Here is a 144,122-nt window from a genome sequence, read left to right on the forward strand (position 1 = left end):
ATTACATATGTATTTTGTATGATTTCGGTTACGCGATTTAATATTGGAAATGTTTACAACGTTTGGCGATGTAACGACACCTTTCATTGGTTAATAACAATGTAACAACCTCCCTCGTATTGTAAATGAGAAACAGTTCAACCGTTTGTGACTGCTTGTATGATCTTTTCCACAAACAGGAACGTTAAACTGGGAGATCAGGGACCCCGGCCACAGCATACAGAAATTAGGACTGGCTTGGTTGGGAAATGAAAACGAGCTAGGAATCACGTGACAAATGTTTGCATACGCAAAATTATTAATTTGAATACGTCAAGGATCCAGGCCACGTTTGCCATAATTATGTGCTCTAAATGAAATACAAACGTACATTCAATTACATTCCCGTGTGGTAGGATAGATACATGTACTATAGAATTTATAGCTAGGATTTGAAAATGTTGACAAAGTATTTACTCGTGCCGAAACCGCCGTCGTCTGTTATTTTTCAAACGTACTTTTGCCTTGTTACATATTTCAATGAAATACACGCACACTTGATTATCAATTCTTCAAAAAATATAATTCACAAGCTTTAATTTAGAAGTCATTTTACATATTTTTTAAATTTTAATCGCTATAATGTCTCATGGTATGTATTCGGTATACTTAACGAAAGCTACATCGTGTACTGGAATATGCAATGTTAAAATTGTCATGCTTGACACGGCTTCACTGACAGTAAAATTCAGATATCTATTTGTCTTGAAGTGATCAGCGAAAATATCCAGGCTTTCATAAGTGATATAACCTAACCAGTTAAACATGTGCTTGGTGATACAAATTAAAAAGTGTATTAACGTCAGAATAATATTTTAGAAATATCATTTGGCAGCATCATCTATAACCATAATGTCATGACATATGATGTATTTATCTTGATAAGATATGTTTTTACTCCCCGCCTAACCGTCGGCAGGAAGGGGGAGATAACTAAGAGTAATGTCTGAGAATAAGAAGGAAATATACGTGTAATCACAATGGATTAGATCACAGATAAGGATACTACGCTTGAATAACGAAATACGACTCCAATAGAGTGCCAGTCCTCCAACATTTGAGGTTGAATTCAGTAGATATGTGTCCGTTGATTAAATATGAATCAGATGTGTCCCCTTTAAGGATAGTGAAGAATCGAACAGCCGTTTGCCCGATAAAACTTTTAAACAGAGCAAGATAATCAGAGGGAATGTCATGTGTCGATACAGATCCTCGACACAGTGCTGAGTACAGGTTTAATAAACTTCATTCCAAGGTTAAACCACAATACTTACCACTCATGTCATGCGGCAACTTGATGTGGCAGAAGAGGGGGACATGTGGTGCAAGCTATGTGTAATTGTCATGTTTCAGTTACTGTAAAAATAAAACTCATCGAGACAGAACGAAAATAAGTTTTCGTGTTTCTTGGTAACAAACTCGCTAATGGAGAAATCGTGTTTAGCTGATATATATATGCGCATAGAGAATAAGAATTAAGGATGCCGATTTATGCGTCGGATCAAAAATGCCAACATTTAAACTCTGGTATCGACAATCTCACAGACGTCACTATCCCACGCCCTGTGTAGGAGTGCTATATGTTAGGAGTCTTCTTTAAGATTTTTGAGCTATGAATGTAGAATTATTCGCTCTGTGTGAAGAAGTCTATAGGAATGATAGATTGTCTAGCTGTAGAGTTAAATCTGTCTAACATGATAACACCTCACGGGATACATTGCTGATATTCTGTATCCCTCTATGAATAATTAAAGATGTGACTCCTTCAAATACCACATCTACCGAAACCACCCACAATTTTGCTTAAAATAGAATGAAAACAACAATCCATAACAGACTATCAACGACGTATTCTTAAATCCAACACCACCACCACCAACAATTATGCACCTTCATTAAATAACATAACACACAAGCATCACCAACCAATCGCCATCACTAAACATATCAGTCCAACACCAATATCATAAACAACCAACCACCATCGCCAACAGCTCAACACAACCCATCGTCATCACCAACAACCTAACTTACCGTACGGCATCAACAACCTTACCAACCCACCGCCTTCATCAAACATCCCAACCAACCCACCGCCTTCATCAAACATCCCAACCAACCGCCATTACCAATATCCCAACAACACAACCCACCGCCATCACCAACAACCCTACCAACCCACCGCAACACCAACAACCTAGCCAACCCACCGCCATCACTAACAACCTAGCAAACCCATCGCCATCACCAATATCCATACCAACACACCGCAATCACCAATAACCCTATACCAACCCACCGCTACCATCAACACCTTAAATGTCCCAGTCATTATTAACATAACTGTCTTCGTGAAGGCGCGGGGAAATACGAGACCGGAGGCTTGTACACATAAAACCGTTCTGAAACTTAGATGCGTATGTGAGATGCGACTAATGTTACCCGTGTTAATTTTGTTTTTTAATAACAACTTTTCGTGTGCCTTCTTCTTAATCATTTATCACTTTGCTATTCTGTTTTCTGTCCAACTCTGTCTCCCAAGGCTCCCGTATTTCTTAGCTAACTCGTAAAACATGAAATATAACGAAAAAATAGGATACTCAATACCCACCGCCATCAGCAGCAAAACTACTATACTTATTCGGCCTGGTTTGTTAATTTAGCAATGATGTAGACATAAATGTAGCATTGATGTATAGCTGGTTATAGTATTGATATATGACTGGTTATAGTATTGATGTATGACTGGTTATAGTATTGATGTATGGCTGGTTATACTATTGATGCTTGGCTGGTTATACCATTGATGTATGACTGGTTATACTATTGATGTATGGCTGGTTATACTATTGATGTATCGCTGGTTATATTATCGATGTAAGTCTGGTTATAGTATTGATGTATGTCTGGTTATAGTATTGATGTATGGCTGGTTATAGTATTGATGTACGGCTGGTTATACTATTGATGTATGGCGGGTTATACTATTGATGTATGGCTGGTTATAAATATTGATGTATGTCTGGTCATACTATTGATGTATCGCTGGTATAGTATCGATGTAAGTCTGGTTATGATATTGACGTATTTCTGGTTAAAATATTGATGTATGGCTAGTTATAAATATTGATGTATTGCTGGTTATATTATTTAGTTATGGCTGGTTATGATATTGATGTATGACTGGTTATACTATTGATGTATGGCTGGCTATAGTATTGATGTATGGCTGGTTATAGTATTGATGCATGACTGCCTATAAATATTGATGTATGACTGGTTATAGTATTGATGTATGGCTGGTTATAGTATTGACGCTTGGCTGGTTATAGTATTGATGTATGGCTGGTTATATTATTGATGTATGACTGGTTATACTATTGATGTATGACTGGTTATAGTATTGATGTATGGCTGGTTATAGTATCGATGTAAGTCTGGTTATGATATTGATTTATGACTGGTTATACCATTGATGTATGGCTGGGTATAGTATCGATGTAAGGCTGGTTATGATATTGATGTATGGCTGGATATATTATTGATGGATGACTGGTTATAGTATCGATGTAAGGCTGGTTATAGTATTGATGTATGGCTGGTTATAGTATTGATGTATCGCTGGTTATAAATATTGATGTATGTCTGGTCATACTATTGATGTATGGCTGGTTATAGTATCGATGTAAGTCTGGTTATGATATTGATGTATGACTGGTTATACCATTGATGTATGACTGTTTATAGTATTGATGTATGAGTGGTTATACCATTGATGTATGGCTGGGTATATTATTTATTTATGGCTGGGTTGGTTTTTTATTTATGGCTGGTTATAGTATCGATTTAAGTCTGGTTATGATATTGATGTATGACTTGGTTATACTATTGATGTATGATATTGATGTATGACTTGGTTATACTATTGATGCTTGGCTGGTTATACCATTGATGTATGACTGGGTATACTATTGATGTATGTGGTTATAAATATTGATGTATTGCAGGTTATATTAATTATTTATGGCTGGTTATAGTATCGATGTATGGCTGGTTATAAGTTTGCTGTATGGCTGGGTATAGTATTGATGTATGACTTGGTTATACTATTGATGCTTGGCTGGTTATACCATTGATGTATGGCTGGGTATATTATTTATTTATGGCTGGGTATGGTATTGATGTATGACTGGGTATAGTATTGATGTATGATTGGTTATAGTATTGATGCATGACTGGTTATAGTATTGGTGTATGACTGGTTATAGAATTGTTGTATGGCTGGTTATAGGTTTGCTGTATGGCTGGTTATAGGGTTGCTGTATGGCTGGGTATAGGTTTGCTGTATGGCTGGGTATAGTATTGATGTATGAGTGGTTATACCATTGATGTATGACTGTTTATAGTATTGATGTTTGACAGGTTATAGTATTGATGTTTGAGTGGTTGTAGTATAGATGTTTGACTGGTTATAGTCTTGATGTATGGCTGGGTATAGGATTGATGTATGACTGGTTATACTATTGATGTATGGCTGGTTATAGGTTTGCTGTATGGCTGGTTATAGTATTGATGTATGACTGGTTATAGTATTGATGTATGGCTGGTTATACCATTACTGTATGGCTGTTTATAGGTATTAATGTTTGACTGGTTATAGTATTGATGCTTGGCTGGTTATACCATTGATGTATGACTGGTTATAGTATTGATGTTTGACTGGTTATGATATTGATGTATGGCTGGTTATAGTATTGATGTATGGCTGGTTATACCATTACTGTATGGCTGTTTATAGGTATTAATGTTTGACTGGTTATAGTATTGATGTTTGACTGGTTATAGTATTGATGTATGACTGGTTATAGTATTGTTGTATGGCTGGTTATAGAATTGATGCATGACTGGTTATAGTATTGATGTATGACTGGTTATAGTATTGTTGTATGGCTGGTTATAGTATTGATGCATGACTGGTTATAGTATTGATGCTTGGCTGGTTATACCATTGATGTATGACTGTTTATAGTATTGATGTTTGACTGGTTATAGTATTAATGTTTGACTGGTTATACCATTGATGTATGACTGGTTATAGTATTGATGTTTGACTGGTTATAGTATTAATGTATGACTGGTTATAGTATTGTTGTATGGCTGGTTATAGTATTGATGCATGACTGGTTATAGTATTGATGCTTGGCTGGTTATACCATTGATGTATGACTGTTTATAGTATAGATGTTTGACTGGTTATAGTATTGATGTTTGACTGGTTATATTATAGATGTTTGACTGGTTATAGTATTGATGTTTGACTGGTTATAGTATTAATGTATGACTGGTTATAGTATTGTTGTATGGCTGGTTATACCATTGATGTATGACTGGTTATAGTATTGATGTTTGACTGGTTATAGTATTGATGTTTGACTGGTTATGGTATTGATGTTTGACTGGTTATACCATTGATGTATGACTGGTTATAGTATTGATGTCTGACTGGTTATAGTATTGATGTTTGACTGGTTATAGTATTGATGTTTGACTGGTTATAGTATTGATGTTTGACTGGTTATAGTATTGATGTTTGACTGGTTATAGTATTGATGTTTGACTGGTTATAGTATTGATGTTTGACTGGTTATAGTATTGATGTTTGACTGGTTATAGTATTGATGTTTGACTGGTTATAGTATTGATGTTTGACTGGTTATAGTATTGATGTTTGACTGGTTATAGTATTGATGTATGGCTGGTTATACTATTGATGTATGGCTGGTTATAATTATTGATGTATGTCTGGTCATACTATTGATGTATCGCTGGTTATAGCAGCGATGTTAGTCTGGTTATAGTATTGATGTATGTCTGGTTATATTATTGATGTATCGCTGGTATAGTATCGATGTAAGTCTGGTTATGATATTGATGTATTTCTGGTTATAATATTGATGTATGGCTGGTTATAAATATTGATGTATTGCTGGTTATATTATTTATTTATGGCTGGTTATGATATTGATGTATGACTGGTTATCCTATTGATGTATGGCTTGTTATAGTATTGATGTATGACTGGTTATAGTATTGATGCATGACTGGTTATAGTATTGATGTATGACTGGTTATAGTATTGATGTATGGCTGGTTATAGTATTGATGTATGGCTGGTTATAGTATTGATGTATGACTGGTTATAGTATTGATGCATGACTGGTTATAGTATTGATGCATGACTGGTTATAGTATTGATGTATGACTGGTTATAGTATTGATGTATGGCTGGTTATATTATTGATGTTTGACTGGTTTTAGTATTGATGTATGGCTGGTTATACTATTGATGTATGGCTGGTTATAGTATTGATGTTTGACTGGTTATAGTATTGATGCATCGCTGGTTATAGTATTGATGTATGTCTGGTTATAGTATTGATGTATGACTGGTTATAGTATTGATGTATGGCTGGTTAGAGTATTGATGTTTGACTGGTTATAGTATTGATGTATGGCTGGTTATACTATTGATGTATGGCTGGTTATAGTATTGATGTATAACTTGGGAAAGTATTGATGCATGACTGGTTATAGTATTGATGTATGACTGGTTATAGTATTGATGTATGGCTGGTTATAGTATTGATGTTTGACTGGTTATAGTATTGATGCATGGCTGGTTTTAGTATTGATGTATGTCTGGTTATACTATTGATGTATCGCTGGTTATAAATATTGATGTATGTCTGGTCAAACTATTGATGTATCGCTGGTTATAGTATCGATGTAAGTCTGGTTATGATATTGATGTATTTCTGGTTATAATATTGATGTATGGCTGGTTATCAATATTGATGTATTGCTGGTTATATTATTTATTAATGGCTGGTTATGATATTGATGTATGACTGGTTATACTATTGTTGTATGGCTGGTTATAGTATTGATGTATGGCTGGTTATACCATTACTGTATGACTGTTTATATGTATTGATGTTTGACTGGTTATAGTATTGATGTTTGACTGGTTATAGTATTGATGCATGGCTGGTTATAGTATTGATGTATGACTGGTTATAGTATTGATGCATGACTGGTAATAGTATTAATGTATGACTGGTTATAGTATTGATGCATGACTGGTTATAGTATTGATGTATGACTGGTTATAGTATTGATGTATGGCTGGTTATAGTATTGATGCTTGGCTGGTTATAGTATTGATGTATGACTGGTTATAGTATCGATGTATGGCTGGTTAGACTATTGATGCTTGGCTGGTTATACCATTGATGTATGGCTGGTTATACTATTGATGTATGACTGGTTATACTATTGATGTATGGCTGGTTATACTATTGATGTATGGCTGGTTATAAATATTTATGTATGTCTGGTGATACTATTGATGTATCGCTGGTATAGTATCGATGTAAGTCTGGTTATGATATTGGTGTATTTCTGGTTATAATATTGATGTATGGCTGGTTATAAATATTTATGTATTTCTGGTTATATTATTTATTTATGGCTGGGTATGATATTGATGTATGACTGGTTATACTATTGATGTATGGCTGGTTATAGTATTTATGTATCGCTGGTTATAGTATTGATGCATGACTGGTTATAAATATTGATGTATGACTGGATATAGTATTGATGTATGGCTGGTTATAGTATTGATGCTTGGCTGGTTATAGTATTGATGTATGACTGGTTATATTATTGATGTATTACTAGTTATAGTATTGATGCATGACTGGTTATAGAATTGATGTATGACTGGTTATAGTATTGATGTATGACTGGTTATAGTATTGATGTATCGCTGGTTGTAAATATTGATGTATGACTGATTATAATATTAATGTATGGCTGGTTATGATATTGGTGTATGGTTTTTAAAACATTTATTAAGTTTCAGTTTCCTCTATCTATATTTTCTAAACAAATTTTGGCCAAACATCAAAGACGACTATAAAGTATTATTATAGCTCTTTATAACGCTATTTTAACTAAGTTCATAGCTCATAAATCTATTTTGGACATGGTATGTCTTCAATAAGAAATTCAACGTTTATATCGCTTTGCAAACAGTATATTTCCTTCTCCTGGCGAAGACAGGCGGTCTGTAGATATCACATAAGTTTGAATTCAAAGTTGTTGATGTTACATGCTACGTGTACTTGGCACTAACGACGAAGGAATATGGTTATTTTAAGGTGCGTTCGTATGGTTGTTTGTCAATCAGAATAACACCAGGAATGTCTGGCGATAAAAAGCAGTGAAAGGTGCCAAAATGATATTTTTTAAAAATCCAGTTATTTTATTTTATCTAGCAGACGGTCCAAATCCTCGTGTAATCTGGTTTTATAATAGTGGGAAAATATTTGTTATTTTTTTCTAATAACGCAAATTAAAATCATCGAAAATGTTAGACGTACATAAATTGAAAGCCTTTTTATTTAAAGTAAAATGTTAAATACCTTATCTGTAACAGGAACCGGAAGTACCAATTGCCGTATGACGTAATACGAGTAGAATCTGTGAGATTCGGTCGATTTACTTAGATACGGTCGTCACTGCTGATTTTCATCAACAAGTAATGTACATCTTATAAATATAACTTTTTACTTTTACTTTTGAATCACGATAGGCGCCATTTTTTTAAATTATTGTTATGCTTTGTTTACTGATGACGAATGTTGCCCTTTAATTCCAGCACACAAAAAAAATCAATGTACTTAGTACTTTTGTATCTTTACCTCAATGTGTTTAAAAAGAGGAATAAAACCATTACAGCGACAGTGCAGTCAGATACTATTTTCCGATACAAATACATTTTCGTTTTACAGTACCTGTGCTGAATTTGTGATGTACCCTGAGAGTAGGAATAGAAACAGGAAGTTGTAAAGACCATTGCGTTTGTAAAGTTTGGTTAATAATACAAGTAAAATTGTTAAATTCTTGTAGAAATTCGGGATTCCTATTCTTGTTGTTGAGTGAATAACATGAGGAACTGGTAATTTTGAAGGGCAATTAAACCATTTTCATTTTAAAAAGAAACAGTCCCAAACAATTAGAAACAGATATATGGAAACCCTAAAAACTAACCAACGATCCGGAAGTTGTTTTTGCCGAACGTTGAGAAACTCTCGGTTACCCCGCCAATAAGTAAGGACTGTGACTAAAGGAAATCCAATGCGCCGATTGTATGTTATTTAATAGTAAACGAAAGATGAATTCGAAATTTTGCGGAAAAAACACCTTCCGAATGAAAACAAAAAGGTATAATAAAAGAAACAGTTCTCCGGAATATAAACGCTCGACTTACAGTATTCACAGCTATTTACAATGTAAGGGTTTGGTCCCTATAATAAAACGTGACGTAAATTGAAAGGGTCTGTGGAATATTAAAAACTAAACTTTATTTATTTTACAACAATTGCGAAACAAATTCTATCAGCTAATACAAATCACTCTTTGCGTCCATCCTCGATACTCCATTGGTTACGATATCAGAGAGAGAAAGTGAGGGAACCCCTGGATATCGAGGATGGTTTGCCTCGATAGAAGCGCGAAGGGAGTCATAATGAGGGGAGCAACCGGAATACCCTAAGAAAACCACGTGACTGGGCAGGTGAATCCGTACTTTTTCACGTCCGACCGGGAATCGAACCCCGGCGGTCTTCGATGTAAGGCAATCGCGCTTTCCACTGGGTCATCCGACCATCCGACGATTGCCGAAATTCGAAGAAATACATAGTTCAGGAATGAAAAATGTGGAAGGATATAAATAACATTACCCGTTGTGTACTCCCTGGCCAGTATTAACGCTCTGTTGCTGAAGACAACATCACTGTTATACAGTACACTACATAGGCAGCACGTGTGTATCATTGATGCACGTGAACCAGTTCCGTTAGGTTAATTAGCTGATTACTATCTCGTACATTGTCTGGAGTTTCAATCACCAGGCTATAGTGGTTATGTAGAATATCTGACCTACCATTACCCCACCGTGCCAGGTAGCTAGGGAGGGAATCATTCTGATTGAGTTTCGAAGCGTGAAGAATGCATGTGAGTACGAGAGGAATGCCGAATTATTTTTGCGTAGCACACGCATTCCTTGATTATCGCTGGCGTGCAGTCTTAATGATTTCTCCCACGCGAGAATGGCTCTTACCGATTACAATGATTAGGCAATCACGAAGAATAGGCTATTATGCTATTTCCATTGACGACGCTCAGGAAAAACGTTCTTTTCGTTTTGATTGCCGACGGTATAAATGTGTTTTTGTTGCATATGTAACCAATATTTCTAAGAATAAAAGTTTCTAAAAACAAATCACCGCTACTTAAAAAATGGTTGATTAACACTTTACCTAGAAACGAATACCAATACCGATGATGTCATTGGATGGAGTGTTAGGAAATTAAGAGAAAAAATATAGCGTGATCGGAAGTCGAAATATGGCAAAATGTCAAAAATTTAAAGACAGTTGTCTTTCAATAAACTGGTAATTCTTCTTGTTAAAAGCGTCTTTTAAAAAAAAAATGCTTTGAAGGGACAATACAGTGTATTTCCTGTTACTTCTGATGTAAACCGCGTTTACAAATGTAACATTGGGGACCATATACCCATTGTTTGTGGTCCAAAGAACTACATATTTTACAACTTGTTTAAAAATTACATTATAAGTTTGATTAATTTTATAATCAAAATTCCCAGAAGATTTAAGATTTAAAGGCGGCCGTCGATAACCTTATCTCCCATAGTCCACGTCGGCATAGTAATCTTTAAAAATCCTCCAAATATGTATTCTTAGAATGATCAGTGATGAATGAGTACGATTTTCTTGTAAATGTAGTTTCTGTGAATGTTTTGTTAGGCATAATTGATGAAACAACATTCCGAAATATAGTTATTTGGACGTTTCGCTTTAGCTATGATCAACGTCATGTTTCACTTGTAAGCAATAGTTTTTTTTATCATTCTAATGTTATTAGTATTGATGCATGACTGGTTATAGTATTGATGTATGACTTTGAATAAGTTTGAATTCAAAGTTGTTGATGTTACATGCTACGTGTACTTGGCACTAACGACGAAGGAATATGGTTATTTTAAGGTGCGTTCGTATGGTTGTTTGTCAATCAGAATAACACCAGGAATGTCTGGCGATAAAAAGCAGTGAAAGGTGCCAAAATGATATTTTTTAAAAATCCAGTTATTTTATTTTATCTAGCAGACGGTCCAAATCCTCGTGTAATCTGGTTTTATAATAGTGGGAAAATATTTGTTATTTTTTTCTAATAACGCAAATTAAAATCATCGAAAATGTTAGACGTACATAAATTGAAAGCCTTTTTATTTAAAGTAAAATGTTAAATACCTTATCTGTAACAGGAACCGGAAGTACCAATTGCCGTATGACGTAATACGAGTAGAATCTGTGAGATTCGGTCGATTTACTTAGATACGGTCGTCACTGCTGATTTTCATCAACAAGTAATGTACATCTTATAAATATAACTTTTTACTTTTACTTTTGAATCACGATAGGCGCCATTTTTTTAAATTATTGTTATGCTTTGTTTACTGATGACGAATGTTGCCCTTTAATTCCAGCACACAAAAAAAATCAATGTACTTAGTACTTTTGTATCTTTACCTCAATGTGTTTAAAAAGAGGAATAAAACCATTACAGCGACAGTGCAGTCAGATACTATTTTCCGATACAAATACATTTTCGTTTTACAGTACCTGTGCTGAATTTGTGATGTACCCTGAGAGTAGGAATAGAAACAGGAAGTTGTAAAGACCATTGCGTTTGTAAAGTTTGGTTAATAATACAAGTAAAATTGTTAAATTCTTGTAGAAATTCGGGATTCCTATTCTTGTTGTTGAGTGAATAACATGAGGAACTGGTAATTTTGAAGGGCAATTAAACCATTTTCATTTTAAAAAGAAACAGTCCCAAACAATTAGAAACAGATATATGGAAACCCTAAAAACTAACCAACGATCCGGAAGTTGTTTTTGCCGAACGTTGAGAAACTCTCGGTTACCCCGCCAATAAGTAAGGACTGTGACTAAAGGAAATCCAATGCGCCGATTGTATGTTATTTAATAGTAAACGAAAGATGAATTCGAAATTTTGCGGAAAAAACACCTTCCGAATGAAAACAAAAAGGTATAATAAAAGAAACAGTTCTCCGGAATATAAACGCTCGACTTACAGTATTCACAGCTATTTACAATGTAAGGGTTTGGTCCCTATAATAAAACGTGACGTAAATTGAAAGGGTCTGTGGAATATTAAAAACTAAACTTTATTTATTTTACAACAATTGCGAAACAAATTCTATCAGCTAATACAAATCACTCTTTGCGTCCATCCTCGATACTCCATTGGTTACGATATCAGAGAGAGAAAGTGAGGGAACCCCTGGATATCGAGGATGGTTTGCCTCGATAGAAGCGCGAAGGGAGTCATAATGAGGGGAGCAACCGGAATACCCTAAGAAAACCACGTGACTGGGCAGGTGAATCCGTACTTTTTCACGTCCGACCGGGAATCGAACCCCGGCGGTCTTCGATGTAAGGCAATCGCGCTTTCCACTGGGTCATCCGACCATCCGACGATTGCCGAAATTCGAAGAAATACATAGTTCAGGAATGAAAAATGTGGAAGGATATAAATAACATTACCCGTTGTGTACTCCCTGGCCAGTATTAACGCTCTGTTGCTGAAGACAACATCACTGTTATACAGTACACTACATAGGCAGCACGTGTGTATCATTGATGCACGTGAACCAGTTCCGTTAGGTTAATTAGCTGATTACTATCTCGTACATTGTCTGGAGTTTCAATCACCAGGCTATAGTGGTTATGTAGAATATCTGACCTACCATTACCCCACCGTGCCAGGTAGCTAGGGAGGGAATCATTCTGATTGAGTTTCGAAGCGTGAAGAATGCATGTGAGTACGAGAGGAATGCCGAATTATTTTTGCGTAGCACACGCATTCCTTGATTATCGCTGGCGTGCAGTCTTAATGATTTCTCCCACGCGAGAATGGCTCTTACCGATTACAATGATTAGGCAATCACGAAGAATAGGCTATTATGCTATTTCCATTGACGACGCTCAGGAAAAACGTTCTTTTCGTTTTGATTGCCGACGGTATAAATGTGTTTTTGTTGCATATGTAACCAATATTTCTAAGAATAAAAGTTTCTAAAAACAAATCACCGCTACTTAAAAAATGGTTGATTAACACTTTACCTAGAAACGAATACCAATACCGATGATGTCATTGGATGGAGTGTTAGGAAATTAAGAGAAAAAATATAGCGTGATCGGAAGTCGAAATATGGCAAAATGTCAAAAATTTAAAGACAGTTGTCTTTCAATAAACTGGTAATTCTTCTTGTTAAAAGCGTCTTTTAAAAAAAAAATGCTTGGAAGGGACAATACAGTGTATTTCCTGTTACTTCTGATGTAAACCGCGTTTACAAATGTAACATTGGGGACCATATACCCATTGTTTGTGGTCCAAAGAACTACATATTTTACAACTTGTTTAAAAATTACATTATAAGTTTGATTAATTTTATAATCAAAATTCCCAGAAGATTTAAGATTTAAAGGCGGCCGTCGATAACCTTATCTCCCATAGTCCACGTCGGCATAGTAATCTTTAAAAATCCTCCAAATATGTATTCTTAGAATGATCAGTGATGAATGAGTACGATTTTCTTGTAAATGTAGTTTCTGTGAATGTTTTGTTAGGCATAATTGATGAAACAACATTCCGAAATATAGTTATTTGGACGTTTCGCTTTAGCTATGATCAACGTCATGTTTCACTTGTAAGCAATAGTTTTTTTTATCATTCTAATGTTATTCTTTATTTTTCACATCTAATCGCATGAAAATAGTACAATTACAAATAAATGCACCCCGATTTTAACAAAAAGTTACAACTTTCTAAGGCCTGCGATAGCTTACAAACAAGAGGAGATAACTGTCCATTTCTAACTTCTGCAAACAGCTTTGCATTATCATTGAGTTATAAAACTAAATACTTTATCTAATGACACCAAAACTGCGTTTAATCAATAGTTTACAGTCACGTTGCCATGTGTATATATATATAAACAATGCGTCAAAACCATTCAACACGCTATTTCTGTAATGGTAGCACTAAATAACCCTAGTTGCATTTGACAGCAAGTAACCGGCCGTTAAACACAAACAAACATACACAACAGTCGAGCCTTGTTAATCCAATCATGACTAATTGGGCTCTCCCACTATACAACCACAACCTATATGGTTGTGTCCATATCAAACCCCGATTGCTCTAGTAATCTTACTACGAGTATGCAGCAACCACTAATCTGGTTGTTCGCCTATCCAGCAACCACTAATCTGGTTGTTCGCCTATCCAGCAAACACTAATCTGGAGTTTCGCCTATCCATCAACCACTAATCTGGTTGTTCGCCTATCCAGCAACCACTAATCTGGTTGTTCGCCTATCCAGCAACCACTAATCTGGTTGTTCGCCTATCCAGTAACCAATAATCCGGTTGTCTCAGTATCCAGCAACAGCTAATCTGGTTGTTACTCTACCTCGAAATCATCAATCTGGTCGTCCTAATATCCAACCAATATTATTCTGGTAGTTAACTATATACAACAACCACTAATATGGATGTTCGTTCTATCCAGCAACCAATAATTCGATTGTCCCAGTCTGAGCTAGAAAGTGATGGTAGCCCGCTAGTCTTAAACTGGTGAAATATCAGACTCGACGAGTGGTTTAACCAGTTTACCATTCAAAATTCGATATTACTTATCATGTTAAATAATATTGAGGTATTGGAATTTGCACATGGGCTTTTTTAATTTGAAAATACTAACCCGACTGACTTGTGGTCTTTAAAGTCAATTTCTAGCCCTGCCACTAACCAGCCAGAACTAATCTGGTTGTTCCTCTATCTAAACATCACTAATAAAGTTGTCCTACTATCAAGCCATCACGTATGTGGTTCTCATACTGTCCAGGCAAAATCTAACTAGATGTTTTACCATTCAGCCAAAATCTAGAGTAGTTGTCCAACCATCAAGCCACAACTAATCAGGTTGTCCTACTATCCAGCCAGTATTTTGACTGATGGATTGGCAAATATCTTCACAGAATTGTCTCAGTTACTTTTCAGAGTACATAGATGGCTGAAATATCGAAGCACCCCTTTTAATTCCTATACGCATCAATAAAAAGTAAAATAAAAAACACCATTTTATTACACATAAATAAATAAACAGGTAAGGAGACAGTTCTTTCTAGAAACCCATGTTATACGGCTACACTTGTAGTGTAAGTACTGGATATGTTTAGCCTGTCAATCGTGTTTACGTTTTATCAGAACTGTTTCGAAATGTTGAGTCTGGAACGAACTCAGTGTTTTTAATCATCTTAAACTTCTAACCTTCGGAATCTGCACATCCTGTTTTCACGTCTTTGTATCTCGTCTGTTTAAATACTGGACGATCAGGGAGTAGATGTTCTTCCTTTTTGATACGTCATTAAATTTAATGTAAGGTACAACCAAAAGAAAACTCGGTCTAGAAATATCCGTGGTTCTATTGAACCTTAACTTATTCGATTTTGATATGGATTTTTAGCCTATTTTGATATTTTTTTAATAATCAGTTTAATTTTAAAACGAAATGAAATATTGAAGAAGCTGATGAAATTGACATGTTGGTAAATAAGCATTCATTCTACTGTTACCCATTTACATACGCAGGGTTTAGGGGACGCATTCATTGCTACTTTATAAAAACATTTACTGTACTTTTTTCCCAATAACTAAAATATCTGAAATTTGCACTGTTCATTGCCTAACACATTTTTGGTGTGTCATTGTACCAGATGGTTTGTTTTCATATAGTTTACAAGTCACGTGAGCGTTCCTTACCACAATGACGGGACTTGTGATATGCTGTTTACTGTTTAAAACCTTCCGCTTGTAGACTGTCTTTACATCCTGTACCTCATCTTCAAAGATAAGGGGTTCGCTCTCAATAGAAACGTCTTTTCCACACCTTTGAAATACGTCATGGTTTAAGGTTCCGTACGCACAACCTTGGGGATGATACAAGTTTACCAGTTTGATACATTGCTGTATATCAACAGAGTGGCAAGACAGCATAACGGTAAGATTGAACGGCTTTAAGGTTTGCTGTCTCTCCTCTGTAATCTTCAAATGACAGATATCAGCCTAGCGATTGATTTATTTTCGCCCATAACCACTATACATTTCAATAATTCCGACTCGGCGGATAAATCTGATAGGAGTTACTCAACATTTTGGTTACCCGCTATTGGGTAACACCTTGGACGTTATTTGATTTGATCTTCTAATTATGACGTCAGGTAGCAATGTCTAGCGACGTCATCTTCCGTATTGACATCATAGTCCATGGCCATTGATTCCCCAATCGGAAACAGTAACAATTTATTACTAAGGGAGAAAATGTGGTTTTCTAGATATAATGTCTAAACTCGACGATGTGGGAGAAAAAAAGTTACCAAACAAGTGATGACTGCTTAAATAGTTTACATCAAAATCTCCGTAGTTAATTTTGAAATTATAAAAGACACTCAATAAACCTTTTTTTTAATATATAATTTGAACAATTATTCCAAGGGTGTTGGGAAAATGAGTTTCGAGAATAGAACCCCTTGATTAAGATGTGTATGTCTATCGTTGCACTTTCTCCTTGTCATTCCCTCCGTGCTGTTATCTCCGTTTCCATACGCAATAATATATTCAGTATCATTCAATAATATATATAGATGTTTGTTTCCTTTGCTAATGCCTTTCAGTGCAAAAAAACGCATTTGGAGAGCAGTTTACACGGAAATAATAATTCACAAAAACGAAGTTAATTTCATGCATATAGGTGATATTCTGTACAAGTCTCGCTATAAACATGAACGTTTTCCGACTTGTGGTTTAAAGCCGTGGTGTATGCAGTACCTCTGCTCTACCGTTTTTAGCGAAACATCGGCCCACTCTTTGAGACGAAATTTCAAAGTAAAAGTTCTTCTTTTATTTCGGGACTCAACAGCGAGAAATACATAGAACATCTTCCGTAGTCTATGAACGTTTTGAGTATAGACAGCAGAAGATGTTATCTCAGAGCCTCAGGAAGTGTCTGATGCTAGTATATTTGATGGTGTATATTAAATACACGGAAGTTAATCCCAGGTATCAAAATTATGCATACATGGTGCATACAATCTCTATGGAAACTGCCTCGGGCTTTTATCTGAAATGTAGGAGATCGCACGTGCTAAAATGTTGGATCGAAGGCTATGTTTTGTTAACCATACGCGGTTAAGGTTTTTGATATGTGTTTATTTTGTAATAATTACGCAGGAACAACTTATTCTCCTCATATCCGGTCATGTAAGATAACGCTGGCCATGTAAGATAAGCCATGCTTGCTGAGTCTTTCTTTTACCCTGGATAGGTGTATACCGCACTTTTACCGGTGTGAGATTAATAGAATCTTACATGGGTCTGTACCGTGGACAGGGATATCTCAACCCGGGTGTAAGAGTTTGGCTGGTCAGCACGAGGCTTGCCCGTGGGGGGAGTGTTTTGGTTGTCTATGACTTACTCTCGGGTTAGACAACTAAAAACATCACCCTTCGGGTTGGATATTTCTCTGTCACATCCTCAAGGTAGGGGATGATTCTATTAAACATTGCACCTGTCCTAACATTGAGAACGTTACATCATTCGGATTTGACCTAGTTTTTACCTTACGATCGTTGTCGATAAAGCCGAAGACGCTTACCCTTTCTGATTTTCTATTCGTCCTATCATCCTTGTTCTGTTTCAATGGTCATCGTGTAAATTTTCCGTTTGTCCATATTTTACCCTAGTTGCTTCGATTTAATAAATCGAACAACATTTTTGTTTACACTTCGGCCTTCTTGTGTTATTTATAAAGCATACAAGACACCGATTCAAGAGTTGTATAATTTGTTCTGGTAACTGTTGTCGACACCCGTACCACCTAGTGTTTCGTTATCTGGTATCTCCGAAGTATAATGATCTGTAATGAGATTATACATGTTCAACAGGGACATGACCCTCTTGTAATGACATTAGTATGTGTTTTCTCTGATAACTCCCATTTTATAATATGATATTTTCGACCCGTTTCAATTTCATTGACTGGTATTTTCGTGTTACAATTGTGATATTATAATAATAAAGGAGAAGCGATATAACGTCATATACTTCAGGATGGTGAATTTTATAATGTCTCGACTCGTTCAATCCACGTAATGAAATGAAAAAGACACTCATTTTCAGATCTGCTATATAATCACCTTTTTGACTTTTTCATGAAAGAGAAACAACAGAAAAAATACCTTTTACTTATTTTAATATTTCAGTTGTGTTTTTCAACAAGCATAATAAATAATATTTTCACAATCTTAAGTCTAATTTCATTGCAGCATTTGGGTAATGGTGTGATGTCTCGTGAAGCACTACACATATAGGATAAATCATTAATTTACATTAATGTACATAATAAATCACAGCCGGCCTGTGAGCTATACCAGGAACCTCGACATTAATTTCCCATGACAACATGCTGGCCACGAAAGGGGGATTTGGAAATTATAGAAATATTATTACTCAACTAATTAAATCAATGATAGAGAACAAATAAAAGAAATTAATATAAACAAAATATAACAGTATTGTTTTCTACGTTTCTAAACTTAATTTTTAATTCCTATTAAAATATTATAAATCCCCCTTCCGGGCCTCATCTAATCAATTAACAAAATATCAACAAAATATAAATAAACTCCAAGATGATTAATTTGTATTACTCAAAACACAATGCTTCGGTATGGTACATAATTGAACGTAAAGGATGACAAAATCATCATATTCAGTTAAGTATCTCAGTTCCCGGAATTTTTATTTATAAATTATCAACATTTGAACATTGACACGTCATACTAGTAGGAAGTGACGTCATGCTTTACAGCATGTTAAATAATTCCACAGGGTTTAAACATAATAGACCCGAAAACAACCGATAGGGAAATATATCACGAAAAACTGTCACATTAATTACAATAACTATTGATAGATTAAAATATGAGGTACTAACAAAAACAATATATTATTTATCATAATAATAAAATGATACAACATAAATAGACTAAATTATGTACTCAAATAGTTGTACTAGTATCTACAGCCATTTTTTAAATTAAAATTACGTAATATAAATACTATTTGCTACAGTGAAACTTCGATAGTCAAGAAGTTCCGACAATCTGGAATTCCTTACAAAGTAAGTTATTAAAAATAAATCCCACTCATTGAAACAGAAATCCCATCTCCAGAGAAATTCTAATATGTTTAAACTGTACGGATTAAAGAGTTATCAGATTGATGGTATTCCGGACTTACAAGGTTCCACTGTGTGTGTCACTAAGATTACAAACACATGTATTCTTAAGTTAACAATAGATTGGAGACAACATATTAACATCTTTGGTATCATCTTTATATTGCATACGAGTCCTGGCCATGCATACAAATGAGTTTCGAAATATTTACACATCGCACACGTTTACAATCATAGAAACACACAAGCATGCTTCTCACAATCTAGACAAATCAAATCTGACTTCCGGAACGATTTGAAAAAACAACAAAGTTATAAATGTTTATCTGTAATATCGTTTAGTGTTAAAAAAAAAACCCACAATTAAACCGAACACCGGAAATGAATGCATGATTGGCCTCCGAGTCAAAACACGTAACCTGTAAAGGACAGTATGCTTCTGTTTCAAAACCAAATTCGTGTGGAAAAATATGGCCGAAAGTTTTTAAAACAATAGTGTTTTTGTACTCGTAATCGCCTGATTTGTCTTTTTTGTTGTTGTAAGATCTACAGAAAATTCACGTTTTAAAAATGTATGTTTCATAAAATTTGGCATATTTTTCATTTCTTTATAGAATATCGTGATCTGCTTGAAACTGGTTTTGTTTATGGGGAGATACAATCAGAGTTATTAAAGGGCCTCGCCAAGGAAACCATGGCAACGGTCTTTTAATTATGTTATCTCCTTTTCCAAGACAGGATACACTGGGCGGTGTATACGAACCAAACGTATTTGAACGAACTATTCCAACTATTTGTAAAACATTCCCGTCAATTAAACTCCCAGACCTGTGTAACTCAAGAATCGTGACCTACCCAACCCCTGACATGTCCATACATCTAACACGAGCGTATGAAATCCACGTGCATATTGGATTTCATTCAACGCCAGGCTTTAGTTTATCAGTCTGGTTATGATTTTCAAAGCATGGTTAGATTTCACATAATTGATTTTGGTTATTTTTCATTCCTTTGTTAAAAACACTTGATGGATTTAATCGACTATTAAGCATTGTTTTATATAGATTAGTGCCTTAACATGTTAAAAAGTAATTTTTAATTTGTTATCTTTTCATTTGGACTTTATGTGTTGGTTAGAACGTTTCTCTTTTAGCTGTTGTAGGAAAACCAGACATGTGAATAACTTAGTCTTGGCGATAAAGCATTGCCTTATACCAAAACAAATCCACTCCATTATGTCAAGAAGTAAGTGTTGCCATGATTAATTTTGAAAGCTGAGATCAACATTTTGGCAGATGGTAAGATAGTTCCCGAATCTTAAAGATACTGTACAAGTGTGGGGCTAGTTTAGAACGTTATATTTTTAAATAGAAATTACTTGACCTTCGCAAACATCAGAGAAAAACTGTGTCTGGAATCAGGTAACAAATTCTGTTAAAATGACCTTCTATATATATTTAGACGCGTTTTCACTAGATATTTGTACAGAAACATTAGACCATGGTAATCATACGTCACACCAGTAATGTACTAGTCTGTTAAAAACGAAATTCTTTTAATACTTAAAAGTACGTAAAAGTCAATTTAAGACCATCAAAGAGATTCTACTCATCCTTAAATAAGGTTGATACTCGTAAATCAGATGATTTTGGTTGAAAAATTACGGGATGAAAAGCCTGGCCGCTATAAACCCCCTGGTGGCGAAGATTAGCGGTACCTCGAACGGATCAGACCAGCAACATTGGTGTGGCCAGGTGCAACGTATTAACGTTTGCAGAAGCATCTCAGACGCAATCTGTTTCATGTTTACTTGGTATAAACAGATATTATATATACTCTGGCATTTCAGGGCTCTGTGTTAAAGGAAGTCAGGCATATAATCGTGATAACCGCTCCGTGTCTCATATGCCCTTACATAGAATTAGCAGTGTACGAAACGGAGCTTGCTTTACGCCATAGCTCAGCTGTATTTTATATAACCCGATATACGTAATCTCAATTTCACGCAATTTTGAATATTAGCGTGCTTTCATAAAAAATACTTTAAATTATAAAACAAATATATTCGTGTTTCGTTGCTTACAAAATTCCTTATGAATATTCATGAATGTTTGGTTAAGATTTTACTTTAATTTTATATCCTAAATTTAAATAGTTCATTTATTTTTCGGTAAGCTTAACAGGCTTATGAATAAAAACCACTTGGTATTAAAGAGATGACTAAGAAACTAAAATGCCATTGCCACAGAAAACCATGATTAACAATATGAAACCTTTAAATGTAGGGTGCCGTATAAATGATAAGATTAGTCCGATCCACTGATAGCGAATATCTCGTTCGAAACACGAGGAGATTTATTTCGTTCTGCGTCTTAGAACGCAGATTGCATCCTGTTCGATGCAGATAAAGAAACCCACATCTAGGAACTAACAAAAACCAGAATCTGATGCTTCGTCAGCATCACGAGAGAAAGATATGTCAGACATTTACATAGTGTGGGTATTTTAGCTAGTTTAGGTGTGAGACTGTTGAAAATATAGGTTATTAGGAAGGACAAAAAAAAAATTATGTTCTTCAAATTATCAACGATAACACATTTTAAGACAGTTGTACAGGTGATAAAACGTCTAAATGTATAGATCGAGTAATCTTACCTCTTTATGTGTGAGACTTATGTTGGTAGATTAGTTGATTTAGGACGGTAAATAATTCATCATATTCTTGATAACAACATCTTTAACAAATTGAAACATTTTGAAGCCCACGCCAAGTAAGTTTCCCATGCATGTTGATGTTATTGGAGTGCCGCTGGAAGCATCATCCGTAAGTGTATGTCCAAGTACGAAATAAAATGTGATTTCAGTAGATATTCAATGACTCTCATACCGAGGACGGAACATATAGTTTAACATCTACTACACCGCTAACTAAATATATACAAACTTTGTAACGCCTACATTAATGCCTCTATACAATACATTTTGACAACTTATGAGTTTGGCATGATACATTTATGGGTGATTTGATATATAGTTTTGACAAATAATTTGTTTATGGAATTGATTGTTTTTGTTTTATTTTATCAATTTGCATGCATGATAATTAAGTTGAAAGCCCTTGTCTGGTTCTAATAAATGAGAGGTGACATGCTCCTAATTGCTAAACTATATAAATATTACCTTTCTTCAGTTGAAACTATTTCGTGACTCATATAAAATCACCTCCAAATTGCTTTGGATTAAGATCACTCTTGATATCGTTAAATCCAAATTAAATTTTATAATTTAAAAGGATCAAGTTGATATCCGAAATCGGTTTTGATTTTAAACCGAGTACTTTAAATCCTCCTTAATTATCGTAGAGTAAAACAGCATATCCCTGGAATTATCACGGATTAAAACTCCGGTATTCATTTTTGATACTATCTTTCTCGTTAATGATGTTTCATCCTGTTCTTAGCATCAAATCAACTCTTTAATCACTCGAAATAAACGTCCTTCGGTTCACACAAGACACAAGATGGCCCCACTAGCATAACATAGTTAACACAGAGGTTCCCTCCAAGTAGGACTCCGAACGGTAGGACTCCGAACTGTAAAATCTAACGCCGATGGACGTTGATTGTGACCAGAGGCCGGTTTTGGTTGTCCGTGACGGTCACCTGCGACTCTTTAGTGACCACCACTTTCCGGACGTCGTGGCTCTGTGTGATGGAGTAACGTTTCTGTGCGACTTGTTTCAAGGGAGCTTCGATATATAGTTTACCTTCCTCTCCAATGTAGGCTGAAATGGCAGTCTGGTCTACACTATCGGGTAGTTCATACTCTTTATTGAATTCTTTGTGCATTGTTCTACCAGTTAATTTCTCTTCGTGTTCTGCATGTACAATTAACTTCTTTTTGTCTGTTTTCACTACAATTTCCTCCGGTTTAAATTCACCCACGTCAACACTTAACCGGAGTTTTCGTGTTCCGTCCGGTTCGGTTATTATAGGATTCTTAACCGTGTTAGTGCTGACCTCTAGTGGCCTGGCTATGGCGATCTGGTTGTTAGGAGACGGGGTACAGGCCATCCCGTTTGTACCGTTTGTTGAAGGAGAAATACTGCCCACAGCGTGCTGAATAGGTAACATAGTTTCCTTTCCTAAAATCTGTCCTCTTACTGGACCTTCGATGGACAGTATTCCGTCTTTACTGAGGATGCACTGGAGTTTATCTTGGTCTACGTTACTCGGTATATCCACTTGCCGACTGTACTCCTTAACAACTGACGAGGATGTGGATTTCTCCTCGTGCTTTGCCGAAACAGCTATTTTATTATCTTGCACACGAACCTGTATTTCCTCTGGTCTAAATTCGCTGACGTCAAAGCGTACTTTGAATTTCTGACCACCCTGTAGATCGTTAACAAAAATAGTTTTCAGGTTATCTAGCGTATCTACTGCATTAGAACTGCCAGTTTTCTCTGTAGGTTTCAGCTTAAAGAATTCGTTCTTCATAGTTTCAAACTCACTATCCCATTCCTTCCTACGCTTCTCCATCCTGACTTCCATATCTTCCCAAGATTTGACTTGCCTGTCTTGGAACGTCATCTCGTCCCTCTTCACCGGCACGTGTAGCTCCGATCTAAAGAGTGCCATGGCGCAGGCTCGGTCTATATATACACCTAGGATGGGGCAACTAAAACTAGTCGGGCTGGATGGTAATCACTTTCTATGATGCTGCACAGAGATTAAAATGCCACTGCGGTGTCTACCAGTATTCTGAAAACAGGTGATAGAAATCAATTAGGCAAGTTGTGCTATAGAGTTTACACCGGAAAGGCGGACCCGGAAACTAATTGGTTAATCCTTAGTTCACTAACAGCACGATATATACAGCATTATATATCAAATAAATCCATTTGTATATAAATCGAATAAGTGGTTGATCTTATATTTGTTTTGAAAATGATAAGGAAGTGAGAGACAGGGAACTTATGTATATGATAAGATAAATAAAAACAATGGCTTTAGACCAGTCCTGCTGATTTTCGGTATTTGGAACATTGTTTAGTTACAATGTGTATTATATTACACAGTATTGTAATATGACATCTCATTATGGTCGCTGCGCATCAAAATCATTTTTCATTCTACTTCCAACTCAAAGGGATCTCAGCTTTTACCTTGACCTGTACAAGCTATAAATAAATACACAACCATGCCGTTAGACATTTAAATTTATCGAAGAGCCGCCAAGTGATCTTGATGTGAGACCATGGATTGACAAAATGCAGCTACATATTAAAGGCCCAAGTTAAGTCTGTTATCATTTCATAAATTTGACTGTTCAGACAATGTTCTGTAATATTTTGAACGATAATTAAAACGCTTTTGATTTCTGAGTGGTGAACTTTTGCGTAAATTGATGGAATAATATTCAATTTTATAAAGATATCAATATTTGATTGATAGTTCGATTAATTTGTTGAACTGAACCAAACGACCAAAAAGTTATGGTTGATATGTGATCGATCTGTTATATGGTTGACATATTAAGGTACGGTGTAATACATAGCTAAATCGTACCAGAACATGTGACAATTCGCGGAGTACTTAACATTTTGCGGTTTTGTGGCTACTATATGAACAGTAATACACAAACGTAAGTATAGATATTGTTTGGTATAATGGTGCTATACAGTAACATAAAACATTCGTATTGTTATAAGATGAACATAAGACACAAGAATGTCATTGCACTTATAAAATTTGGTAACGGATACAGTATGCAAAATATCAATGAATTACATTCCACCATACAGCTGTTTCATCCTTTTAGGACTCATTGGCGATGCTAGAGGCCAGAGAGGTGGACATACTAGTTGTCTAAACTATATATACAACATTTGATATAGCGCCCTATCAAGCTAACATAAGCCACCCTAAAGCGCTTTACAGTAGATATATATACAATTAATACAATTAACATATACATTAATCAATACAATGTTTGAGGAATTCGCAGGAGCTGCCATATCAGGCGCTAACTACTAGTCCTATGCCATCTGGCTAATATCTCCCTATGTGTGTATGCCTGCGTGTGTGCTGGAGATGTAATGTTTACTGATGAATCGAAGCAGAAGAGGGGGTGAATAAAACCCTTAATTATATTAATTTAAATATTAGATGACTTCTGGCTAATTTCAAACAATGATTCAATTGTGTTTATTATGAATCCTTTCAGTACTCAAAGGAGATCGCTGTACCCATCTAGGTTATTGTACGACAAACATCGGGGACTAAGGAATCCACTAGCAAAGACTACGACATAAGACATGCATACCATTGCACCTATACAATTTGGTAACTGATACAGTACGCTACAAAATGAGCTGTTTTTTCCCTCTAATTAAGACTCACAAAACGTAAACAGTTTGTTTAGTGCATCGTTACAAATTATTAGCATCTTACAGCACTGTTGTTACTGTAACATAAACTGTAATATATCTCAATGTTGAGAGCTAAACAATTTCTTATAGCATTCTTGTAATCTACTTAAACAGTTTCTTTTCATTCTGTTATCTTCTATCACGTGATCGTTTCGTACTAACAGCTAGCACATGGAATACCCATTCCGAAATCTTCGACAGTAACCATTATTGGCAGCAATATCAACGTTGAAACCCTGCCCTTGACACATTTGAGCCATCTATTTAAAAAAACATTAGCACGATGCCACTCTCTTCTCTTTAATCTTCTACATCTAATATTGTAACGCTATATATATGGGTCACACAACGCTACACATGAGAAGTGAATTTTAAATATCAGACCGATGGTATATCGACGACCCGTGAAACAATAATGATTTCAATGGAATGTGACTATTGCTTTACCAGCTTGAGAATGATACTAAACTACATGGAGTAAAGCAGCCGGTCAGATCACACAGACACTGCTTGCGGCGTGCTGTAGGGCAACACTGGTCATTTACTGGAGAGTCTGTTTACACGGAACTGTCAGGGAAATACCACGGAGGCATCGGCTTATCTCGGCAGGCACAGCCGTAAGAAATGGCGTATTGTTTAATTTTATACACAGAGTTAAGTGATCTGTAAGCAGAGTTTTGTTTACAAAACCATGACCTTTATAAACGAAGTGATGGCCTTCACGAGACTTTCAATGATAACCTTGTTTTCGTGATCACACCACAGCTTCAGGTCGGCTACTCAGAGAAGAATACACATGTTGTAAGAGGCAGATAATGTGGGAACCCCTGCATAATTGGGTATTTTTGGTGTGCCTTCTACTGGGGAACACGAAAGTGCCAAAATATATCTGCTATGCCCCTCGCAATACTGTTGATATTTTGTTCTCCTTATTTCGTTTCTTCCTTCTTTCTTTCATAATGCCTTAATTCTTAAAGAGTCCTCGCTTTTAGCCTTGGTTTGGACCGTTTGTCCAGTTGTGTAATGTCATTGGCCCGTCGACTAACAGAGACAAACCAAAGTCGTTGAAATAGGTACTCACTGCCTTTTGCTTAACGTTCACCATTCAATTGACGGCGTTGAGGGCAGGTTAGCCCGTTGTCAGTACAATAGACCAGTTTAAATGTCATACTAACCATTCTCATGTTATGACGTTTCAGTAAGATGACACTTTAAATGGTCATGTCTTACGTAAAGGCCGCCTTTATATGACCTTAGCTTTTGTCATGACGTAGACACCTTAACTAACAAGATTCCTTGTTAAATACCAAATCAGACACTGACAACATGTAAGTTGTCTTGAAGTTATATGGTTTAAATGGCAATAACATTCACTGCAATAGCATACCAAATGAATTGAAACTATCGTCATTACATTTTTATCTGCTTTGGACACTGTGATTCAGATGGCCAAAACCCGATTTTCCAATAACATCCAAGCCGATTTACAATGTCACAGCTACTTATATGAAGTTGACCTATGCCTACATTAGTCTCGAAAGAGGAAAATAGGAAATAGTATACCACAATATCTGAACACCAGACATAAATCGGCGCACAAAGACAATACAAAGACAGAATTCAGACACCTTCGGTTTGTTTGTGTTTTACGTCCTATTAATAGCTTTGAGCATTTAAGGACATGCCAGGTTTTGGTGGTTGAGGGAAGCCGGAGTACTCGCAGAAAAAACCACCGACCTGCGGTAAGTACCTGTCGACTGCCCCACGCAGGCCTCAAACCCGCGACCCGGAAATAAAGGCTAGTGATGGCAGAATGTCAGACGCCGTAACAACTCGGTCACCACTCGACAACAGACACAAGAACGCAAAGAATGGTATACAGAATCACAACTACATATTCCTCACCGATAAACGTTTACTGAACCACATGTGGTACATGTACCCTTCATCATACCGACAAAGTCAGGAGAGCTTGTTGATCGAGCTACTACCCAATTAATAGCATTGTTTCTCTAAATGTCTTAAAAAAAAATAATCTCTTTTTATATTGTATAACGGAACAATACAGATTCAACTTGTCAAATCTGAACATTTGATTTAGTTCTAATGGATAGATGAAAACCATAAGTCTTACTGGTAACATTTTACCACTAAACCAATTACTATAGTATACGAAACAACACAGGTCCAACTTGTCAAAGATTACACTAGACCTATTTCTATTGTATAAAGTATACTAGTACACAGGTTATAGGTCATTGTTTTACTATCTTACCACTAAACCTGTCCCTGTTGTATAAAGGAATAGCACAGGTCCAATTACTTTAAACGTTTGAAACACTAGAAACAAAAGCAACCACATTGTACATACTTTAAACTTACATACGCATTTTTTTTTTTGTATAACGATTATGGTTGGAAATATCTCGTACCATATTGAATTACACTTACTAATTATCATGACTCCTAATAATTTCGGTTAAAAAATCATTGAGCTGTCTGTGTTTCTGCAAATCAACGCCTCTGATATTTCATTAACTTATCTGCCGCTTACCTTACGAAATATGATTACAGAGTTATGAATGTTTATTTAAATCAGGAAAACTATCCTTGAAGTGTAGCAAGATTTGCAGATAGCGATAACACGGAATCTTCCATGTATAAATGTTTCCTAAACGCTAGGAGACTGAAACTATATGAACCGTCTCAAAAGGGATATGCAATCACATTAAGTAAACAAGTAACTTCAACGCTGATGGCAAAAGAGAGATTGCTTATGATCCCGTGCTCAGTGGTAATATCGTTAAACGTAGATTCTAACTTTCCTTGTCCGAAACCCTGTGTACCTGTGTATGGCACTGTAAGTAAACCAACATAGCAAACAGCGTATCAGAAATACATAAATACTTAATAATTTGCTTTAAGTCCGGTATTTATTATGGTCAACTTAAACGTTACTTAATGATGGAAGATGAACACAATACGGATTGTGCGTATACACTGATCCACTCTAAAATAGTATGAAATAAAAGAATAATTAACAATAAGAGACATTTTAAAAGCCATGAAAAAAAGAGCGATAACGAAATACAATTTCTAATAGATGGTAAAACAGTGCCGTACACAGGGTATGTTCGGTATCTTATGTATTGCAAACATCATAGAAACTATGAACATAATGAAACCAATACCTATGTGGAAACATAAACATCACACACAGATACCAGTTACAAAGGTTTATCACTATAGGAGTAAGCTTATCTACAACGTCTGTGGTATTCACACTACTGCTACTAACCTAGTTAACGAACAGTACAACTACACATCAGCTTTGTATATCGTGTTACTTGTTTATCTTTATGTGGAGGATATAAAGTTAACCATATCGTACCCTCCACCATATCAATCTTAATTACCAGTGAAAAGTTTGAAAACTCTGTGAAGTAAAATTCAACCAAACAAAAATGAAATAAAGAAATGAATATATGTAACAACAACGCTTAGTTCAACCAAAATATGTTATATATGATATACTGTGAGAAAATTAATATTCAGGAATACATATTTTCGATTGCATTTCAAACGAAATTAAATGCAAGGATTTCAATTCGATACAGGAACAACAACATTATATATAATGTGTGTTCATGTCCGCCTTGAACATGGGATTGATTATTTTCAATGTGAATATCAAGCAACAATATCTATCTCAAATATTCAAATATGTTTACAGAAAATATTTGATATATTTCAAATAACTAATAAATTAAAGAAATAAGGTAAACTATTGAAACAAAACTACTTAATGGGTCAGCGTTAATATACCTGATATGTTTGATGATCTTTTTACACTAAAACAACAAGCAAACTTTCTGTTCACGAAATCAGAAGAGACAAACAGGGCAGCTATATAAATAACCATAAACTATATTGCTAGGTTACACAGCAGACTGAAAAGAATATAAACGGAAACGGCATCAGATAAAATTACCTTGTAGTTTTCATAGATATAATACTTCCTTGGTGAACACAGTCCAGCATACCGTCTGTGATGTGTAACGGTCTGTTATCTACCCGTACTGACTGCCGACTAACACTGCCCACGTAACAACAATGAAGCAGTCTGGAGTTGATGAGGCTGAGGAGACACTGCTGCTCACTCCGATAGTATTCAAGGAAGCTCAGCTACGAGGAATCCCAAGCATTCCCAATGTACAGCATATAGGTTTTTTGCCGCATCTTCGCACACATTTTCCGTGTAGGTGTAAGGTAAATAGAAGCTGAGTGTATTGGATAATGAAGCTATTTAGACCTGGACCTGATCATGTTATGAGAGTACAAAATTTCGGTGCAATATTTTATTGGAAGTAAATGCGGAAATATGATTAGCTGATTTCTTCACATGATGCTATGTTGTTTAGATACTGACCTACATCCCTACACATATTTCATCCTGTACTTTGTGCAGACGCCAGCTCCAATGTGAGAATCTCTGCCAACATGAATATGATGGGCATATGATGTTTGATAACACTTGTCACAGGATCAGACAGGGGAAACATTGACTCTGCTAATCAGGACATGCTTGCTTCACCTGTGTGTATATCTGTCTGTTTCTAGGAGGAGACCTATAAACAAAAATGATCGCCTTGCTTTAAGCAGCGGCAGTCTATCATTCTGCCAACTTCAATTATATGGTACCACCTGTCATTGCAGGAAAAGGACATTGACCATTTGCATTTTCACAGTTTGAAGGCTATAGTTGTTCGACGATTGGACCTCCAAATTATTTTGTTCATCGTCTGAAAAGTGACAATGTTTCATAAACAGATTTCTCGAAAACAACAACAATAAGATGGTTCATCTTGTCATTTGAGGAAACTGGAGTCCCGATTGATTGGCGGTGCAATAACATATATTAATAACAGCATCAGCCGTGATAACGTATTGAAAATATTTGAATAAATGGTATTAAACGGTGTATTAAAATAGTTTGTAATGTTTTAAGATTTCAGATATGTAAGATTTATTTTTTAGCAAATATATATGAGATAAATAAGCAAACCCTGATGGGACCAATTCAACTTACACTGTTGGTGTTTTATAATTGAAATAATTTCAAGATATATCATGCTTACATTAAAAAATGCTCCGTTATACCTAAAATAGAATATACTTAGAGAACTCATGGAATTCTTTGTTGAATTCAAAGTTAGATAAGTTTTTATTTATATTTCATCTTCTATCACAATTGTGATTTAGAGATTAGGTAAGAATATGTTGTGGATTTGCATACCGATAACCGGTTTTTACCTATTTGTCTGCATTCTATTTCAATCCGTCGAGAACATACACCATTTGTTATTTCTTCCGCACAACAATATCCATATCTTCTTTTTCATCTTTGGAATGAATGATGTCATACGTTTAGAAATAGTTCCGCTAAAGATGTGTAAGTGATACATATAATCCCCTGCTGACTGTTTGCACGTGCGTTTTAAGTATTTAATGTTAAACGCCTACGTTTATCACTGCGCTTGCCTTGTATAATCTTATCAACGTACAAGAGAAGTATGTTTGTCAAATGTTACAGTTGAATTGTGTAACAAACAAGAACGGCTGGTGCCTATATATCAAGGAATGGAAACATTCTGGCAGATATTTGGAAACCAAATTGCATATTTTACGTTCATGAAATTTTATAACTAACACCGGAAGTTTATAAAACTATATACAAACACTTGAGCGGCGTCTGTCTCCAGAACAACAATGTTGGTTTTATCTAAGCAAGAAATAAGTATTGCCACTTCAAACTGTTTTCTAGAATGTCCCGATATTCTATCTGATGCGTTTTTATATTTGTGTTTATTTCTAGACTTAAAACAACGAGGGTCGGAGAAACAATATGGAATATTTCATTTGCTGACAGTTTACCGATATGAAAATGCATCGTGTGAAGTCTGCATAGTGCTGTGAGATAATGTCTTGTCGGAGTATATCGCCATTATCTAACATCTGAACGTTCACTGAGAACAGACTGAGTAAAACAGGGTTGACTAAACTTGTTGTGGTATTAGGAGACGATACATCATATTTAGTTTCAAGACGCAAGACAAATCAGAACATAGAAATGTCTACGGTTGGATATGTGCTCGCAGACTCGCGGCTGTTGTAATTGATCGACCTGCTTTATATCACTGCATGACTGTAAGACATGACTAACTAATGACCTCGCAAAATGAAGGGTTTTCTTCTATGACAGATTCGTAAGGACAGACGATATGATATTCCAATTAAAACACTTGTTACTACTTTCTGTTCTTTCATTCTTTCAATTGTTACCTGCCGATGATAAAGGACTGATCGGGCAATTTGTCAATGCTAACGACATTTACATGAGACAGAACATTTTAATTAGATACTGTAAAAAGCGGATTTTTTTCATTATGGACATGTTATCGTAAATTACCGAGAAAAATATCCACACGCGAATATGTATCAATAGATGATTAATAAACAAAATATAAAGCTTTCAGAACTATTACCAAAGTTTCCACACTGCGATTAATTCAAAGGGTCACGAAGCGAACGTTTCCACACGCGACAATTCTACTTTTACAGTATAATTAGTATATGTTAAAACTAGGACTCCTTTCGGAGTGGAGGAGAACCAACGTCCTGGTGGTTGATGGTGGACAATCAGAAATGGATACCTAACGGTATTTAGTAGAGTTCCATCGCGGTAGGTAAATAATGATGGAGCATCAACATCTATGTTCCGTATTTAAAGGTTGTGATGACGGCTATCTTAGCTAGCCGACGCATGTAAACCGTAAATAAAACACGAAATCTAGGTGTTGATGCTCCATCTTTTATATGTTTTGTATTATTCCATGTATGTTAAGTTTCGTATACAGAGTTACGGTTCTTGAAATGAACCATTTGTCTTCAACGGGAAAGTAATACCAGCAATCCTTGAGGATTGTGTCCGTTGATTATAAATTGAGATGGTTCATTTATAAAGGAAATGTAACGACATGTAATATTTTACGGATCCTAAACTCCCTCATACCAAAGTTGCGCTCGACGTCGGAATTCAAACCATAGTCTACAATCACAATGTGGTTGATCTGCTGACTTACGCATAAGACAGCTGCATGGCCGGGTTAGGTTAATTGTCCATATAAAAATTACAACTTGCTCGTTGCCAGTGCTGTGTATTTTGGCGCAGTTGCTGGTTACAAGTCATATTGACTAATTAGGGCTATAATTTACGCAACAAGTAGGAAAGATATTGTCATATATAGAGGCGATGCGTGCCAAACCACCATATGTATGGAAACGTTGGTGAATTTCTTTTGTTGCATGTGGTTTAACGTCCCAGTAGCAGCTTAGGCCACATGAAAAGGGTTCCTTACCGAGGTACCATGTATTGAATTGGTGGCAGCAGAGCAAGGAGGAGGAGGCACATTGGTCGCCTCTTACGACATGTAGCGGGATACATCAGACCTATTCTTTAACCGAACCCGCACATGGTTTGTCGGCAAATAAAGACATTTTGTACGTTTGTGTCGTGTCAGATGATAGGAATGTCTTGTGGTGGACTTGATCATGTACTGGCAACATCTGTTGAGTAGTGTGTGGTTTGGCTTGTGTTCTGCAAAGGTCATATACACAACACGATGTATGCCAATGTATTAGCAAGCAACGTATAGATCGAAAGTTCAAAGTCAGTGCGACAGGGAACTTCAGGATACCCCCACAAATAACCATGCCATATAGTTGTTTGATTTGTGTTTGTTGTTACAATAAAACAGAGCTTAGCGCTTGAAATACAAGGAGAATAGGAAAATAAACAAACCTTGTGTAGCTGTACATCTTTTGGACACAAAGTTGAAAATGTGTATTTATTACTTATTTGATGATATTGCAATATACATACATGTATAAAACGTAAACCAACACTAAAGATTTATGTATTGTCCATTTGTAGTTCAGCGTCCTACACTTTGTAACACCTTCGTGGGAAAAAACAGGTCCGTGTATGCGAAAGGCGACTAATGTGGGCACCCTTGAAGAGTCGGGTGTTTCTTTCGTGGCTTTTGTTTAGGGAACATCGATCTGCTGCCCTGATTGTATTGGAGTACAGCAGTTCTTTTTTTACCTCGAAACCACAGGGGTGTATCTGTTGTTTGATCTGAATGGACGCATATTTCCGGAAAGTTTTGTAGCCTTACTTGACGTGTGTTTTGACACTAGAACGCACTTAAACGATACCAAGTGTAACCGACTACCATTTGTTCTTCACATGTGATAGAAAGATGAGAGTCGTTTCCGTTGTTGAATACATTCATGTGCAATTTTGATTTTTGGTTGTGAGTACAATGCTGTTGATAAGGCTTCACGTCCTTGTGACATTATACGTAAATCCTAACACAATTATTTCTTTTTTACTTTTGTTAATGAAACATACATACATTACGGAGATCGTTATGATATTACTCCAGAAAAGGAAATAATATGATATATCAATTACGTAGAGGACATGACACAGCTGGAATCATAAAACATGTTTTACAAGACTTCTCATATACGTTAATCATGTAGTGCCACACTTTTTTTTGCAAAATATGCACGGCGGGTGTAAACAAATCGTACATAAATATGTATTGGACCAAAACATCTATTTGATGATGCGACAAAGGTGTAGGCAATGGTGAAAATAGCAATCTATTACAAATCGGTAACGTTTATCCGCATTATTATATTTGTTGTTCTTGTGGTTAAAGTAAGTTTTCTTGGATGCTTAACAACTGCGCAGATTTGACAACAGTCTTGTATGTACATAGGTATCCAGGCAATGCCTGTGTAAACCTGACTGTAAACAACAACATTGACATAATACGAGTGCCTCGTAGTCGACCGCGATTTATACACACCTAACACCATGTATTTACATTCGGAATATGTATGATCGTCAATGGGGTTAATATTGCGTACATCACGCGTGTACCTAGATCAAACATCACTCGTAGTGATAACCTGGTAATATTTCTTTCATCAGTTTCTTCACAGAGTTTAGATTCTCGGTTATTTGGGGGATTGCACGTATTGTGTTTTATGATGTAACACATTTTCTTCATATACCGCTATGAATTAAAATTAGAATGTGGGTTTGTATATTCACATTTAATTTCATTGCTATTAATGATATCAATGTATGCTTTCTATTATATTAATATAAAATTGAAATGTCTGTATCGACAATTCAAATGGCATTCCTGGAATACAATTACATCATGTAAATGTTTGCTTCACACGGTAGGTGCACATTATTCGAGGCAGGAGGAAAAGCATCAAAACGACACTGATCCAACTAAGGTCATAACCCTATCAATGCCTTTTCCAGGTGGTTTTATTCTTTTCAATGAATAATTTAGTTAGTGCTGCGAACGGAGATATGTAAACATGATTGTGTGGCAATGCATGACTCGGAATCCTACCAGTGAAGCGCGCAGGCGAATTACGAAGGAACCACAATTAAACAGGTGTACTTTCAGAGAAATACGCCAACAGTTTAGCTACAGAGCAATGCATAGTTACTCACCTCCGTCTTCATTGAAAAGAAACATTATATAAAAAATACATAATGACGGGAATAATCTGAAACGGTTCTTTATCAAATTAGTTACTAGTATTTTCATTTCCTAATAATCCAAAATGAAATATCAAGGTGTTTTAAATTTATATTTAGAACAACCATCAGCGTATGTCATTTAATTCCAATCCATCAAACTGACTCAATCTGGTATAGGTTACAAAAAGTCTGTAACATGTGGGGTATTAAGGGAGAACCCTTCAACAATTAAACGGTATAATGGGTCTCGGATATATAGTCTGAAACCGATTTCGACCCCGCTAATGCAAATGCTGCTGCTACTATCTAGATTTTCTTTGGAAATGAAAAAAATATTTACAGTAAAGTTACATGCATCTTGAAATGAATATTTACAGTAAGGTTACATGCATCTTGAAGTTGAAACTACTTTTTGTCCGGATAAAGGGGGTTCCACTAAATGTGGTAACCTGGTAGCATATGTCACTGTATTGTGTACTGTTATTAGAGAAATAGGTTGGAATGTACTGAATAACAACCCTCCAAGAACATCTGCAAAATCTCATCACTTTGGCATTTTATTACTTTGGCATGGGTTGTGAAACCTTATACATTGCCTATTTTATATTATCTGTATCCTCTTCAGTACAACACTGTCGTAATTAAACGGGTAATAAGCGTGTACATACTGTCAGTCAGGGCTATCATATACACCTGTTAGTCATACTAAAATCATGTGTACAGTGGGATATATCAAAATTACAAACAGATAGCCAATGTGTTAAGCTAATTATACCCCCATAACCAACAGACTACCTTGTTTGATTTACAGGTTAGTTATAATCCGTTAATTACCTTCAACAATTCATATTTTTGACATAAGAAGGATAGCGAGTCATAATCACCTGATGTAGCCCGGCAGCACTTTGCTGTTGTTGGGTGTTTACTTATCATTAAAGAGGTAACACCGACAGATGGCGTTGATGAACAGCTTCCGGTTAGGTAAGTGTTCCTGAGATTATGAGCTATCTGTTAATAACGGAAAAGAGATAAACAAAATACCAAAGCGTCGATAAATAAGGACAACATATGAACTCAAGCTCGATACCAACACGGCAACAGCCAATTAGAGGACACTCGTACAGTTATATGTTATACCACGTTTCAAGTTATACACGGCAGAATAAAGAACCACGCCCAATTCAATTATTTTTGAACTTTATATTCATTTGTACTCTAAAATTGCCTTAAAATAAACTTTCAGTGAGGTAGCACACTAAAGTCGGTATCAGATCCGCGCTATCGCAAGGAGTCAAATACACAAACGTATCGCCTCAAGTACACATTAACTAACACATTCATGTACATATTACACAAATGAAAGCACGTCCTGACGTTATGGTTTATATGGCGATAAATCTAATGAAACCAAACGAAACGCATCGAGCCAAGTTTTTTTGTTATAAAGACATGCTTCTGGTTAAATTGTGCGTGCTATATACTGAGAGCTGTGATTCTGTGAGGTACAATGCATCCTCGATTCATTCCAGGTAAAATCTGTTGGATTTTCTTGGACAATATTATAAATACTATGCCACATCCTCCATCCCTAAATCCAATATTTGAAATAATCAAAAGAAATACGAAAAAAAAGAAGAATGAATTTAAACCTCTTGTTAATAGATGAAAAAACTAACAAAGTAAACATTTTGCTGAATTATATGGCAGTTTTGTCCATTTAGGACAAATCAGTGGTATTTAAAGTCGAAAGAATAAAAACACCATGTCTAAATATTTTCTAAAATGTTTGCTAATTAGTTTTTATTTTTAAGAGTAATAATATGCAAAATATCGTGAGTAACTGTTCAGACTGTCTACCACAAACACAGTGTTTAACATAATGGAATGGTACAATGAATAAACAGTCAATGACAAAGCTGAGATTAGCTCACATCAATCTTTTTCTCGGTGTAATGTTCCTGAGGGAACGGAAAGACGTAACTTGCATTGTCCTGTGCAGACAGAATCCGATATTATGTATTGGCACTCGGTAGCTCAAGTCATATTCATTTTTGAATCGAAACGACCTTAAGACGAATAACTGTATGTTTTACCTTTGTGGTGGTCAAGTTTCACAACACCACCATACATGTCCTTACATGTTGGTCATCAACGTTTCTGTTTAACTCATTTAGGTCGGTAATTCGGCGGGTTTATTTTGAACTAAAATGTTGCAAACAATGAAACAGGAAAAGTTTGTTTTAAATGTCATGTTTAGGTAAAATGGTGATTTGTTTTTAGTAAATTATATTCATGCTAGCTACGTTTTATCCTCGTTACATTGATCGGTTATACTTTTTCGGCAATATTTACTTCAGTGTTTGTATTGGCATAACTGTTAATGTCATTGACGCAAATCAAACGCTTATCAACAACTGTGTTAGAATGGCGTCATAATGATATCATCTGTTTAAGCTATTTGAAACAAGAATCTTCTTCTCTAAGCCAAATTGTACATCTATCTAATCTAAGCACTTTCCTCTTCATTAAAATAGATGTAACATGAAAATAACCTGTATATCTTGTTATTTTTATTACAATATTACTCCATCAAGTATCGACCCCGCCTTCTCTTATCATTATATGGAGTTTCTTTCAGCTAACCTGAATAAGACACGACGGTACATCTGATAAAATAACTAGGGAATGTAGAAACAGAGAGTTGACGTGTCTAACACGTAGGCTGAACCAGTATTGGTGGTACAGATCTGATCCCTGTTGATAAACTCCTACTCGGCACAACATATCTGTGGTTGTGTGGGTGTCATAACGGATCTGCCATGCATATTTCACGCCTCTCCTATTTTTGCCGCATCAGTTCGTCATGTTTTGAACGTAAGCAATTAATTTACATTCCAGAGGTGAAAATAAGGGTCTTTTATACTAATCGATATTTATAGTTCAATTTAAAATGCAAGCAGATTTAACCTTTGTTGATATATTGACAGATATGAAATTAAACCACAGAAAAATGTCATCCGGAGCAGGAAGAGTGAATCACGAATACAAATATACCTACTTATTTGAGTTATCAACACTACTGATGACCTCAAGTATGTTTTTACAGAATAACATAAACAAGGACAACCGGAAATAGTCCCTGCCAAGGAGATAGAACTTATGTAATTATATGCAATTATTATCAGTCTAATTGAATTGATTTTAATGTAAATTTAATCATACCGATTCATAACAGAGTCCACCTTTGTAGATATGGACATAATACCAGAGGTAAACGTCATGACAGGTAGAGAATTGCCTTTGCTACTTTTCTTAGGCCCGCACAAACACTTTGTTCGAGCAGGCATTGGACCTACATTATTGACTCCTGTACGAAATATCTAAAGAAAAAATATAGTGGTGCAAAGGGACAGCTGAGCAGTGATGATTTCTCCAATGTCCCCGTAAGGAGAAGCCACTTAGGTAAACCATAGATTATGGAGTAAGTCTCACATTGATCGCTTCTGTAGCTAACATGCAGTAGGATACAGCAGGCTTATTCTGTCCCTTAACAGAGACTAGCAAAAGAATTATAACGGAATATCTTATATTTCTTTTTCTATTATATAACGCAGTCATATGAATGAATATGTGTTCTATCTTCATGTAGTGTATACAATAAACAAATAATTTTGGAACATCCAGAGATAAAAAGGAAAATTAGGCTAACGGAGGACTTGGGTTATATATTTAAAATCACTGAAGGGAGAGATACTTTTGAAGACCATGTTTTATCTGTTAACACGGAAGTATATCATGTTACCCCCGACAGTTCTATACGAGTCTACATCCATACACCTTATTACAGTTAAATTACGTCTAGACCTACTCTTCATGTGTCTGTAACAGTACCAGTGATAACGCTTAGGAATTCAAGCAACTGATATAGATGTAGCCAGGATTGATACTATCGGGAATTTAAACCTAGCAAACTCATATTAAAAACGTTTACAATGCCCTGAATATTTTCTCAATATAGGTTTAAATGTGTTTATGATTCATCTTTAATAATTTCAACTGTGCGAAAACGAGAGAAAATTTCGGATCGTAGATTCGCTAACAGTCTCGATGGTAAGAAACCATAGTGTGTTCCCGTTGTAGATTTGGCAAAAAGGTACAGAGAGTTACAATGGATCCGGGCTTTGGAAGCAGTTCTCTTTCCATCGTGACTACTTTTTATCCTATGAAATAGACCTGATGCGCAAAGCTCTTTACTCCGTGAGAAGAATGAACCACGAATGCAATATACCTAATTATTTGAGAGATTAACACTATGGATGACCCATTAGTATTTTTGTTTGTAGAATCTCATGACCAGGCTTACCACAAACTTCCCATGCCAAGGATACCTTATAGAACTTCGACGTTTGTGTGCAATTATTCTACAATCTAATCATACCGATTCATAACTATCTCATTTGAATCTCAGTTTTTCGGTATCTTCAGTAAAACCTAATCATACACACGAATGTTTAACACCCCTAACATTTGATAAATGGCGAATTACCAAAAGATCCCCAATCAAACGAAAGCCTTATACTTTGGGGATAATCGAATCAACATTTAATTGCCTTCCAGTCAGGTAAACTTACTGATTATTCACTTCCATTTGATCGGATGATATTATGATAAAGAGTATCGTAACAAATTCCAAAGCGCTACAGAATCTTAAGATTACAACATGGTTCTATTTCGGTTCATCATATTACCTACTGTTTTTAATAAGTTAACTATTTAGTTGCGTTCTTGTATCCTCTTGCTGCCAAGTTGGTGTTTTCATAGACGTTTCCGTGAATATCCAGCTGTACTCCATCCTTTGATTAGGAATGTTATTGCACTCGGACAAGCCCATGTTTACTTGTGCTATCTCATGTTGCAGTATACGAAGTGTAGATAACTCAGACTGACAACAGTCTTACATTTCTCGGTTCATCATCCTGATGGAATTATGATGAGCGCGACTGTGTGATACGTGCCAATCAGAGACATGCGAATAAAGATACTGATATATACCATAATTAAATTTTGAAAGGAAAAATATATCAATGGTTGGGGTTACTTTTTTCAAATAAGAGACGTATTCTACTAATCAGCGTTCGAGTAAATCGGGTAAAACAAAACAATAGCATAACCAATTTCATATATTGTCTTTTTTATAACAAAAAGGTAAGAAAAAAATGATTCTCAGTTAGTTCTGCATTACATTGTCTGCAGTTGGTATTATCAAATTAAAACATACATATGTAACGCTGTGTAGCTTATCTGGACTGTCCATAACCCGATATCTAATAACCTCCAATTCATTGTCTGGGAGTCCTGGGTTTTTAAACCTTGTCGGATCTGTTGTAGTGTCATTTGTAATTTCTCCGTTTATACTTTGTGTGAGACTACAACAGTCAATCTTATTAACCCCACCACCTGTAACTTATTTTCCCAGTGTCCAGTTAACACTAATCTGGTCGTCTCACACTCATGGCATCAGCACATACATTTTATCTGTACATTCATTTACCACAAAGCCAGTTATCCAACCTTTCATACAGCTATTTCAGGAATATTATTATATGAGCCTTTATTCATTTCATTTTATTATATTTATTTATAATAGGTATATTTCCTTTTATTATGCATATCACTTTGTCCCAGAAGAAGGTACCACCTACCATTAAGCTAGACATCATGACGTACACATAACACGATCTACATAAAAAGTTAGACAATGTAATGTTTCATTAATATCATCCGAATAGAAAACTAGATAATAGGATTATCTGAATATAAGCTTAACATCATATCATGTGATTTATTAGTATAACTATATAGTATAAAACTTAACAGTTTTGTAATTGATTCCAAGTGTTTTAAAACTCTTATTATCATTCCTTTGAATATTTTCGAATCTTGTGATTCTTGACACTCCATCTTTAATCTCTGAGAAAGCGACAATTAGCTTACGGATACATATGTTGAATTTCAGTGTCGTCAATACGAATATAACGGAGGACAGAGTGGTAATTTCCCCTATCACGTCACTGTTGGTTTTAACAGTTACATATGTGATACGAACAGAGAAAATGTTTTTAACATAAACAGTATATTCAGACATTCTTTTCGTAAGTGTTTCGCTCTCATTCTAACACAGCCTGGATATACGGGTGCGGGGTAATGATGGAAAGAGGTGACTTTTGTGGAAATGAAACATTTGGGCCTTATTTCTTTTCTAACTTCCTTATTTTTCTCCTTTTTGGTGATGTCTGTCAAAGCACCCGTTTTCGAACGTTCTTCACTGTTGCGAGGTCGTTAATCCTCATACAAACAAATACTTCCATGCTCCACATTTCGACGTTGTTACCCAATGCAACCATCTTTATGTTACTTTTACCAATTGCAAGCAAACTTCAATGTATCACTGCCTGAACTTATCCCTCTTAACAGATCTACCAACTACCTAACTACCGTCTGTATGGTCCTCTATATATTAGTGTGGTTTTGGGCCGCCTAAGACATTCATTTATAATAAAAATAAATAATGAAAACTGTTTGAACCTCATTTATACTCTGCATTGCTGGAATATTCTTGAAAAAACATTGACAGAAGATTATTATAGACAGTTGCCTGCTGTCCTATCCTTTTGATTTTGTTGAAATGAAAATTAACCTTGGTAGTAAAGGTGTCGTATGGTATCTATCTATTTCGTCAATTTACATGAACATTGTAAGTTGTTGTCGCAGCATGTATATGGCCAGCAGCTGTATCTATTAACACTTGATTTAAAGCCTTTATCATCGAAGGAATCGAGACGTTGTCCAAAATAGAACCTCTGATATCGACGAAGCATGCGATGTGATTAAAGTTACATTTTATCAAGAAATCTGTTTGGCATGGTGAAAAGAGAAAATATCCAAATGGCTGGCTCCCCAACTGTGCAATATGCATTGAATCCAAGTTTCCTGATTATCGTGCGATCAAACAGAGACTTCCTGAAGAAGGGCATCAAATGTTTCTAGTAAAACGGTTCCAGAGATAAATCTGCCTTAATGCTTAAAGTTGTGTATTAAAAGAAGATGATGGACCTTTATGATTGAGGTGTACCTTTTGAAGAAATTCCTCGATTATACTGAGAATGTGTAGTAGTGGAATGTCTACGCCTAGCAGAAGCTATCTCGCCTATCGTAGCATTTATGTACAGGACTGCTGATAGCAAAAGTCAAAGTTGTTTTTCAATATTATCCGTATTTTTACGGATGCAGTGTAGGTTGGATATCTAATGGCGGCTGATCTGTAACAAGAGTATATTTATTTAGCAACATTCTTTGTTTTAGCTTAGGTATTTTAGAAACAGGTATTTGGCAATTTCTGTGGATCCATTTACTTAGCTCATAATACAACAAATCAATAATGCATAAAAGCATATTCAAAGCTAATTCGACTTACATTTGTAAAAGTATTAATTAAATATTTGAGAGTCGTCTATTTTCATAGTGTAAGAGGGAAGTTTTGAAACGGCATTTCAGTAGTTGTAAATGATTTTTTAAATCATATCTTTATTACCTAATTATGTTTCTATTGGTTACATATTTGAAGACTTGATACGATTTTACAAATTAAACGGAATAACATTAGCAAACTCCAATTTGACCGTAGCGGTCCGGCATCTATTTTAACGTAAGAATTCATTTAGAAACTGTGCCAGTGACCTGAATTCAGATATATTTTAATCTCACCTGTTTGATTAAATACACATACTTTGTTTATGGATGTCGAAGACTCGATATCAATATGAGTACAAGTATTCTGGAGATGGTTCAGAGATTGATTATAGATACTAGACACTTTTACTAGATTACACTGTTCTTGTTTATCTATTTTCATATGACTTTGCTGTGTGGAATGATACCAGCACAGAATTGTACTATGTGCTGTACACCAGCATCAGTTGCCTGTTTTGTTGTATAATCAAGTTTCTGTAGTAACATTTTTCAAACAAATAATAATGACATGCAATTATCAATATATATAATATATGTTTTATCATTACTTCAATTCAATATGATGTGTGTAAACTGTTTATTACTCTAAGGAGACGGCGCTTTGCCTGTTGCCCAATTCCTTTGTATCTAAGAATACAATGGTGTTGCGAATACGATAAACTCCAAACGAAACAAACAAATCGGCATATCTACCATTTACGTATGTGACCCTGTATATACTTATGACCTAAGTAGGCTGTTAAGTCGATCGTTTAGCCATTACTCTTGAGGATGACAGAAGAATCATAAACAGGTAAAACGGGAGATGATTATATGGATAGGAGAAGACTGTGTGGCCCAGTATGAGCCTGTGGATGACATATTTCACCTCGATATTTACACATAGGGCCTGGTCGAGAACTTGACCATTCCGTCTCTGGACACAAGTGAGTGAAAGGATAGTATGATATGGAATGCATCTGAAAGCAGCATTTAAAAAACTGCATATATAAACCGGACCGGGTGATAACGATTTGGTCGTCTGCATTTAAGTTAAATAATAACAACACCAAATATGCCAGGACATTTTTTAATTATTGACAACATAAGATAAGTAGATGTGTAAATAATACTGTTCGTATCAACCTATAAGGCTGTATTGGTCCATCACTTAGACGTGGAAGATGATCACATTTTTGCACCTTCAGTGTAAAGGAGTGTTTGATTATGAAGAGGAAGGGAGGTAACCCTCAGTTCTGTCTGTAAAATCCTTTGTACTTTTGAGCAGATGTCAGTCGTAATTTCCTAGATATGTCTGGATCTTCAAATTGCACTTGTCCTGTGCTGCTACTTAATGGTGGGACTATAAAAACAAAAATAAGACAGAAATGATATTACTATAAAATATAGTTTTTAATTTTTGGTATGTACTTGCCTGCTTACCGTGGTTGAATCAACATTTGCTTTTATAATATATAAATATTTAAGAATGAATACCGCCATAAAATCAAAGCAAATTAACTTAGTTTGGACAAAACAATGAAAAAGTAAAAATTAATGATTAGGTAAACCAATCAATAAAAGTATCCAAGCCTCTATTAATTTTTCATATTTTGCTAGCCTTGCTGATTCATATATCATAAAATTAGATGCAAATGAACTCATTGATTAACAAATACTTGTTTTCACATTGATTTTTTATTTTATTCGTAGATTACTCGACTACGAACAGATCTACGCAATATGTGTAGCTGGCAGTAGTGAATCATACTATATCTATTTTAAGGATCCCCATACCACTGCCAAAAACATATATCCGTATCTGAAAGATGTTTTTTTTTTGTGTTTTTGTTTAGATGACTATAATTTTGATAAACAGTTTCTGGAGAAAAAATTATATTAATAAGTATAATTCGAAGCTCTTATATTCCGCTTTATCACAGCCTAGTTCGAATTCGTAGGTCGTCTCAAAGCGGTTCACAAATTATTATCCGTGGTTATAGGGCCTTTGCAACTAGCCAATATATTTCTCAACTCCCTGGGGCCCATACAGCCGGTGCTGCCATTTCGGCGCTCACAGCTTGCATTCTACAATTCTAGCACTGCCCAACCACGTACTCATTTACAGTTGAGTAGACTGGAACAAGCGGAGTAAAGTATCCTGCCCAAAGATACAAGAAAGTGCCGTGCCGTGACTCGAACCTGCAACCCTTAGGTCACGAGCCCGGCGTCCTACCACTAGACTATCGTGCCTCCTATATACGAAAAACCACAATGGAATATTTTATGTTTTGCCTGCAGTGAGACAGGAATCCGTAACTGATCTGTTTAAGGTATTTGAGACATTGTATATATTAAGCACTGACTCCATCTCACTATATTGATTCTTACGTTGTACATTGGGTGGGGTATCCCAGGAATGCTGAGCATTACGTAGATGATTCCTTTGAGATGAAGCTGTATGTAATCTTGTGTTAAAACTAGCGTCGTCATATACTCGTATAAGACCTGCAATTAGGAAAAGGGATATACATGAAGCCAATACATATATCTTAACCGAAAAAAAAGACCATATATAAAATAAATTAATAAATTAATGAGCCGTTGTCTTCAAAACCAGAGAGAGCTATAATGTCATTATTTATGTTAGTAACATATTCTTTCTTTGAGTGTTTTCCATGAAAAATTAAAGGAAAACAAGTAATTTAAAAGTATTATTTGATAATATGGTATTTATTAAACAACGTTTTAGCTTGATATCCTACAGCGAACTATCCGCACAACGAACTATCTGATTGCGCAATACTTTGCTTCTGCCTTATTTTTATCTCACTAAGTTTTGTAGTGACAGGTCTATTGAATAGAGATTTATTAAATGATTTATCGAAAAATATTTTTTGAATAAGTGCTTCCGTTCTTTGTATCTAATGACTGTTGGACAAATTGTTGACTAGATTACGAGAACATATCTCTTAATTTTTGATGAAATTTCAACATTTGGCAAATCTTTATCAATATCCTGCGAATCTGAAAACATTGACAAAAAATTCTCAATATTTTCCAAATAGTGACATCGATATTTTTAACCAAAACCTTTTTCGATATTAAGTGTTATCTGAGGAGGAAAAAAAATAACCAACTTATTTTACCTGGGTATAAGTTTTTATTTTTATTTCTTCAGTCATAAGGGATTTAGTACAACTTACCGTCAACATAGCACACTCTGCCTCCACCGTGCCCGAGCACCTCTTTAATGTGTCGCCATGTACCGCCAATCCGGCCCTGTCGCAGTCTAGAAATCAAGTTAAAAACATTGTTTATACAAATAAAACCAAGAGCGAATGTTTGTAGATAGAAGAACTGCACATAATTCGTTTTAACTAATCACACGAAGTGTTATACTACGTATCTGATTTGTGATGTATTTCGAAGGCAAGCAAACAAAACTATAGAAACCTATTCCCCACTAAAATTCCTCTTATGGGTTCATGACACAGTATATAGGAATGTTATAGACTTAAATAACAAACTAGAACATTGTATTGTTCTCTTTCATTTGTTTAATCAAATCTGAGGCATTCAGACATCTACAATCTTTTCAATAAAAGTTCCACCGTCCTTCCTTGATATCAGCTATAACATAATCATTTCCCTTTTTATTTCTCAACTCCTGTCGATTTACATTTTCCATATTCAATATCGTGAGTTTGATGTCATATTCAAAATGGACCAGGACCACTGAATGCTTACAACTGCTGTGCCAGGACAATGTAAATAAGCTTCATACTGAATCATGTATCATAAGTCAGAATAACTCTCTAGATTTAATCGAAATCAAAACTAATAATAAATTATTGAATATCAGAAAGCCTAGCTCAGCAAATAAGGAGTGGGACGACTGGTTCGCCCGTTGTCAGTATAATGTGACCGGGTGGGGCGTCCTGCTGGGTGTCTTCGGCAGTATGTTTCAGTGAGGTAGCACTATAAAGTCGGCATCAGTTCCGCGCTATTACAAGAAGACAAACACGAACATATCGCAGCCTCCCAAAATACACACACATACACTACACGCATGCATCTTGCACACAGGGGAGGCCGTCCTTAAATGACCTTTGCTGTTAATAGGACGTTAAACAAAATCAAACAAACAAACAAACAAATTTAACGTCCTCGCAAGAGCCATGGTCATATAACGACGGATGATTAGGAAGACATCACTTGAAAGAACGAATAGGTAGTGATAAATATTTAGATCCCAACCGTTGCAATGGGGGCAGCAGATCAAGTATAGGTTCCTCAATGTCCCATAAACAGAAGAAACAAAAGAAGTTCCCGATTCGGCAGGGCCCACACATTAGTCGCCTATTTCAACATGCAATGGAACACAGTGTTATATCACAGAGCTCCGGGCTCTCAGTTTACCTGGGTGCCCCAGGGTTAGGGTATCTGTAGGCAATCTTTGACGTCAGATCTGCGTATGTTTTTCTGTAATTTATTTCAGACTCTTCTCTTTTCTGTGCGGGCTATATTGGAGGAATAACAATAAAAATATGTTGAACAAAATGCTAATATCATCATAAAATAGCTAGGTTATATAATTAAAAGTATATTCTCTTCATGTGAAATACAAAGACGATTTCAATGTGATAACAAAGGTTAAGCTTGTAACAATAAGTTAAACCAATTATTTATAATTGAATGGAGAGATTTATAATTTCACGTAATTTTGACAACTTATTACAAACTAGATTGTGTATCATGATTATGTCGAAAGAAACGCATTTCGGTCGCAAATTATAACGTAATAGTAAATGTTTTATAACTGTGATACAATCGAGGTATTCATCAATAAGTGTTTTGAGTTTAAGAAACACAGAAAAGCTCTGAGACAAATAAGAATGTATTTAAGTATTTGTTATATTATATGTGCAAACTGCATAAAGGTGTAATTTCGAACATCAACGAACAAGAAATATTTCACTGAGAATTTTATCACTTAAATAATTTACATTAAAATGTTTTAATAAAGTGTGAAAAATGTACCAGCCTATCGAATCAAAAAGAAATATACATCTACAGTACTTTGTAATATATTGAAAACGTTTATTAGTAATTGCAATGAGCTTTCTTGTTGATGTCTTATTCGTCCATCGGAGAACGTTTTGATGTACGTGCTTTACTTTATACTATTTCAAATTATTCATTCATACCGAATTGGCTGTATCTTTTAAACATATTTATATGATGCTGTATGTCACAAATAAGACGTTTAGTGTCACTGACCGATTTGAACTGTTGCCAGTTGTTGTCCGACACTGTTGTAGGGACTCCGCCCCCGCCCCCGGAGCTCTGGTCCATCGCCATTCTCATCCAGTCATTCATATGGCCATATGTTGTTCTGTTAACACACAGGAAAATCAATGTGTAAATAGTAGCAACACAAAACAAGTCATACGTTATACATGAAGGCACACTAAATTACCGTGTTGACTCAATTCTTCGGGTTTAGAATGATATGAAAACAATATGGTCAAATACTAGCAAAAGACATTATAATATGCTATTGTCTCTAATATAAACCTTTTCTTTCCCACTCTCCTACTCTGTTACTACCTTATTTATCATATAAACCCAATGCTAACATACAGCTAGACTATCCAATAGGTCTAATATGTATTGTATAATGATTAACTTACAACAAAGCAATGATAAGTTGTAATAATTTGCGTCCAAACATTTTGCTTATTTGTTTAGCTTAGAATTTCATGACATTGCCAGTTATGAAGACAAAATAAAGAAATATATTTTAAAAACCAGATACCCGTAGAGCTTCACGGTCTACAGTGTTTAAGAAATAATTCAATGTTGGTTAATGGCTTGTCAATTACATCGAGGAATAGTATACAGTAAAACGTCGTTTTACTTCCAGGACAAAATTGGAGTTAAAAGGGATTAGGTGATAAATTAAGGGAAATACATAGATAAATTTATAATAAGACGAGAAATATGTTGGCGCGGTAAACGAGTTGGCAAGCGAAATGAAGGACATTAGTTATCAAGATTTTACTGGAAATATATACCCGTTATAAGTGTGTTACCTGTCAAACTCTCCCAGTAGGCAAACACATGTTTCCTATAACTGATGTATAACGTTTTCAAATTAAAGTTAAAGCAATAATATAGCCAGTGTTACCTATCTGACACTGATCAATTGTATAAATTTATACGTAAATTGAACCTTTTTTCGGTTGGTAAGCCTTTCTCCTTTGAACGGAAATATTGCTCCCGGTACTTTCAATTTTAGATGGGTTTCACAAAACATCAATCAACATCAGGTTTTACAGTAAATTATATGATCACACGTTGTACATGGATACGATATGTACACATCATAGAAGAAATTGCAAAAATACATGTAACAATTTATTCATCAATTCAGTTTGTAAATATATACTGTATTCCAGGAAACTTTCGTCCTGCCAAATATTTGCATTGCACTGGTTAAATCCATATCCACCCAGTCCTTATTTCGTCCTTCACTTCTAGTTATTATAAAGGGTATGTTTTGTCCTGATATTCGCTGCATGTATAAATTCGACCTCATTACAGAGGGCGAAAAAATGCAGAAGTTAACCTACGACAACAATTTCCTTGTATACTGTATAAATAACATCTTTCTTGAGACATATTTATATATATTTACCAAAAAAGGGAATTAAGAAACTCTTAGCACATTCATTTACAAATATATCATCGGCCTTTATCTACGACAATTCATTGTGTTATACTTAAACAGCTATAACACTAAGACTTTAAAGTCCTTAAATCTATAAGTACTAGTACTCTGACAACAGTATTGCAGGTCGGGTATACGTATTACAATTGTTGATAAAACAATGGTGAACTAATGATCAGTTCATTGATAATGGGTATTGAATGAATGTTCACGGCATGCGTCACAGACCTATATGTAGGGCGGTCGATGTTCCGACAGCTTTAGCATTGTAGTGTTGTGTATATAAGTCATAAGGCTTACAGCTCGTAAACCTAACATGAACAAGTTTCATGACATACATGTATACAGGAAGGACTTTTTACTGGGTCTACCCAGCGAAATATCTGTTTCGTTTCTATGATATGAATCTCATTTGCAAATTAATTTAACTCTTAAAACTTGTAGAGAATGTTTTGAAGAAAACAAATTATAACAACAGAATAATAAAATATCGATAAAACCGTAATTCGTTTTCAAATTGCTTAAACTAGGGCAAATTATATACAAAGAAAACGTTCATAACTTTGGGAACCCTTGGAAAAGTACAATGAAAAAAGACCAGGGCCCGTATTCATGAAACCGTTCTCATGCCCAAGCATGGATTCTACGCCCAAACTAACTTTCTTGTAACTCGCTTTAATCATGTCAAACGATCAAAACATCAAATGTAAACATTGAAAACAGTATTTTCCATATAAGATTTATTTTCGTTAATTTATAACGGGAATAAGAAATTCGGCTTGAGCACAAAATTCAAGCCTGAGCATGAGAACGGTTTCATGAAGACGGACCCTGGTGTTTCGGGAGGTGTTCTGCTCCATTGATAGCATCCGCCATGTTAATCTAGGTCAAATATTAGTAATGTCACGCCCCCGTAGTGAGAACCGGGGCATTTTAGAGATTGCAAATACATATGTATATGACTAACCTATAACGTATACAAGAATATGCATATTGATGATAGAAACATATTTTGATATATCAAACAATGACAATAAAAAATGTCCATGAAGAAACCTTTAAATTAAGTTTTAGTTTTAAAATGATGTGAACGAAGGATCTATTATGGCGAAGTGCTCAAATAACTTTAAATGGAGAAAAATGAAGAAAAACACTGGAGGGAATATTACATGTATGTAAAACTAATAAAAAATATTTTTTGTAAACATGAAACCAATCATCTTGTATGTAGAGGGGATCGTGGATCGTTAATTGTAATCAACCTTTTAGCGATAGCTTTTTATCAATTAAAATTAAAGCTGTAGTGCTAGGGGGAGACATGAAAATTTACGTAATTTGCTCATTTGCTAGTAAACATGTACATGCATTACATTTGCAAAAAAAACATGTTCTGTTCCACAATATGGAAAGATACATATCATAAAAGTAAATTACAAAACAAATGTTTATACCACAGTGAAGCAGTCCCAATCGTAACCCTTAATATTGTGACAAAGTGGTGAATTCAAGACAATGGTATTATCATTACTGTGATAATTTTTACAAAATAATACCTGTGCATACCTGTATACCTGTATACAAACTATCAAACAATCAAATCTGTAAACTACATTGTATCCCACATGATGTTGGATCACACAGGTCAATATATGTACATGTAAATATAATTAGTGGTACTATGTTTTACCGCCTCTGTAACTGTAACCGATATTAGGTTCCCTAGTCAATTATAATATATAAACCCGTTGTGAGACTCATTAATAAATGGAAGGAACATTCACACAGTCACTGTGGTCAATAGTGATCATGTGTTCCATTTATCAATTTCCCTCCTCACTAACCTGACACACAGGTAATGAAGGGAACAATACAATAGTACAGCGTCAACAGTTAGTGACCTACCTCTGTCTCGTTATAAGTTGAGACAAGTCCTGCCATGGGTAATCAGGGTAGATTGAGGCAGTAAAAGGTCTCGGACGAACATCGGGAGGGGTTGGTTCATCGGCATACATAATGATTGTTAATATGTGTTTAGCACTTCAAAATAGTTTCCTTTTTAGTATCCGAAATTATATGCATTCCGACAAAATAACTCCATCGTTTTTTTGTGATATAGAATTAAAATATCCACACACTTGTTAAGGTATGTCAGTTACAATGTACCGCGTACACCTGTGTTGTATATTCACGTAGGTAATTGTAGATCTTAACTGGATCTAATGATACGTCATTAAAAAGGGAGGGATACAATGTATTACAATAATAATGCATAGGTTTTAAACATTTAGTTTATACCAAATCACATTAAGGGATGACTGCAATATTAACGTATTATTTTAATGGCTTCACTTTTAGGAGTGCAGTAATGATATATACGTTTGATAACAGTATTTAAATAATTAATAGAAATTTAATATGACCCCCTCATTGTGCCCCAATTGTCTGTATTTATATTGGGATTGCTACACCACTATATATTGTCCTTGGTAACTGTCACGGGACATGCATCGGTATATATGTATGTAGGTTCTAACTTTTATCGATCCACTGCAGTGTTAACTGGTACAATGACATGGCTTACCACTTCAGTAACTGGCTTTGTAGTTGTAATAGCTTGATCAGGTAGGGGTATACAGGGACCACACAATTAAACAGATCCATTAGTAGGGGCACGGCCACTCATACTTCTAAACCATTGTTTATAATGCATAGACTACAGTTGATATATATGTGGGTGTTTGTCTTTGTCCATGAAGGAATATAATGCACATGTATTTACTACAGTGAAACCTATCTAATATGACATTTCACTAATCCGACATCCTTTAAAAATAATTCTGTAAACGTACATATATAGCGGTACTCTAATTTTACCGCTTTTTGGGGCTATAAATATTGAGATAAATTATGATTGGTTTATTAATATTAATAACTTTAAAAGACCAAAGTATGCAATTGTTTTGTCTTTTTGCATACAACATTTAGAATTGGAACATTTGAAATAAAAAGGTTTATACCAAATGACATAAAAGATTTATTCCCAGTGATTTTAAACAATATCAGTTATTTATTTTTTTCAGTTCTAAACTTCACAAATATAACATAAAAAAATCTTATTCAATAACAAAGTCCTAGTTTCAAAGATGAATAATAAACAGAATATGTCGTTGCTCATGAAAACCTTGACACAGCCTTCAAAAGACCTCGTACAGCTTACAACCTAAAGAGATGGGATTCTGAACCATACAAACAATCTTTCCATTATAAAGCATTACGTAAGTCAAGGAAAAAGTTGTATTATTTAAAGGGCATTTATCCTTAAACACATGTAACCCATATCATAAATACACTGATTTTTAGGGTTTTGCAGTGTGACAACTAAACGAGTTTTCATTTCATTGGTCCCTAAACTAAACACACAGAACAAAAACGTTTCCATTTCCGGAGGGCCCCCATTTAGACAATCATATGTTGCACTACATCTGTTTGATCAATTATTTTCCCGTGCAGAGATGTATTTTCTGTCTTAATTATTATTGGTCGTGAATTATATAAACTGCTTTAGTCACCTTGAGGGAAAGTCTGGATACGGGTCTTTATCTAGTACAACCCAAAAATAATCCTTGATTGATATTCTGTAAATCTGATCGTAAGCCAGTAAAACGACCCCAAAATCACCCCTGAATGACATTCTGTATAACAGATCTTTTAGCCATAAAACGACCCCGAAATAATTCCTGAAAGATATTCTGTTAAACAGATTTTTAGCCAGTAAAACAACCCCAAACTCATCCCTGAATGATATTCTGTAATAGAGATCTTTAGCCAGTAACACAACCCAAAAATCCTTTATTTCTGAAAAATATTTTTTTATGTAACTTATGGAGTGTCATAGATCTTGATCTTGATGGTCAACATATCGGTACCTCTAGTGATTTGCATGGATTGTTTATATTTTTTGGCTTCGGTCCTTTATCATGCGCATTGAGGAAATATTGAGTAGAATCTATGTTCTGTCCTTTTCAATGACTGGGTATTATTATATATTTTCTATAGTATATTTCTATCTGATCAAACTTGGTAGGGTAAGAAAGAAAATCGTTTCGTACTTCGTATCCTTTTGATAAATCTATGCATCTAAGGCATTTGTCCCAATATAAATAATTGTTATAGATGATAGATGTACTTTCAGGACAAGTTCTAAGGGTTTTCCTCGATCTTCAATTAAATTTAGTGAAAGGCTTAAAGGACAGATATGGCTCGGGTATCTACTCCTATATAATTGATAATATCTAGACCTCCATATTTCTATACAGACTATAATATGAAATAGCTTCACCCTTCTCCGTTGCCCGCTAGATTGTTAACACGTATTGTGACTTGGATTTTTCATTAATCAATCAACTGGATATAACACAGGTCCACTAGACAGTCACACGTCTGCCATTCAAATCTCCCCGTGCATGTTTTTGTTAAGGTAGAATTATTGTTTGTATAACCAGAGTTTACAGGGCAAATTCTTGACTGGTGATATCATTACCTAGACGTTTTTGTCCATTGTATTATTTACAATGTAGTACATCACAGTGAATATTCATATGTGCTTTGAATACTTTGAAACAACGAGTAAAAATAAATTAATATAAAAAGGCGCGCATATATTCTTAATTTTGTTTGTTTGACCGCAAATTATATAGCTTGACCCCGTAGAACAGCAGTACACAAGACCTTATATCATGCTTCATGAAATAAATAAGAGACATTATTATATCCGCATATTATTTTCAAAAAGGACATTGACTGAAAATCTTAGATGTAACATATATAAATATTGATACATAAAAATATATATAATTAAAGATATGAGCATGCAAACTTGTGTTTGTTATACACACTGTATATAATCACAGAGGGAAGAAAGTGCAACTGACACAGGTAAGAAGTAAGATATTTACATATCAACAACACAAGGATAAGTAAAGAAAAACAAGTCTGAATAATAGATATACATCTATGTAAATGTTTGGAAAATGGATGAGATATTGATGCAATATGGGGACAAATGAGGAATGAAAAGTAAAATCATAACACAGACCCTTCATGGTGTCGCCTCATAGCTAATAAATGAAACAAGATGGGATGAGTGACATGAACAGACTGAGTATGGTACATGTACATACATATCAGTGATATTTGTTTCTTGAAATTATCTTCATATTGTATACAAACATGTACATTTGTAAATAGACATTATTTCTGGTATACCTAAGTCAATGCTATCTAGATATCAATCTCAAACAAAATACATGTATGAATATGTAATGAATGCACCCCATAAAACTTTATATCGAAAGTAGATACAAACAAGATGTAATACTTTCTCTACAAAATCAACCTTAATACACATTATTACACTCCTCAAGCATATATAACATACAGGGTACAGCAGTAACCTGGTTTAAAAATAATGTTTACTAAACTCGCTGGCGGATATATGGACAACGCATGTAACCAGTACATTAGTTATACAAACTTTATATACATAATATGACTGAGCAATGTTAAGTCACATATATCTAATATATATTCACTCTTACGCCACTGCAATTAACCGTCATCGTTGCTAAGTTACAATATTCCTATCAAAGATAAAGATCAACATATATCATAAATTAAAACAATTCTGTTAGTTATAAAGGTGTGTTACCTGAACTCCGAGTTATCAGATTCCCTGTGCGTTACTGTTTAGAAAGTCAGTGCATAACAACCGGCAACTGTCCCGTTCCACACAGGTATTAGAAAGCATAAGTCGTGTCGTTTCCCCCGATTAGGGTATAACGTAATCAATACCCGTACAGGTATACAGAGGCAATCCAGTATACAGGTAGACTGGCAGAGTGCCAACACTCTTTAATGTATACGCCATTCTCAGTTTGATTTTAAATATATACATACACAAATGAATATGAATTAGGATTCACATCAAGGTGAAGGTCGTCCGTCCAAGCTTTGTCAGATCAAGACATGAGTTTATCTTTGAATAGGTTTAAAGGTGTAAGTGTATACAGACATGTGATTAGAGTCAATAAAAGTAATGGGGTATTTAAAACCGGTAACATTGTTGTATACATTCGGTTTAGTAGAACAAGCCTATATTCCACTCGTCGATTTAAATATCTCATTTATCTCAGAAAATAGGTATACATACGTCTTTTAAATGAAGAAATAGAATGCGTATCTTTTGTGCTAACCAGAATTTGAATAAATTTGAAATTTTCTGTATCTGTAAATAAATTTATCTTTATTCTTTCTGTCAGATCGAATTTTTTTATATTTGTTTGTTTGTTTGCGTTTTTGATTTCGTCATCACTTTGCAGAATGTAACTGCTTAAGATAAACAAAGAATAAATACATATATCCTAATATGATTGTTCTATAACAAAAGAAAAACCTCATAAACCCACATTATACACCAGTCCATGAGAATACATCTGTGAGGATACTTCAATATCATATTAAGTTAATTATTTGTTTTACCGCAAAATATTTCTTTAATGGTTGATTCGAATAGATTCGTGTAACGGAAATACAATCCTGTAGGGAATACTACATATTGTAAATATAATGGAATGAGCAGTTGATTAATGTGAAAAAATAAACACCGCAAACACAGGAAGGAACATATTGGTATAAAAGAAATGACGAGACAACACATCAAACAAAAACATTTCCCGACATTTTGAAATATCAAAAATAACAAAAAGCATAATTGTTTCACATGAGGGGATATCGTAGTTAACAGAAAAGATATACAAACATGTCAAAACAAACAAAAAAATATCATTATTTTGCATTTCTATAGTTTTGAATTTTGGGTATTTGGTTACAAAGATACTATTTCATTAAAAAGCGCATAAGATTGAACATGTAATATAGAGAGGTTAATCTACATGTATATGTGGTTCATGCTGACAAATCATCACGTAACATATTTTTTACACACCCGTTAAGTTTTGATTGATATCAGTTATTACGCATACATTCACAGAACAACAGATTGACACCTGTACACAAAGGCTTGGTTATCGATATACCTAGGTCTCTGAGAACAATACAAGATGACAACACCTGGTAGATGTGATCATTCTCGAGGTACAGCTCGTTATCTGATTGAGTCTAGAAGTACATGTTAATATCAATATAATCTGGTTCTTACTTAAAGGGTTCAGTTATAACAAACATTTCCGAAACTGTTACAAACAATGCATCCTTAAAGGACAGCAATTCACATTCGTTAAAGGTTAAGACAAAGTTACAAACTCGTGTATTTTCCTCTAGCCTAAGGGCATACTTTTGAAGTATATGCCATCAAGCAATATAAAACTGCTGAATAATCTAAAATATCCTAAATTTCTCTAAAGGAGTATTAAATTTAAAACAAGAAAAAAGTATCAAGTGACCATAACATCTACACACGCTCAATGTAAAAAGGAAAAAATAAAAATATAAATATAGAATAGAGACTAGAACATCCAGCAACCTTCGTTCGAAGTGAATAATCCATCTTCCTTCGCTCTCGTTGAAGACGTGGCACATGGCGGTTCTCGGTCATGAAGCAGAAGACGCCGACCTTTCCGACACACATGGTCTCATTATCATTATGCCCTTTCAATGGTCTTCATGTAAATATTCCCTTTGTTCATAGTTTACCCCAGTTTTGTGTATCGATGTTAAGTCTGAATTATAGTTTTATTGACACTGCAGTATTCTCTTGTTTTTTTTCAGTAAATAATCCTGTCATTTACAATCCTAGTAGATAATCCAGTCACCTTTGTCCCCAGTAGATGATCAAGTCACCTTTGTCCCGGGTAGATAATCCAGTCATCTTTGTCCCCAGTAGATAATCCAGTCTTCTTTGGCCCCAGTAAATATTCATGCCATTTTCGACCCCGTTAGATAATCCAGTCTCCTTTGTCCCCAGTAGATAATCCAGTCTCCTTTGTCCCCAGTAGATGATCAAGTCACATTTGTCCCCAGTAGATAATAAAGTCAAATTTGTCCCCAGTAGATGATCAAGTCACATTTGTCCCCAGCAGATCATCCAGTCTCCTTTGTCCCCAGTATAGTCACATTTGTCCCCAGTAGATAATTCAGTCACATTTGTCCCCAGTAGATCATCAAGTCGCATTTGTCCCAAGTAGATAATCAAGTTACATTTGTCCCCAATAGATAATCCAGTTACATTTGTCCCCAGTAGATAATCCAGTCACATTTGTCCCCAGTAGGTGATCAAGTCACCTTTGTCCCCAGTAGATAATCAAGTATCATTTGCCCCCAGTAGATAATTCAGTCACATTTGTCCCTAGTAGATAATCCAGTCTCCTTTGTCCCCAGTATAGTCACATTTGTCCCCAGTAGATAATCCAATCACCTTTGTCCCCAGTAGATAACCCAGTCACCTTTGTCCCCAGTAGATGATCAACACATATTTGTCCCAAGTAGATCATCCGGTCTCCTTTGTCCCCAGTATAGTCACATTTGTCCCCAGTAGATAATCAAGTTACATTTGTCCCCAGTAGATAATCAAGTCTCCTTTGTCCTTAGTAGATAATCCAGTCACCTTTGTCCCCAGTAGATAATCCAGTCTCCTTTGTCCCCAGTAGATGATCAAGTCGCATTTGTCCCCAGTAGATAATCAAGACACATTTGTCCCAAGTAGATCATCCAGTCTCCTTTGTCCCCATAATAATCACCTTTGTCCCCAGTAGATAACCCAGTCCCCTTTGTCCCCAGTAGATGATCAAGTCATATTTGTCCCAAGTAGATCATCCAGGCTCCTTTGTCCCCAGTATAGTCACATTTGTCCCCAGTAGATAATCAAGTCGCCTTTGTCCCCAGTAGATAATCCAGTCACCTTTGTCCCCAGTAGATAACCCAGTCCCCTTTGTCCCCAGTAGATGATCAAGTCATATTTGTCCCAAGTAGATCATCCAGTCTCCTTTGTCCCCAGTATAGTCACATTTGTCCCCAGTAGATAATCAAGTAACATTTGTCCCCAGTAGATAACCCAGTCACCTTTGTCCCCAGTAGATGATCAAGTCATATTTGTCCCAAGTAGGTCATCCAGTCTCCTTTGTCCCCAGTATATGATCAAGTCATATTTGTCCCAAGTAGATCATCCAGGCTCCTTTGTCCCCAGTATAGTCGCATTTGTCCCCAGTAGATGAGCAAGTCATATTTGTCCCAAGTAGATCATCCAGGCTCCTTTGTCCCCAGTAAAGTCACATTTGTCCCCAGCAGATAATCAAGTTACATTTGTCCCCAGTAGATAATCAAGTCACCTTTGTCCCCAGTAGATAATTCAGTCACCTTTGTCCCCAGTAGATAATCCAGTCACCTTTGTCCCCGGTAGATAATCTAGCCAAGCTCGTCCCCAGAAAATGTTCCATTGATCTTTGGTACCAGTAACACCACATTCATTCTAGGTAATCAAGCTAATTTTGTTTGAAATTACTTGATAGCGAGACAGCTGGATTACTTGGACAGTACTATATACGAAAAACGGAAATAAGCTCCAACTGGATAGTTGTACAATCGAATAAGGGGTGACTGGATAGTGGGATAAGTGCAACTGTATCATGGGACAACCGGATTAGTGTGACTGAATAGTTAGGCAACTGGATAACTTTTTTTTTATATATATAAACGCCTTGATATTGATATCATCAATTAACCAAAGACTCGTTTACGATTAAGTCGTTCAATATACAATTGTGTAAGCAGTGTAATTCCAGTATTGCATTAAACATGCTTCGCAGAAACAATGACTAACATAGTTGTAATCGCTCTGAACGGCATTACACGTAACAAATTGTTTATGGGCGACTTTCAAAGGCAAACGAATTTAATTTTGAGATAATTTATCAATTTAAAATATAATAGCATTATTTTATAATGACGATCGGAAATGTCGAACAATTGATCAAAGCTTACTGTCACTTATTTACGGGTAATTCCGGTACAAGTACTCGATAACGACACATCGTGTTATACAATCAACACACGTTATAATATGTAGTGGGTGATAAACTTACTTTCGTCTGCTGCTTGGGCGATAACGTAGTAGCAGTGCGTCGCTAGAAACGTCTTGTTCAGGAGAGAACGCCATTTTATCTGAAACGCTTAAAGCATAAGTTTATTGTTTTCAGTTATGGCCAACCATTGTTTCCGGAATAAACTTATGAATATCAAATACACGTTAAACCGGTTGCAGATTATCCCCCAACGGGTGATTAACAACGGTTTGATTGTTTCCGTTGGATCAATACATTAGGGTCATACCAAATACAGTGTGACAATAGGTTGACAGGAGATTAAAATATATAACACATAAATGATATACACAATTATTATAAATCATATCAACGTTATATTTTGATATATACAATTTAAATTAGTCGCCTAATAATTCTTGAAATAACTACGGAAGAAATTTAAATTATCTTATTCAAAAAGGACGTGTAGGAACACCATGACTATATGGAATGGTCTACTCTAACATACACATGTTATATTCACGAGAGGTATGCAAATTCTATTAAAGAATACAACACTTAAGTATATCAGCGCCAGCTACGGAACAAAAGATCAATCTTCAGATAACCAACGTGTGCCTACAGTATACATAAGTCTACCTGATACTTAACAACTTTACAGTCGGTGACCACCAGGGACAACTGATTCTTTACTCCAACAGCTTAATGTAAATATTGATTTAAACTTAAAAAATGTTTTATTTAAATCTTAAAAAAACATTCCGGACCCTTCGTGATTATTTCTGTCGGTACTTACTTTTAGAACCTTTCAGTGTGGTTTTTTCATATTTTGTGTGTAAATTCGTTACGTAAACATCAAATTAAATTATTTCTAAATATACCAATAAGCTTAAGACGCGTTTTAGAATGGATTGCAAGCCGTTACAACACTGAATTACATATATAAAAGAATGTTTGAACGTATCGTTTGGCATCATGGCTAGACAAACCCAGAAGTGCAGATAGTAGCGGGTTGAGTAATTAATCCGTACCAGTGTATTGGGTAGAACATAAAGGAAATGAGAGTAACGGCAATTGAGAGAGAAAAAAATGAACTAGAGACGTAACCTTACCATGAAATAATTCATCATAATCACAATAAAAAACCCATCACAAACCGAAATACACATAAACAAAATCGGAACATCAACACAAACTGAGGAGACAGCAAAACGAAAGATAATAAATTTAAACCTTCCACATTAATCTGATGGCGAAACCAGAAAGTCCGTTAAAGTATCTTTTTCTGTCTTTCCTTTCTTTACCTGTCATGTTTAATCCAGAAAATATGTCAGTTACAAACGATCTAATTAAGACACAACATATATTATGACCATTATAACGACAGGCATTAACATTCTTTAATGAACATCAGCCGGTCCCAATTACACAAACACTCAAAGTTCGCGAAAAGAATGAATTTGAGCTCAATTATCCATCTTTTCGATGTTACGTCACATAACAGAATTAAGCTCAAAATCAGCTCGAGAAGAACGCTTAAGTGTTTGTGATATCAATTGTGACCAGTTTAAAATGACGACCGTTCACTTTCTTAAAGCTAAAGAATTTACCGTGAGAAAAGTTTGTTATCCATTTGTTTTCTTTAACATCGGTTTATTAATTTACGTTTATATTAATAAGAGATAAAATGTATTCCGATTTTTGTATTTACGTTTTTCTTTTTAGAGGTGTCCCTTAAGTCACCCGTCTTCATATATAAATAAAAAAAATCTTTTAAAGAAATTTACATTAACAAGTACATACCTTCTAACTCTCCACAGTTGTGATGTTGATCAAGCAAAGTCTGGAAACACTGAACTGATTTTAAAATAAACTTATATTCTTTATGTACTTTTAAGTTATCCAAATACCCCCACAGCTCATACAGCTAAGCCAACTGTACTAACACGTATAAGAGTTCCAAGTTTTACATTACATTACACTTGACAGAGTTCAATATGGACTATGAGTTCCTATGTCGGTGAAATACACCCGTTAACTAGATAATATCACAGCGTACTTTACTACAGATAAAATCAGGTTTTCTCGTATGTATATTTATTATTATATGGGTAATAGCTGAATTATGCTGGAGGTCTGAAAGTGGCTATCATACGCAAATTATAGTCACTTACTGGTAGGGTTCTGGGGTTCAACACAGAACGTTTGCCAGGATAAAATATCATTAAAAAAGGAAGAGTAAGTGTATCGTTTCTGTGTGACCTTGGCAAAGAAACGGTTTCTATCATTCTGTAATCAGTCATATTACTTCCTGGGGTCCGAGTAAATGACTGCATGTTCTTAACAGCAATAATGATAGAGGTGGTCACAGTGACACAAGTGGTAATCACGGACCTATACAGATTGATCAATGATCAAGATGGTTTGGTTTTAGTTTGTTTTGTTAACGTCTTATTAACAGCTATGGTCATTTAAGAACGTGCCTCCATGCGTGTTCTGCAAGCGTGCATGCGTATATGTGCGCCAAAGACGGGGTATGTTGGTGTACTTGCCTCCCTGTGGTAGTGCGGATCTGATGCCGAATTTATAGTGCTATCGCCCTGCAATACTATGCCAGAGGCACCCATGATTCCGCCCGGTCACATTATACTGACAACGGGTAAACCAGTTATTGCCATTACCTTAAATGCTGAACATTAAGCTAAACCACGCTTAAATATATCATGATCGCAGTGATACACGAGGCGATCACTGTGGTACATCGGGCGATCACGTCGATACACGGGGGTGATAACGGTGATACACGAGGCGATCACGGTTATACGAAGGGTCGATCACGGCGATCTCGGTGAAACAAAGAGTGATCACGGCGAAAAAACACAGTGATCGCGTTGAAACAGGATGTTATCAAAGTGGCCATCACGAGGAACATTAGGTGATCACGGCCATACATGTGGCTATCACAGCGATAGGCTGATACACGAGGTTATTGCAGTAAACCACGGGGCGATCACGGCGATACAATGGGTTATCATGATGATTCACGAGGCAATCTCGGCGATATATAGAGAATAATACATGCCTTTTTCCATATCACAGTATCAACCCGAGACTGCAATATCAGCGCGAGGGCCGAAGGCCCGAGGGCTGATATTGAGCGAGGGTTGATACTTTGTGTGATATGGAAAAAGGCATGTTTTATTCTTTTTATTACATACTTACTAATAAAAGCTACTATCTGATCTATTTTGCTTTTGAAATATTGAAAAATGAAAAAAATTCAAAAGGGGTGTGATACGGGTTTTGCGGGCTGATACGGGTTTTTGGGGTGTGATACGGCGGGGGCTGATACGGATTTTGGGGTGTGATATCGCGAGTGCTGATATGGGTTAGAGCAATTGTGTCGTATAGCATATACAAAAAACCCGTATTTGTTAGTAAGTATGTAACAAGAGGCCCAGAGGGCCTGTATCGCTCACTTGAATATCAATGTAATCATGGCGAAATATTCTCCAAATAAGATCCAAAGGAATGGGCCAGACCCCAGGACAATCCTTGTATCCTGTCTGTATTAGATTTTTCATGCCCAACAATGTCATGTATGTGTGAGGGTGGGACAGACTCTGGAAAATATCATGACTGCATTCGTCTCTTTATGCCCAACAATTGTATATACAGTTTGGGGGTGGGGATCTCAACCGTTTCAAAGTTATGACCCTGGGACTATGTCTCCAAGGGTGTGGCCAGACCCCTGAGCAATCCTGGAAACATATGTGCATTCTTCTCTTCATTCTCAGCAATTGTATATATGGTTATAGGGTGGGGATCTCAACCATTTCCAAGCAATAAACTAGTTTTTGCCCCACCCTTTAGCCAAGGGGGGCAGCCCCAATACTTGTACAAATTGAATCCCTGCCTCCCATGAATGCTTCCAACCAAATATGATTGATATCCAGTACATAGTTCTACAGAAGAAGTCATTTATAGCAATAAAGCCAAATTACCCTTTTTGGCCCCGCCCCTCAGCCCCCTGGGGGTCAGCCCCACCATTGGCCCCGCCCCTCAGCCCCCTGGGGAGTCATTTATACCATTTTAAAATCCCATTACCTAGGGATGCTTCCAGTCAAATATGGTTGATGTCCATCTTTTAGTTGTAGAGAGGAAGTCGCTTAAAGCAATATAACCAAATAACCTTTTGACCTCGCCTCTCAGCCCCCTTGGGGGTCAACCCCACCATTTGTACAATTTTGAATCCCCACTACCTATGGATGCTTCCAGTAAATTATGGTTGATATCAATCTCTTAGTTCCAGAGGAGAAGTCGTTTAAAGCAATATAGTCAAATTGATCCCTTTTGGCCCCGCCCCTCAGCCCCCTGGGAGGTGAGTCCCACCATTTGTACAATTTTGAATCCCCACCACCTAGGGATGCTTCCAGTGAAATTTAGTTAAATTCCAATCAGTGGTTGAAGTCGTTTGAAAAAATTGTTGACGTACGGACGACGGACGGACGACGGACGCCAATGTATGGCATAAGCTCACCTTGGTCCTTCGGACCAGACGAGCTAATAAAAGGGGTGACCAGGATGATTCATGCGGTTATTACTGCAAAACGCGGGGCGATCACGGTGATACACGAGGTTATTGCAGTAATACACACGACGATCATGGTGATATAACGAGGGTTTCAAAGTGATACACGTTGTGATCACGGTGAAAAACGTGTGATCAAGAAATAACAACAGATGTAAATTTCGTGTTACTCTTTTAACTTCATGCTAAAGTAGTGACCCAGTGCTATGTTTCCAATTTTTCGGGATTTTTCTGGCGTGGAGTTGTTGCCCACTTACAAAGGCAAACAAATAATATATACCAGAAATATATTTCTCATTTCATGTCATATTCCCCCACACCATCTAGTTTCTTCTTTGAGGATTACATATTTATACTCATCTGCAACATTACTTGGGGTTTTTCTCCCTAAAATATTGAACATAGAGGAAATAACCTTTATTTATTTAACAGGAACATAACTACTGCATAGTGAAGAAATGTCCCATTGCCTGGATAAAAGACGAATTTGAAAAGATGTAGACATCGTAGTTGATGGTATAAATATGTTGTATTAGATACTTTTGGTCCGTTCTGGTTCTCTCGATTCATGATATACAGTGAGTATTCATAAGGAAGTTCGAAACGATAAAATATCATATTTATGGCGATTTAAAATGTCTAAAAAGTTGTTAGGATGCCATATCTGAATCGAATTTGACGAAAATGTCAAAAAGAAATATATACAGTACTTACATATGTATTACAACAGAATGCTTATGTAAGTGCCCACTATACCAGCAAACACATGGCAATAAGTCGAATATTTATTCAATCATCCACATTTACTACATACGATTATTACTTGGCAATTCACTAACTGTATTTGCCTTTAATCACAGAGATCAGCAAACCTCAGCCAGACAAAAGGTTATTTTGTTGCGAGGAGAAACTACATTCAGTTCTTACATATATTTTTTTATCTTTGAGAACACATCTATGGCCAACGACTGTTGTATCTTTCTGTTATGGTGTAGCCCCAGATCCTGTTCAAGTCCTTTCGAGTCCCATTTTCTATTTTGAATTACATGTATTTCTTTTGTAGTAATATTCATAAATATAGTATTCCTCCACACAACATCTATCCTGCAGGTTTAGGAAATAAATAAGTCTGCTGTAGATTTGTTTTGTTTGTCTTTTACGTCCTATTAACAGCTATGGTCATTTAAGGACGTGCCAGGTTTTGGTGTTGGAAGAAAGCCGGAGTTCCCAGAGAAAAAACCCACCGACCAGTACCTGGCGACTTCTCCACGTAGGTCTCGAATCCGCATCCCAGTGGTGGAGGGCTAGTGGTAGCAGAATGTCAGACGCCTTAACCTCTGTACTTGGCCACCGCGGCCCCGCGACCCAGTGGGGGAGGGCTAGGGGTAGCAGAATGTCAGACGCCTTAACCACTGTACTTGGCCACCGCGGCCCCTAAGTCTGCAGTGTCCCACTGCATGATCCAATGATGCGACTGATGAGGAACTCCTGCTGAATCAGTATTTTTTTTTATTGGGACATTGGGAAACCAAACTTGAAATGGCGCACTGATTATTTATTTTTTATCTTTGTCAGCTTTTACCAAACTTTACTGGTACCCACTCCACGGCGTCTCTGTTGAATCAGTTTACGCAGCTCGGATCTACCATTTCCAGTTATTCCAATATGACCCGGTAACGAAATAAAGCCGAGGCGACCGTACATCTTAGTTTAAATCAATTTTATTGCAACAAAAGACAAATGGATTGGACAAAAGTTATTGCAACTTACTTACGTCCTTTCCGTAACAGAAAATATATATACAAAATTAATGAGTCACGTAATAACCTAATACAATTCATATATGTATATATATATAAGATGTTAAAGATGGGTAACAGCAAAAGAGGTAATGATAGGATTAGGGACACCAACGTATAGTTTTTAAATATGTATTCGGAGAGTTTACTTGAGATCGCGTGCGTGATTTTCCCAATCAAGTCGGCGTAAGCAGTATAACTAATCTATACATACATGTCCTTCTACTTTTCTAAAGTTCAATCACATTCCGTGCCGCATTTGCCTTTCTCCTGTGTCACTCCAAGTCCTTTTGTGAATTCCTGCCTTACATACTTAGCCGACTAGATTAGGAAAACCGGACACGCACTCTTTGTCATATGGAAACGGTTATGATATTGATGGACGCTAAGATTGAAGTTAGTACACAGAGATCGTTGGTGTTGGAAAAAGGGAGAGGGGCTGGAATAAGAGAGGAGGTGGAGGGGAGAGACAGATGAGAATAGTCGAAANACACACACACACACACACATTCCATGACATGCATGTGTATATACATATTAGTGTAATTTATAAGCGTGTACACATGAGGTTATATGTTCGGGAAGAACAAAAACAAATACACATAGACAAACGAAAACACATCAGCGCCTAGCCTAATAACACCGTTAGAGAGAGAAAAAGATTCATCTGGCATTGTAATGAAGACCGACAAAGAACGTCTTTGCACCAACGCCTACACCAAAAATACATCTAAACCCTGTCAATACGAAGGTTAATGTTTTGTATGGAGGTTTAATACTTTGTAATAGTGTTAACGAGCACGAGCAGATAATTGCTCTTTTGATTTTGTTTGTTTTCAACTTGATCTAACGCTAGATAAATTGCAATTGCTTCAGCTAAGAAAATAGACGCATTATTAGGTAATCGATGAGAAGATGTATTACCAACAACTTTCTACTCGACCTTAGATCCGTCGATATATTGAAGAGTATGGGAAGGACACTTACAGATGAACGGGGGGATTTTTAGATTTATCATTTATATGCAATACTAAATTTACGTAAGGTTGCGGAATGGTCCATGGTGGAATTTCAGGTATGCTGTCAACTACAATTGATGAATGACCTAAATCTGAATTTTCAATAAGTTTTCGACACAACTTAGGACCAAAGGTATCATTCATACCAAGTTTTATCATTATGCCTAAAACAGGTTTTTTAATTGAGGCACAGACGCATTAAAAGACGGAAGACATCTCAAATGTCTTTTGAAAAAAGTCACAAAAGAAAATATCATTAGTATTCTTTATTGCCAATAATGCATGGAATATATTCGTATTTGAATAAATAACTGAACAATCTTTTCCCCTTATATATATATATAAATGATGATATACATGTATATTAGTACAGGGTGTCCGCTACACACAATTCTAAGTAATTTGCAACAATATATTCTCCATAACAACAAGTAAATGGGTAACTTGCAGGACAATTTACAATATACATGGAACAACGATAATATTGCATACATGGGTAACAATCTTTACAATAGTAACAAGTAGAAATTCCTCCACATCTATCCCCGTGTGAACAAGACCTTCAGCCAATATCCGCACTAGGGGGCACTTGCTCATTCCGCCAACAAAGCCATTCTTATACAAAATTGTAGCACATATACATGTATATAGCTAATAAATTTAACATTTACATCATCTTCTGCCTAATAACATACTTTATAAATTGGTACTGTTATCTGGCCAAATAGTTTATCTAGCTTAACTAATGCCAAGCACCATACAAATTTTCCGACAATAAACATAGTAAACTAATATGGAACACAATTAAATTTGTTTTAATTTCTTAATCTTTGAAATGTGAATGAAGTGTTTGTGAAATTTCTTGACTTAAATAGTTTCAACAATTTCGTCATTAATTGAAAATATGACTGATCAGCTTCAAACACCATCCAACATCAAAATTTGTATGTTACACTGCGAAGCAAAATATTCATCGCAACCTTGAAGGGGAGATAACTCTCAATATAATTATTTACAGAATATATATGAAAAAAAAATCTAGAACTTTTCTACAACATGCAAGCTTTGAGCTTCTTTGGAATTCTTTAGATTTACACAGGCATCGATTGTTGCGATAAGCAATGTTATTTAACCTGCATATATAAACTATTTTGTAGAATTTTTACTCCATACCAATTAATCTTACAAATGGGTTTCAGTACAGGTTGTATCAGATACCCTGAGACAACAGCATGACACCGCATCGTCAATATCAAATTATCTCCGGACTTAGAGGTAATATTTGATCTGCCATTTTTAGACAACTCCCACAGAGCACAGTCAATGCACAATGAACACATGTTTTAAAGGTGAGACTTCGCCACATCTGTGCGACATTTATCCTAAAAGCAACAAAAAACTTCATAAAGTTTGGCCAACAGGAACATGCTACAAATTCACAATAAAGAAATCAGAACCAAATAACAAGTACGAAAGTTTTTGACGCAAGCTGTTCATTATGTAACTAATTATAATGTAATTCTACATATTTCACAATAACCCCATTCTATGTAATACCTGGAGGGACACACGTAATTACATCACTTCTACATGTGTCTGTAAAGGTAATTATGTAAGTATTTTGTAAGAAAAATAATTAGTGTAACAATTTGTAGTAACAATTCTGATAGGACTCTAGGCTGATAAACATGACATTCAGGTCTTTAAGATGAGTGTGTCACTGTGTCCAGACCTAGCCAATCAATGGTAAATCTAGACTTACAAGCATTTATCTACCATGTAAGTTACTCAAAACTGTTGACAAGTCCATCAGCCATTAAGTAGATTAGCACTATAAACGTTTTTTAATCATCTCACCATATTCCGGATCATATTCATAACCTCCTTTTTTTCTCTTCTTTTGTCATCCACAAGGTTTAATACCAATTTTTTATATTTTTTGCTCTCCACATTCAAGATTTTACTAAATCCAGTTTTTGGGTTACGATGCCCATAAAAAGCTTACTTTTTGAAAATGTTCATCTTTTAATAGGTTTGTTTTATCTATCGATATCATAAAACATGTATTAATACGTCTAAATGAATTACGCCTTCCTTGATACCTTTGACAAATCTAACTATGAAACAACAGAAATACATGAACAAATTTTACCTGTATCGATGAGAAAAGTTTCTTCAAACAATTCGAGTCTGATGTACAAACTCTGTATATCACTAGTTTTACTATTGTGACTCCTTTAAGGCATTACCCCTAAGGGGCCCTTTCACCACCATAGACCATCATGGACTCATCCATATCAATGCATGGTAGAGTCTACGACAGTTACATAGGGGTGGAAGGGTTAAGTAACAATGACGTCCACTAACAAATCCATATAGAGAATACAGGGTATGTAATAATTTACTATTTATGGGCCTCATTTTAGGAAAGAGTGTACACACATTTACATCCCATCAAATAAGCCAATAATCCATTCGCTCATTTACACAAATTACAGTTACCTATCGCAAATGAGAAAAAAAGGCTGGATGCACTACCATATCAGTGCACTAGGTTTTTTCCCCCTTATTTGCAAAAGGTATCGGTATACAAACTTAACATAGTTACATGCCACTGGTATCCTCGTATGGTATCACCATTAAATCACATGTTCTCTTCAATTCATTTTTGCAAAATTCTGCTTCAAAATTCGTAAATACTTTGCATACCAGAAAAAACTTTCAGAATAAGTTTTAAATGGATTCTTTGCATAATAACTATAAAATGTTACTTTTTGAAAATATTTTTTGAAATTTGAAATAATGGATCATTTTCAGCTCTATGCTAACCTGAGTAATTTGAGATTCTTATGTCCTTTGGTTCTTCGGAAAACAATTCATCATTAATTCACGGAAAATAATTTGTGAACAGCTTTGAGACGACCTACGAACTAGGTTGTGATAAAGCGGTATATAAGAACCTCGAATTATTAAATCAGGTCTTATGCCAAATGATAATATCTACCGAGGAAACAGTTGCGTAGACAATTTCTGATACTAAACACTTTTTGATGTTTTAAAAAACAAACCAGTAATTTTCAAAATTTTGTAGCACTCTGTTTTGTATAACAAATCTCAGTACCTCTTCCACATAATTCAAAGAAAATAAATGTTTACAAAACTACAAATTAAAAATTGTAAAATTGTGCACAAATCTCTCAACTGTCTCCCCACTGAGGAAGGATATGTCTGATCGCTTATAAAGCAGTCTTCATTCTTATCCTTTACAATGAAATACTTCTGCGCTGTCCTGTAAGACAGCTGGACAGGTGTTATGATGCATTATGTACAAAGAACTTTGACCAAGTGTTCAACATCAGGATGTCAGGCTTCGGTTTCTCAAAATTTCTAACCCTTTCACCACTATAGACCAAAATAGACTCATCCAGATCAATACATGGTAGTGTCTACTAAAGTTACATATGGGTGAAAGGGTTCAACTAAGATTATTTCTTTAACTTAAACTTCCCTATATGGAATGCCTTGCTGAAGTTTTGAAAAGTAATCTTCCATTTTAAAGTAATCTTCCATTTTTTATGTTAAAAAACACTGAGAAAGCCTGCCTAAACAATATGATCTCAATCCCATTATCACAGATCATGAAATTTCTGGTGAAAAAGTTTAAGTGATCCTTTCCATAACAGTTTCTTTTTCCATATTATGATTTTTGTTAACAGTCCAAATATCCTTTAGAATAAATTCAATGACAACAAAATAGTGTTTAATTAGTTAAGCTTCCATATTTAGTACATCACAAAGTTTTGTGACTATAGAACAACAGCTTGACATTAAATATGCTATAGAAAAATACGGTATGACTATCTACAAAATAGACTTCTCTGTTACAGGGTGAAAAACACTTGTGATCATCATTGTGCTGTGGATATACGTAGCATGTAGATACATCTACATTAAAATTGTAATATGAATTCTTAAATCAATTAAATCTGAATTTAATCAAAACTCCACATAACCTCAAGCATTGTTAACTATTTTCTGATACTTTTTTGAAGGGAGATAACTCCTGGTGCCAGCCCAGGGTGAAAAGCCATCAAAATTTGAAATGATAAAATAGTTTTTACAGAATGCTTACATACAGGATGTGACATACAGTGGTGCAATGGGTACACATATGGTATATTGGTGTTGAGAGGTAGAAGGAATACTAACGTTGATATGATATACAGATATTCAAATCAATATTTACTTATGACTATATACAGTTGAACAGTTCATCTTTTCAAGTTTAGCCACTCTTAGTTACTTTTACCAGCTAGTTTCCCTTCCTTCAATTCCAATGAAACAAAATATTTGATTTTGATTAAAAAAAATTGGGATCAGAAATGTCTTTCTTTCAAAATTACACTTTGGCAAGATTCTAATACATTGGGTGTGTACGTATCTAACAACAATATTACTAATATACCTACTTATATATCGATTTATATAATGATACAAAAGTATCTATATCACTATCTATTTCATATATCAAACATAGATTTTCAACACTATTTTATCACGGTTTCGTTCATTACCATTACAATACGGTGACCAGCTATCAACATGTACCCTCTATTGCTCAGAATGTTTTTCTCTCTCTGCATAACATAAATGTAAATACCGTGGCACCCAGATATGTTGTACGCAAAGTTATAGACACACACAAGTGAAATTATCTTATAACCATTGTTGTAAATTTTGAAAGTGCAAGGGTTTACTATTAAAGGAATCACATGGCGATAGAGGGTACATGGCTGGGACAGTGCTATCATCTCTATACTAATTAAGTACCTCGCTAAACACTAGTTAGAACTCACCAACATTAACAATCCTCAACACACAGATACAGATCTTTTTTTATAAATGTAACATGGAATGGTCACAAGTCAGATGAACATTGAAGATAAATGAGTATTATTACATTTGCTAGGACTCATTCCAACTGGAAGCTGAATTATCTCCCCTTATATATCATTATATAAAAAAAAGTTTATCAAATATGAACATCATGAAGTACATTGTATTTCAATTTGTGGTAAAATACGCTGTTGACTATTTTTCAATTTTTTGGTCTTGCATATATTATGAAAAAACTTTAAACACAAAATGTATCTTTTCATCTAGAAATTGAAGAAATGTCAAAAAGAACTATAAACTCCCTTTAGGGCAAAGCTGGAATAGCACATTTTCAGAAAATGTTTTTACCGGTCAAGTTAAGTGCATGATAAACATCAACCTATCAAATCTTTAGTACGGCAGTGCCATCACTTGTGGAACAGCATTACAACAAATTTACTCATGCAAAGTCTTTTTAATTCGTTTCTTTGTCATTTCTTAACATACTCCACAGGAGTCAGTTGTTTTTTCCATGAAATTTATGCACATGGATGTCTTACTTGTCTAACTACGAGTAAACTCTTTTTGATTAAAGATGAACCAGGGATGAGATAATAAATGATAAAAGTTTATAAATAATATTCAGAAACATCTGTACTTGTTAGAATTTACTTCATTCAAAACCTTCTGATTGAGGAAATGAAAAGAAATGTATTTAACCATTATTTTATTAAAAACATTCTTGTAGAATTCACAAGAAATTTTACTTGGACAAGTCTTAAATTTGAGTGAATTTACATTTTGACCCCCAACAGCCACTTAGAACCCGAGGTCTTTCCTTCTAAATGAAGCGAATGACTGGACTATAGTTGTTCCAATTATATCTAGGGACATCTCAGATTTGAATATTGAAAATACCTGACCTACGGAACCTCAATAACTTTATTGAAATCTGATAATCTTAATTAACCCTGGAATTCTGGACGTTTCAACACAATCAAGCCCATTCAAAGTCAGTGCTCTGCTAACGAGCTACGTTGGAAACAATCAATCCTTTCATCACCAATGATAAAACCACTTTGTGCAGGAATTAATGAAGCAATGTATCGTCACGTAATTTCAAATAACAAATTTCCTAGTATTAAAACTAATCTAGAAATTTGACATAATTCTGAAACTGAAATTTTCAGATTATAAACTATAAACTAATGGGGGGAAATTTCTAGTAAGAAGGGACATTTTTAGTTTCAAATACATCAACAAATCTGTGCCTAAATTACATATTCCATATCCTTTTTCTGTAACTTAAATGAGTACTTGTTTATTCATGGAAATTTAAGAGGACACAAAATTTTGGATAATTTGTGAATATTTATCATTATAAGGCATTGTTGTTGCAACAAAAAACTATTGGGGAGGAAATGTACTGCAGGGATTCGTTATAATTTTGTGAGCTTGTGTGTATTTCACAGACAACTGTGATCTCTGACATTGGAAAGGAGCTGCAGTCAGCACAGGTATCGGTGATGTGACGTCCATGAATCTTGCATAAAACTGTCTTCATTTCTCATTGTCTCTTTGTGCTGTTTCTGTTGATATATCAGCTCTATTTGTCCTGAATGAGTACCCACGGATCCGTAAGAGTATGTACTGTTGTGATCTGTGGGGCGTACGTCCCTGTCCACGTCCCGCGTTACGACAACTCTCTAGCATACTGTGCGGGGAAGAGACCTTCACAACCGTTTAGTTTTCTCCCCTTACACCATCCAAGCTCATCCTCCATCTTGATCTTGATAAATTTCTCACCTGGACAGAAATCACAAAATCATTTCACTGGGGTTGAGAAAGATCTCTGCCATAAAACCAACTTAATGCTCTATATCATCTTACATAATAAACTTGTTATTTTTGTTAGGAAGTTATCTCCCTTTTTTATTGATGTTGGTGGGGTTCGGGCAAAGGGAGAGTTGCCTCCCACCCCCTAATATTTTCATGCTTAAAATTCTACAGCTTCTGGAGGGATTCTCCTCCTTCTGAACAGCCTTACATGGGCATTCCAATCTGGACCCCTGGTTCAATTAGGCCTCAAGCAATGGCCTTAGGTTTGTATGAAAAATTATGATAAAGAAGGTGGGAATAATCCTTGAAAATTAAATGTGATGATATATTTGATGCACTGCTTTCACAGACATGGTGTTTTTCAAAAAAGTTTTTTTGTGATTCATATAGGATCGTACCAACCTAATGTCAGGGTGAGTTCGTCGTCATCCTCAGACTTCGGTATGTAGTCGTACAGAACCTCCATTTCTATATGACATTCTGCACCGTCTTCCTCATCCTCAAAGGGGTTAGGTGTGCTCGCAGTCTCTAACCTCACCTGCTCCGGGACGCTGATAAAGGGAAACAAACACATAAAAGATTTACACTGATGGTAATGTGAATAAAACATCTCAAAGATGTGAATAAAGTATCTCAAATATTTAGACTGATGGTAATGTGAATAAAGTATCTCAAAGATTTAGACTGATGGCAATGTGAATAAAGCATCTCAAATATTTAGACTGATGGTAATGTGAATAAAGTATCTCAAAGATTTAATCTGATGGTAATGTGAATACAGCATCTCAAAGATTCAGACTGATGGCAATGTGAATAAAGTATAAAGTAAATGAAATTTCATAATGGACTATTCGTTTGAATTGGAAGAATTCAAATGTGTCTTCAGGGGTGAATGAGTTAAAGACAGTATCACAGGAGTAATTACACCAACTTCAGAAGCATATACTACAGAGTTGAGTGATCCAGAAGCTGACAGTAGCAACTGAAGCTGGACAAGGTCCTTGTTCAACAAAAAAGTCAACTGAAGCTGGACAAGGTCCTTGTTCAACAAAAAAGTCAAATACTAACTCAAATTTATCAATAGCATGTTGTCTATATTACGCAAGCAAAAACATTCTGAAAATTGTATACAGACAGAAATAATTAATGTATAACCATTGTTTGTCAAATAGTTCGGTAAGTATCATAATTAATGCATATTAAAATACATCATACCATGTATAGTGGTGATCTAATATGCTATATCGGAGGTCAGAAATCAGGAAATTGTAGTACTCATGCAGGAATAGATCCAAACAGTTATTCAAGGCCTGAACTAGACATTAAATCTTAGATGTAATACTACCTAACATTGTTACTTGTGATCATATGCCCATGCATGGACAGCATAACCTAAGTTAGTTAATTAGTACTAAGATAGGGGTTACAGTTTAGCATCGTCATAACATCATTCTTTTGAATAAATGAAGAAGAAAAGCAATTAATCACATCTTGATGCTGAAGAGTCTGTTCAAATACAAAAAGTGCTTAAAATTCTCAAACAGCCACAGTCCACTGCAAGGTCTAGGGTGTCCAATCCACAGGGTCTTGAAATAACTGTGCAGTAGTGTTGTTTCAATAAATCAATCTAATCAATGATAAATAATTTTATCTTTGACTATGACTGACTTAACAAACAGTTTAACCTTAACTCAAGTCAAGTTTTACCATAAACTCTGATCAAAACAAATCCTGCCAAAAACTAGGTCTTAACAAAATTATTCATCACATTATACCCATTTTGGTGAATGCCTCTCAATTTATTTCCCTTTTATTTTATGATCGATCAATGATCAATCTTCGATCGTTTGAGAAATATTGACGACTGATCTTGAATTTTGAAGTGATTCTCAACACTACTGCACAGATGTTGTACATCTCAGAGCAAGCTTTAGTAAATCATCACTTATTAAACTGGTATATGAATGCGTGTGATGTAAAACAAAGAACATATGGACAGATAACTGTGTGAATTCACCATAAAGACTTCAATTTTTAAAGAAATTTCAATATAACCCTGTAATATTTAATTACAATGACATGGAGGATGAATAAGTTTGGTTCCAGATATGAACTCTATCTGTAAAATTGATATAAAGGGGGTGGGCTTATTACCGGTAAAACATAGGTATCAAATAGGTTTCTTAATTACTACATCATAATATCTTATATTTCTACTGAACTGTTACAGAAAGTGTACATAAGTTCTAATTGAAGTCGTTATTGTAGCAATTATGGTAGTGTATCGCATACATGTAAATGAGAATGTTCTAGAAATCTGTGGACAAAATACATAGGAGTGTAAATAGAGTTTATGGCAATACAAAGAATTACGGGAATAAACGATGTATATAGTGTAACAGTGATTACAGATAAAAATGTAGAAATTCAATACAGTGGGGTTTTAGGTAAGCAGATTTTTGTAATATATTTTTGTGAAAAAAAGGGATCCACAAATTTAATTAGGCTATATGACTGAAATGCTCTGAAGAAGAATAAATACATAAATATGTTATCTTTAAGACAATGTGATATGTGATCTATGTTCTTAACCCTTTCACCCCTATGAAACTTTAGTAGACTCTACCATGCATTGATCTGGATGAGTCCATTATAGTCTACAGTGTTTAAAGGGTTAACAGTATGTAATGGGAACATATTTACATCTTCTAGGCATGGCTACATAGTAAAACCACCTTATAATGCCATTCTTTTTATTGTCGCTTTGGACGATTGGGTCTCTCAAATCAAGAAAAAATAACTCTAAAAAGTCTCTCATTAATCCTTTTGTAACATTATAAACCATTGCCTAACCCAATAAAACACTGTATATCTACTGAATAAATGATGGCAATATAACCGGATCCTACTGCGATACACAATGTCAGCTAGGTCCTAATATTCATTAAAGTAAGTCGGTTTTCTAAGATAATGGTAGAATGGCTGACAGGCAAAGGAAGAATATCGTCATTATCATTTAAGGAGTCAAAAATAACCAGCAATCAAACTTGCAAATTGAAAATTTATAGAGAAAAGAAATTATCTTCGAAAATTGCATTTTATTTATGCAAAATGATTCCCCTTCAATACAAAGTGGCATGCCCCTGAAAATATTATCAATAAGACAATTTCACAAGTACTGTCAAGTACTGTTGTTTTGTTAGACTTGTACTGGGTTTGGAATAGGGTATGCATACAGTAGTTTTGGTGGTTATTTCATGAACTCCCAAAATATTGGAAACGTTAACATCATGGTATGATTATAGTTATTTATGCTCGTTATAACTAGAATCCACAGTTTGTTCGTAGCCATATGTTACACCATTCTTATGGACAAAAGACAACATGTTTACTGATTGGTCAATAACAAAGAGGTCAGTAGATTTCAAGAGGAACTCATCGGTCATTTCAGAGTTTACATTGCTGTATGATACATTTCCTGGACATTTCTGGAAATATTATCTTCATCAAAAATTTCATTTTTTTTTTACCAGACTTATGTCTGTGAACTTGAACATCAATGTTTGGAACAATCAATGACAGCTACCAAACTCACTTTTGCAGTTGAATCAGGGTTTTTTTAAAAGAAAAGTATCTTTCGACTCTTCTCATTAAAACGCGATCAACATTTTGTCTTCTGTGCAAAAACTAAATCAAAAATGCAATTAACATTCACTAAAAAGATGAACATTCGCAAATAAATAAAAATGCTTTATATATATATTCACAGATGAACTTCTTTCAATATTCAGCAAAACGTTATCCTTGAACTCACCCCTACAATTTTATACTGGACCTGCCCAGTCATTGATTTGGTAAGGTTCAAATGTGACTTTAGGGGTGAATGGACCAGCTAAACCTCATCATACTACTACAGCTTCTGGTAGGCCTGTTGATACTGTATCAACATAGTGCCTAAAGCTAGGGATCTATATTTTGTTTTTCCATTTTCTGATTTTTTTGATGTGTTAACTTGTAGCAATGCTTTCTTTCAGTATTACATGTAGTCATGTACTGAAAATTTGAAGTTCATATATAAATAATATGCAAACCTTAATTAAACATTCCAATTAAATTACTGAAAACATTCACAAAATGCAATAATAATAATAATAATATAACTAAGAGTGGGAGGTTCAACAGAAGATAACAAGCCCATTCTAAACAATGCCCTGATGCAATATATACAAATACAGGTCTAAACTGGTTACGTTTGTTTGGTTGGTGTTTTACTTGAGAGCCGATCTCCTCCCAAGTCTGTGTCATCATCATCATCTGAACCAAACGGATTTAATTTCTCGTCATAAGACTTTTTCCTGGTAGATTGGAAGCGAGAAATTGTCATTGCACAGGTGTTTTGTACATCGAAATTAATGAAGACATTTCGAAAAAATATTGATTGTTTAAAAATAAAAATAATAATATACAAGACGGTTTAAAGAACATAATTATCAAAATTGTGCCTAAAAACGAAATCCCTGTAAGGAAAAAATAACATTACCATACTACAACAGTAAAACAATATCTGACAGGAGTGAAATACAACACCACTACAAAACGGTTTCATTAAAATGAATAAATAAAATCATTAAACCAAAAACTGTATAGTTTCACTAACCACACAAATACAGAATCCAATATACATACATTGGTATCTGACTCCAAAAGTCAAACGGACTGCAAAAATAACTCAATTTTGTAAAGCCAGTCAACTTTGTTTAAGAGTTATCTCCCTTTGTTCATATATTAACAATGTTGCTCTACCTCTGTCACACAAATGTTTTACTTGGCTTGCACTAGTAGACTCTACTATACATTTATCTGGGTGAGTCCATTATAGTCTACAGTGGTGAAAGGGTTAAATGATGCCCAATTGTGGAAACAAGTAACTCCTATTAAAATGATTCAAATGATTTTTCTTTTTTTTTGAAATTTATATTAGCACCATCACGCTTTAGATAATGTACTGCTTATTGAAGTTTCTCATTGTACACTAAGTAAAAAGCCCTCCAAAGTGCGTGTGCTTAAAACAAATTTGTTTACATTAGTTCACATCTATTAGTGAATTAAAAATACCTAACTCCCAGGTCCAAAAAAAACGTTTTTCTTACTTTCTACCCATAAAAATTATAATTTTTCGCAGTCTCCCCACTACCTGTCCAATGCTTAACCCTTAACTCAAAACAAGAAATTTCCCATCCACCCATTCAACAATCACACTTCCAACTCAACCCGACATAACAGATGACACCCAAGTCTTAAAATTTCAGTTTTTCCTTTTTGTCCATCCATGACCATTACCATTTCCTTCGAAATCCCTTGACACCTGTCCAGTATATAGGTAACCCTTAATTTAAAACAATTGATTTCCCCCCACCCATCACATTTTCGAGTCCACCACCACACTTCAGTACTGACCTGCTGACGTCCACCTCGGCCCTCGTCTCCACCACATTGCTGCTGTAGCTGGATTCTTGCTGTGAGGGCACGGGTTGGTAGGTATCGTTGTGGGTATCACTGTGGGTGTTGGAGGTGTTGGAGGTGCGAGATGTTCGGGGCGACGAATTGTTGAAAGAGTTGGTGTCGGTTGAGGGTTGGTACACATCACCCTTGTGACGTATACTGGTGATCGTGATTCCGTCCCCGCCAAGCTGCGACTTCTTCTCCTTCTTGGATATGTTTGCCAGGTCGGGAGAGTATTCCTGTACACAGAATCATCAGTAATACATGTATATGTGTTTACTTTTTCACCCTTTCATATCAAAACTCGTCTTACCCAGTCATTGATTTGGTCAGGTTCAAAAGGGACTTTAGGGATGAAAGAGTTAGGTTCAAATGTGACTTTAGGAGTGATTGAGTTAAAGATAGAGAATTCCACTTGCAGGGTTATAAATTGGAGTTATACCCAATACTCCACTAATGGATCTACTCTGATCATAATCTCAAGAATGGAATATTCCTTTCACAAACAGGTATGAAATAGTCTTTTTCTCTCAAATTGGACCTTATAAATCATGTCAATTTATGGTGAGAAACTAATTCACTACATATCTCATTCTTGATAGAACCTAAATACTGACTTACAAGCAGGGATTGGGGCTAAAACTAGCTCCGTTATATTTTTGACGTTTTCTTCTTCACAATTTGGGTAAAATTATTATCTTTTATTTTTCATATTTATTTCAGTATAGTTCTACCAAATATATATGAAGCATTTTTATTTTCAAATTTCTAACTTTAGGAGCTGCATTACCTTATACAGACAAAATCATGGCTAGAAATACAAATTATTGAAGAGGTGGTCAATGTGAGATAAATGTAAAGTTGTAGGATACATCACAAAAAGACATGGTCCGTACCTCAAATGTGGGCCAATTCATGGGCATGTCAGCACCGCTCTTCTGAGACCACCAGGCTAGGTCACTGTCTGAATCCGCCTTACTGATCGTGTCGTGTAGATCTGAGTATAACTTGGAAAACCTACAACAGGTCATAGGAGGTTACAATGAGTTTATTTTAGACATAACACATTGCTTTTTCATGATTTATCTACATATACCATGTCTGATGTTTATAGCGAACGCCAATGGTGGCTGGGAGATGCTCCGAAAACTTAGACGGATGGACAAACACAAAACACACAAGGTGAATACTAAACATAATCTTTACTTCATTCCATTAAGGCAATAATAACATGGAGTTTATTAAGACCCCCTGCATACTAACAACCAGGCCAACAGTTTATATCAGTTCACATATTTTGTTTCATATTTGTGAAGATAAATAAAGTTTATATGTATCTAAAATAAATTCACCTACCTGGTAAATTACAGAACCCAGCAACCATGTATATATAAATTCATTGTTCCATGAAACAATTACAAAGTTCAGGATGTTTTCCAATAATTAACACGTACACCACAAAGAAGAGGGAAATTACATTAAGAGCCTAGGACTGTGGATCAATAGAAGGAAGTATCAACATTTATCAAAATAAATTTCCCGAGGCAGTGAAACAAACAATACACACTTCCACCAGCTGTCACGGAAATCATAAAAGGCAGTCAATTCAAAATTGAACTTCTTATAGTTCCTAGAAGCTGAACATTTTTATCCTCAGCTCTCATCCATATATATTTTTTGTAATTTTTGTACCATCTTCTTTCTGAATTACTATTGAACACTACAGGATTTTTAATGAAAGGTACCTACTTATTACATATACAAGGAAGGGCATTTCTAAAAACTCTGATAACATGGGCCACCTTGATGTCTAGGGACACAGGCAAGTCATATATAAGGGAGATAACTCATATAAATCTGTAAATTTACCTGGGTTCTGACGACAGGTCCAGACACTCGTGAAGCACAAACATTGTTTTCTTGAAAAATTCCATTCTTTCCCTCTCAAAGTTTTGGCATTTTTCAAATACCTAGTTAAAGATATAACAATTTTAGTCATTAACATGTTTACTACATAACCATGCTATACAAATGTAAATACGAATATGAAGACAACGGTAACGAGGTGTCTGCTGTCTCTAATGATCTCCCTTGTAGGTGTTAAGTATTATATCTCTTGCTTAAATAACACTGAACTGCTTTTCCTTGTATGTATATTCCTATATCACTAAGTGTATATAAATTGTTCTATAATAATTATTCAATTGATAAAATGATGTGAAGTTGTCTCACTTTGGTCTTCATAATGATTTTTCATTTATCGATATTTGATTTTTTGTCAATGAAATATATTGACATCAAAATATAACTGTCTATGCCTCTAATAAATTCCACTTAAATTATCTGCATTATTTGTACAGCTGAAGTTGATTCCCTATTTACTATTTCCCTTGACGACAGACAATATCTGAACCATTCAAAATCCATAATTAAATTTGCCTTCTTAAACTTCAGTTTATCTCCCTTGGTTGTTATCTCCCTTGTCCAGATATTTTACCTCATTCATGTCCTCTATATACTTTGCGTTGTAACCGTTTAGATCATTCAAGCAAGCTTCGTATTTATCCTTGGACTGTTCTACATCAGCCTGGTATTTTCGTAATTTATCTTGGATCTTTTTCAACTGAAAATATACAACATAATATTTATGATTAATGTTTATTGAAACTAAATGTCACAGTACTTGAACTGAACAAATATGCTGTATTGACAGTAAAAATTCTATTAGAAAATATTGGTTGTGCGAGCAAAAATGTTCAAATATGGCTTCAGAATTTGCTGAATTTGCAAATTAGTATTGTACACTTCTGATATGAACATGACTATAGAGTATATATGAGTTAATATTATCTTAATACAGCTTCACCTGAAAAAAACAGTCAATCAATTACTCTAAACACAGCTGTAATATCAAATCTCATTGGTATATTGATTAACTCTAATATTATTTAAGAAACTGTTTTATCAAATTTCTTTCTTTTATATATTTTTATTATATATGTATATATCAATTCCTTCACATGGACATTTAATCCTTTTTTATTACATATTTTACTATATACATACTATATATATATTTTTACTATATAGATATTTTGCCTGTGCCTTATGTATACACATATACATTGCATGAGCAATGTTTAACCGTTAATTATTTAAAGCAGTTAACAGCTGCTTTTGACAGAATGGAATGGAGGATGACTCAGCTACATTTCTAACAGCAACACCCAAGGTCTTTCAACCAGACGTGAGTTCGTCCGGTGCAGAATGTCACCGAAGCAAAAAATTCCTTCTGATCTTGCAGGGAAAATGTCAGGAAATGCCATAATATATTAATGTTTAGATAAATTGTCTACTACTTGGATAATAGCCGTGCCAGACTTCCCAAAAACAACATTTATGTTCAAGTTCAAGGAACGCTCTGTTACACACTGCAAACTTGTATTAGAGGACTAGAAATACAAAAATCTTCCAATATAGATATCCATGAAATATATACAACGATAAACAGCTTTTTAGAGTTTATGTGCAAAAAGGTTTACAGTGAAATGTTTATTTAATTTGTTCATTTTCTGTACTTTAAAATGCATTAAACTAAAGTAAAATCAGTCCACATGTAATTTAAGCATACCAGAAATAGTTTCATACAATAATATTTTTTTTTAAATGAGTCAACTTATCAATTGTCATCATAAAATCTAGTCAACTTTGAGATGTATACTGCCTTTTGTATATATTCTGTGACATGGAGACTTGAAGATGTATGCTACGGTATACATATTTATTACATACTTACTAATAAATACGGGGATTTTGTATATGCGATACGACACAATTGCTCTAACCCATATCAGCCCTCGCCGTATCACACCCCAAAACCCGTATCAGCCCGCAAAACCCATATCACACCCCTTTTGGAAAAAAAATCGTTTTTCAATATTTCAAAAATAAAAATAAAGCATAAGATAGTAGTTTTTATTAGTAATTATGTAATAAACAGAATAAAACACGCCTTTTTCCATATCACACCCAGTATCAATCCTCGACCAATATCAGACCTCCGGCCTTCGGCCCTTGGGCTGATATTGCAGTCTCGGGTGGATACTGGGTGTGATATGGAAAAAGGCATGTATTATTCTCTATATATTATGTGATATGGAGACTTAAGTATGTATGATACCTTATACATATATATTATGTGATATGGAGACTTAAGGATGTATGATACCTTATACATATATATTATGTGATATGGAGACTTAAGGATGTATGTTACCTTACTGTGACAAGGAGTCACCTAAGGATGTATTCTATCTACCTTACATATATATTCTGTGACAAGGAAACTTAAGGATGCATGCTACCTTACTCTGACATGGAGACATAAGGATGTATTGTAGCTACCTTACATATATATTCTGTGACAAGGACACTTAAGGATGTATGTTACCTTACTGTGACATCGATACTTCAGGATATATATACTACCTTACATATATTCTGTGACATTGAAACTTAAGGATGTATGCTACCTTACTGTGACATTGAATTGTTCAGGATGTATGCTACCTTACTGTGACATTGAATTGTTCAGGATGTATGCTACCTTACTGTGACATTGCATTGTTAAGGATGTATGCTACCTTACTGTGACATTGCATTGTTAAGGATGTATGCTACCTTACTGTGAGCTGTATTTCCTACACAGAAGAGTTCCACATTAACTGTAAAGTATTTTCTATATATGTTAATTTTGACCGGTTTAAGACCTGCATTAGGTTTAATTTTGGGTGACTTTTATTAATGTATATGGACATCTATAAAACCACTTGTCAAATAAGATAAATGTTAGCTTCAATTCACAAGGTCTTTATTCACAAAAATTATTATACCTGTCTAAAATGACCACTTATGGAGACCATGTCCAGTTTTTAATTCTCAGTTGGGTGACCTAATATAGCAAATTATATATACAGTGGTACCTATCTAAAAAGCATCTATTAAAACCTAATCAGCCTTTATTCTAACTTACATTGGGTGGTCTTAATTGACAGAGTTTCTTGGAACTGCAACAATACCATACTGATACATATTGAGTTTTGTAAAACAAAACAAAAACAAAAAATATTATGTAGTTATACAACTTCGATTTTGTCAATTTTGCTGTACATATACCTATATTATGTATACATGCTACTTTAAAAGACAATAGCAGACATCGCGATTCCACATTTAAAATTTTCTGGGGAGAATTTATTAACACCATAAAGTCTGTTATAGTATAAACACCACACACAGCTGTTGTGTTTACTTACACTACCTACAACAGGAAAGTCTGATTATGATCACATGCTGCACATGCTGATGTTTAAACCTGATGACAAATGTGTCTGTAAATACATCCTGCTGTGTGCAGGCCCCTAAGCTCTGTGATATTAACATCACGCTCTGTAATAAGCCCACCCCTTTTTTGAACAGATTTTTACACTTTTAGGTTTACTGCAGAGAAACTCAATTGTAAGTTGCAAGTTTATAATAAAGTGTATATAAGAAGTTCCATTGCAACCTTATGGGCCCCCTACTTCCTGGATCCACCATAGTGATGTCGCTGGATACAAATGTATACATACTTAGTGTTGGCACTAGTCTTCTTACAATCAGCTCAGATCATGAGCAGATAATAGCATTAATATCATCTACATTATTGTATGTATTGTAATTAAGTCATGGTTTTATTATATATAAGTACATGTCTACATGTTTCAACATTTGACGTTTAAACTTGTTAAGAACCTACAGCTAATACACAGGAAGTGTTTCTGGATCATTGCATAAGAATTTGGTAATTATTGTGCTGTAAATGTTTGTCTGAATGGAATGTTTTTTTCTCACCTATTTAGCTTTGGCGTATTTTTATACAACATACTTGCATCAGGTTCAGGGAGAGCAGAGGAGGAGTAGGGTGGGTCTAGTGGGTGACTGGGATGGAAGAATGGTGGGTATAGTTGGGTTGCAATGAGGGGTGCATGGGTGTGTGCTGGGACTATCAGGTTTCAGGTGGAAGGTAAACAGACCAAGGTTGACACAACATAGTGTGGTCAGGTGTGGGAGTGTCTGAGTGTTTGTGTATGCTGTGGTGGGAGGTTGAATAGTCAGGTGTGGGGTGGGGTGTAATGGTCGGGTGTGGGAGAGTCTGAGTGTTTGTGTATGCTGGGGTGGGATGTTGAATAGTCAGGTGTGGGGTGGGGTAGTGGTCAGGGGTGGGAGGGTCTGAGTGTTTGTGTATGCTGTGGGGGGATGTTGCATAGTCAGGTGTGGGGTGGGGTAATGGTCAGGTTTGGGAGAGTCTGAGTGTTTGTGTATGCTGGGGTGGGATGTTGAATAGTCAGGTGTGGGTTGGGGTAATGGTCAGGTGTGGGAGTGTCTGAGTGGTTGTGTATGCTGTGGTGGGATGTTGAATAGTCAGGTGTGGGGTGTGGTAATGGTCAGGTGTGGGAGTGTCTGAGTGGTTGTGTATGCTGTGGTGGGATGTTGCATAGTCAGGGGTGGGGGGGGGTATTGTCAGGTGTGGGAGTGTCTGAGTGTTTGGGTATGCTGTGGTGGGATGTTGGATAGTCAGGTGTGGGGTGGGGTATTGTCAGGTGTGGGAGTGCCTCAGTGTTTGTGTATGCTGTGGTGGGATTTTGCATAGTCAGGTGTGGGGTGGGGTATTGTCAGGTGTGGGAGTGTCTGAGTGTTTGGGTATGCTGTGGTGGGATGTTGGATAGTCAGGTGTGGGGTGGGGTATTGTCAGGTGTGGGAGTGCCTCAGTGTTTGTGTATGCTGTGGTGGGATGTAGCATAGTCAGGTGTGGGGTGGGGTATTGTCAGGTGTGGGAGTGCCTCAGTGTTTGTGTATGCTGTGGTGGGATTTTGCATAGTCAGGTGTGGGGTGGGGTAATGGTCAGGTGTGGGAGGGTCTGAGTGTTTGTGTATGCTGTGGTGGGATTTTGCATAGTCAGGTGTGGGGTGGGGTATTGGTCAGGTGTGGGAGAGTCTGAGTGTTTGGGTATGCTGTGGTGGGATGTTGGATAGTCAGGTGTGGGGTGGGGTATTGTCAGGTGTGGGAGTGCCTCAGTGTTTGTGTATGCTGTGGTGGGATGTAGCATAGTCAGGTGTGGGGTGGGGTAATGGTCAGTTGTGGGATAGTCTGAGTGTTTGTGTATGCTGTGGTGGGTTGTTGAATAGTCAGGTGTGGGGTGGGGTGTAATGGTCAGGTGTGTGAGTGTCAGTGTGCTGGGGTAGGGTAATGATAAGGTGTGGGGGTGTCAGTATGCTGGGTTGGGGTAATGGTCATGTGTGGGAGTGTCAGTATGTTGGGGTGGGGTAATGGTCATGTGTGGGAGTGTCAGTGTACATGTGCTGTGGTGTGATGTGGAATGGTCAGGTGTGGGATTGTGCTGAGGTAGGTTTGGGTGGGTTGTGATTAGGTGTGGGGGGGTGTTTGAAAGATGTAGGGTTGTGCTGGTGATATTTGACATACTCATGATATAAACTTGAAGTAAACTAGAAAGGACAATAAAGACAATACCAGTTTGACAACATTTGTTAGATTTTAACCAACAATATAGGTGTGTGTATAAGTATTGTGAAAGTGCAATAAAAACAGAAGGTAGCTGTTTGAAGTCCACAATGATTTCTGAACTTTCTCACAGCTGTGAACTACTGCAACAGCTGTAAAACAATGACTGATCGGTGTGGAAAAAAGATACATGTTATTGCATTTTGATTGGTTAAAATAGGATGCATGATCTGATTGGCTGATTAATAATTGATAACGAAATGAGATAACAAAGGTATGAAATTAAAACAGGAAGTGTATCACCTGTTTCGTGTATAATTTCCAATAGATTTCCTAAAGGGTTGATGAATGTGAGGTCTGACAGATAACTTAAATATTTTCCATTTTTTTGAAAATAAGTTATGTTTTTAAATGACCAATTGTTGATGTGAAAATGACTTCATGACTTCTATGATTATTTTTTTTATTTCAATAATTGTATTTTGTTGATATTTTACATTTGTTAAGCATAGAAATTGATCTCTTAAAATAAACTTGATATAAATATTGAATGAACAAAGCCTACAATGTGTACTAGGTATAATCAGCAATGTGGACATTCAACCCAAAAGTTTAGAATTTGGATCAGAAGCGAGTCTTTGCCTGCGAGTCTTTGCCTGCTCCCGTACCTGTGAACCTCATGCCTTCAGTTGGGACCTATCTCTGGCTGTATATGATGAACAAACTTTCCTCGCTTTATCATTAAATCCTAAAGAAACTAGAAGATACCCACAGGAAGTTATCACATGCATGCACTTTAAAGATGATAACTGCACCAAGACCCATAGAATACATCAAAACACTTGGCCTCCGACCTGTCTGCTTAAAATCTGTTTAAACACAATAATCTGTAAACCTATACTGCTAAGCTTGCAGGGATATATGTTTCTTTCCGTATAAGGTAAAACCCTAGTGCAAACTATTATTGATTGGTCAGATATCTCCTAAAGCCACACACAAGTGTGCCTGATTATACATCCTATAGGTCCTGTAAGAGGAAATCATGTTCTCCCTGAGGCAGGAAACATTTATTTGGAGCTGCACGGCCGAATTGATCATGTTTCAATCTAGTGATCTGGTGTAGGGGGAGAAAGCGGACTCCAGCATACACCATCAGTCCACTTGAGTAGCCAGCTGATGTACGAGATCAATAGCCTAACTTACAAGAAGGAAGAAGATGAATAGCATATACTACGGCGATATTGCGGTCATTTATACAACGTTCACATAACATTGTATCCCACAGCCTACACACAAAAAGGTCCCCGTCAGTATCTATGTTTTATAGCCGAGATAAACAAAGCTTGATATAGTGGCCACTAACAATGCACACATCAAGATTAATAAACGAAATCATTCATAACTTCGGTCAAATTGTCCGTGTTCTTGGGATCTATATCGGTTACTATAATGAATGTTCCCCTCAAGGTTTAGATGAATATAATATATATGATTTCTGTAATGAATTCCTCCCACAGGTTTTTTTAATGGATACAAGCTGATTAATTAATTATTTACATCTCTCATTTCAAACTCATCGTAGCCAGCTGAAAATTTGGTAATACAATCCTCAAAGGAATAAATTTGTAAATTGAAAACTATATCTGAAACGACAACGTGTCCTGTAAGTTCTTCTATGTCCTTGGCTTGACCTAATCAACAAGCACACATACAATTACTACATCATGAATATATAAATGTACATATACTGATGTAGAGTCGATGCTGCCGAGATCATCAACACGGTCCATGGAGGCTAATTATTGAGACTATAAGGCAAACAATCTCTGACTTTTTCTATTCCAATATCACTAAAGACAAAAGATGCTGAGTGCCATGAAAACACACATGTGACCTTCAAATTCATCCTCACACTTGCCAACCTCTGTGCCATTAACACCAACTCACATAAAACAGACGTTTTCAAAGTCCTGAATGGCTCATAAATTCAGAGCGAAATGTTCAAACTTGTCACATGATGTTTTTTCAGTTGAAAATCAGCAGTTTAGTCTGTAGAATTTTGAAAGAAATCAGGTGTGATGTTTTCAAATAATATAAATCAATTCTTTTTTTCTATTTTGCAGAAAATTTTCCACACTTTCTGCAGATATTTTGCATGTACACTCTGTAGAACATTTCAGTTAACATTGCACAGGACTTCCCGTTATTTTCACCACCAAATTCTACAGATTGTCATTAACACTGTCAATTCACTGCAGGCGTTAATTGTTTCAGTAGGAAACAATACTGTATCAGGGATTTTTTTTAACTCTATTTCATTGTTTGATAAACCAGCCTTAACATTTACATACTGAACATAAATATGTATAGACTTGCGATGCAATCAAATACATACATTTCAGCATTGCTGATGCAATAATTTCCACATGCACACTGCAAAAGGTTTGAACAGTCGAAATCAATCATAAAAAACTTCTACATGCAAAAGATAGTCATTCAACATTATTTGAATTAATCAATGTGACATTCTAACACAGTCAAAATATAAAGCTGAAGACCTTTGCATAATTTTAGCACAAATTCCAACATGTGTAAACTTATGTAAGATTTCTTTCTTAACATTAAAAGATGCCTGTTATTTTTACAGATACATTCAAGACTTTTAATCGAGGTTTTTCAAAATTCATTACCACAATTAATTAATAAATGTGAAAGTCTAAATATTATCATAATACAAGAATTTTTTTTAAGAAATATTACTAAAACTAAACACAATAGGGAAGGTTTTAGAGACAAAATTCCTTAAAATGACAGCAAAATAAGGATATAAAAAAACTACAAACTCTGGGCATACATATAAAATGTATCAAATTAATTCATTAACAGACTAATAATCATCAACAACTATTATACAGAGAAAGCCATGCATTCATTCATGATCAGTGTAAAATGATCAGTTTTATTATTATTTCAGTCACATTCCAAAATAATTCTAAAAGATCAACAAGCTTTATAAAAACAACACAGTGGAATGTTACGACCAATCTCAAATTCATCTGGGCTTTTTTCCGTTAATTTTAACAAATTGACATGCAAACTGTCTGTCAACAAACTACTTACAGTGTTGTGGTCTACTGTTTTCTAAAAGTATATAAGGCATTCAGATTTTACTACATATTTTTGTGATAGAATAAAATGAAACAAATACTATTGCTTAGTCTGAGGTCTATATATCAATGGGAAAACAAAACTCCCTTACACATACTCATGGCAATCCAAAATACACATACAAATTGTCATTTTAACAAGATAAATTGTTCCTAACTCATTTGATAGTTTGCATCTTTATCATTGTAACAGCCAATTATGGTTATAGAAGACACCTTGTTCACAGATGATTGGTTCTGACCATGACAGCCTCCTTTAAAGTGTTGTCCCACTGTAATGTCATACCTGGACATGATGGTAGCATAAATATTAACATACAGCAAGTACCTAACAAAATGTGTATCTTGCATCTAAGAATTCTTGTTTGCCTATCCTTATTTCTGAAGTAAGCGTTCTCTGTATAGCCATCGTAGTATACTCCTTACTAAATCTGAGAGAGCTTCCTCTGTAGCATTTTCCTTACTTCTGAGGTAAGCATTCTCTGTAGTGTTCTTAAGTTCAGCCTGCTTTTACTTCTGAAATAAGTTTGCTCTGTAGCAGCCGTAGCATAGATACACTTTACTTATGAATGAAGCCTCCTCTGTAGTGGTCTATCCTGCTCTTATTAAGTAATCACCCTCTGTAATGGTCTATCCTGCTCTTATTAAGTAATCACCCTGTGTAGTGGTCTATCCTGTTCTTATGAAGTAATCACCCTCTGTAGTGGTCTATCCTGCTCTTATTGAGTAATCACCCTCTGTAGTGGTCTATCCTGCTCTTATAATGAAGTAATCACACTCTGTAGTGGTCTATCCTGCTCTTATAATGAAGTAATCACCCTCTGTAGTGGTCTATCCTGCTCTTATTAAGTAGTCACCCTCTGTAGTGGTCTATCCTGCTCTTATAATGAAGTCATCACCCTCTGTGGTGGTCTATCCTGCTCTTATTGAGTAATCACCCTCCGTAGTGGTCTATCCTGCTCTTATAATGAAGTAATCGCCCTCTGTGGTGGTCTATCTTGCTCTTATAATGAAGTAATCATCATCTGTAGTGGTCTATCCTGCTCTTATTAAGTAATCACCCTCTGTAATGGTCTATCCTGCTCTTATTAAGTAATCACCCTGTGTAGTGGTCTATCCTGTTCTTATGAAGTAATCACCCTCTGTAGTGGTCTATCCTGCTCTTATTAAGTAATCATCCTCTGTAGTGGTCTATCCTTCTCTTATGAAGTTATCACCCTCTGTAGTGGTCTATCCTGTTCTTATGAAGTAATCACACTCTGTAGTGGTCTATCCTGCTCTTATTAAGTAATCACCCTCTGTAGTGGTCTATAGCCCACTCTTATGTATCTGACGTTTAGCATCTTCTGTTACTTCTGAGGTGCATGGAAGCGTCCTCTGTAGCAGGTCCTTTTGATGTGCATTAGTTTTTTTACGCATTAATAGGTTTTTAACCAAAAAAAACACCCCTCACGGAACTGTTACGAGAAAATAACAATATAAAATATGCAAAATATATTCAACAGCAGTGTTGTAAATGGGGAAAAAATCAGCGGGACAACCGGGATTTGAACCCTAGACTTCAAATTGGTATACTGTCCCTCTAACCAATTGAGCTACCTGCAAACAGAGGTATCTTGGACCAACTGTGCTAAAGTTGTATGAAAACAGAAGTTAAGGGGAGGTCACTGTGTATAGGACAAACCACTATGCAGTGGGACAGCTAGGGGTCCTAAGTCCTGATATTTGCTGGTCATGAATTGTAACTCACACCTGAGTTAACGAATTAGAAATCAAAACTGGCATCTTCTCAGATTTCAACTCCTTTTATACAGCCAAGGTTAAGCTGGGGCCGATCCCCAGGGATAACGCCCAAAAGTGTATCAAAGCCTTATAATAGTACATTGTTCACCTGGTCAGTCAGTGGCACGTCCTGAATGAAGTGGTCAGTTTAAATTCAGTGTGGTGGACGTGAGTCTTGGGTATACACGTAACTTAAATTCCTTACTGGTCGAGGGTTACTAACAATAGATGTTCAGCGGATCACAGACCAGTCTTTCCACCTGTGTGGTTGTACCTTTAATATACTGGGGTTATAAATACACACAGCATACTTACAGCTGATTTACTTTCCATCCAAGATGGGTTCCCACTACTTTCCTGTATTTTTTAGAATTACAGATGTGTTATTCTTAATGTAATAAAATTATAAAACAGATAAATAAAATACAAATTATAGGATACAACTTTTTTCCTGTTTTAATATGCTTGGAAATCCTCTCATGATGAACTACACAGATATAAGTTTACAAGTGGCAAAATGTTGTTATGTATAGTACAGGATTGGTATACTTTTAAACTAAAGGTTTCTCAGCTTTTACTTTGCAATTTGACCTTTTCCATAAAATGACTGAGCTGTATAGAGGGTAAGACTGGTGATAGTGGTATCACTAAATGCAGCAACCCATGACAACAATCAGAAAGTTGTAAAACTTTTGCTTTATTACTTTTGCATTTATCTTTGGAATTTTCTTTCACTGGTGATGTTTTAGTACAGTATACTCCCTCAGTACTTCTATGATACTGGTAGAACAACCGAAATATGTGTTATTACTACAAAGCAGTGTGGACCTATCTTTACCCAGTGTGGACCTATCTTTACCCAGTGTGGACCCATCTTTACCCAGTGTGGACCCATCTTTACCCAGTGCGGACCTATCTTTACCCAGGTTAAAGATCAAACTAAACACAACTTTCACCATAACCAATATTCTTCTCTATCAGACAATCCTAGGGGTTAAACTTAATCCTACCAGGGGATAAAAAAGCACACACTCGTATTCCAAAATTGGACCATATATACAACCGTGTGGAGAAAAGGATTACTTCAAATCTTTTGTTAAATTGTTTATCACAGCTGTGATATTTGAAGGAGGGAACTAAACACATATAATATCAAACCAACCTTAATGCAAGTGAAATACAGTTAAATTCATTCGTTTTTGGGAAGCTCACTAATGAAGCTCACTAATGCAGTTCATTAAATTCATCCTTCTATTCTCATTCATCCATATCTTAATCATTGTACCTGCCTGGCCACCCTAGTCATATGTACTGTACCGGAGGACACAATACCTTCGTCTCCCCTGGATAGTAAATATTATATATAACCATTACATCCTGGCTCTCTATCTAAAAAGTAGCTGTGTTTATTTCCTCACCAGCGTAGTCTTTAAATCATTGAGCCTCACTTTCTATCTAATAAGTACTGAGTTTATCTCGTGACCCAGGTATAGATCACACAGGTTATTTCCAGCTCTTTATCATCATCTGAAGTTAAAGGTATATATATCTGTAAATGTATATGTATTTTGACTGTATACAGCACCAGTAAGTAATGAAGCTATTATGTGCCACAAAAAACTGTCAACTTTAATCATTACATGAACACAAGCCACATTAACGAAATGAATATTTTAAACTAACATTACCCCCAAAGTGATAGGTGTCACAGCTGTGTGTTAAATAAAATTAGGTTGATTTCCAGGTATAAAATCTAGGTCAGTGAAATCAACAGTACAGGCATACACAAGTTTAATCCTCTACCTCGTCGTAAGCAAATGGAAGTGTATAATACAACTATAAATACACATGTACATTGTTGGCTAATGGATGGGAATAACATCAATTCGTTTTTTAGAAAAGAAAGACCTGCCGATCGAGATTTCCCTACTCTTACCGTACAGACCTTAAATACCTGAATCTTTATACAGGTAAATCACAATGTGGTCATCGAGGCGAATCGTGAAGATCTGTTTTCTGGTGAGATTCAGGTCATTTTATGGGCAACGGAGGAAATAAAACTCAGCGCATTTAACATCACAAACCTTTCAGAAATATTTTTAGGATTGGCAATGCTCCCGAATACCTCTCTACCAGAAATACAAAAATGTTTAAATAACATTTGTCAGAATTACAAATTTCACTTTTTCTATTTCTCTTCGTTTTTTGAAATGGTAATTTACATATATAACAACATGGAAATATATTATGTACATAGCAATGTTTATGAATATATTACATCTATAAACATTCCTATGGTGTGTGTAGTGTTAAAGCCCCTCTGTTTATTTGTACAATCCCAATGTGTGCACCTATACCTGCACTTAGCCACGCCCCGTTCTACCGGTATTTCGTACCGGATGTGGATTGACTTGCCAATTCCAAGCTTCAATACAGATAACTGTATCTATAGACTGAAGCATATACTTCACTTGTGAATTTATCTACGAGTGTATCAACATACCTAGTTGTCTAGGACAGAAACTATCAGAACATGCTATAGCTACAGTATATAGCTGCACGTAGTCAACCTGACCCATTAGTCTGTATGGTACCCAAGATAAGATCAGGCTCCGAATAAGCCCACCCTCTTCTTCAACAAACCTTACTGATAAGTGTCGTAAATACAACAGATGGAAAGGCTAATACAGGTATAAAGTCAAGATCTCAAAGTTATTTTTTTTAATCTTTTCTATGTGAAAAATAACAAGTCTGCATTGCACTAAAATTCTGAAAAAGGTTGAAATTATTTTTAAACAAGAGGCCCATGGGCCTTAACGGTCACCTGAGTCTACAGTATTTTTTTTTTTGTTGAAATATGTACCAATTTGAGTAAAAAATAGTATAATGTTAACTTAACTTTGTCAGGACCATGAGCTGATCATTCCTAGACCAATTTTAAGTGAGATCGGCCTATTAGAATTTAGTAGCAAAATAGCGGCCATGGCAGCCAAATTGTATTTCTGATTGACCCGAAAAATAACAACACTTTGTCAGGACCATGAGTCGATCATTCCTACAAAGTTTCAGTTCAATCGGCCAAGTAGATCTTTACTTTAAGTTTGAAATAGTTTACCAAAATGGCAGCTGTGGTGGCCATATTGGATTTCTGATCGACCTGAAAAATAACAACACTTTGTCAGGACCATGAGTCAATCATTCCTACAAAGTTTCAGTTCAATCGGCCTAGCAGAACTTGACTTTAAGTTTGAAATATGTTTTCAAAATGGTGGCCGTGGCGGCCATATTGGATTTATGATTGACCTGAAAAATAACAACACTTTGTCAGGACCATGAGTCGATCATTCCTACAAACTTTAAGTTCAATCGGTCCAGCAGAACTTGACTTTAAGTTTGAAATAGGTTTTCAAAATGGCGGCCGTGGTGGCCATATTGGATTTCTGATCGACCCAAAAAATAACAACACTTTGTCAGGACCATGAGGCGATCATTCCTACCAACTTTCAGTTCAATCGGCCCAGCAGAACTTGACTTTAAGTTTGAAATGTAAAATGTTAACGGACGACGGACGACGGACGACGACGGACGAAAACGGATAGCAATAGGTCACTTGAGCTAAAGCTCAGGTGACCTAAAAACTGAAAATGTTCATCTGCGATACAACAAGTCAAACTCCAAGCTCTACAAAGATTCTTTAAAACTTTGCCTACAGGTATGAAAATTAAGACAGTTGATAGCATCAAAGTTTCTTTATTCCATAGTTTATCTAGGTACTGTAGGTGACAAGCTACAATTAGGGAATGGCTGACTCCATTAACCTACTTCCAAACACCTTATGTGTTTACTTCTGTCATTGTCAGCAGATAGGGAAGGAATGTAATGGGTTGAATATCATAGTAAGCTTGAGTCCATCGAACCTACTTAGATTATTACACAGGTGAGCTGGCCCACATAATATACTACACACAGGTAGACGGCTACACCTGACATACCTGTGGCTGTTCTCATTGTTTTCCTTCGTTTTCGCTTGGACTCAATGGTGGAGAGGTTTGTTAATGTGGTGACTCAAGTTCACAGCCAACCCAATTCTAGTCTCAGTAAGGCCTATCAAATTCTACCTGTTTCAATTCGGGTAGGTCAAGTTTCAAATTGTTTTACGAGCAGTGTCGCACACATTTCGTCTTTAGTGTATCATATAGCATGATATGAAACGAAAAACAAGGAATTCAAAAAGGCCTCTGAATTCCAAATATGTTTCTTCCTTTAAAAGAAAATATCATCGTGTGATGCATCCTACTATATACCAGGTAACTACAAAGGGATAGGTCGCAACAATGGCCCATCCTTTCACAATTGTGTACGTACATGATAAATACAGGTGTATTATACACAAAATTACAGGTTTTCCCAAAAGTTGTTAGACAAACCTTGTTTGCGCCAATATTTTAAACAATAATTTTTAATTTCCTTATTATCTTTTCACAGTTGACTGAAGCAGATAATGCACCATATGCCATGCAAACTGTTGGGTATCCAATTTCCTTAATTCATAGACATAGCTAGGTACATGTAAGGTTACTGAAAACAGACATTAGACATGAATTATAAAGATAAAGAAAAAGATAATTCTGCTTCCTTATGATATCTGCATGTATGTTTTATTTGATTGATAAAAACATCGTCAATAATATTAAAATAATTTCTTCAAGATCAGATCATGAAAAAAAACATAACTTTTTATAATTTTGAGAATAAAAAAGAAAAAAAATCCTTCGTAATCGCTAGGGAGAAATAAAACTTATAAAATAAAGGTAGAACCAATCTTCGGACAAATACATTACTTGTCATCAAAACTTGATTGCTATCAATAACAGGAATTTATTATTTAAAAAACAAAGCAAATCCATACTGATTTATATTTTTTACCTTTCAGTCTTCACCCTATAAGACACACAATTACACAAGGACTGGCCTGATATTTCTTTCTATTGCAGGTGGTGAATCATTAAACAATTAATACTTTTCAAAAGTTACTTGAGATGCCCTCCCTGGTGAGTTGTTGCCGTGGTGAGGGTTTTGGTGTTAAGAAGTAGATGTGACAGGGGTATAGGGGTCTACTAGTTCCCAAACACTGTATTTTTCTCAATCTAAATCCTGTTTTCCTTCACACATATACACCCTAACAGAAGTACCGTATATTACAGGTTGTATGCCCATGTTTGATATTAACCCATTCACCTCTAAAGTCACATCTGAACCTCACCAAATCAAAGTCTGGGCAAGTCCAGTTTAGTTGTGTAGGGGTGAATGAGTTAAGAATGAGTGAGAGATCATACCCCGTTTTTCTTAGTCATTATTTTTTGGTCCAGACTGGCTGTTGATTTCTATAAATCCTAAATAGGAAGTATATCTAATATGTTACTTGTTTATGTCGAATTTGTCCATTAGGTAAAAAACATTGCTGACAAAATTGTTTGGCAAGAAAGGTAACAGATTAAGATAAAAACCTTATGCCCCATTTCAATCAGTCCTAAACTTCTATACTGATGTAGTTAAGGTTGTATGCTACAATACAAATAATTTCTGTAATTTGAGCTAGAGTTATCTACCTTAAAATATTTTACTTTCTAACAAAATATAACAGTTCAGAATTACCATAATTACTGTAATTGTAAATTCTGGTAAATTTCTCATTCTCATTCATTTAATAAGTCAAAATTCAAAAAACGCACTTTCATACAATGGATATATTTAAGTTATGTCCCAATAAAAGGTAGCATGTACCCTTAAGTGGCGCCACATGGGCTTAAATAAATGAACACTGTGTGTCAGATAATGAATTGTCTAAATATGATGTATTTTATTAAATGATATGTAAATTATTTCACATGGGATGAAATGATACAACTTCCTTGCAATAAACCATCGCATTACATAATTCCCTCATGATTCATCAAATTCAGTATATATATGAAATCATAAAATATTCAAAAAACAGATATCTGTTAATGAGGTTTCGAATTTGCCTACTCACAATCATATTAAAGTCACCATTCTATAAACATATCAGGGTTCTCCCCAGGCCATTTAGCTGATACGGCTCCGTATCAGCTTCAGTTTGAAATCCTCCCTGCCGTATCAGCTTAATTGACCCGTATCACCTTAAACTGTGAACCGTATCACCTTGTTATTTGTACTGAACAGAAGGTGGTCTTTTTACACAAGAAATTGACACTGATTAAATCACACGGCTGACCCAAGTCCATCAATGACCCCACTGGTCAGTTGCACGATAAGCGTATTGCCACAGGGGGCCTGTAATTAGTGGGGAGGGGGACCGGACGACAAGCCCACAGGGCACAGGTGTCCGGCAAGCGTGCTCACTGGAGCCTAAAGCAATTACCACCGGATCCTTTTAGCATGGTCAATAGGTGATTAATTGAGGTACCTACTGTTGGATTAACAAAACAAACACTTATTACATCTATTATAAATTAATTTACTCACATATGATTGCATTTGACAACGCTGAAATAGCGTGTGTATTCAGTTAGTGATGGTCGCCATCTTGGATTGTGTAAAGTACAAACCGGAAAGGGGAATGAAATTCCGGATTTGTCGTTTTTAATGAAGAAGAGCTCAAATAAAAATGCTGTTTTAATCTTTGATCACATTTACTGACAGCAGTATTTAATATAGTTTTAGAGGAAATAAAAACACTGTACATTTTATTAAAACATTTTCTCTTACAACAATAAGAACTTTGATATAAACTTGTTCATGTAAGTGTTTCCCCCTATAGCTTTTAAATATTTCTTCTTTAAATTATTTTTAATGGGGATTAAGTAAGGGATACAAATGTAAAGATAAGAGACAAATGTCACAAATGTCATATCTATTATTCAATGTACAAAACTCATCCACCTTTCTATAAATTGTATTTTTTTTCAGAATATATTGCTGAAAATTCAGACATAAGAAACACTTATTTATTTCCTTGGTTTTAATGTTCACCAAAAGAAGTTTGGTAAATAAAAGTAACTTTTTAAACATTATATTACACCCCCACCCCCCTTAGGTTTGATAAGGTATTATAAGGTATTATATTAGCGTGTCCATCTTGAATGTTCGTTGCAAATGAAACATATCGGCTTAAAAAAATTCTGGGGAGAACCCTGCATATGTAGTTTGAATTTTAAAACAAGAATAGACCTTTATTTTTCAAACTTGCTAACTGAATCTCTCTTATAATACAAAATGACTATACAACAAGCAAGTGAAAGAATTTGATAATTTGTTTCTAAATTCACTGAAAGATGTTTTTCAGCCAAGATATATAGTAAATGAAACCATTCATTATTTTAATGATAATGCACTATCTTATTTATAAATAACATCCAAAATTTAAACAATTTTGCATTGAAAGATTTGACATATTAAGTGTAACTTGTGGGGTGCTGATTGTACCTAATACAGTACTCAATTGTACAGGGAAGGCCCTTGTCTGGAGGCGCCTTTCTTGTACCTCGACCAACCAGCTCCTGTCTGTTATAATGTTAAATGCAGGGCCTGTGAGTGAGTTGGAGACATACAGGCTGTCGCCATCAAATGCAAGTTAACACACTTTTTTTCCGGGAATTTTCAAACGTTTAAACTTATCTCTATGTACTTTAGTTCTCTACTGCCATTCACTGGTCTTTCTCATCAAAGTTGGATTTAGAAAGTTGCAGTGCTTGCAGATGATTGTGAGTTTAAAAGACCCACATGCAAAATCGAGAACAAAATCATAATGATCAGTTTTGTGCTGCCTTTCAGTCCTCATACGATTAACGGAGTTCTGCGAGGCATTTAATTATTAAGTACAGAGAAAATCTAACAAAAGGAAAACAAATGAGGATCACGAAACCGTGCAGCTCCTCTAAGCTATCGGAGACTGTCTCCTGCTAGGAGTAGTAATTAGTTAGCAGGGGAAACCGTAGCACACACAACACATCCACAATTACCTTCCTTCAGCAAATTAAATTTCCTCTATCTGAACACATGGTTTGAACAAAAACCCTAAGCCAGCAGTTTTCCTATTGAAGTGGGAAATCCTGTCACCGCCAACCATGTTGTATAAATGCTGTAAGCATTGCATGTGCACTATGTATTAACCTAGTGAACTAAAAACACTATTTAAATGTAATAATAACCAAGCAGTTTTCAATTCTATATAAAAGTCAGATCATAATTCTAAATAACGAACAAGTACATTGGGTACGTTCCTGTGAACGACTTCATGTACATACTCCGTCATTTTACTTCCTGTTTTATTGATCAGTGGCCTAGAACAGTTAAATCCTAGTATTATTACATATAGTGCAACAAGCTTGCCTCTTAATTCATCTGTGTCTGGACTTATGTATTTGGAACTTAAGTGTTTGTCAAGTGTAGGTTATGAATGTTGTGGTTGACATGATTATTCACACATCCTAAGAAAGGACTTTAAACACCACTATATACAGTGGCTCAGTGACTGGTCCTGCTCACTGATCAATTATACATGTGTTCTAATGTAAAACCTACACTGCTGCTTTTCTTTAAAACATAAAAATATGTTAATTATAATCCTAACGTATACACCACTAACCTATAGCAAATATCTCTAAATTAAGAATACCGAACAACAACAAAAGATTATGAATGTCTCATGACTATTTCCTTTACTGACAAAGTTTTTGGTTCTCCTTTGATATTTTCGTGTATTTCTAAGACCAAATTCCTTCTTATTATCAATCATTTCATGAAGGGTCACATCCTTAACATACTTTATGGTCCTGAACTATTCTCATTGACCTTTACTCATTCAAGGGTCAGGATCTTTACACAAAGGGTGCAAGACCTTCACACATTCAAAGATAATGACCTTTAATATAAACATTCAAAGATCATGATAACATGACCTTCACACATTTAAGGGTCATGATCATGAACTTACACATTCAAAGGTCATGACCTTCACACAATCAAAAATCATGACCATACACATTCAAAGATAATGACCTTTAAACATTCAAAGATCATGATAACATGACCTTTAAACATTCAAGGGTCATGACCTTCACACAATCAATAATCATGACCTTACACATTCAAGGGTGAAAGACCTTACATTTACTCATTCAAAGATAATGAACGTAAACATTCAAGGGTGATGACCTTAACACATTCAATGATAATAACCTTTAAACATTCAAGGGTCCTGATCATGAACTTACACATTCAAAAATTATGAACTTACATATTCGAAGGTCATGACTTTCACATATTCTAGGGTCATGACCTTAATTATACATTTCATTCAAAATATAAAACAAGTACTTTTTTATATACTTGTACTAGCTATCGACCTTAAAGGAAGCCTACCGTATGTTCATGTTTATACTGCTGTACACAAAGCGACTACAAAACCCAACAGCATAAAGCCATCAATAGCTTCACTGTGAGGCTTGGCAAAACATCACACATAACACATTCTTTTTACCTCAATCAATCAGAGCTTTCATAGTCTTTTATGTACATCATTACAGATTATAAATCGTTACTCTACTGGCACAGTGTTAGGTACCTTACTTATCCTAGAGGACAACCTTCAAAATCTATCTGATGCAATTTTCCTGATGACAGTGACTAATAATCAATAGATGACAGAGTTGTAGGTTAATGACTGTTATGAATAGGAACATAGAAATGAAAACGGGTGTTTAATCTTCATGTGTAGGGTAAATATGGTGTAGGGTAAATATGGTTTTGTAACTATATTTTAGAAATGAAGATGGGTGCTCTTTTCCTGTGTAGGGTAAATACGGTTTGACATCATGTAGTGGAAATGAAGATTGAAGACTTCTTGGATTGTATGGTGAATATGGTTCTGAAACTATGCAGGATAAATGAAGATAAGCATTCTCTTGGAGCCAGGATAGGCTAATGGCAATGACGCCAAACATGGAGCAGAAATGAAGATACATGTAGTTTTGGACAATTTTGGTAATTACAAAATGCATGGAGAAATAAATGACGATGGGGGTGCTCTTTTGGATTGCAGGATAAATGTGAAAATGACACTACAGTCCGAGCAGAAATGAAGAATTGGGTGCTCTCTTCCTATTTAGGATAAATATGGCTATGACCTTTGACTGTGATCACCTTGTTAGAGAATGATGAAATACTGGTGACTAATCTAGTTTGATGTCCGGGAAGGAGGGTTCAAAGACCTTGTCACATCTGATCACCTATTACAGAATAACCACAAGGAAGAATGGGGCACTGTATGTAACCAATAGTCAAGGATTGTGACGATGACAGTTTCATCTATGCTAGAGTACCAACCTTTTTAAAAGAAAGGTCTCAATCAAGTTATACTATTGGTACTGAATAGATGTAAGACATCTGTCATATATTTGGAAGTGCCCTAAATTAAATTTGTTTCAATTTTCTCTTCTTGGGGAATGCGTCAACATGAGCACTGCATTATTTCATTTCATCACCCAGAAAGACATACTGATATTATTCGTAATAGTCTTGAATGGCAGATGAAATACACAGTGTCAGAACATTGATAACCCAGACCTCTTTGTATTAAGAACATTGATAACCCAGCCTTCTTCGTTCTCAGAACATTGATAACCCAGCCTTCTTCTGTCTCAGAATGTGTGGCCAAACTGCATCAAAACAGCTAGATTACCAAGACAGTTTGTATAAAAAAGATTCTATCCTACTCCCCTAAAACACTGGCTGACTTTAGCAGGAAACACACTAAAAGTGGCGGCTACATTGATGAGATCTGACTACATACTAGTAGATATATAGCAAACTGAAGCCTAAAGTGGCATTGGCAATGTTATTTACAAGCTGCTACATTATTATGATTGATTGATGGTCAGCTTGACCTTTAACCTTACATTGGCTGTATAGTACCCAATATTTTCACCACCCTGTTATAGACAATGCCACTTTGGTCAGTGGCCCAAGTATAGTTGGTCAGTTATGACCATGTCACAATTACATCGCCATATTTACATATAAGGCTTTCAGCGATGAAGGTCAGTGGCCCGTCGTGTTAAGACCAGCTTTTTCGTGTAGGCGAAAATCTTTCGTTAATTAAATTGATCTAAATTGGCGGCAATAAAAGGTTTCCTACAAGCTAATTTACTTGCTACTTGCTGTCTGCTATGTTTGACCTTCTTGTTTTTTGTTATAGACAGAAGACTGAGACCATACATGACACTGGGGAATAAGACATTTTGTAGAAAGGTAACGAATGCAACAGCTTGGTTCATTCTGTCTATTGGGACAGAGATACATAATGATGCAGTATACTTTCAACAATTTACTGGAATAAAAATTTCAAAACGTTATATTTACATAATACATCATGCTTTGAGAATCTTATTATTTTTCTCTGAATCTAATCTATAAAATATTGCAGCGATTGTTTCTTTTTTGTGTTAAATAAAATGACTTACACTGAATGTCTGTTTCTGTTTTGTAATCAATACAAAGCTGACTGCATCACACTATAGTGTTGAGGAAAAACCATTGTTCACCATCTTAGGCACAACTTACAGGAAATTGTCAATATTACTTAACTTACAAGCATCTCCATTGATCATTTTAAGTTATCACAGCAGACAGATCTAGCTCCTCTGGCACAAGGCCTGCGTAACACGAAAATTAATTATCATGAACTCTTTTTTTCATTTTCCTCTCCACAATGTGAAATTTCATCTATAATCATTAGTGACAATCATAGTAGCTAGTAATATCCTCGAAAAAGGAAAAAGGAAATGCATAATTCATGGAGACAGTTTGACCCGTGGTGGGGAGAGAGGTGGGTAAATAATAAATAAGGCTACACTGGAGTAGTCGACACCTCTGACCGGCCGACCCTCACACCTGTAACGGCGATTGCGTCGGTTCCCAACAGACAGGCATTATGGGTAAAGCCTTCACTACCTGGGTCATGACACGATAGCATACCGATCTCATCAACGTCCCGATTCCCTTTTCCTTCATCCTACATCAAGCTTGAGCAGTGGTTTTCTAGCAACTTTTTAATTAACTCTTTTAGGTCACCATATATATATACATATCTGGAGTCTCTGTTCTGATTCATTCTCAACTGATACAGGAAAACATTGTTCAGTTAAAAAATGTTTTCCCTTGTTTTTCAAACTACATTTTGAAAACTTGCTTTTTGAATGTTTCATTGCGTACCTGATGTACTGACTGTCTGAATACCAATGAAAGCTTTATAAATCCTTGGTTAAACAACATTAAACTTACAGCAAATGGTATCTTTTTTGTGTGTGAGAGAACGTTTACTCTTTTTCCTTTGCATCTACTGCTACTGAATATGATTTCTAATACAGTTAAGTTTTTCACAAATCTTTGGTTTAAGACAGTTCTTATGTAGGATGTTATCAAAATCTGTCCCCAGAAAGATTTTTTTCTTTTTGAATTGTGTGTCTCCTTTCAATACATGCCAAATGCATCATGATCCTGTTGTGGCAGCCGTATACTTAGAACATCTGATTCATTATCAATGGTAAAAGTACATATATAAAACCCACTTCTTGCAAGACCATGCAGCAAGCCTCATCTTATGTCAATATTGTGAACGTGACAAAATACCAACAACATTTCAAATAGCTCACACCATTTCCCTAAACATAAAACTTACTTCTTTAAATCGATTTAAATAAATCATGTATATATATACTGCAGCCTCAAAAAGTCTATGACTGATGTATGTGCATTACCTGGTCCTGTGAGACCGCCGAGTCTCCCCGTGCATTGTTCTCCTGGTTGGCAGTGGTTTTTTCGTTTCTACATGCCGTGTGGTACTCTTTTTTGGCAGCTTGTAGCTTTGTATACTTCTTCTCCCAAGGTTTTTGGGCCTGAAATACACAATGACAGTAATTAAGATACAACCTTTATCTGACATTACCTGTTTAAAAAGACAGTACTCTCTCACAAATATCTCGCCAATACTCAAAATATTCCCTTCTCACGGAATCCATGGGATAATTATCTCCCCTTGTCGTTTCTTATTCAAAGCATTCTCCTACGATGAACTTTATTGGAGATTGAGTCCATGCCATTCATTAAGTACCCAGGGGAAGGTCTGTACAAATATATACAATACTTGACATCATAATTAAGGACACTTGGTGCTTGTAAATAACAAGTGCAGCATCTTTAAAAAGACACAGTTTACTTCAAGCAACATATACATAAACCTCATAATTTGACCTGCATCCCACCCTTGCAGAAATGTAATGGTATCCTATTCCCCTCTGAATTAATTTCCCAGTCATATAACTGTTAACCTTTCTAAGTGAATCGATTATTTCAATGTTACAGAAGATAACATTCCAGTGAAGATCAAATTAAGTCCTGTTACAGCACATTTCCGTAGTGGAATCTCAGTAATTTACAAAACAAAACCGACAACTTTCAGAAATTATGAAATAGAGCACAGAAAATAAAAGAGGAGCATTCAAGTTGTATCTTTAAAATCACTGGGGTCGACTTCATAGGAACAGGTAAAATTATTATATCAAATACGGTACATACCTCATCTTGACAATTTATAACACTGTAGATATATACTCAACACAGTACCCTAACAAATTATCATAGGCTATGTTTACAAACTGCCATATTGACCTCCAAGTCTTGTGACCGTTAATAAACCTCTTACATGACTCGTCCCAAGACCTATAATATTATAAAAGTTGCTGCTACATTTTGTATGTGTAGACATTGTATATCTCTGAGACGTATTGTATACACCCTCTAAATATACTACCGGGCCAGTCAACTGACACTATTCATATACTGAAAAGTTGAAAGAATTTATTTCCATATCGTATTTATTTTTATCTTTTGTTTTCAATGATATATACTCGGCACAACTACTACTATCCCAATGTTTACCATGTGGCCCTAATGTATTGCCTTGTGTAGATGGATCGTTATGACTTAACAAATTGTTAACTTCGCAAATCTGTTGTTGGACAAATTCACATGAAAGTTATGACTGATAACGATTTACATCCATTTGAGAAAGTTCATTTTAACACAATCACCCCTTAGATCACATTTGAACCTTACCAAATCAAAGACTGTGCAAGTCCAGTTTAAATATGTAGGGATGAATGAGTTAAAGTATAATCTAAAAGCTTCCATGGGTAGATAATCATATTATTTGAGAATTGTAAGATAAGCTTGGAAGAATACACATAAATCAATAGATATATCATTATGTGTCTATAAAATGTTATAAATCTTAATTTATCAACGTCTATAAAATGATACATTAAATTTGTATAAAAATATTTCAGTTTAAAACATTTCTATGTATATCCCTAATGTTTATGGTATGTCTAACAATGTGTAGTGGAGCTAGATATAAAAACTTTCTAACGACTTTATGATGTCCCTAATGGTTGACATTTCCTACACAATATTATGTGTGCTCGGCCTGGTCAGTACACAGATCTACGTGATCGTGTGTAGGCTCTCTTTACTTACATTACAGGACTGGCTAACTACATCTTGTCAGATCTATCTATAAACAGTAGTACTAAGTGAATCCCTGAGATCTAGTTTAGCCTCGGGGACAGACATACAATCGGTACACCACTGGAATCTTGTCCATATTGCTCCCTATCATAAGGCTTTCTGTTTCTCTGTCTTACATCCCTTAGGAATATTTTCTGTTGCTGTTTAACTTATTCACCCCTATAATTTCATAATGCACAAGCCCAACCTTTGAATTGGAAGAGTTAAAATGTGTTTTAAGGGGTGAATGAGTTGTGCATCTTGTATAATAGCTATATATGCATTTATGTACATGTAATTATATAAATTGCTAAAGGGATTTTTTAGTGTCAGTGCAGTAACATCAGTTTGAGGGTATATACATTTTAAAAAGAATAGTATACAAAACTTAACATTGTCTATCCCTGAGGACCGAATCTATTTATTCATTTTTTTTTGTTTTGTTTTAAAAGCATTTGGTATCCTTTTTCTCTTGAGGCAGCATACACATGCTACTTTGAAGAATCTATTATAGATTTATCGATATCATTGATTCTACCAAACAACTTAATTGTGAAGTGGTCCACAACCATCAGAAAAGCATGGACCAAGGCTAAAAAGTTGTTGTTTTTTTGTCAACTGAAAAGCTGGGAGACTGACTATGGGTTGTAGAATGATCTACATTTACTGCAAATGGGAACAGCATCTTGGAAAGTAAATTATCAAAAGACTGAAAAATCTCCCTCCATGGGACTGCAATCTTATATCATCATTTCACTAACAGCACTAGTACATATACTAAAAAACACTGGCTATGTGGACAACTAGAGCTCTGAAATCAGGGTAAATTCTGGCTTTATGGGTCTGACAATGACTGAGAAACCAGGACAAGTTCTGGCTATGTAGGCCAGTATATGACTGAGAAACCAGGAAGCACTGGGTCTATGGACCAATGACTGAGAAACCAAGACCAGTACTATAGAAAAACCAGGAAGCACTCAGGGTCTATGGACCAATGTACTATAGAAAAACCAGGAAGCATTCAGGGTCTATGGACCAATGACTGAGAAACCAAGACCAGTACTATAGAGAAACCAGGAAGCACTCCGGGTCTATGGACCAATGACTGAGAAACCAAGACCAGTAATATAGAGAAACCTGAAGCACTGGGTCTATGGACCAATGACTGAGAAACCAAGACCAGTACTATAGAGAAACCTGAAGCACTGGGTCTATTGACCAATGACTGAGAAACCAAGACCAGTTCTAGATCTAAGGCCCGGTCATGGTTACTTTGAAACCTATGGACTAATTCATCAGTACAGCTGAAGCCTAGAGGATTACTACAAATCAGGTAGAGTCAAATGGCTGAATAACCTTCAGGGGTGTAAAATTCCATACAAACCTCAGACACCCAGGGCTATAGTAGATTTTATGTCATGGATAGCCAAAATTTACAATGTTTACAATAAATATATAGGTAGGGCTAGCGCTTGTAAAATTCTTCAAAATCTTCCTCTGGGCTTATGCTCTCTAAATATGAAATTGTACACTTCTGACCTTCAAGCTTAGGAACTCCTTGTTAAATTTACTGATATATAATATTAATAGATTTTTGTTGTAACCATCATCTTCCTGATACTAATGGCACTGACTGACAGGTATATTGAATTTCCCATAACTCTTACAGAAGTGCCTCCTCTACTTAAATCATTCTGAAAGATTTCAGGAGAATTTGGTGCATGGAGACCTGCCATCAACCAGCCTCCATAAAAGCCATTTTCCACAAACTGCCAAGTTTAACATTATCGTGTGGCATTTTGAAGTTCTACCAATAACCTTTTAAACATTGATGTCCTGTATGAATCTTCATTAGCTCACAGGGGATTTTCTAAACCATTTTGTAGATAGAAAAGTAGGCATAATTTTCTCCATAAATGAGCTAAAATTTCCTCAAATTTGTAAGGGTAAATTCCAAAATTGTTTCTGAGATATAATTCTAGTGCTGAGAAGATTGTTTGTTAGATTTTATTTTTGACAGTGTCCACAAAAAAATATCACCTGGAAATGGAAATTAAATAATAACTATAGAAATATGTTGGTAAGACACCATTGCCCGGTTTGTATACCAAACTTCAGAACTAAAGCAAGGTCATTGAGGCCAAGGTCAAAGGTCTAGGTTAATAAAAGTAGCAAACACACTGCACTCAGACAGAAGCATTGCCATGTAGGGTTGTGTGGCTCTAGCTCCAGTACTTGGTCCAGTTAACTTACCTAAATGAATTAAAAACTTAACCAAGGTCAAAGAGGTAAAGATCAAAGGTCAAGATCACAGAAATGTCATGTGTATATGTGATGTTGCACGACATAAATGACCTAAACAAAAACTAACCCAAGGATAGGGTAACCACTAAGCACCACCACATCATGGCTGGGCATACTAATTAAAGTATAAGCTTTACAGAGACCCAAAAGTTTGATCTACATGGAGGGTAAAATTCACATGAATTGTAGACGAGCTATATAGTAAGGTCAGGAGATAAATTACTTCAAAGATATAAAAATCATCATCTCATCAGTAATTAGCATAATGGGAAAACAACAAGAACTAATCACACCCTTTCTTAACTTCTATCACAAAAACATCCATATACATACACAAATTACACAGCATGAGGTATATATGTTAGAAGTAGATTTCTCAAGCCAAGCATGTGAATCTTCCTGGGGCTAAAAAGTTCAGCATTAGGAAGTGTTAAGAGTATTTGTATGTATCTATACAGGAAGTACAGTGAAACTGTCTAATCTGGCACCCAGTGGAAAATATTTGTTAGATGAGCCTGTCTGATATGACACCCTGTGGGTATATTTGTTAGATCAGTCTGTCTAAACCGACACCCTGTGGGAAATATTTGTTAGATCAGCCTGTCTAATCTGACACTATGTAAGAAACACATATCGGTTAGATAAGCTCGCCTAATCCGACACCCTGAATTCCACCTTTCTTTATCCATATGCATATTATTTCACCAAACATGGCTATTTACTGTTTAAATTTTAAAATGTGGCACTATTTTAAGCATGTGAAATGTAGGAATTTGTTGCATGGTAACTTTCATGTGAAATGCAAGAATGTGTTGGCTGGTAACTTTCATGTGAAATGCAAGAATGTGTTGGCTTGATATTTTTTAGACTTCAGAAATATTGCACATTGTGTGTAGCTGGTATATACACTAAAGACACACATAAAAGGTATAAAATTCCCTTCTGTGGAGAAGTTGAGGCCCATCAGTACTTAACTTTCCACCTGAGTTTTATTGAACCATTGAATATCTAAAGTTTCAGTCAAGATTTATTAATCCAGTCACTGAAATTAATATGGGTGTCTTGTGCCAATATCCAGTTACCACTAATCCAGTTGTCCCAATTATATAACCAGGCACCCCTAGTCTAGTTGTCCCAGTAATATATATCCAGGCACCCCTAATCTAGTTGTCCCAGTTATATATATCCAGGCACCCCTAATCTAGTTGTCCCAATTATATAACCAGGCACCCCTAGTCTAGTTGTCCCAGTAATATATATCCAGGGACCCCTAATCTAGTTGTCCCAGTTATCCAGTTACTACGAATATAGTTGCCCAGATATATATCCTGGCACCCCTAATCTAGTTGTCCCATTATCTTGTCAACACAAAACTGGTTATCCCACTATCCAGTCACCACTTAACTGGTTGTCCCACTATCGAGTCACCACTAAACTGGTTGTCCCACTATCTAGTCACCACTAAACTGGTTGTCCCACTATCAAGTCACCACTAAACTGGTTATCCCACTATCCAGTCATCACTAATCTAGTTGTCCCATTATCTTGTCAACACAAAACTGGTTATCCCACTATCCAGTCACCACTAAACTGGTTGTCCCACTATCCAGTCACCACTAAACTGGTTGTCCCACTATCCAGTCACCCCTAAACTGATTATCCCTCTATCCAGTCACCACTTAACCGGGGTATCCCACTTTCCAGTCACCACTAAACTGGTTGTCCCACTATCCAGTCACCACTAAACTGGTTGTCCCACTATCCAGTCACCCCTAAACTGATTATCCCTCTATCCAGTCACCACTTAACCGGGGTATCCCACTTTCCAGTCACCACTAAACTGGTTGTCCCACTATCTAGTCACCACTAAACTGGTTGTCCCACTATCCAGTCACCACTAAACTGATTATCCCTCTATCCAGTCACCACTTAACCGGGGTATCCCACTTTCCAGTCACCACTAAACTGGTTGTCCCACTATCTAGTCACCACTAAACTGGTTATCCCACTATCCAGTCACCACTAAACTGATTATCCCTCTATCCAGTCACCACTTAACCGGGGTATCCCACTATCCAGTCGTCACTAAACTGGTTATCCCACTATCCAGTCACCACTAATCTGTAGTCCCACTATCCAGTCACCACTTAACTGGTTATCCCACTATCCAGTCACCACTAAAATGGTTATCCCACTATCCAGTCACCACTAAACTGGTTGTCCCACTATCTAGTCACCACTAAACTTTTTGTCCCACTATCTAGTCACCACTAAACTGGTTGTCCCACTATCCAGTCACCACAAAACTGGTTATCCCACTATCCAGTCACCACTAATCTGGAGTCCCACTATCCAGTCACCACTTAACTGGTTATCCCACTATCTAGTCACCACTAAACTGGTTGTCCCACTATCCAGTCACCACTAAACTGATTATCCCTCTATCCAATCACCACTTAACCGGGGTATCCCACTATCCAGTCACCACTAAACTGGTTATCCCACTATCCAGTCACCACTAAAATGGTTGTCCCACTATCTAGTCACCACTAATATGGTTATCCCACTATCCAGTCACCACTAAACTGATTATCCCACTATCCCGTAACCACTAAAATGGTTGTCCCACTATCTAGTCACCACTAAACTGGTTGTCCCACGATCCAGTCACCACTAAACTGGTTATCCCACTATCCAGTCCCCACTAAAATGGTTGTCCCACTATCTAGTCACCCCTAAACTGGTTATCCCACTATCCAGTCACCACTAATCTGTAGTCCCACTATCCAGTCAGCACTTAACTGGTTATCCCACTATCTAGTCACCACGAAACTGGTTATCCCACTATCTAGTCACCACTAAACTGGTTATCCCACTATCCAATCACCACTTAACCGGGGTATCCCACTATCCAGTCGTCACTAAACTGGTTATCCCACTATCCAGTCACCACTAATCTGGAGTCCCACTATCCAGTCACCACTTAACTGGTTATCCCACTATCCAGTCACCACTAAACAGATTATCCCACTATCCAGTCACCACTTAACTGGTTGTCCCACTATCTAGTCACCACTAAACTGGTTGTCCCACGATCCAGTCACCACTAAACTGATTATCCCTCTATCCAATCCCCCCTTAACCGGGGTATCCCACTATCCAGTCACCACTAAACTGCTTATCCCACTATCCAGTCACCACTAATCTGTAGTCCCACTATCCAGTCAGCACTTAACTGGTTATCCCACTATCTAGTCACCACTAAACTGGTTATCCCACTATCCAGTCACCACTAACCTGGTTGTTCCACCTACCTGTATCTTAGGGGATAGATTTTCCTTCTATATAGCCAACTAGTGTTAAGAGGATATATTGTCCTTTTTATTCAGATTGTTCTAAAAATCCAACTTTCTCATAAATTACACAACCCAGTCACAGTCCCTGAAATGGACCAATGTGTCCACTCCATTTTATATTAACTAGAAAACATATAATGAATTAATTAATCAAACGTTTCCACCACAATTTATAGTTTAAATTATACACATCATTGATGAACTGAAAACCAAATAATCAGCATATAGATTCAAATAATATTTTTTGAATATAAAGTATCAATTTGTTTGCTTTGTAAGGATTTCTTTTTTATGATTTATGATAATGATTAATGTAATATACAGAGATCCATTGACCTCACACAGGTATGTATGTAACCATTGCAGATATATCTCCCGACAGCCCAGGCAATCTGTAGAGTCAGCATTATAGACTATTATATGCAGCTTTGTCTCTGTCACACTAAAACTCTGTGGAGAAGAAAATAAGTGAGCACAGCGATTCAGATTCCAGTGAATTTAACAGTGACGAGGGAATTCCCTATCACTAGTCTGTCAGGGGGTATTGATCTTTACCAGAACTCCCAATTAAATTAAATCAAACAAATAAGCACGTTCAGGATCCATCAAAGACAACAGTATGATTTAACCACACAAACCCTACTTCATCAAAATCAATTACATTCTGGGTAAATCAATATCATTTCCTTTTCGACGACACATTGCCCATTTTAACCCAAAGTGCTTGGACCGTGAACAAAACCCCCCACATACTTTATACCTATTATGAGAAAGCACTCAGTAATAAGCCCACCCCTTTGCTCATCATATTTTACAAATGTAAGGTCAAACCTAAAGACATTTCCTGCACTTAAATGATCTGGAATTCTCAAAATAAACCTGGTTTTAATGTTACCATTTTCCTTAAAGGATATGATATAGGGCTCTCTGGGTTTATCAGCTGTCAAATATCACATGTACAAATGTAGGTGTTACCACTGCAGGAACTGATCAGATACCAGAGAGTTCATACCAAACAGTGCTAAATTCTGCCTCTCCCTAGCTACTACTCATGTTAAAAACACATGCAAAATGCTCTTCCATTTCTCTGACTCCTCTCTATCGTAAATCTGTCACCTGTTTTTCTCTCTCTAGCAATGTCTTAAGATTGCTCACAAACATCAAGACCAGAATACTTATGTATAGACTTTTACTGGCGATATATAATTTTCGGAATAGATGATATGAAGATTTTTACCAGTTATTTCTGTAATTTATATATGAAAAAATCTTCAGTTTTTTGTCCACTTTTTTTTTTAAGTAGTCAGAGTACTTACTGCAATATTATGGTACACACGTACATATATATACAGTATAGCACTTAACTACCATAAACAATCGCTCCATTCTATTAGCAAATCAATTAAAACAAACTGCGTGAAAACAATGCTTTACAATGCAATCTGTCCAACTTTATTTAAGCCCTGCCTTTTTACGACAGTTCACTCCAAAGATTTATTGACATTAGAATATAAAGTTCATAACATGCTTTCATGTCAAAATTTGTTAAGCCCACTCCCTACTTTGAGTTATAGATTACGTGCTGGCCCTTTTGGGCTTTTGTAAAATAATTATGGTAACATTCCCCTACCCCACCTCCCCTTCTACATTTTGATTTTTTTTTAAGTCTTGTAAATTATCCAAGCAAATCTTGATTCGTCAGCCTTAACCTATCGTCATCTGTACATGTAACTTAACTCATTCACCCCTGAAGACACATTTGAACTCTTCCAATTCAAAAGTAGGAATAGTATAATGAAAATTTCAGCGGTAAATTAGTTTATCACATTTTCTAGATCTTGATAAGCTACTGTTCACATTATAAATCACTAAATCTGATAAATGTCACAATAGATAGATATATATCTTATTCCTGACAGATTTCCCTAGTGAGAGACAGTGTGACCGAGCTACAGATATCTGACATTGTAATTGCCTTTTTGTATCAGAACTAAGAATTGAAAAGGAAAGATGAAAGCTCTTGGGTCAAAGCAATATAAGTAAATTTTTTATGTCACTGGCATTGACCCTTTCACCACTGTAGACCATAATGGACTCATCCAGATCAATGCATGGTAGAGTCTACTAAAGTTACGTAGGGGCCAAAGGGTTAGGCTTAATCAAGACTGGTACAGCATATCTCCAGTTTTATTCTTACCTCAGCAGACTCATCCAACAGTTGAATCCAAAGTTTAATGATCTAATCAGTATCTCAATGGTCTATTACCTATCTGAAGGCTAGGTATAATCTGTGTATTCATAAATGGCTTCATCTGTATGTCACAGGCTCATAATCCTTATCTCACAGTCAAAGACTCTGTCATACTTCAAGGGTTAATATCATTTGTATTACAAAAGCTTATAATCCTTATCTCATGGTCAAAGACTCTGTCATACTTCAAGGGTTGGTCTCATTTGTATTACAAAAGCTTATAATCCTTATCTCATAGTCAAAGTCTCATTCATACTTCAAGGGTTGATCTCATTTGTATTTCAAAAGCTTATAATCCTTATCTCATAGTCAAAGGCTCTGTCATACTTCAAGGGTTGGTCTCATTTGTATTACAAAAGAATACAAAAGCTTATAATCCTTATCTCACAGTCAAAGTCTCATTCATACTTCAAGGGTTGGTCTCATTTGTATTACAAAAGCTTATCTCACAGTCAAAGTCTCAGTCATACTTCAAGGGTTGGTCTCATTTGTATAACAAAAGCTTATAATCCTTATCTTACAGTCAAAGACTCATTCATGCTTCAAGGGTTGGTCTCATTTGTATTACAAAAGTTTATAATCCTTATCTCACAGTCAAAGACTCATTCACGCTTCAAGGGGTGGTCCCATTTGTATAACAAAAGCTTATAATCTTTATATAACAGTCAAAGACTCTGTCATACTTCAAGGGTTGGTCTCATTTGTATTACAAAAGTTTATAATTCTTATCTAACAGTCAAAGAATCATTCATGATTCAAGGGTTGGTCTCATTTGTATTACAAAAGCTTATCTCACAGTCAAAGTCTCAGTCATAGTTCAAGGGTTGGTCTCATTTGTATAACAAAAGCTCATAATCCTTATCTAACAGTCAAAGACTCTGTCATACTTCAAGGGTGTGTCTCATTTGTATAACAAAAGAATACAAAAGCTGATAATCCTTAGCTTACAGTCAAAGACTCAATCATGCTTCAAGGGTTGGTCTCCTTTGTATAACAAAAACTTATAATCCTTATCTTACAGTCAAAGACTCTGTCATACTTCAAGGGGGTGTCTCATTTGTATTACAAAAGTTTATAATTCTTATCTAACAGTCAAAGAATCATTCATGATTCAAGGGTTGGTCTCATTTGTATTACAAAAGTTTATAATTCTTATCTAACAGTCAAAGAATCATTCATGATTCAAGGGTTGGTCTCATTTGTATTACAAAAGTTTATAATCCTTATCTCACAGTCAAAGACTCATCCATACTTCAAGGGTTGGTCTCATTTGTATTACAAAAGAATACAAAAGCTTATAATCCTTATCTCACAGTCAAAGTCTCATTCATGCTTCAAGGGTTGGTCTCATTTGTATAACAAAAGCTTATAATCCTTATCTAACAGTCAAAGACTCTGTCATACTTCAAGGGTGTGTCTCATTTGTATTACAAAAGTTTATAATTCTTATCTAACAGTCAAAGAATCATTCATGATTCAAGGGTTGGTCTCATTTGTATTACAAAAGTTTATAATCCTTATCTCACAGTCAAAGACTCATCCATACTTCAAGGGTTGGTCTCATTTGTATTACAAAAGCTTATTTAATCCTCATCTTACATTTAACTATCAATGGTCTCATCCAAAGCTCACCGCTCTCATGCAAATCAGAATGTACAATGTATACAGGACTCTGATAAATTACACATGTAACCAACTGGTCATCTATTTCCCAAGTAACTACATATACACTAGGAGTTCAGGACTACAGATTAGTCCAGTGCTACAGCAAAATGGAAATATTCTTTAGCAAAGTCTGTAACAATTGCAAGTGACCAGATAGTTCAATAACGTGAGAAACTCTCCCTCTATATAAAGGCTGAATCCTGACACCTGCCACAGCACACCCATGCATGTTTGTGAGAACAGGATTAAAGAATTATCGTAAAAAATACCCTGGAGTGCTTATGTTAATGTGGTCATTTAATCACTATGATTCCAACCCAAGACTAATTTACCAGTGCTCAACCAACTGAGCTAAGGCCACAACGAAAATTACTTGTGTTTCCACTATTATCCTCAGAAAAATAAAGATAGGTAGGTAGGCAATTTTTATTTATTCTTGAAAACATGTTTACTATGCTTATATAAAGCATGAGTCCTCACTTACACAGTGCATATCACTAAATGCCAATACAAACATTATGGTAGGTAGGGTTAGCCAAAACACAAGACTTTTTATTTGGCCTAAAGGGAAATCCTCTCCAGCAGAGTCAGTAACAAGTAACAGCACTATGATACAAGACAGTTAGGACTACTGTACCTTCTTGAAACCATCTTCCATCTCTTTTGTTTCCTTGAAATGCATCAGAGATTTGTGGTAATTGTCCTTCTGCCATTGTTTGATGTCTGCGTAAGCCTTGGACATGAGATTCTCCCCGACCAGTGTGTGGAGGTTTGCCACACTATCAGCCTCTTCTAGCAATCCTCGCCATGCTCCTTGTGTTGTGGCATACTCGGGTCCTACACGCATATAGAAAGTCATTATTAAATAACCATTCTTCCTAAACTTTTACATAACTTTGGATTGGGATTCTTTATATTCGATGCTTCACATGAGTTAAGCTGTTTAGATTACTTTTTTAAGGTTTTCAGATACAAAACAGTTTTAAATTTAACCCATTTTAAATATGTTTATGATAAATATATTGCATCACTCAGTAAAAAAGGAAACAGCAGCCTTGAAGCTCCTGGAGTTACACTCTTTTGTGTTCTCTGCACCACTGGATTATGTCGAGGGTAATGTGGAAGCCACACGGCTAGCTATTTGATTGGTTTCAGGTGAGCTAAAAACCGACCAATTGCTAAGCTGATACCCGTTCTTTGAAGAAAACAGTGGAACAGGACCTGACCAGATTTCAAAGCTTGTCTATTTTACAATTATGCCATGAGGCGTGATTTTCTTGATGTACATAGTATACCAAAGGATCAATCTAGTCTTCTTGTATCATCCCAAAGTGGGGCACACTTAGCCCTCAATTTTGTCATGACATGTTTCAGGGATGCAGAGAATGTAAGTGAGCATGGCTCCTGGAGTATTGGATGAGGAAATGACAAACTAACACTTTCTAAATTAATTGCAAACTGAATTTACATGTTAAATATATCTAAATTTCAACCTTACCAATTGAATAAAAAACAATTGTGTGAGAGGAGACAATTTTTGGTACCTTTGTCTAAGTATTCGTTCCACCTTTTAGTCCACTGTGAGAGCTGTTTGGCATAGTTCTTTTCTATCTCGCTCCTCGACTCTATGAGACTTCTAAGGCTTTCACACATTTTGTGTCCATTGTCAACACGCTTCACTGTCCGCTGGTACTTGCCCACCTCCCAAAAGCTATCGCTAGAGGGCTGAATCGATTCCTCATAGTTTGTCATGATGAACACTTTTGTTTTACTATTTCCTAAAGTTTGTATTGACTTTAAATTCTTCAATTGCCGTTTCTGGAATTACCACATCAGAAGTCTGAAAAATGAAATGATAGTTTGAAACTGAAATATACATTTTGGTAAATCAAAGTTTATTTTTTTATTACGTCACTGTGTATTTTTTCCTTAACCTTGGATGGAAAGTTGTTGTATTTTTAAATGTGTACCTTAATTAATAAAACTAACCTACCAAAAGATTTGGAGTGATAAAAAGATAAACATATATATAGCCCATAGGCCTCATTACATACATACATGTATATGTATATGATCACAAGTCCAGTGAGAGCTATATAGTAATGTACTATGTACATTATTACGTACAGGTCAACCAGGATTGGGTAGTAATTTAAAGCTACTACTCAAGGTCAATGTTTAAGTCAACATTTCAGCAAATCTCAGTAAACATTTCAACTATCCCCAACACTTAAACATGGTACATATTCAGTAAATAGTCTACCAACTACCCAGGGATATCAAATGCTATTGAATTAACAATACATGTGTATAATCAAATCTACTAATTTATACGTACATAACACAGGTATAGTACCCAGTCTCCGGCTATATTACAATCTGACCACTCCATATAACGTCATGACAACTGTAGCTTTCAAACAAAGCTCAAACTGCTAAGTCACGATAAAGAATATGACCAGTATTTCAATTTAGTGTGATCCATTAGCAGCTAATTCATTGAAGGATGTGTGTCGTACTCCATGTGTAATGCATGACAGAAATATAAGTAAAGATAGGATACAAATTGTTCTAACTGTTGCAATTGGATTTTTTCCACACATTGTCACCAATTATGCACTAATATATACACTGTCATATTCCACAATAATATGGCATATATATATATATATATATATAAGGAAGAATATTTAGCCTGGTATAAAAGGGATGAGTGCTAATTCATGTCTATAGAGTGAATATGCAAAGCATGTAAGTGATACATATATATATATATATGTGTTTTTAATTTAAAATTTTGAAAATTTACAGTAACAAACAAAACAGTATTTATATCAAAGGTTACATAAAGAATGTGCATGCATTACATTGATATTATTTAATCATGTTATAAATACACTTTGTAGAATTATTGACAAGTATAACATATTATTGACATAAATGTTGACATATATAATGGGATAGCTATATACATGTAGATCCAGTACCATCAGGCATCAGATGCAGTTACATATCAATAATAGCAGCAATAACTGATTACCATTATCAATTTAAACTCGTTTACCCTTGAAATTTCATAATGAACTATTTCAACCTTTGAACTGGGAGAGTTCAAATGTGTCCTCAGGGGTGAATGATTTAATGTACACATGCTAAAAAATATACACTACATATCCAACAGAAAGGTATAAATTATATACTTTTACGGCTCAGACAATACCTATAGCTAATAGCGTACAGCTTACAAGCAAGCACAAATGGTACCTGTTATAGAAATACTTGAACCTATAAATAGATCTTTAAAACACTCCTCTATTGACGTAACTGCATTTGTTGACTTTGCAGATAAAATGACTATAATATATACAAATAAATGTTATCTTAAAATTTAACTTGAAATGTGATACTGTACTTTGTGCATCCCTCTATTACATACATGTACCATGTCCACTTGTCATATCTTATAATTATTAATCTAAAAATTTTGAGTAGGCAATGATAACAATATTGAGATATGTTATGAATGTGTATATTAATCTATAGTCTCATTGATAAATTACAGGTAGCAGTCATTTTTTCACTTATCATACTACAGGTATATCCAGATAATCCAATATGCTTTCATACTAAGAATTCCAAGGAGTGGCTCTAACTATCCCTATTAAATTTTACATACTCGTCATGTTTCCTCTCCTCTCCCTACTCCGGAATTTTCACCCCCAGTTTTTAATCTTGAACCTGTCTGCTGTATCCCAATACCATATTCATGAACTTCAATACATTTTATTGATATTATTAATAAATTTAAATGACAGTATTTCTATTTTCAGAATTTCGGTTCATCAAAATACGAAATGAATTGAAGCTACTGTAGTGACTGTTTTTATTAGACATATGATCACAAGAGTCTGAAATTCTGCCAAAATTAATAATAACAGTAATACGGACTAATACAAAAAAAACACTATAATATGCCTAAAATATTTTTTAAGGATAATGTAGTGTTTTTTTTGTATTACTGTTATTAATTTTTGACAGAATTTCAGACACCTGTGATATGATGATGTAAACAAACATCCTTGGCAAATTCAGTATTTTATAACAATAAACATTGTACCTGAGGCATACTGTTAACTATTTGTTAAGATTGAAATCAACCACAACAGTTCAATAAGCATGAGGTCATAACCCTCCGAAGACCTACTTTGTATAGGTAATCTGTATCCACAGTATATATAGTAAGTTCAATGAACCGTGCTAAATGTTTACTTTCTCGGTTATAATGTTGTTCCCAGACAAAAAAAACACATAAGACATTGACAATATATACCTTTACCATGCTAGATCTATAAACATGGAACCAATTTACCTGGTCACTGAATTAATTTACCAACATTAGGAGACATACGCTAACGGTAGATTGTCACCCAACCCTCCCAACATAGGGCGTAGGCCTCTCATTCATGTAACCCAATAGGGCCGACTGCCAATTTTCCTTGTCCAAGATTGATATGCTGAAGGCTGGCGGTCGTTAGACAAACGTATCGCACATATACTTTGACTGGACATGCAATATTATATAGCTGTGTGTAATTGCGTTATTAGTGATAATGTATTAGGGCCCCTGGACACAGTTAAATGACCCACGTTCGGTGTACACACCCCAAGGTCCAAGACAGGTGTGCAAGTTTTCGCACCTGTCAGATATCTTGAGCGGGTCATACGTTTGTCAACACCACACAAGTACTACTTACCAATACACAGGTGTGTAAGCGGAAATAAAACCAAATGTTTTAAAATTATGACCTTTGAGCGCCATTATATTGATATTTTCCACAAATGAAGCTGAAAGTCCTATGTTCCTTAGATTCCAGGTTGAATACACTTCGAAGGGGGATCACTCGACCTCAACGAAAACAAGTTTTCCGTCCGTGTGCTTATCTGACACAAGATAAAATTACCTGCATAGATATTTTAATCCATTTCTGGTTCGTCGTAATATCAAAATCCAACAGAAAGTGCCTAGGAAATGTAGTTAATCCAGGTTTACTTACCAAAGTTTACTTCACCCGGACTTTCCACTGGGCTATCTTCCGGAGATTCCAAAATGGCTGATATTGAAGGGGTGTGGCTACAAGTCTGTCATCTTGCAACGAGCAATTTGATTGGCTGATAAAAGGTCTCATTCAGGCCATGCAAAACACTTTTTACAAGTGTGTGTATTGCAGGACTAGGCCTACCTTCCTTGAACAAAACTAAGACCAATCTCAGGATATGATATCATGTGTCGAGAAACTGTTGACATTTTTATAGCAATAATTCATATATTTTGTTTATTTATTTAAGTCTAAATAAATAAAAAATATGAAATATTTCATAACAAAATTAAGGAGGCTGTAGAAGCTTATATTTTGTAATTATAGTAAAAGGACAACACTGTGCAGGGGTAATTGTAAGAAAAGTTAAAGTTAAAGCACTAAAAACATACATTTAGTTTAATTTGTTGCACTATTTGTTCAAGAAACAAAATCCGTAAATATAACAATTGTACACTGTCATGTGGCAATATTAAGATTTTTTTTTAATTCCTGCATAGACGATGTAATTTATACCCGGGTCCTGTATGCTCCTTGCTGCCATGAGCCAATACTTATGCTTGTGCTGTGTAGTTTATACTGCATTGAACTCTTACCGTGTACTTAACACTGGTGTTATGTGTTTTAAATTTGTGCTGTGTAATGTATATACCCGAGTCGTGCATTTTCTACTCCTTGCAGGCTCATTATACTTGTGCTGTTTAGTTCACACTTGTGCTGTGATATTTATACTCGTGCAGTGTAATTTACAATCATGTAATTTAAATCCATGTCGTGAAATTTATACCCGTGCTAGATCATTTATACTACTTCCGTGTATTAAATACTACTGCCACGGACTTAGATGGTTAATCTAGTTCCGTGCTGTTATTGAGTAATCTGCACTTTTGTACTGTGTAATGTTCACTCGTGTTTTAATTCACCTTTTTACTGTGAAATGTTCACTCGTGTTTTAAATCAGTTTTGTACTGTATAATGTTCACTCGTGTTTTAATTCAGTTTTGTACTGTGTAATGTTCACTCGTGATTTAAATCACTTTTGTACTGTGTAATGTTCACTCGTGTTTTAATTCAGTTTTGTACTGTGAAATGTTCACTCGTGTTTTAATTCACTTTTGTACTGTGAAATGTTCCCTCGTGTTTTAATTCACTTTTGTACTGTGTGATGGTCACTCGTGTTATAATTTAATTTTGTACTGTGAAATGTTCACTCGTGTTATAATTCACTTTTGTACTGTGTAATGGTCACTCGTGTTATAATCCAATTTTGTACTGTGTAATGTTCACTCGTGTTTTAATAATTTTTGTACTGTGTAATGTTCACTCGTCTTTTAATTCACTTTTGTACTGTGTAATGTTCACTCGTGTTATAATTCAATTTTGTGCTGTGTGATGTTTGATTCACTATTGTACTGTGTGATGTTCACTCGTGTTGTTTAATTCACTCGTGTGCTGTGTAATGTTCACTCGTGTTGTTTAATTCACTCGTGTGCTGTGTAATGTTCACTCGTGTTGTTTAATTCACTCGTGTGCTGTGTAATGTTCACTCGTGTTGTTTAATTCACTCGTGTGCTGTGTAATGTTCACTCGTGTTGTTTAATTCACTCGTGTGCTGTGTAATGTTCACTCGTGTTGTTTAATTCACTCGTGTGCTGTGTAATGTTCACTCGTGTTTTAATTCACTCATGTGCTGTGTAATGTTCACTCGTGTTTTAATTCACGCTTGTGCTGTGTAATGTTCACTCGTGTTGTTTTAATCACTCTTGTGCTGTGTAATGTCCATTGGTGTTGTTTAACTCATGGAAATGTTGCTTCTCTGATACACAATATATGCAACAATTTATGATACCACGCGGTAAAGAAAAGTTTGATCGCAATACCAGGAATATTAAAACTTTGAGAAAACTTCTGCTTCGGTACTTGTAAAATTGATAAAGAACTAAATATTTGGAAATTTTGAAATTCTGAAGGTACTAAATAACCCCCAAAAAATGCCGTTTCTTCATCAAATCGAGGAGACTTTATTTGTTCACGTACATAACTGCTGTTATCAAGAGAATTCACATACCGTGTGCCAAATAATTGGCAAATAAAATTGTAAGAAAAGCTTAATATAATCAAGTAAAAATCTTCAATGCCACGTTTTAATATCCAAGTATGCGGATGATACTAAACTTATTATAGATAGTTTGCAAATCAATCTTTTAAACAAGACGATAGAAGAATGAAATAATATTGTGAAAATCTCTGGATTTGAAATATATCTATTTGCATTCTCACATTTGTAGTTTTGGAAAAAGAATAAGATTTTTGTGGATTTTTTTGCAATACATCCGTATTTCACGTACTTGACTTCATCCAATACCTATGTGCTGAAGTAGTGGTGTTATCATCTTCAATGTTGCAGGTTCCAGAACTGTTTTTTATTCAAAAGCAATTTAAACTTAATATGTAAAGTAACATTAGGAAAATGTTATTTTCTTTCTGTTTTGGACCCAAGCGCTCATGTATACTAGCATCCCCTCTAACAGGAATACCACCTGGGCAATCTTTCAGAGATAGCATTGTAAAGTCTTTTTAACAGAACATTGAATCCCTTATCCAAATTGATGTTTCACATCAAATTGGATTAGTTTCTGTTAAACCGTATAGAAGGAATAGTATTTTTTAATTCCATTTTTTATACTAGACCTACCCTAAAGAGACCAAACATTATATTTTTTACCAAACTAAATCTACAGTGTAGAAAAATATTCAAATTGAATAAAAGGACAGCTCTATACATTAAGTATATACAAGAAGAAAAAAAGAAACTAAAACCCTAACAATATACCACTTTCTAGGACCGAACGCATCTGCAACCAAGATGACTGAGTACGCCTTCAAACAAAATTAAATTCCAATTTTGATTGGAATTGACATGATTCATTCTAAAGTAAGTTGATCGTTGTCGACTCATAATTGAGGAGTTCTCTTTTAAAGATTTTCTTTGACACAGGGATGCGTCACACCAGTTAAAAACTCCTTTGTCGTTCTAGAGAAATAGACTTCAAAATTAATATGATGGACGCCGCGTCACGGCATGAACTGAACTATAGGTATGGCGAGTTAATAAGTAATATGTCTCCCATATTTATCATTTCCTCTAATATCCCAAGTTAGTCAATATGACGTCACATAGTACTGTTAATTTACATTCAACAACAGGCTCTAGAGGCTACTGATTACCAGACAATTGTCTTTATTTTTTTTTCACAATTTACCATTCATCGGAAGGCAAACCTAATGTCCGAGAAATTATTTTCGAAGAAAAAAAGGCCCCCATTTGAAATTTAGTTTATCAAGAAATATATTTGATTTTATATAAAACCACGGGATTGGTCTCCGCTCTACAATCAAGAGGCTATATATTAAGGGGTCGAATATCTCGTCGCAAAGAAGATTTTATGAAAACAGGAATCAAAATATTTCTCTTGTTTATAACTCTGTGCTATAATGAATGGCCAATCAACTGAAAGTGAGAAAGAACTCTTTATCGTTGAAGATATTGCCGGAAATGTAGCAAAATGATTGGACATACCATTACGTGATTACAACACTGGTTACGCTTTCTCTCCACAAATAGTAACAAATATAATGACAAACAAAGTAGACGCACCAAACCTTATCTATATGAATTAAAAGTTTACAAGTCTCAATACTTACAATCTATCGCTGATTATAATAAAATGTTCACATTTTAGAATATTTCCACGTTTATAAGTCTACGGAGTAAATATTAACATTTAGTGTATTTAAACTTTGAAATGATGAACTTGTTCATGCATATATACTTGTATATCTACTTACTTTTAGTCTCGAATAACCAGTGTTTAAAATGGCGAAGCAAATACTCTGACATTCCTGTGTGTATTAAAGTTCATAAGAAGAAATCCGTTTCTTTTCACTTTTCACTAAAACAAAGGTTAATAAGATATGCCGTAACAACCAAGTGTAGACAATAAGCTTTGCAGAGTTATCTTTCTTTGATTTGTTGTGCGAGGTTTTGGGCAGCTAAGAAGGATAACTCGTACGGACTTTAACCGGCGGTTTCGACAAAGACCTTGAGCCTAGGCGTTCGTTTTTAAGGTAGAGAAGGACACTAGAGGCCAAAAAAATCAAGTCAATGATTTTTTTTTTAATTTCGCATATATTGTTCTTAGGGGTGTACTTAACAAAATATCAAAATTTGAGAATAGGTTTCCAGGCTTTTTTAAAAAATATTCTTTGAAAGAGTTACCCCCTCTTTGAAGTCCGAAAAATGTCACTTTTTTGCCCTTTTTAAGTCATTAAGGTACCCGCCAAAAATGCATATAAATTGTTTTGGAATTTATCTGAGTACAATATGATAAATGAATATTTTGAAATATTTCAGACATAATATTTTAAACAATTGTTTTTTTTCAAAATGGCTACCCTTTTTTTGCAAAAAAAAAATGATTGTAAAGTCGAATAAAAAAAATTGTGTCAATGAATTCTTTTTCAAATTGGTATATAAAATAACCTATTACCATGCTACAAATCATGAAAAAAATAAAGATATGTTTCCAGGGAAAACAAAAAGTTAGCGGGTTAGAACGACACCCTGTCATCACCATTTTATGCAGATTTCATGAAAAATGTCCAATTTTTTAAACTCTTTTAACTAAAGGTGCGATTGATTCTTAATTTTGCATTGGTTTTGCAGCAGTCATATTTTTGTAATATTAATTTATCCTTTCAGGTAACCTTCTTCAGGTTTAAAGGAGGTTGCATTTGTTTTGAATATTCAAGAAGTTGGTATTTGACCTCAATCAACAATAATTATTAAAAACAATATTTCATTTTCGAGTATAAATATGCAGGCTCTTCAAGGCTTTGTCAAGGTTCGCCTGAAAGTAGCTTCAGATTACTGGGTCCGACCTTAAATCCTTGTCGAACAACTCTGGTCCACAGGGACCTGAGAATTTGTAACAGCTATATTTGGACCTTAGCTAAGGTGCTCAGAGTAATTTTACATGGTTTAGGGGTTTAAAGTAAAAGTGACACCCCAATGATCTTATAGAGGAGAAGCAGAGGGGTAATTCCTCCACTATATGATCATTGAGAGTGTCATTTTTACCGAAAGTCGATCTAAACCCCTAAAACAGGTAAAATTGAGCTCCTCCTCTATTCTGTTTTAGCGTATTGCAGAGTTATCTTCTCTTGGGAGCAGGTATTGATTGTTACGTCTTTGGTCTGTGTGAGAAAATTACGTCGTTTTCTCAAAAAATGATGACGTTTCTCACAAACAAGTGACGTAACAATCAATACTTGCTCCCAAGAGAAGATAACTCTGCAATACGCAAAGACGGAATATGATCATTGGGAGTGTCAACAGCCCAACCGTTTGGATCGCGATAAACAAATGCGGTCCTGCACCACTGGTCTCCAGTCAAATTTGGCAGAAAATGTTTTGTTAAATAAAAACAAGTAACAGCAGGTTTATTTTTCCTTGGTCAGCGTACAAAGTCAGCGTGGTAGCAACGGAGACAGTCAAAATATAGTGAAATACGTGTAAAGTATGTTGATTTCCCGATAGAGAGGTAAAACATAAAGTATCATAACATCAAAATTTATTCAAAATGTCAACAGATATATAACAGGTAGGCTATGTTCAGCAGATATATTTATACACAATCATAAACACTTGTATCAGCCGTTTACTTGAGACTCACTTAAACTATACATAATATGTGTTAATTTTAAGAACATATGAATTATTTTATGTTAAGCATCCCTTCATCGCTGCTGACAATAACAGTTGATTAGAGCATCCGTATTATTTTAATTGTTGTTTATTTCATTGTTTTTATCAAAGCCCCGTAAGGAATGGATTTCCTTTCAAAAATATTTTATTAGATTTATTACCATGCTGATAAAAATTCCATTTTATAGTTACGGTTTTTGATAGTGGTACGGGGATCCTTAAAAGTTCAAATTCAGAGACAAGTATTACAGAGGGTACACTAATACTGCATCACACCAAATACAGCTTTCACAGCTGTCAACAAAATACTGACACGATATAAATCATCGTAAACCTACAACAAAACATATCACATCGAGGACGTTTTAAAAATACGTGTTCGTCCTCTTCTCCTTCTCTCAATCATTTTCTTCTTCAACTCTTTCCCCTGCTCTCTTTTTCGTTCTATCCAATTGCCCCTCATTTCTTTCCTCCTCCACCCTCCCTTAATTTTTTTTTATCTCTCAATCCCTGCTTAGGACACCTTCTACCATCCCTCTACTCCGCATCTTTTCTTTTTCTCTTCAATTTACTCTTCCTTCCTTTTTAAACTTTTCAACTATGTGAAGGTGTGGTATTGAACTTGGTGTTGTAAGCAAACTAAACTCTATTTTAGTGCACTGTCACAAAAAAGTACACAACTTAAACAACAAGAATCAGATGCTCCAACGCTTAGTTTATATCTAGCAATAATATGAGATATTAAAATTCACCACAATGTACATCTTATTTAGCAAACGAAGATAGAAAATGCATACCAGATAAATAAAACTAAATGCAGTTTAGTAACAAAATAAACAGATTCATATATATATCAAAGTCAGATATCTTCTACAAAAAAGAGATATTCTTAAACACTTTTCATTTGAGATGTGCCCCCCCCCCCCTCCCCCTGATTGATAAGCAATATATTTCACCTTATAACAGGTGGCCTTTTGTATACATTTACTGTACATGTCAAGGCTAGTTAAAGCTGAGAGCATGAAATGAGATCTGTCCAATATAACTCACACCACAGGGACCTGAGAAATTGTTACATCTATATTTGGACCTAAACTATGGTGTTCAGAGTTATTTTACATGTTTTAGTGGTTAAGATCGACTTTCGGTAAAAAATAACACCCCAAATGATTATTGATTACGAGTCATTTGTATCGGAAGTCGATCTAAACCTTTAAAACATGTAAAATTACTATGAACACTTAGTTAAGGCGCAAGTATAGCTGTTACAAATTGCCAGGACCCTGTGAGCCATCCTGATGGGAGTTTAAAGTGTTTCTAAATGAAATGAAATTAAATTGTATACAAAAACATGTCAACAATACTCAATTTGATATAATATGGCAGATAAAATATTTGTTAAATGCATTTGGTTTTCAGCTGGAAAGGCTTACAATAATCTTGTAAAACAATATAACCAGAATTTGGATTCGCGAACAGAAAGCTATATAGTACATACCCTGTTTCTCGTCTTACTGGGGTGGGATAAAATAGTCGTAATAATATTAATTCCCCGAATGAATAGATTACAGCTCGCTTATAAACATACATGTATTATAAATACTATTATTTGTACTTTTATAAATTTATTGGGATTTCAAACTTTCTCTGTGTCCGCAGATATATCCCTAACTTTTTATGAAAAAAATGGTCACTGCATCATTTTTTGAATTTATTGCTATTCTTCCCATACATTTCTAATCTCTTATATCAAGTAAACGTTCGATTGCACTCAAGTTTAAATCGGAATTACTGAAATAAATCATGAAGAAACTCATATGGACATGTTAACATACAAGATAAATGACTCTTCTTGTTGGAGAGGGCATGGAAAATGAACAAATTATACATCAGAAGGCACCGTCTCTCACGAAATGGACCAAGCAGTCTGTATAAAGATATTGATGCGTACTAGCTATCTGGTCACCAAACTGGCATACACAAAGCAGCAAGTGTTGCAGACACAATATAAAGTACCACGTGGAACATACCTGTATGTATACAAAACCCACCGACAAGAACATATATATAGTAAACTGCCAAAAGAGCAATGTAAACAATTATCAAATATAGTAAGAAAAATTCTATCCACAACACCTTATTAACATACAGATTTTGTTTTTTTTCTTTATAGTAAAAGTCTGTCTTTAAATCACGTGCTGATCGTATGGGGTTATGTGCTGGTCATCAGTTCGATACCCTCATGTTGTCCATTCCCATTCTCTGCCGGAGCATCACCATTAGCAAGCTGAAACGAAAACACAAGTTATATAATAAATTATAATTCAGTGGAAATGCTTACAGATGACAGAAGAAATATTTTGCTGAGGTTAAACACATAACCTTTGTGTTATTGTGACACACATAGCCTTTGTGTTATTGACCCACACATAACCTTTGTGTTATTGTGACACACATAACCTTTATGTTATTGTCCCACACATAACCTTTGTGTTATTGACCCACACATAACCTTTGTGTTATTGTGACACACATAGCCTTTGTGTTATTGACCCACACATAACCTTTGTGTTATTTTGACACACATAACCTTTGTGTTATTGACCCACACATAACCTTTGAGTTATTGTGACACACATAACCTTTGTGTTATTGTGACACACATAACCTTTTTGTTATTGTCACTGACATTACCTTCGTGTTATTGACCCACACATAAAAAGAAGTTTAGTTGAAATAGTGATGTTTAAGATCCGACATTTTATGTAAAGGGGGATGTTCAGGACCTCCAACCCTCTACCCCATCCCCGGGGCCGCATCTCAGTGGTGATACTCACATGGGATGATAAATGAGTGGAAGTAATCCCCGAAATATTATACAATTTTTGTCCTGGTTGTAGAGAAACATGGTTAATCTCTGGAGAGGATACGCTAGCGGGAATACTTACATGAGGCGAAATGAAGTCAATTTCGATGCGCGTGTGAGAAAACATGCGGAAAGCTGGTATGAAGGTAAGAAGGAACAGAGTTACGGAGATGGTCAGCAGCCACTCCGAGATCGTAGACACCAGGAAAATGGGACGCAATGTGTCCTGAAAGCAAGCGAAGAAAACATGGCCAAACGGTACCGTCTTTTGGTTATTTTGCTTTCTGCTTATTTGTTTGCATTAGTTAGCATAATTCTAAATAGTCCTAAAAAATTGAACGAACTTCTGTCTTGCATAATTCTTTTCGTTGAAATATTCAATCTAAAATTTGTTATATAGTTTTTTAATAATTTGAAATGAATAAAGTTATATGTGACCTGCAAAATACATGTATCAGTAAATAGCATAGTCTTGAACGTACGAAGTTATCTCCCTTCCTGCGTTAAATCGACATTAAACGGATTTAAAAAAAAATAATCTTGTAATAAAATTTATTTCACATTTCTGACAACAGGAATAAATCTGTATCTTTGTTAAACTAAATCTGCCGTGGGATGGTCAGGCGACTGACCTACATATACTCACCCATTTGGTACCCAGACCGGCATCCCGACCCTTGTTGTACATAGTCTTGGAAACCGCGACTGATTGTGTGTAAAGGAATTATCTATATACTTATAAATAACTGAACATGACATTTTATGTATGCCTCTACAAGAAAATGAATCGAGTAATGTGATTGGTTACACATGTCACCAGGAAATGTATCGAGGATTTTGATTGGTTAGACGTGTCATCAAGGAACTGTATCGGGGATTGTGTTTGGTTAGACGTGTCACAGGGTGACTGACATTGACCCTCGTTTTCGTGAAGCGGTTTTCGATTGGTTATGAATAGCGATAGTTTATTCCCAGATATATCGGACGACTCCATATATTTTAACCAATGAAGAGATATTGAGAACAAGGTATATATGTGTGATCAAAAGCCGTCCTTGTGTATTTTCCATGAAGATTTTTTGGAGTTATTTTATAGATGTTTTGTATTTTTACATCGAGACATTGATGATGATTTAGCTACTATTTCTACAGGTGTACGTTTGATTAGTAATTACAAAGACATTGGCAATCTTATTTATTTTAAAGTCTTTTTTATTATAAATATTGATCAGATACGGCCAGATTAGTGACCTTCCCGTAAAGGATACATGTGAAAAAAAGTACCGTAGACATCACACTGTTGACAATCTGACAGATCTGTGTCACAAAGAACTCCGTCCGCCTACTTTGCTGTTTGATGACATCAAAATGACGTATTTTCCACGTGATGCCGACTTGGACCCATGCGTACCCCATAGCAAACCCAAAACACATGAACGCGCCTGCGTAGTGAGGAGGTTTCATCGTGTCCACCTGCAGAACACCAGTATTTAATTGGTTGATGACAACTTATAGAAATAAATAAACAAATAAATAATAAAAAAGGAAGAAATACAAAGATCGCTAATATGCTACATGTACGTACATGGCTATTTTTGATGCGTATCATTTGCCCAGTGGAGTTGATATGCTATGTAATATCTGATGTTCAGAACGGGACCTTAACTTCACTAGGGTATCTACTACAGTAAGTTACTTAAATTGACATGTCACACTTCAAAAAGCACTAATATTAGATAAAAACAATACCATTTAAACGTTTCCATGAACCAAATCATGGAAGAATCAATTTAACTATGCTACTTCGTTTGAATTGTTTTTGGCAAAGGGATGAAATGTAGCACATGCCTTTCAGACCAAGTTACCTGGAAACAAGCTACAAACAGCAAGCCTAAACCAGAAATCATTCCAAGAGACAGCCCGGCTCGATTGATGTTCCGCCATTTTTTCTCAGGGCTATACTCGTTAAACAGCTTCTTGATAAATAGGTACTGCATCTCGGCATTAGCGGCCACTATCGACAGAAATAAATTAAACAGATCATATAACATGTATTGCCTTTGTTGTTGGTAAACACGACTATTTATTTCCCGGAGATTTAAAATGTTTCACGAGGGCGAGAGGAATCTTGAAGAACCCGAATCTTCATAAAACAAAATATTTCCCTTTCACGTGATCAATATAATCCAACCAGACACGCTGTTACATAGAAGAGGTATACTTGTATATGTTAAATCATACAAATGACCACTCAATAATATGTCTCGGGCGACTCCTTCTTACATTACAAGGTTGGTGTGCAGTTGAACCTGGGAGGTGGCACTTCAAAGAATGTCCTTTTTGTAATTGTTTAGATATCCTATCAAAACTATTTACATACGGAGAATGCAAAATTGGTAGAGAGACTGGTGGTACCTTCAAGCGTGGACTTGAAAGAAGATAAATCCTCACTAAGGGCCAGTGACGTTGGTAAAGACTTCCAGGTGATAAAAGAGGAAGAGGGAGGGGGGGGGGGGGGGGGGGAGAATTTGTAGACGTCTTTTGTGTAGGTATTGCGTTTAGTTTATGTGCCCCCTGGTTCGACTGTCACCTGATGTCCAGTAAGATGATGGATCAAGGATCAATTTGAGTCAATCGTTACATAAAAAAATCTGATGACCAATGTCCAGTATGGACAATGGAAAAATGCAAAACCTACGGTTACTGATTGGTGCCATTTCGTTGTTTCGTCTTTTCGGGCGAAAAGACGAGATTAAGTAACTTTTAAATTTCGCTGTTTGTCTTTTCGGGGCGAAAAGACCAAAGAACGATACTAAGGGTTTGTTGATTCTCGTCTTTTTGGTGCGAAAAGACTAAACAACGAAATGGCACAATTCAGCCAACGTACCCACCACCCTCCGCCGCTCTATATGTCTATATACGCGATCGAAATGTTGTGAACAACTCTATCTATGCGCACCATTTGGTCAAGCTAACTCCTTGGAATTTCACTCTGATCAGGACGCATGCAAATAAATTAAACCGTTCTTTAGAAAATACAAAATGGATACATGTACTTCGTATGAAAACCTCGTGAAATCTGTCTGATTTAGTGAAAGGAAATTTCGTCAATATACTCACAAAATACAGCTCCAATAGCTATGGTGATGGTGAAGATTCCTTGCTCCGGGGGCTTTATTCCAGTGTAGCTAAACCAAATCATATCCAAATTAAAGGGACATAACTCTAAATAATACCAGTTTATCGATTCTGTAATTTTACAAGAGCCCGATCTTATTTAAATATCAAATTAACAATATTTTAGCGCCAATTCTTTAGTCTTACGGAACAATACATCTTTAGGTAAAATTGCATATATAATATACAAAACATTTCCACTAAGACTTTATTATGCTTACATCATTAAACTTAATCATTCCAGATGTGCACTGCCAAGAAGAAAACAGAAGAAAAATACAATCATTTTTTTTTTATGGATAATAAGTGGTGAATCCTGTGTAAAACCGTACGTCAAAGACAACCCACCTGATGTACGGGAAATCTGGAAACGTGTGATTGTATGCCACGGCAATCCCGTACCTGTGAAAAATCAGTCAAAATTAATTTCATTTTCAATAAAGATATATTTTTATGGCACATTGATACAACTAGGTCATTCTTTGCCAAACAGCAGAAAAAAATTAACGGCGAGTGCCCGTAATTGGAAAAAAATAAGAATGTAATACCTCAGTGGCCCAGCGGGTGTGCTGAAATAAACAAGTGCCAGCGGACAAAAAGTCAAAGAAACCAAGAACAAAAGACAACCCGACAGTGGTATGGTATGGTAGACCTTATAAACATGTCTATGGACCTGTGCCACACAAAGCGCTGTGGTCCTTCATCGTAGACTGAGCTAGAAGTTTTTACTGAAAGCTCACGAGGAAGAGACACTTTCTGTCGTTGTTGTCAGTCCCATTCAACGTACAGGGGGGGATTGTTTGGTGGCATATTGTCCCAACCTTCACAGGTGTCTCCCCCTTTAAGCCGGAAAATGTCAGCTTGTCTAGGGGGAGATAGCATCGTGCAGAATGGCGCGATCTAAGTCAAAACAATAGTATGACGTCACGTCAACAGTGTAGCAGACCATGGAAGACAACTCTGGATTTGCTTGGAAAACATGCAATCAACGCTTATATTTCATGCAATCATGCACCGCTTGTCGGCCGATTAACAATCATCCATTGAGCAAGGTAGGGAAAGATTATGAAAGGCTTGTATTCACGAAACCGTTGTTTAACTCAGGTTTTGTTCTCAAAACCGTTGTTTTGGCGACGAATTGATTAAAATTCACACGTCGTCAACAATTTGGAAAACATTTGGAGAGACGTGAAGTTACATACCGACTCCAGTTTTTACACTTGACCTCTCGGCCTCGTCGTATGATTTAAGCGAGTTACAAGAAAGTTGGTTTGAGCACAGTATGCATGCTTGAGCACGTTAACAGTTCAAGAAAAAGAGCCTAGGTGTAAGAAAGGGAATGTAACGGATTAAGGATGTGAAACCACGAGAGAAAGCCACAGGAAAAAGCGTGATAAATCCCTCATCCATGTTGGTCACAAACTGGGGAGCGGAAAGTGAACTTGGAAAGCTGATGTTTTTATACAATACAGAATTAACGCTGAGGCCACATACTAGTACGCTCAGAGCAATCCCGACACCTCATCCCCATAGAGCTCACCATATCACGGGAGGAGTGTGAAGATTATATATACTGCTAGGAAATCCACGGGATGAAGAAAGTATGGTATTGAGAAAATAAATAAACACAAATGATGGGCTCGAACTAAGACGAACTTTCAATCTAGGAATGACCAAACCAAGCCCTTTTACTGCGGTGATCGGACTAGTAACATTTGATTACACGTCTTTGTTCAAGATGGAATACAAGATGGAATGCAATGTTCCAATTTTGAGGTAAGAGCACATGTCTGTTACACTTTTTGGAGAATAAAAAAGTTTCATTGGATCAATAATGATTCAATTCAACAGTCCAAAAATTCGCACCTAAATGCGCTGTATGACAAAAACGCGTTTATAGCTTGGGAAACACATGTTTTATTACACAATGTCCACAGTAGCAAATCTGACGACATGTAAAATAAATGTACGGCACAAATCTAAGCTTTTTTCCTGATTTAATACGGACACGAGGATATGATTTAATTCTGTTATCGGCTCATAACATTAAAAAAACTGACGAAAGAACTACTTTCGATCGGAAGAACTGTAAGAAGCATTTTGATTGGATGATGGAAACAGTTTCGTTATGACGTATTGATTTTTAATTAATTTTGTGTATTGTATCATTTGATGCACGATCTATCAAATTAAGTGTTTGAAAATATTTAATCGTTTTTTGTTTTTTGGTTTCTTTAATTTATATCAGAATTAAATTATAAGTATAAATTTGAATGATTTCTTTTTACGTTATTGAGTCATAACATGAAAAAAAGGAGTGTACTCTTTTCAAAAACCACTATCCTTAAATACTAGATCAAAGTTAATCTAGATTGATAAATTTGGCGAAATAGAAAATAATATTTTTCATTTTACTATTGGTCACGTTTATTATGTCGCCAAACCTTCTTGCGATTAACCGAAGGAAAATCTTAGCAAAATAGACAAAAATAATTAATACTCAGTAATTTACTGAGAATCCGTGGCTGTACAAAGTTTGTGATGAACAATATTTATACCGTACATGTTATAAAGTAACTGTTATGTGGACTGTACTTTTCTATGTATGAATAACACAACAAAATAATAAAAGATAAGAACTATACGGAAATATACCAAATATCAGGATATATTTAAATCCTTCCATTGCAATGCATTGAGAAGGCAAATGCTATTGTAATGTCATCAATCGCTTAAAGGGACATCACGTGAAAAGGCGTTTTTTTTTAATGAATGTATGTATTGTATGCACTTCCACTTATGTTACCACGCTATCCCCATATTCATAGTCCGTTCCAAATGTCCAGTTTGACCACTTGAATTGTTCGGGAAAGCCCTGCTAAAAATAGCGCCGATAACGTCACCTGACTAGGCAGTAAACACAAGTGGTGCGAGCGAGATGAAACGGTTTCCAAAGAGGCCCCTAAAGAGGGGCTGTCAGGCAACTGCAACTTCTTACCGCACTATGAAACCAAGTTATATGATTTCTAAGTCCATAGTCAAACTTATTCAACAGTAATTATTCATCATTAGAAGTTAATTGCACACTTGCCAATATTCAGAATTTAAATTTATTTAGCTTTAAACATAAATGTGTTGCCAATATTGAATAAAATTAAACAAGGGATGGGGCACAAGTTTTTACAGACTTCTCCCGTCATACATTTACAAATAAATGTCAACAATGATAATAGGCATAAACATAAAGTAGATATGTGGCCGGTACAGATGGTACGTGTCTAAACACCTTCCCTACACCAAGAGACAAACCTTTCTGATTTTTTTTATATGTTGCCGGGGCAGAGGAGGCCGGGTATTCATATTAGCACTAATTTAAATCTTGCATGTAAAAACAAAAATAATCGTTTAATTCAGCAATATAATTAAATCACACCATTTTATTGAACCCGGTAATATTATAAATTATGTAAATCCACGGACTTCGATAACACGTAGCTCGGTGACCAAGAAAATACGCCGTGGGCCATCACAAAAGTTATCCCTTGGAGGGCCTCATGGAAAAATCAAACTAACCAGTCATTTACCCTTCCTTTCGTATAAACCACTGTATAATTATAGAAACACAAAGTAAACTCTCTCCAATACATGCCCATTTACATATTAAACTAAGTTCATCTGTGTTCAAACTCAGACAAAGATACTAGCGAGCTTAATAGTTTTAGATATTTATTCATAATATAAACAGCGCTAGCATTTCTGTCGATTCCATTTCAGCTTAACCGGCTATCCGGAAGAATACATGCACCGTACTAACTGCTACGGCAGTTATTTTCTCCTTTGAATACTGCCCACCTGCAATAATGATTCCGTAAAGTACACCTTGCGCTATCTTTTGACCATTTTGCAACTTTTCGTTTCGTAGCTGACACGGTACAACACTTTTCTTTCGCTTACTTCACACGTAGGTGGTGGGCACGTCGATCAAAAAAATAATTGAATATATAAAACTAGAAAGGTGAAGAACTCAGCCCCTACCAGCGGCTGGCAAAATTGAGGTTATTTTGTTTGAAGTGTCACAGAAATTTTATCCGCTAAAATCCTTCCCACAGCGTAGTCTCGATCGAAAGTAGGGACATCAATCTTTAAATAACACCCATTATATATCTTCAAAACAGTGTAGTTATTTCGTAAGCAGTTTCGAAGCTTGCAAAAATCACCGATTTGTGTTACCTCGGACACGATCCGGAACATTTTTTCGAAACAAATTCTTCATTCGGTACACAGAATAGCGGACGACGTAACATTAATAAACCATGGTATACTCAAAGATAAGGTCAAAACAAACCTGCTTACTTGTTTTACGCACAACTAAATTTCTCCTCTCGTGTCCCTCAAGTATTTTCTCCGCAAGATTTCACATTCAGCCCTACTTCGTCCACCATCTTGGAGAAATTTATAATATGCAAGCTGATTGGTCGAGCTATTTTCGTCTATTTTTAACCGGCCGTTAGACCAATCAGCTTGCGTGTTACATATTATAAAATTCTTCAAGATGGTGGACGAAGGAGGGCTGAATGTGAAATCTTGATAGACGTGCCCACCATCTAGTTTTATATATTCAATTATTATTTTTGATAGACGTGCCCACCACCTATGCTTCACACGGCCAGTCATTTTGTTTACAAAGAAATGGTGTGTTATGCGCATGCGCCAGTAGAGGGAAATCCCTGAACAAAACGTTGGTCAGACAGGTAGAAATACCGATGATTTTCTTAGATTTAATCATTTTTATGAATCTATTTCAGCCAAATCCGATCGTTTCCATAAGGAGTCTCACTTGATATGTTTATGTAGTATTTGAAAAAAAAAGACAAAAAATAAAGTTACTTCACCGTGATGCCCCTTTAATTTACAGTTCAAAGAACAGTTCGATATTACTAAATAAAATAAAATAAAATTATAAATAATGAAAATTTTAACAGATATTATTATGGTACTAACACACATTTATATAGCTGACAACTTATATAAAGCGCTACCGGGCTTTATTAATTTTGTCATTAATAGCGATGTGCGGTAAAGGACTACGTGTATACAGTGTTACAACATTTGGTAAAACATTCATTGCTTAGTGACGTCATACTTACGTCACAAAACATGAGCTCACGATCCAGCCAAAGGTGAGAACAGGGAGTGCCCACATACATCCTCCAAGGCACTTAGCAGCCACGAGCAGCATGCCGATTATCGATGAGGTGCACGTGCGGAATTACGTCAGAAGTTCCGGTTGGAAGAGACAGAATGTACCTATTCGATCTTGTATAGTTTTGTTGTGATTATCTGAAACAGAACATTGATAGATACATATAAAGGGTAATAAATTAATTATGGTATTTTAATCTTAGGAGTACGGCAGATGTTTTTTTTTTTTTACATATAAGAGATAAATATATAATGCAGATAAAAATACAGAATAAATAGAAAGAGAAAATATCTATAGGTCAGAAAACAAAATCCCTTTCTGTAAATGTATCAACCTAAATAATGCATTAGTTACGATCTGAATGTATAAGTATCGAAGTTGTACTGTGTTATATGTACAGGAATATAAAACTGTTCCCGGTAGAAAATAATATTCTGTCCGGAATATTCATAGATTCGACATCATTTGGCGCTGTATGTTAATGCGCATTACTGCAATATATTTAGACAGTGGTATTGATATTTTACATACCCCGGACAAACATTACACTTGAAGTTTTAGAACGTTGTTTATAATAAGTGCCAGAGCTGTGTATGTACTAATGCATGGCATTGTTAAGTGGGAGAATTTTTCACTACTTTCGTTTTCTGTACAATTGATGGAGGAATTGGACAGAGATGGCAGTTTGTTAGGGTTCAGCGATAACCATACAGACACGGATACGTATGTGCTATAATTGAGGTAATTGGAACCGGCACGAGCTTTCTGCTACTTTGTATATATACAAAGCATGTGCCCGACGATGTTATTTTCAATATCATTAGCACGTGTATATCTATCTCTACAGCTGGTACAACCATCAATGGCGTGTATGGTTTTCGTATATCTTCGTAAATAACTGACAATTTTAGAAACGACCTTGACACTTTACAGTCAAGGTCCTGATCGCCAGGTCAACTTTGGGGTCGAGCGTCACTGTTGAAGCCTGCGTAATATATTTTCTAGACATACACTCACAACACCTGTGTTACCTTATCGAAACACTAACATTACATTATTGACGTACATCCCCCAAAGATTCAATAATGGATAAGAAATGTATGGGGTTTTAGATTTCAATTCCACCTGTTTACGAGCATTTTTTTTTACTGAAATAACTAAGCGGCATCGCACTTTTGGACAGTTGTCTCAGCCCCGTAAAGCTAGGTTCGCTTTCCATTTAGATAAAACAAGCCGATTTGGTACCACTCACCTGGTTTGGTATACTTTGGTATGATTTAGTGATACTGAACAGGGTTCAACGCGCATTATAAACTGGAATTAGCTAGGTCGTCGAATACCTAACTGGGTCGGTCTTTTACGGATTTCAGCTTTTACCAGATGGATCGTACTCTTGGAACAAGTCCACAATATCTCTTATTAACACTGAATGTGCTACGGCATGCTTAGATAGCTAACATATTAGATATGGTTATGGGTTGTGCTTTAATTTCTACGTAAATGAAACCAGGACAGAGTCTGATACTCCACATATTCTAACTTTCAGAACTATACTGTAATAGAAAATTTCCTTTGTATGTTTACCAAGTCCTTAAATGGAAGTTGTCATTCCCGGTTAAATGTTTTAACTTTAGGGTAATCGCGACCACTGCTTACCCGTTGTCATATGGTATAAATGTGATTGGGTGAAATACTATAGTGGGTGCCTTTGGCATGGTATTTCAGTGACGTAGAACTCTTAAGTCCGTATCAGATTCGCGCTATCACAATGAGACAAATACACCCACATACATCACAATAATTGAGGCACGTCCTTAAATCACCTTAACTATTAATAGGACGAAAACCCTTTTAACAAACCAAACCTTTTGAGTAATACATCAGGGGACACAACCCCCGATACATTCTGTTGTTAGCGGGTTTAGTACGTATACTGACCTACACAAATTTTTTGTCAAATCTGATTCCTGTCATGTAATTCCTTTATTCGCGTGATTTTATTTTCTTGTTAATTAATGTTCAGCATCATTTTCAAATTCAAGCATCACAAAAATGAATGACATGCTTGTATGACCACGTGGGGTTTCTCTGGGTTCTCCGGTTACTTTCCATATTAAGACCCCCGCGCGCTAACATTCGGGCCAACAGGAGTGATACATATGAGGAGTAATATGATGTTAATAAGCATATATATGAATGTCGTAGCGTTTATACAACATTGTATATGAGTCATAGCGGTATTTTTTTATCTTTCGTATGAATACGAACAAGAGGTCCAATGACTTGGCTATCAGTTCTTTTCAACGCTTTCTGGATTTTTTTTTATCTCAAGTGGAGTCAGGAGGTATCTTTGATGATTTGACCGAAATGAACGCGGATGTGACAATATTAACACTTACACGGCCTATCCTTATTGTTATGGCTCGATCATGAAAAAAACGATTTTGACACGATAGGAGTGAAGCATGCGCGATACACGTGGCTGTCAAATAGGCTGACATTTACCGTGTGTTGAACGGCTTGTTTTGGTTGTGCCTAATTTGAGTCGAATTACGGAAATCTGCAGTGTGCATGTCCGCATCAGTTAAAGCATGGACTTGGCATCATAACACTGATTTGTACGCAGATTTGTGAGTAAAATACAGTTCAGTTTTCCATTTGGGCCCTTCACAATCTGATCAGTAGTAGGCGGATTATCAGCAAGGACACAGCCTTTGCTATCAGAGATAAATACACATCCTTGACCCAATAGACACACGAGACCCTATACGTCCTTCCAGGGGTATAGTGATATGTATTAGTTGGGAGCCAAATCGAACTGGAGATGAAAAATGCACGGCCAGACCGGAGTTCGAACCAGGGACCTCAAAACGCTAGACGGACGCTCTAGTCAATTGAGCTGCCATGTACTCGGTTGCCGGTGGCCTACCCAGTCAAGTTCCGCTAACTTACATAAAACTACACAGTCAGCAAACAAAATGACAAAAAATGAAAATGACAAAAATTCAGGTCCTTGTTATTTGCGGTTTTAATGGTTAGTAAATAGGTCTGTATTTTAAATGTGGCGACAACAGTGCCTGTTTGTGTAAATATCGCGAAGTGAAGTTCTATAAAGGAAGTAATACACGGGCCATCATGCACCTGTTTCAGACTCAAATATAACCACCTAACATAAAAGTATTGCAATAAAAAAAGTATTCATTAATATAACAAGTATATCTTCCACGACACGGGGAATATTGGATCACATAAATTGTACATAATATTACTATAAACACTGTCATTGCAAAGGAAGTGTTCTCGTTACGTTTTTCTTAACGAATATGTACAACAGTACATTATCTTATTCCCTGACAAAAAGAAATTATTTTAAAATTAAAAGAAATACGTTTTTTTAAAATCCCGACTCTTTGAAGGACATTTTTGTTTATCAAGTATCCTACGTCATGAATCCATGAGTTTATCTCGAGGTCTTTAATCCCTTCGTCTCGAACTCGTAAACATTTGTACATTTAACTATCGTCAAGTTAATCAGACAGACACTGACTTACAGAGGAAGCAACAACTCCATACAATCTTATCGTTTATACTTATTAATAAACAATCTGATTCAACTACGGCTTGTTATTTAACGGTATACTTACCATCATTGCCTCGGGACAACCGGAAGTGGTCGTTATACACCTTCGCTTGTGAAGTTGACTTTTATACAGGGACGTGTAAAGCGTATTGAAGGACCGTTAGTTGTACATTCGAGGAATATTGAAGCTTAAAGATATTGTTACACACAGAGACATGTAAAGTATATATTGGAACGTCATTTGAAGTATATGTACATCCGGTACGTTACTAATCAGACCAATAGAAACATATTTTTCACAGGGACTTGTGAACTGTAAAACTCGTGCAGTAATGTATGCCTGTTGCTACTAACATATATCAGTGCCGAGCCTTCCAGTTTAAAAAGGTAGCAAACGTATAAAACTGTGGGCAAGAACCGTCCTCATAGTTGGCTCATTCTTTTCCTGACAAAACATTGTCACGCGCAGTCTGTCATCAAAAGATGAGTCTTCCGTTTAATGTACGTACATGTACCATCCTGTTTAAATAACACACACTAACCGCGTACCTCTCCTAGCTACATTTACGATAACGTAGCTTTTTGACGACGAGAGATTTTTTTTATATATTGCGTCGTCAGAGCTACGAAGCGGTCCTATGCCAACTAATGGAGCAAAATCAAAGGTGCTTATCTGTAAGATCATATGTAATTTACGCCTCATATGAGTGTAATGTTATCAAAATATTGCAAACTTGTTAAAATAAACACGAATCCTTACCACTGAAAAAAACTCCTTCACGAAATTATGGATACGATATCGCCATGACAGATCGCGCGTGATGTAATCTCAATTGTCCTTTCCATATATGGCCTACATGGCCAAATATAGTATTTCTACTGATGCCGCCATGTTTACTACAATTTCCATATTGGGTCATGACACCCATATTTGGACGTCTGACCTATATCGGAAGAGAGACGAACTTTCCAACATGGCGGTCCATTCAAAGGACCTGTTACAGGAACAAAATAATTTTGCCCACAAAGCAATTTAACCATTACTGGGTTATATTTGTAGCTCCCTAAGACACGACCCATGAGATATTTTTTAAAAATTAAAAAGGTCCTCAGGGCCTGTGCTATGAACTATTTAGTGCCGCCTTCCAAAGGTGTACGACAGGGTTCCATTTTTTGTCCAAAAAACTATCAAAACAATGTTTTACGCTACCAAATAATATTATATTATTTAAAATAGGATCTGCTGCAAATTATGAACTCAAATATGTAACAAAACATTGCATAATAAAAAAGTTATAAAATCTTAAACTCTAAAAATGTTGGTATTTTCATACACTTTTTTGCTACATCAATTGTTTTACGGAAGTAAAACACCAACTTCCGGTTCTTGTACACCAAAAATCTTTTAATATTATTTGGTGCATTATGTTGAGATACGATAGTGAAAATTTCAGAAAATTTGAGAACCGGTAAATTTGTCATATAAATGTCAAATTGTAGCAACGTCTATTTCCAAATAAAATCCAACAACCTTATGACCTATAGTCATGTTTGATAATTTAACAATAGGTCGCACCAATTTATTATCGCAACTGATCAAATTTTCATCAATAGGGTCTGCTGCTCATGATAAGCCCAACTATAAAGCTAGATGCTGCAAAATAAAAAAAAGTTATGCAGTCTCACACACATAAAAGTTTAGGATGTTATGTACATTTTTAGTTGTTTCGCATCTTTACGGAAGTGATAGACATATTTCCGGTTTTTGTACACCAACATACTTTGAATATTATTTGGCACATTATGCTGACTGACGATAGCAGAAATTTCGAAAAAATCGGTAGCCGTTAAATGTGTCATCTTAAGGATAATATGTTGTATGACCAAAGATTTATTTTGACATTGTTGCGACATTTATATGACAAATTTACCGGTTCTCAAATTTTCTGAAATTTTCACTATCGTATCTCAACATAATGCACCAAATAATATTAAAAGATTTTTGGTGTACAAGAACCGGAAGTTGGTGTTTTACTTCCGTAAAACAATTGATGTAGCAAAAAAGTGTATGAAAATACCAACATTTTTAGAGTTTAAGATTTTATAACTTTTTTATTATGCAATGTTTTGTTACATATTTGAGTTCATAATTTGCAGCAGATCCTATTTTAAATAATATAATATTATTTGGTAGCGTAAAACATTGTTTTGATAGTTTTTTGGACAAAAAA

At 35.6% G+C, this 144,122-nt stretch overlaps 4 protein-coding genes across 15 annotated transcripts in view; all 4 read right to left on the bottom strand.

Annotated features, from left to right (window-relative positions):
- Positions 1-19,863: 19,863 nt before the first annotated feature.
- Positions 19,864-30,104, bottom strand: LOC110448453 (major egg antigen-like). Its single transcript, XM_021494705.1, has 2 exons — positions 29,940-30,104; positions 19,864-24,278 (listed from the first exon to the last, which is right to left on the bottom strand). The coding sequence occupies exon 2, from the start codon at positions 24,153-24,155 to the stop codon at positions 23,118-23,120; it is 1,038 nt and encodes a 345-aa protein (XP_021350380.1). The 5' UTR covers positions 24,156-24,278; positions 29,940-30,104; the 3' UTR covers positions 19,864-23,117.
- Positions 30,105-44,170: 14,066 nt separating this feature from the next.
- Positions 44,171-61,807, bottom strand: LOC110448454. Of its 5 annotated transcripts, none has more exons than XM_021494709.1 (7): positions 61,689-61,807; positions 59,925-60,011; positions 48,378-48,492; positions 47,517-47,617; positions 46,301-46,386; positions 45,486-45,602; positions 44,171-44,457 (listed from the first exon to the last, which is right to left on the bottom strand). In XM_021494709.1, the coding sequence occupies exons 2-7, from the start codon at positions 59,996-59,998 to the stop codon at positions 44,345-44,347; spliced, it is 606 nt and encodes a 201-aa protein (XP_021350384.1). In that variant the 5' UTR covers positions 59,999-60,011; positions 61,689-61,807; the 3' UTR covers positions 44,171-44,344. The 5 variants fall into 5 exon arrangements, with proteins under 5 accessions (XP_021350384.1, XP_021350385.1, XP_021350383.1 ...); XM_021494710.1 differs by lacking the exons at positions 59,925-60,011; positions 61,689-61,807 and adding exons at positions 54,926-54,947; positions 55,538-55,679; XM_021494708.1 differs by lacking the exon at positions 61,689-61,807 and having other exon boundaries at positions 59,925-60,065.
- Positions 61,808-67,545: 5,738 nt separating this feature from the next.
- LOC110448455 (protein kinase C and casein kinase substrate in neurons protein 2-like) lies at positions 67,546-121,333 on the bottom strand. 3 transcript variants are annotated; one of them, XM_021494712.1, is made up of 12 exons: positions 121,257-121,333; positions 117,747-118,042; positions 116,840-117,039; positions 104,820-104,957; positions 90,191-90,211; positions 82,008-82,133; positions 81,380-81,480; positions 80,407-80,527; positions 79,466-79,749; positions 78,259-78,363; positions 74,411-74,559; positions 67,546-73,975 (listed from the first exon to the last, which is right to left on the bottom strand). In XM_021494712.1, the coding sequence occupies exons 2-12, from the start codon at positions 117,952-117,954 to the stop codon at positions 73,863-73,865; spliced, it is 1,566 nt and encodes a 521-aa protein (XP_021350387.1). In that variant the 5' UTR covers positions 117,955-118,042; positions 121,257-121,333; the 3' UTR covers positions 67,546-73,862. The 3 variants fall into 3 exon arrangements, with proteins under 3 accessions (XP_021350387.1, XP_021350388.1, XP_021350389.1); XM_021494713.1 differs by lacking the exon at positions 90,191-90,211; XM_021494714.1 differs by lacking the exon at positions 78,259-78,363.
- Positions 121,334-126,914: 5,581 nt separating this feature from the next.
- LOC110448456 (DNA damage-regulated autophagy modulator protein 2-like) overlaps positions 126,915-144,122 on the bottom strand; it is a 32,573-nt gene continuing 15,365 nt past the window's right edge. For 5 of the 6 annotated variants that reach the window (XM_021494718.1, XM_021494716.1, XM_021494717.1 and 2 more), the window contains 8 exons: positions 138,256-138,448; positions 133,457-133,510; positions 133,052-133,119; positions 131,797-131,945; positions 131,200-131,404; positions 130,578-130,636; positions 130,014-130,157; positions 126,915-129,352 (listed from right to left, as the gene is read on the bottom strand). In XM_021494718.1, coding sequence (XP_021350393.1) covers positions 129,278-129,352; positions 130,014-130,157; positions 130,578-130,636; positions 131,200-131,404; positions 131,797-131,945; positions 133,052-133,119; positions 133,457-133,510; positions 138,256-138,347 — 846 coding nt within the window. In that variant the 5' untranslated portion in view covers positions 138,348-138,448 and the 3' untranslated portion in view covers positions 126,915-129,277. Of the gene's footprint in view, positions 129,353-130,013; positions 130,158-130,577; positions 130,637-131,199; positions 131,405-131,796; positions 131,946-133,051; positions 133,120-133,456; positions 133,511-138,255; positions 138,449-141,955; positions 142,038-144,122 lie in introns of those variants that run through there. The other variant, XM_021494719.1, reaches the window with a different exon arrangement.

Source organism: Mizuhopecten yessoensis, unplaced genomic scaffold (genome assembly GCF_002113885.1).
Source record: "Mizuhopecten yessoensis strain PY_sf001 unplaced genomic scaffold, ASM211388v2 scaffold4033, whole genome shotgun sequence".
Lineage (NCBI taxonomy): Eukaryota > Metazoa > Mollusca > Bivalvia > Pectinida > Pectinidae > Mizuhopecten > Mizuhopecten yessoensis.

Coding starts and splice junctions, on each gene's coding strand:
- LOC110448453 (XM_021494705.1), bottom strand. CDS start 24,155: ATGGCACTCTTTAGATCGGAGCTACACGTGCCGGTGAAGAGGGACGAG.
- LOC110448455 (XM_021494712.1), bottom strand. CDS start 117,954: ATGACAAACTATGAGGAATCGATTCAGCCCTCTAGCGATAGCTTTTGG. Junction 80,528..81,379: donor GACCTGTCGTCAGAACCCAG/GTAAATTTACAG, acceptor GACCTGTTGTAG/GTTTTCCAAGTTATACTCAG. Junction 78,364..79,465: donor GCCGAGGTGGACGTCAGCAG/GTCAGTACTGAA, acceptor CCAATCTACCAG/GAAAAAGTCTTATGACGAGA.
- LOC110448454 (XM_021494707.1), bottom strand. CDS start 51,842: ATGTATGCCGATGAACCAACCCCTCCCGATGTTCGTCCGAGACCTTTT. Junction 48,493..51,732: donor CAACTTATAACGAGACAGAG/GTAGGTCACTAA, acceptor GTGTGTTAACAG/AACAACATATGGCCATATGA. Junction 46,387..47,516: donor CCTAACCCTGGGGCACCCAG/GTAAACTGAGAG, acceptor CTTGATTTCTAG/ACTGCGACAGGGCCGGATTG.